The 142,767-nt window shown below is 46.3% G+C and overlaps 8 protein-coding genes and 1 pseudogene across 9 annotated transcripts in view; 6 read left to right on the forward strand and 3 right to left on the reverse strand.

The window, feature by feature from the left end:
- Positions 1-8,536: 8,536 nt before the first annotated feature.
- Positions 8,537-9,475, forward strand: LOC121156338 (olfactory receptor 10C1). The gene has a single exon (XM_040979963.1). It carries the CDS (start codon positions 8,537-8,539, stop codon positions 9,473-9,475), a length of 939 nt encoding a protein of 312 aa, XP_040835897.1.
- A 6,135-nt stretch (positions 9,476-15,610) lies between these two features.
- On the forward strand, positions 15,611-19,519 carry LOC121156339 (putative olfactory receptor 2I1). Its single transcript, XM_040979964.1, has 2 exons — positions 15,611-15,616; positions 18,578-19,519. The coding sequence occupies exons 1-2, from the start codon at positions 15,611-15,613 to the stop codon at positions 19,517-19,519; spliced, it is 948 nt and encodes a 315-aa protein (XP_040835898.1).
- A 1,030-nt stretch (positions 19,520-20,549) lies between these two features.
- Positions 20,550-21,038, reverse strand: UBD (ubiquitin D). Its single transcript, XM_040979946.1, has one exon. The coding sequence runs from the start codon at positions 21,036-21,038 to the stop codon at positions 20,550-20,552; it is 489 nt and encodes a 162-aa protein (XP_040835880.1).
- A 15,001-nt stretch (positions 21,039-36,039) lies between these two features.
- Positions 36,040-36,994, forward strand: LOC121156340 (annotated as a pseudogene).
- An 11,908-nt stretch (positions 36,995-48,902) lies between these two features.
- Positions 48,903-49,841, forward strand: LOC121156341 (olfactory receptor 2H1-like). Its single transcript, XM_040979965.1, has one exon. The coding sequence runs from the start codon at positions 48,903-48,905 to the stop codon at positions 49,839-49,841; it is 939 nt and encodes a 312-aa protein (XP_040835899.1).
- A 19,371-nt stretch (positions 49,842-69,212) lies between these two features.
- Positions 69,213-70,156, forward strand: LOC121156323 (olfactory receptor 2H2-like). The gene has a single exon (XM_040979947.1). The coding sequence runs from the start codon at positions 69,213-69,215 to the stop codon at positions 70,149-70,151; it is 939 nt and encodes a 312-aa protein (XP_040835881.1). The 3' UTR covers positions 70,152-70,156.
- Positions 70,157-77,575: 7,419 nt separating this feature from the next.
- Positions 77,576-108,617, reverse strand: GABBR1 (gamma-aminobutyric acid type B receptor subunit 1). 2 transcript variants are annotated; one of them, XM_040979918.1, is made up of 23 exons: positions 108,286-108,617; positions 107,708-107,798; positions 106,889-107,092; positions 105,996-106,181; positions 104,704-104,724; positions 103,297-103,457; positions 100,082-100,216; positions 99,574-99,744; positions 98,722-98,823; positions 98,372-98,437; positions 97,714-97,905; positions 89,990-90,232; positions 89,295-89,358; positions 85,717-85,794; positions 84,206-84,356; positions 83,643-83,775; positions 82,330-82,446; positions 82,139-82,246; positions 81,633-81,726; positions 80,827-80,954; positions 80,166-80,294; positions 79,799-79,942; positions 77,576-78,998 (listed from the first exon to the last, which is right to left on the reverse strand). In XM_040979918.1, exons 2-23 carry the CDS (start codon positions 107,796-107,798, stop codon positions 78,825-78,827), a joined length of 2,892 nt encoding a protein of 963 aa, XP_040835852.1. In that variant the 5' UTR covers positions 108,286-108,617; the 3' UTR covers positions 77,576-78,824. The 2 variants fall into 2 exon arrangements, with proteins under 2 accessions (XP_040835852.1, XP_040835854.1); XM_040979920.1 differs by lacking the exon at positions 105,996-106,181 and having other exon boundaries at positions 108,286-108,615.
- A 25,305-nt stretch (positions 108,618-133,922) lies between these two features.
- Positions 133,923-142,767, forward strand: part of MOG (myelin oligodendrocyte glycoprotein) — a 9,277-nt gene continuing 432 nt past the window's right edge. Inside the window, exons 1-6 of the mRNA XM_040979922.1 lie at positions 133,923-134,016; positions 139,036-139,149; positions 140,220-140,240; positions 140,750-140,770; positions 141,940-142,056; positions 142,280-142,300. Coding sequence (XP_040835856.1) covers positions 133,923-134,016; positions 139,036-139,149; positions 140,220-140,240; positions 140,750-140,770; positions 141,940-142,056; positions 142,280-142,300 — 388 coding nt within the window. The remainder of the gene's footprint in view (positions 134,017-139,035; positions 139,150-140,219; positions 140,241-140,749; positions 140,771-141,939; positions 142,057-142,279; positions 142,301-142,767) is intronic.
- The window catches only part of ZFP57 (ZFP57 zinc finger protein), a 5,690-nt gene continuing 5,644 nt past the window's right edge, over positions 142,722-142,767 (reverse strand). Inside the window, exon 4 of the mRNA XM_040979921.1 lies at positions 142,722-142,767. This exon is cut by the window's right edge and continues 2,269 nt beyond it. The gene's annotated coding sequence lies outside the window, so the exon portion shown is untranslated.

Here is a 142,767-nt window from a genome sequence, read left to right on the forward strand (position 1 = left end):
TGCTCCCCAGAAGTAAGGATACGCAAAGACAAGTGTGGGATGACTTTACTGAAGTTTCAGAGTGGCTTTACCTTCCTACCTGCCACTCCCTCTCTGTTCAAGCAGATCAGGAAGTCACAGAGGCCCTGGATCAGAAGCGTCCCCCTTGTCACCCTGCACCTGTGTACCGTTCTCTCCTCCTCCATTCCCAGGGGCAGCTCCAACAAGATTGGTCCCTTCATTGTAGGCCATTCCTTTTATCACAAGGGAAGGAAGACAAGTGCCAAGAAGGAAGAGGCCCCAGAGCACCAATTACGGACACAGCGAGGAGCAGCCACCCCCAAGAAGCAAGCCGTACATCAGGTCCCCAAGGAACTTGTATTTTTTTTTTTTTCAGAGAAAGTTCCTAAACTTTCTCTTCAACCAAAAATGAAACAAACCAGAAGAGGCATAAGAAAATCCACATCTCCATTTCCTTCTGAACAAATGCTCTGCCCCAGGCATCTCATCACCCTGGTGCCTAGTGCAACATCCCTCAATACCCATCACCAGCAACACTGCTCTTCTAACTGAAAGGTTTGATCTCAATTTTCATTCCCTAATCTACAGTCTCCAGACCAGTATTCTGCATAGATCATCCACCTCATCAAATGTTGAGTCTAAGGAGAAAGAAGCTGCCGCGGTGTTAGGAAGTGGTTTTCAAATGATTTTGTGCTGTTTCAGAATCCTCTAAGCCCCAATGTCAGCCTGGCAACTTTATCTCTGACCACTCCTTCTTTGAATCTTCCACTAGCGGGCTCTTCTCATGCTCAGCCTTGGATGAGGTTAAACACCCTTCTGTGTCACTTGTCAGATACACAGAGTTACAGTAGCTTAGCTTAATGATGCCGATGTTCCGTGTCAGTCAGAGTGCTTGGGTTCGAGCCCTGACTTCGCTCTTGATTCTAGCTTTTATTAATACGCACCCTGGGAGGCAGCAGATGATGGGTCAAATATCTGAGTCCCTGTCACTCACAAAGGGGGTTCAGACTGAGTTCAGATTTCTGGCTTCAACCTTATTCAGCCCTGGTTATCGTGGGCATTTGGGACGTGAACTTGTGGCTGGGAGATCCTTGTCTCACTCTTGCTCTCTCACTCTCTCCTCATCCTTTCAAATAAAAGATGAAAATACATAATAAAATGATTATCTCTCAGTTCAACTTTTTCCCTGACCAACAAATTAATAGATAAGATTTGCCTCACAAGAAAAATCACCTCTCTTAACTATAATAAAAATGGAGCCTAATTCACAGTAGCCAAATTTCCGTAATTCTCCTGAATGACATCCCTGTAGAGGGCTAAGCTCAGACACCCTTACTCTTCCTGGAACGAACTCACTGCCACCTCCTTGAATGTGAGCAATCACTGGATGGCAGGAGAGCCCAAAACAAGATGAGGAAGAGACATTAAGTCAAGACAAAACATGGAACAAGAGGAAAGGGGCGGGGGAGGGTGGGGAGGAAGAAGACACCATCAGACAAAAGAAGAATGAGGAGCCAGCATTGTGGTGCAGTGGGTTCAGCTTCCTCTTACGATACCAGTATCTACACTGGGAAGTCTGTTCAAATCTCAGTTGTTCTGCCTCTTGTCCAGCTTCCTGCTAATACACAAGAGAAGGCAGCAGAAGGTAAACCTAGTACTTAGGTCCTGCCACCTGTGTGGGAGACCTGGACAGAGTTCCAGGGTCCTGGCTTCAGCCCAGACCAGACCAGGCCGATGCACTCTTGTAAGAACTAATCCAGCAAATACAAGATTCTCTCTTTCCATCTCTCTCAGTCTCACTCAGCCTTCCTCTGCAAAATAAATCAATAGTTAGTTATAACTCTTTTTTGAAAAGAAGTAGACAAAAGATCTAAACATAAAAGAAGAGCTACAAATGACCCACAACACATTAAAAAAAATGCTCCGTATCACAAACCATCAGGGAAACACAGATCCAAACCACAACGGGGTATCATCTCACTTAGTAAAATTGTTAGAATAGTTATTATCAAGAAGTAAAAACTAATAAAAACTGATGAGAAGTTGGAGAAAAAGGAACCCAACTATACTCTCCATATGATTGAAAATCATACAACTGCTATGGAAAACGGTCTGGAGATTCCGCACAAAACTAAAACTGGGTCCACGAAATGACCCAGCTATCCCACGTCTAAGTCGGGATGTTAAAGAGGTATCTGTGCTCCGTGCTTGTCGCAGCACTGAAAGCAAACACTGAATCTACTCACATGTCTGTCGGTGGGAGAATGCATAAAGGAAATGTGGTCTTTACACGCTCAGACGGAAGATTAGCTTGACACACCACTGATATGCCCCCAAATTATAAAAGATAGTTAATAAACAAGAGATTTTTACTGCTGCTATATAATCGTAACCTACATAAAAAGCATTTATTCTGAAGCACTCCAATCATGAAATTTCCATTGATAATATTAAACTTGTTCTGAAAGACAAATCCTACATGATATATAAGCACTTCATATTTTTAAATCCTCTCATGGCTTACATTAGAGTTAGACCCAGGTTAGTTCAGACACAGTAACTAAAAAGTGACCCACCTGAAACTCCATGTTACTGCACATGCTGTATAATGGGTTTCTGTAAATAATGGTTTTCATTTATTATTTTGCTCTCCAATTTTTTATTCATTTACTTTTGAATAGACAAAAATTCTATGAAGTAATTATGCAAGAACACACCGTGTACTGGTGGTGTCTTAGCCTAGATGTCCATCAGTAGATGAAGACAATAAGGAACTGCGCTATATACACACAATGGGACAGCATGCAGTCATCAGAAAGAATGAAATCCTGACATTTGCTACTAAATGAATGAGATCAGAGATTTTGTTTTGTGAAGTAGGCCAGACACGGAAAGATAAACACCTTATGTTCTCACTCATGTGTGAAAGCTTTGATTTAAACTTAGAATGCTGATGACTACAGTCTGAGAATGTCATGGGAGCGGGAGTGCAGAGAAACGTTGGATAACACATTTCAAACAGAAGCAGCAAGTTGGCAGCTCCACAGCCTAGTGGGGTGACCATCAATGTAATATACAACACTGTACAAAGAACTGAGGCGGTGCTGGCACTGCAGCCTATCAGGCAAAGCTGCAGCCTGCAATATAGCATCCCACGCTGGAATTCCTGCTTGAGTCCTGGCTGCTCTACTCCCTACCCAGCTCCCTGCTAATGTCATGGGAAAGCAGGACAGCATCAGCCAAGTGCCTGGACCATGCTCCCAATGTGGGAGACCTGGGAGAAGCTCCTGGCTCCTGGCTTTGGACCAGCCCAGCTCCAGGCACTGCAGCCATTTTGGGAATGAACCAGTACATGGAAACCTCTGTATTTGTTTCTCTTCTTCTAACCCTTCCTCTAAATAAATAAATAAATCTTTTTTTAAAAGCAAACAGATAAACAAACAAACAACAAATATGAAAGAAAGACTGGTAGGCTCCTATAACAGCCCAAACAGTAGCAAGTGGCAACAGCAAGTCCAGGTATTCTGAAACATTTTTGGAACACACCCATAACTTGGCCTTTGCCATGACATTGGGCTCTTGGAAAGTCCCAAAGGGGAGTGAGAGCTCATCACGTGAAAGCATCACACTCTGGGATGAGATCTTGCTTTTCCTTGTCCAACAGCTCACACAGTAAGCTGATTGTTTCAAACTGGCTTGTGCATGCAGACGGGATGTAGTGCTTACTGATCGATAGTTTAAAGTTCTCAATGCTTAAACTGATTTGGGTGTTTGTGTTTCATGCCACTTCAGCTGATCGGGCACTTTGCATTATGCACTAGTGTAAGCTTGGTTGATTGAATAATCTGTATATATGTGCCAGTACTCTCTTAGTTGGTTGGATAATCATTGCTTAAAAACTTCTTCAAAACCTCTGAACATGGCTGGTTGGGGCTATTCCCCTCTTCCAAGTTCAATGAAACTCAACAGTCCTCTAGCCTCATTTCTGAAATGGATTTGGTCAACTTGCAACACCTGCAAACACGGGAAAAGGATAAGGAGTTCCAAAGACCAGCTGCCTGACTTGATTACTTTGTATTGTGTTATGTTAAAGTGTCACGCTATACTCCCTAACATTGTACAAGAATTGCATGTTGATCAAAACTTTTCGACAAAAAAAGCAACAGTGTTGGTATAGTGATATGAATACAAAATCAAAAATAAACAAATAGATAAATAGCTTGATTTATTTCATTTCCACCTTCTGATGTCCTTTGGAGTTTTCATTTGTGATTAAACTTGAATTTGTGAAACAGTGTGAATTGTGAGGTATGATGTATTATGTTTTATAAGTTTAAATTAGAGCTTGTATGTAGACATTCTAATTGAGTAATACTGAATCATAGACCATATGCTAGGCCTCCGATGTAGAAGTTAAGTTGAAATTTATTCAACAATTCCTTTGGGTCTCTATTAAATTGAAATAATTACAACAGACCAAAATGCAGATCCAAGTCTTCCCCCCTCAAAAAATATACTAATATGATTTTCTCTTTAAAAATAAAGGTTTCTTTATTTGTGTAAAAGGCAGAGAGACAGATTACAGAATAAATAAAGAGAAAGATCATCCACTCACTGATTCACTTCCCAAATGGCCACGAAGGCAAGGGCTGGGACAGGCCAGAGACCCAGAACTTCATCTGTGTCTCTCACATGAACGGCAGAAACTCAGGTACCGGGGCCACCACTGTGCCTTCCCAGTGCTTTAGCAGGAAGCTCGATTGAGAGTGAAGCAGCTGGGACTCAACAGGTATTCCAGCATGAGATGCTGATGCTGTCAAAAACAGCGGCTTAACTTGTGCCACAGCACAGGTATAATAAAATATTAAACATCTTTCCACTTTTTATTTTGTTATTGTTTGCTATGAATATGTATTCAAAGCTTAAAGACTGTCTCAATGCCCTCACTTCCTTTCATTGTTATTCATTTGAACTCATGATTGTGACCGAAAGACACAAAAAGGAGCTGTAAAGTTGATCCATTGTGGTCAAATATGGCAGCAACATCATCAGTTAGCTCAGTCAACTGTGCACCTCAACTTCCTCATTTGAAAATGGAGCTCCAGCATCAGTGCTGCCACAGCGGTCAACCTGGACGCCTGCATTCCACCTCAGAGGGCCGGAGTTCAAACCCCACCTGAGCTTCAGATCCAGCCTCCAGCCTCTGCACACCCTGGAAGGCAGCAGGCGCTGGCTCAAATGCCCCGGGTCCCTGCCACTCTTGTGAGAGAGCCAAGGGGAGCGCTAGACTCCTGCCGTTGGCCTGGCCTGGCAAAGAATAAATCAGCAAATAAAAAGAAGATCTCTCTCTCCTATTCTCTCCCTCTCTCTCTCTCTCTCTGCCTTTCAAATAAATATAAAACCAATGGTAATTACCTATATTCCTGAAAACTGATGACAACACCTATAAAGTTCATCATTCTGTCACATGGAATCATTCAAATGGTCACTACAATCAGAGCTTTAGTTTGAAATTAACTAGTGAAAAGTCATCAAAAAAGTTTTGAAAGAAGAGCATGTAAGTTCAGTCGAAAGGAAAACATGACAAAAAATGACAACGCGCTGCAGGCTTGAGAGGCAGATGCAGCTCATTGCTGCCATCGTGTGGTAGAAAGGCCGCAGTACTTCAGCTTCGTGAAGGAATGTGCCAGAATCTGCTTTGTTAGGTTTTATTTTTAACTTGTCGCATTTTTGCACAGAGAAAAGAAAAATTAAATAATCAAGATAGAACTTGCTTTAATTCATTCCAATAGAAAATTCTAAAGCTAATATGCACATAATAACTACTAACCCTGGGAAGGCAAAAAAAAAAAAAATTAGAGTTCACCATATATACTCATGTAGCTCTTTTTAATTCCACAAACATTATTATAAATGAACAAATGATTTTCCAGAATTAAGAATATTGGGTAGCTAATGTTAACTGAGCATGCACGTTGGGTTCTTTTTTTAAGATTATTTATTTATACGGTAGGCTTGGTGGAATAGCAAGCTAGTCCTACATCTGCAGAACCATCATCCCATATAAATCCTGGTTCAAGTCACAGCTGGTCCAGCTCTCTGCCTGTGGACTGGGGAAGCAGCAAAGGGTAACCCAAATCTTGGAACCTGCCTCCAAGTGGGAAACCCAGAATAAGCCCCTGGCTCCTGCCTTCAGTCCAGCCCAGCTCTGACCATTGTGACCATTTAGGGAGTGAACCAGCAGATGAAAGATGTCTTTCTCTCCTCCTCTCTCACTCTTTCAAATAAAAAAATAATAATAATAAATCTTTTGTATAAAAAGATTAGTTATTTACTTAAAGGGGAGTAGCAGAGAGAGAGAGAGAGGGAGTGACAGAGAAAAACCATTCTTCCACCTGCTTACTCCATAAATAACTACAAGGGCCCAGATGAAGCCAGGAGCCAGGCACTCTATCAGGGTCTCCTACGTGAGTGCTGGTGGCCGAGCACTGTGCCATCTTCCCAGCAGCATTGGGAGGGAACTCAATGGGAAGTGGAGCAGCCAGGATTCACCCAGGTCTTAATGCCACAGGCAGTGGCTTTTCACCTGCAACCCAGCAACACTGACCCATCAGCCTGCGTTTGTGACAAATGCCTAGAATTTCTCTGTGAGGCAGGTCCTTAATTTACAGTTGAGTTTCAGTAACTGATTTTGGATTCCTGAGGACTTTTTGGATCTGAGGAAAGCTACTATAGATGATTACAAAAGCTTTAAAATGTACACCACAGCTGAAATTCCATCTTTTTTTTTTTTTTGAGCTGCTGGTATTTCCATACAATTTAATATACTTCAAATTGAATCTAAAAAAGAGGTAAATATGAGGGAACTAGAAGTGATTTCATAGAAGGTTTGGTATAAATAAACCTACAGCGTCTCGATTTATGAACCAATAAGTGGGTTTGTTGTTTAAACAGGTTGGGTTGGAAGTTTTTTGTGGTAATGGTTGCTACATGTCTTGACAGCCTTATCTGGAAATACTGGCTTTATTATAGCCAATAAAATGTGTTAGAACACAGAAGAAGCAAATCAAATAATAAATTCAAACGATGGGGATTTTAAAAAGGGTCTTGTATAATAAATTAAAATTCAAAGTAAGAAAAACTAAATTTTTTTAGAAGAAAACAATATTTTTAAATTTATTGAGTTCCAAACTACATTTAATTTTCATTTCTAAACTTTGTTCTATTAAGAATAATTAAAATATGTAATTACTTATGAATAGTTACCAAGGAAATTAATTACTTAATTATGTAAATATCATAAGATAGGCAAAATTACATTATTATCTTTAACAGATAATAATGTTAAAGATATTATCTCTAACAGATGTACTGGGATAGCTACGACAATGGAAACAAGAGCATCACAAGAAAGGACAAATCAAAGCATTGCACCTGCTGCATTGTGAGCTAAAGGAAACCAGTGAGCCCAGACATTTTCTCCAAACTACTCCTGAAGGTCCTCTGATGCTTTTTGTGATGGAGTAAACAATCTCCAAAATAGCAGGTTAATTGTTGAGGTGAAGGGTTCTCCCCATTGGAGAGACGAACACGCTGGGGGTCTGTGGTCTTCAGAGACCTGGAAGAGATATCAGACAGGGTACCTCTCTCCCTTCCTCCCCGGCGGGAGCCACGGGGAGAGGAAGGCGCCAACAGGCAGGTGCTCCAAGGCAGGTGAGCCACTGCTGACTTCTCTAAGAGAAGGAAGCTCTTCAGACACAAGCTGCTGGAAAAGACACCCAAGGTGGCCTGGACCACGGTTCCGGCAGCCGTACAAGGAGGCTCGCGTTTCTGTTACACGTTTTCCTTCGCTTCTGCTTTGAGACGGAGTTTATCCACCGAAATGCGTCTTCGGGTGTGTGTGTTTCAAAGTACTTTGACTTTCCTGATTATTGCTAGATGCTTGTATGGATTTACAGTCATTGATATCTTTGTAAACTTAGATAAACCGGGCACCTCAGAATAATGTTTTCTGTGCTTGAGTTCAGAAATGTAATGCATTAGCCAGTGTGTAGATCTGTGTATGTGTGTGTGGTTTGGGGTTTGACTCTGTTATGAGGCAAGAAGATGTGGTCTGAGAGGCCGCTCTTGTCACCTCCCTTCCAAATGTTTCCTAAAACTAGAGCGCTCCTCGTTGTTCTAACGAAACCGAGTTGTTTAAAGGAGAGCATCACTGGGACACTTTTCTTCTCCCTTCTCCGGTGGTAAGATGGTGGCGAGAGCTGGATAGATCCGAAGCAAGAGTCCAACAAGGACCACCAAAAACAAAGAGGGGAAAAACTGAGCCGCAGAGGGGACAGGAGCTTGGGGTGTTCTGTGGACAGGCAGGGGCGATCCGGTGAGGCTGGGGGACAAGCCCTCCCTCGGGGCACCTTGGCACCGGCGATCCGGTGAGGCTGGGGGACAAGCCCTCCCTCGGGGCACCTTGGCACCTTGGCCGGGTTCCCCCCGGGTGGCTTGGACCTCGCTGGTCTCAGGCTCCGATCTCAGGTCCAGGATGGGGACCAACTCATCTACAGTGACCGAGTTCGTCCTCGTGGGCTTCTCGCGCCTGCCCGGGCTGCAGGGCGCACTCTTCTCGCTCTTTCTGGCCGTCTACCTGCTCACGGTGACCGGCAACCTGCTCATCGTGGCGCTGGTGTCTGCCGACGCCGCCCTGCAGTCGCCCATGTACTTCTTCCTGCGGGTCCTGTCGGCGCTGGAGATCTGCTACACGTCGGTCACGGTGCCCCTGCTGCTCCACCATCTCCTCACGGGCCGGCGCCGCATCCCTCGCTCCGGCTGCGCCCTGCAGATGTTCTTCTTCCTCTTCTTCGGGGCCACCGAGTGCTGCTTGCTGGCGGCCATGGCCTACGATCGCTACGCCGCCATCTGCGATCCGCTCCGCTACCCGGTGCTGCTGAGCCGCCGCGTGTGTCTGCGGCTGGCGGGCTCCGCTTGGGCCTGCGGGGCCATGGTGGGGCTGGGCCACACTTCCTTCATCTTCTCCTTGCCCTTCTGCGGTCCCAATGCCGTCCCTCACTTCTTCTGCGAGATCCAGCCGGTCCTGCAGCTGGTGTGCGGGGACACGTCGCTCAATGAGTTGCAGATCATCCTGGCGGCCGCCCTCATCATCCTCTGCCCCTTCGGACTCATCCTGAGCTCCTACGGGCGTATCCTGGCCACCATCTTCCGGATCCCATCCTCCGCAGGGCGTCGCAAGGCCTTCTCCACCTGCTCCTCCCACCTGCTCGTCGTTTCCCTCTTCTATGGCACAGCCATCTTTATCTACATCCGCCCGAAGGCCAGCTATGACCCCACCACTGACCCTCTGCTGTCCCTCTTCTATGCCGTGGTCACTCCCATCCTCAACCCTATCATCTACAGCTTGCGGAACGCTGATGTCAAGGCTGCCCTGAAGAGAACTCTCCAGAAAATGAAACCTTCAGATTTTTGACAAGGGAGCGCTATTGGCTGGCTGTTGGGAAAGTTTCCCGGTTGGACCCAAGTCACCAAGGGTCAGAGGGAGAGGAAGCCCGGGCTGACCAGGAGGAGGAATTGACCCTGAAGGCTTCCTGGAGCCAAACGCCCTACTCAGGACTCAACAGCACACACATGCTGTTCTGCTGTCTGTTGCAAGAAACCAGAAACTCAGGCTGGAGAAATAATTTTGGCAAGCAGGGCAAATGGTCAGTTAAAGGGGAAAGTTACAAACTATCATTTCCCACCAGCCTGCCACAGTCAGAGTGTTCACCCACAGTAATGGACTTGAACTCATCTGACAGCTGTGCTATCTAGATGATGCTGTTTCCTAGGCAGTGCTACTGTTCAGCCCAGGTGGTTGTACCCTAGCTGACTGTACTGCCAGGGGAAAGATACCTGCAGAAGTCAGGAGGGGCCAAAGATGCACCCAGAAAGGTGAGTTGTTATGGAAAGCGGGACATAGTAAGTGAGATTCCTGGTATCAGACAGACTTCAAGTTCTAATTCCCCCACAAGAGAATGCTGTAGGCTCTGAGCTTCCATGTCCTTATCCACGCTATTGGAGTAACAAGTACATTCCATTTCTTTTGAGTTTTTCACAGGATTCAGATTTGCATATCACCAAACTTAGCGTCTAGCACAAACTAATGAATCAAGAAATGTTTTTATTGGTGGGTAAGGTCAGCAGAGAAAATAACACCCAGCTCACATTGAATGCTTTTTCTGAAGGAAATGTCAGTAGTGTTAGAGACGAAAAAAGGGGGAAGGGAGGTAGAAGATGAGATTCCACAGGACGCTGTTATAGGAAACTGTCTCCCAGCACACACAAAACCCAAGGGATCCGGATGCTAAAGAACAAAAAGCAATGGCATGCAGAGTCAGTGAGTGACCTGAACAACAGATACATGAGAGCAGCTTGGAGGGTTCATCCCAGACCTCGAATCCACAGTTTTAATTGCTTCCAATATTGTATTTTTAATTACACTAGCATCCATTGAGGCTACTCTATGCGCAGTTCTCCACTGGGTGTTATCATAGACACCGTGCAAGCACCATGGTGATTTTGTGGAGAGTGCTTGCTTCTGGTCGGAGAGAAAAAAACATTCATCCCCACAGCCCCTTCAGAGAATGATGTGAAGAAAGAAAACATGCAAAACACTACAGTGAAGAGATGTAAGTGGCTACTCCCCCATCCCACCTCCCAAAGGGGCATAATGGCTTTCCCTGTGCTAATTTTATTAATAAGCAAAATCTCAAAGCCATTGCTTTTCAATTCTCAAAACTTCATTATAGAAGAACACTATTCAGGAAGGGCTAAAGGGTTTTTCCTCTAAGAATCTAAACTACTGGGGGGCCCATAGTGTGGGTTAAGCTGCCTGCTGCAATGCCAGCATAGATTACGGGCACTGGTTTGGGTCCCAGCTGCTCTACTTCTGATACAGTTCCTTTTAATGCACGTGTAAATGCAGCAGACGATGGCACAGCTGTTTGGGCCTCAGCATCCAAGTGGCAAACCTGGCTCCTGGCTTTGGCCTGGTTTGGGCCTGGCCATTGTGGTCATTTGAGGATAAGTGACCTTTCTCTCTCTCCTTCTCTCTCTCTCTCTCTCTCTCTGTTTCTCCTTCCCTCCATCCCTTCCTTTTCCAAATCAGTAAAATAAATCTTCTTTTTTAAAGATGTGTTTATTTATTTTTATTGGAAAGTCAGATATACAGAGAGAAGGAGAGACAAAGAGGAAGATCTTCCATCCACTGATTCACTCCCCAAGTGTCCACAATGGCTGGAGCTGAGCCAATCCAAAGCCAGGAGCCTCTTTCAGATCTCCCACGAGGGTGCAGAAGGCTTTGGGCCATCTTCTACTACTTTCCTTGGCCACAAGCAGAGAGCTGGGTAGGAAATGGGTTGCTGGGACATGAACCAGTGACCATATACGATCCCAGCTTGTGCAAGGTGATTTTAGCCACGAGGCTACCACTTTGGGCCCAAATTTTTCTCTAACAAAAAAAATTGTAAAATCTTATCCCCGAAGCTACAGCAAAGCGACAGAGACCTGTCAGTTTAGAAGGCATTCTATATTTTCCACTTCCTACTTAGTCCACTTACCTCCCCGTTATCCACAGAACTGTTTCTGTTAAGGACTGCTCTGGCATTGTGCCACTGGCTTACACTAAGGAAGGTGGCAAGAAGCAACGTCATAAAAGTCTCAGGAGGAAAATTTCTCTCATATTTCAGTGATAGGAATACCTGTGCTTTTCATGTCACGTAAGCAAAACTTTTCTCACAGTTCTGTGGAAACAAATTGCCATGGAACAAAGTGTACATGTTCGTTGTACAGCCTGATAAGCATACCTGCCCTAGAGGGCATCAACATAACCAGGCAGTGAGTAAGCGTCTCCTGGAAGACCTCTCATGCCCCACTGGGCTCCCCTCCTTCCATCCCTCCCTGCATTTCTCATTCCCAAACAACCCGTGATCTACTTTCCATCCTTATCATTTTCTTCTTCCAGAGTTTCACATAAATGGAACCATAATTTATATACTCTTGTTGGTCTGATTTCTTTCATTCCACATAATTATTTTGAGAGTCACCATGTTATGGTGTATGCAACAGTTGACTTATTTTAATCTCTGGGAGATTTGGCACTGTATGGATACACCACAAATTGCCTATTTGTTTACCTGCCCAGAGAAGCATAAGTATTTCCAGCCTGTGTGCAAACAAACAAAGCTTCTGTGCGTACTTGTGTATATTTTTTAAAGATTTATTTTTATTGCAAAGTCAGATATAGAGAGAGAGGAGAAGAGAGAGAGAGGAAGATCTTTCATCCAATGGTTCACTCCCCAAGTGACAGCAATGGCCAATACTGTGCCAATCCTAAGCAGGAGCCAGGAACTTCCTCCAGGTCTCCCACACAGGTGCAGGGTCCCAAAGCTTTGGGCCATCCTCGACTGCTTTCCCAGGCCACAAGCAGGGAGCTGGATGGGAAGCAGAGCTGCCGGGATTAGAACCGGCACCCATATGGGATCCTTATGCTTTCAAGGTGAGGACTTTAGCTGCTAAGCCACTGCACTGGGCCATCGTCCACTCTTTTGTCCAGTCTTTTACATATCTAGACAAACTTTCTGGTCTTTCCTCAAATTTGTAGTTTTCCTCTATCAAATAGTATTCTGTTTTCTAGCTAATAAATGTACTCATCTTTTTAAAAACACTTATTTATTTTTATTTGAAAGGCAGATTTTATAGAGAAAGGAGAGACAGAGAGAGAGGTCTTCCATCTTCTGGTTTACTCCTTCATGGCTGCAGTGGCTGAAGCTGAGCATGAGCTTTATTTGTTCCCCAGGTAGTTTCAAGGGTTCAAAAAAATTGGGCCACCCTCCACTGATTTCCCAGGCTAAAAACAGGGAGCTGGACAGGAATCAGTAGCCAACACACGAACCAGCACCCATATGGGCTGCTGGCACCACAGGTGGCAGATTTTAGTGTACAATGCCACAGTGCTGGTCCCATGATTTTATTCCTTATTTCACTGAAAAAAAAAAAGAGGCTTAAAGAAATTATGGGAGAATTTCTATAAGCTCTCATCAACCCATCTGCCCTCCTACTTACATCTGCGTTCATACACTAACTTTTGTTGCAATACTGCTAGCACTGTGCTAATTGTGTGTGTCTGAGGACAAGCCATTGGTCTGCTGCATTCCATCCATTTCCACTTAGCCAAGGCATGACCCCAGCATGACATTTTTCTGCTTTCAATCTCTTTTGAATTGACTCCATAAGGCTTTACCATTGAAATTGTTTTTAACAAATATTGTAAATGATCTCTGCTTTGCCACAGTCAGTACTCAGCTTTCAATTCCCATGTTAGCCAGGCCAACTGGATTCTGCTTATCCCACCTTTTATGTAGTCAGTGAAACCTACCGTATACTATTCTCTTGCTGTATTCTATCCATACCTCTGCTGTGTTACATGCAATGCAAAGTCTTGGGACCCTGTACCTGTGTAGGAGACCCCAGGAGGTTCCTGGCCCCTGGCTTAGGATCGGCACAGCACCGGCCATTGTGCTCACTTAGGGAGTGAATTATTGGATGGAAGATTTTCCTCTCTGTCTCTCCTCCTCTCTGTATATCTGACTTTGTAATAAAAATAAATAAATCTTTAAAGAGAGAGAGAGAATAGATATGGACGAGGGCAGCCTAATACAGTGCTTGCAGACCCTGCCTTGTGGGGTTTAGTAGTCATGAAGGTAAAATGAAGCCTCTCGGCATGGTGCTGGATCTTTCTCCAGTCTATCAGTTCAACAAATATACAAAACAACCAGGATTATAGTTGAGTTTAAGTAAGAGCAATTTAGCCAAGTGAGTGTAATAAAATGAAGCAGAGAGTGTGCACAGGACTGACTGTAATGGTTGTGCCAAGCTAGATAAGAAAGTGAAAGCACAGAGGAAATGAAGAACAGCAACACATCTCCAGACCTCTGACTGGAAGGAAATGACTAGAGATAGCGTGGATACAGTCTACAGGATACCAAATTCACCAAAGTATATGACAGGACTTGGTCGTGAGTCCCGAGCAAGAGCCTTTAAATAATGCCTGCAACATCAGAATCCCTATGGGAACCACTTCATGTCTTGGCTGTTTATGTCTCAGTTCTTGTCTCCACTTCTTATCCAGCTTCCTGCTAATGCACTTGGGAAAGCAAGAAGATGGCCCAAGCACACGGCCTCTACCTCCACCTCGGAGACTAAGAAGGAGTTTAGGGCTCCTGGCTTCTGCCTGTCTCACCTCTGGCTGTTGCAGCCATTTGGGAAGAGAATCAGCAGACGGAAGATCTCTCTCTTTTCTTGTCTGGGTCTTTCCCCTCTCTGTAGCTCGGCCTTTGAAATAAATTTTAAAATATATTTATTAAAGGATCTTCAAAGAATTAGAAGAAATAAAAGGGATGAAGAGAGAGATGATACAAAAAAGGGATGGTCAGCAAAAGCGAATGACGTCATTCGGAACTGCTTTCAAGAATGACAACAGGGGCCCGGCGCGGTGGCGCAAGTGGTTAAGTCCTCGCCTTGCACGCCCGGGATCCCATATGGGCGCCTGTTCTAATCCCGGCAGCCCCGCTTCCCTTCCAGCTCCCTGCCTGTGGCCCGGGAAAGCAGTCGAGGACGGCCCAAAGCTTTGGGACCCTGCACCCACGTGGGAGACCCGGAAGAGGCTCCTGGCTTCGGATCAGCATAGTATCGGCCTGTTGCGGCTCACTTGGGGAGTGAATCATCGGATGGAAGATCTTCCTCTCTGTCTCTCCTCTCTGTATATCCGCCTTTCCAATAAAAAATAATAAAAATAAATCTTTAAAAAAAAAAAAAAAAGAATGACAACAGCAAATCTGCACCTCCGCCAAAACAAATATTTTCTTGCAAATTTGCAGGTAATCATCCTGAGACTCACTGAGGTCAAATGGCCAATTTAAAGTTGTTCAACCAAAGAATGAAATTCCAGTGGAAATGTGGATGAGAGGGCCTATCCTGTGGCCACCCTCCACACACCTCAGGGACACACACGACACTTCACACTCCACACTCCCCCTTGGGGGACTCCTCTCTGGACACATCCATACAAGGTTCTAATTATGGGAGTGGGACATGGATTCCCCAGAGCTCCAGTCTGTCCTCTAAATAGCAGAAGAAGACAATTCCCCAGTCTCCACTCCAGCAAGAGGACTCATCAACATAGCCCTTCCTTCTCTCCAAGTGCGAGGAAGGTATTGTTTTGCTGCCTCCAAGGCTCAAGTCCTTGCCTTGACTCTGAACATCACAAAACCTTCCGGCCACAGATGTCTCTGCTTAGGCCTAGATCCCAGTGTTTCCGAAACTTAAAACACCTCCTTGCGCAAGCATTCTACTGAGAGTAAGATGGTACCTACCACCTCACTTCTTCTGGGACCCCTGACTCTGATGTAATGCACCCATTTCACCAATTTCAGGAATCAGTAGAATCACGCAACTGAGTCTTCTAATAATCTCTCCCTTCTGCCATCTCAAACCTAGGAAATCCAGAGCAGGAGCAAGGAGCCAACTGATCACCTGGATATCTAAGGTCTAACTATTAATATCAGACATGAAGGTGAGTTTGTTCCTAGTGTTGTCAATGAAAAACTGGTTTTATAACTGAGGAGCACATTCTAGAATCTCAAGTAAGGTTTGCAAATATAGAAGATAAAATATTTACAAAGGATATACACTCTGGGTAAGTGAGAATATGATGGGGTGATTGTGCAGGTGCACACATGTGCCTGAGCTGTATGTTGGGGACTTGTTCATATGTTCAGTGTGTTTTATATGTGCAGTTTATCAGTGCATGCCTATTGCCTTGGTTTAGAGGGATGGTTTAGGGCTTGCCTAGCTGACCTGCTGTTCATTGTCACTGAAGAATCTGACATTTTATAACTGAGCTTCTCAAGCAATCACTGGATTATAAACATAAAGTTCACCTTTTTATTACTCATGTCCAATGTAATTTCAAATTATCTAGAAATTGACTTCCTTTCACTTTCTTTGCCCATGGTATTTTTCAAATAGATAAACTGTTTTCTAACTACAAGTCAGACTTTAGACATGTCTGGTGCAACACAGCCTTGTTTATAAAACGGGAGGGTGGGGCAAGGACCTTGAGCTTGATCAGATTAGAGTAAAACTCCCGTTAAGCATTTACAATGTGACCCAAGACAAATTACTGAATTCAAATTAAACTCCTGTCCTGCTTCATGAAATAAGATTGTTGTCTAATTTTGAGGTGAGTAAAGATCAGAGCTGATATATGAAAAGGAATATGAATGTTTACACCAGTTCTGACACCAAACAGAGGAGAAATTCTTTTAAATAGAAGTGTTTTCTGTTTTGGGAAAAGAGGGAAATAGGTAGCACTCACTGAGCACTTACTGTGTGCCAGGAAGTGCTGTGTATTTAGCCCTCTTCACCTACTTCTGTCTTCTTGTGAGAAAACTGGTGTACACACAAGCTCGGCAGTATGTCCAAACTGGCCGGCAAGCCCCAGAGCAGACACAAAACCAGGAGGTCTCTCTCCCCCACACTGATTCGGAATCACATGGTAAGATTTGTTCTTCCCAATGAGAACCAACTTAGAGAAGCATATAGACAAAATATTTATTGCACAAAAGGGCTTTTCTCTCCCTAAGGACTAAAAACGTAGGGATTCTAATTTACAAATCCAAAACAATGAACAATATTTCAGATAAGGTATCCACATAATAGTACCAGTCAGAAAACATGCAGTAGAAACTCTTCTATGAAACTTACATATCACACCCATCAGCATGGCTTCTGAAGCATTAGGATATTTGTTCAACACCATTCAAGGATCAAAAAGACCATGAAGCATGGTGTCCCCTTCATTCCCTCTCATTTCCTTGAGAAATATTTGCTATTGAAGCCAGAGGAAACATAGATCATCTAGTCCCAAGCTTTTGACTTAAACACGAAAACCAAAATGAGGCAAAGGGACGTGAATTGATTTATCCATATCAATTGACAGCTGTGCTAGGTAGAACTATTTCTGATTTCTGGTTTACCAGAGAGTGTTTACTCCGTCACACAGCTAAGTCTTTAAGCATGCATTTGCATGCACTTGCTGACCACAATCATTGCATTGGACCCTACATCGCCAAGCACATGCACATGCGAATCAGCCTCTGATCACATCAGAGCAGCAGTCAATCGGCAGCAGTACGATGAATGTGTTTTTTAAAAGGGGCAGACGCTGGTGAATGACTGTCCCAGCTCTGTTCCTGACTCCAGCTTCCTGCTAGAGTACACCTGGAAGAAAGCAGTAATGGTTCCAGTACTGGAGTCTCTGACATTTATGTGGAAGACCCAAACAGAGATCCAGGTGCCTGGCTTCAGCTGTTGCAGGTATTTGGGGAATAAGCCAACAGATGGAGTATCTCTGTGTGTCTCTGTCTCTCCAGCTCTGCCTTTCTGCCTTTCAAGTAAGATTTTTTTTTTAAATTTCTGAATAAACTGAGGCACAATAACTACTTAAAGTTTTTGTCAAGATTTAGTTATTTTTATTTGAAGGTCAGAGTTACCAGCTCAGTTTAAAGTTTATTGGAGGAAACAGCAATTCACGTTGCAGGCAGCTACAAACTAGAAATGGTTTAGGAGTTCAATGTTTGGCCGGTTAGAAAGTAACCTTGCTTAGCTAGTTATGTAACTTTGTTCATTGGCTGCTTCTGACTGAGCTTAAGTCCTAGCTTCCTGTAGACAGGCATTTGCTGGGCATAGGTCAAGTTTTGCTTTTGTTTACAAGGTTGAAATCACTCAGGAGACTTGATTGGCTTTGTCTGTCCCGGGACTTTTCTGAGCCAGTCACTAATTAAGCAGCTGGGCTGATCAAAGCAGAGTATCTGAAAGAAAGGAGGCTATAAGCGGATCTACCAAGACGGGTCAGCCAGCCTTTGGGGATCGCCCTGATGTTTAAGCACTGTAGATTTTCAAAGAGGGGAAGAAGCTTAGAGGGAAGTTAGTCTTCAAAGATAGCTCAAGTGCTGTCCTGGAGAGAGCTATTGGAGCTTTTCTTTGGCTCCTAAGAAGTACAAACAGAACCAGGGAGCCGGTTGAAGGAGCATGGATTGGGAAATCAGGCCAGAGTTCTCCTATAGGGTCACTGACAGCTCAAGTAACTTTTCCCTGTGCCTCGGGTCGATCCTACATAAAAATGAAAGTTTTGTCTCCCTCATAGGAGCTTATACATCTGAAGGTATCTTCCAAAAGCCCGTGGTAAATGCATAGGGCGAAAAAAAAAATGCACAGATTTCAAGCATTTTTGCACCAAGAGAAATCCCATTTATAAATTCCATTTCGCAGAAAGTTTTTGAAGTGTTCCAGTACCAAAGAACGCTAACAGGTGACTTATCAAATTAAGTCTTCAAATCTGTCAGTGAGACCACAGTGGATAAATTAACAATGCACTGTTTCTAGCCACGCCCCTCCATCGCCCCCCAGTGTCTTCTCACATTCTGCTGTTCTCAGTCACTTTGCAAACATTCTGGCAGTTTCCCTCCTTTAGGGCAACCATAGCACAGAACAGCACTTTCTCCTGCTGGGTTTCTCCGACTGGCCCTCGCTGCAGCAGATCCTCTTCGTCCTCATCCTCCTCTGCTATCTCCTGACTCTGGCGGGCAATTCGGCGCTGGTGCTGCTGGCCGTGCGCGACCCGCGCCTGCATACGCCCATGTACTACTTCCTCTGTCACCTGGCCCTAGTGGACGCAGGCTTCACGACAAGCGTGGTGCCGCCGCTGCTGGTCAACTTGCAAGGTCCACCGCTCTGGCTGCCGCGCGGCGGCTGCATGGCCCAGCTGTACGCCTCGCTGGCTCTGGGTTCAACAGAATGCGTCCTCCTGGCCGTGATGGCGCTGGACCGCGCGGCCGCCGTGTGCCACCCGTTACGATACCCCGCACTGGCTTCCCCGCGCCTCTGCAGTGCGCTGGCAGGCGCCTCGTGGCTGGGAGGCCTCACCAACTCTGCCGCGCAGACGGCTCTCCTGGCTGCCCGGCCGCTCTGTGCGCCCCACCGGCTGGATCACTTCATCTGCGAGCTGCCCGCGCTGCTCCAGCTGGCCTGCGGAGGCGCCCGAGAAAACGTGGAGCGCCAGATGTTTGCCGCGCGCGTGGTCATCCTGCTGGTGCCGTCCACCGTCATCCTGGCCTCGTATGGGGCGGTGGGCCGCGCTGTGTGGGCTATGCGCTCCGGAGGAGGCCGAAGGAAGGCGGTGGGCACCTGTGGCTCCCACCTGACCGCCGTCTGCCTGTTTTATGGTTCCGCCATCTACACCTACCTGCAGCCCACGCACAGCTACAACCAGGGGCGGGGCAAGTTCGTTTCTCTCTTCTACACGGTGGTCACGCCCGCCCTTAATCCACTTATCTACACACTCAGGAATAAGGAGGTGAAGGGGGCCGCGAGGAGGCTCCTGGGGAGCCTGGGGAGAGGGCGCACCCGACAGTGAGAGGAGTTGGGAGCCTGGAAGAATTGTACAGGGCACAAGGAAAGAAACGCCCATTGGCTGGTCTGTCCACTCAGCCCTCGTACTGTTTGATTATTTACTTAATAGGAATACAAAATTTGTCTTCAGGGAGTCCAAGATTGTTGGAGGAGATGACTTCCTCGCACCAGATTATGTTTGGATTCTTGAGGGACAATCCCATGTTTACTGGTTTAAGCAGAGAGAAACGGCCCTCCGACTTTTCTCTAAGCTCATCAGGAAAGGCAACATGACTTGAGGGACAGCTTCCTTATCCTCAGACTGGGCAACAGCAACCACCTTTCAGGAAGTCCATTCCTTTGGGAGGAACACCCACCCACAAGGGGCTCATTAGAGACATCAGATCTCTAGGTCCCTATGAAAGATACCTTTCCATGGCCACCACCATTCAGCGAAAGAACAGTTGGAGCTAAATGTGTGACACAGAGGGTAAGAGGGGACATGATCCCAGATTTCGTTTTATACCAACAGCTTATAAGAGGGGAAAAAGGCAAAAGACAGTTGTTTAATTGAATTTCTGAATAGTTTATTAATCAGATTAGTATCAGTAATTAATTCATTTCATAATGTGATTCTCTATATAGAAAAATTCAATTTGGGTGACATTATGGATGAAGCCATGGGTTTAATATAGAAACACAGAAATGAATAGAACATGAAACCCAACCTAAAATTTGCTATCTGGTTACAAAGGGAAAGAAATTGGCATTTTTCTATAAATCAGAATGGATCAAAATTTCAAGCTAACTTTTGAATATTCTTTCTAGGTTGTGTTAAAAATGCATTTCCTATCCTCAGTAATACATTAGAAATGATCCAGACACTGTCAGCTATGTCAGACCGAAGAGTTCCAGGGTTGGAAATTACGCTTTATCCTACCCACCTAACCCCAAATCTTACTCTATTTCATTCTCTTTCATTTTGGGAAGTCTTCAGAATATATGGCTAAGGAAAAAAAAATCTGTTATTTCTGGTACCACTTCATCCCAAGTGGTCACCCTCCAATGCAAGAAGTTGTCATAAAGAATACAGAGCCCTTTTTAATTTGATAATCTGCCATGGTCTTCCCAGCTTCCAGCTTCTTTCCATTGCAAGTCACATTCTGGGACTCAGGAGTCACCCCAGTCAGGTTCTTGATCATTTCCTTCACCTGGACCACAGAGTTGGACCTTCGCACCTGCAGCTGGTACTTCTGCCCCTGATCTCGTGAATCCACCAGGGCCAAGGGAAGCTCTTCATCGTCACTGGGCTTCACCACTCTCAGGGTCAGGTGGATGGTGGTCTCCTTGTCGATGCCGTAAGATGACAGCCTCCTCTGGGGCTCTAGAGTCTTGGAGCCCAGAAGAAGAACTTGGTCCGGCACACAAACTTTGGTCTTAGCACGGACATGCTCGTTGATCTTCCTCACTCTGTCATATTTCTTGGCCTCAAAAGTCATTAATTCTTGGTTATAATTGACGCTCACCTGGGCAATGAAAGCCATAGAGAGAGAAAGAGTCAGTTGTCTGAAAGGCCTGTCACTCATGATTCTCCGATACATGGATTTCAAGCACGTCTGCACCAAAATACTTTTATCTTTTCATTTTTTTTTTCTGATGACCTTTCTGATTTACTGTTGTACCCCTGGCTTTCCCAGATCAATTGTTCTTACCCTTCCACAGTCTTTCTCGTATTTTGGCTTATCTCGAGCAATTCACATCCTTTCCTTTTTTGTAATTTTTCTTCCAAAATTCCAAAGTTGTAGCGCAAGCAAGAATATTAGTCTCATTACCTTGTTACCATAAATTTTGTCTAGCTCACGACATATTCATGATTTACCACTTTAATTACCTCTCCTGTCCAGATAATACTTGTCAAATTTCAAAAAGTAAATTCAACCACAAGGTTTCAAAAGTTTTATATAATATTCTAAAAACAACCTACCAAGAATTTTCAAGACTGTGCAACTCCATAGGATAGTTAAGATTTCTGGCCATACAACACCCTCCATGACTATCTTACAAGAAAATCCAGATAACAACATACCATTTCTGTACTGTTAGTTTCTTTTTTAATGCTCCATTGTTCATAACAGCTTACATATTAGTGCCACAATGCTCAGTGTTATTGTTAATCCATAGTTCCTATACTTCCTTTTTATATCTACCTGTTGTAGAATATGATCCTTTCCCTAAATTACATCTGATTTAGGAAAAGACAGAAGATATAGCCTGTATCTCTATCTTACTTCATTAACTTTACTTCAATAATCCTGAAAGTGAATTTCATCTCTGTGCTAACTCTTTTTTTTAAGATTTATTTTATTTTTATTGGAAAGTCAGATGCACAGAGAGGAGGAGATACAGAGAGGAAGAGTTTCCATCGTTGATATACTCCCCAAGCAGCCGCAGTGGCTGGAGCTGAGCTGATCTGAAGCCAGCAGCCAGGAGCCTCTTCTGGGTCTCCCAAATGGGTGCAGGGTCTCAAGGCTGTGGGCTGTCCTCGACTGCCTTCCCAAGCCACAAGCAGAGACTGAATGGGAAGCAGGGCCACCGGGATTAGAACCAGCACCCAAATGGGATCCTGGGTATGTGCAAGGTAAGGATTTAGCCACTAGACCACCACACCAGGCCGTCTGTGTTAACCCTTAAAAGTTTAGGAGATTATCTTAGATCATAAATTATTTAAACAAACCTTGGAAGAACCAAGAATCTTAGCTTTAAAACCCTGGAAATACTTCCATAATTCTAAAGCTCAACAACATTGAGCAGTAAGTTCAGCCTGACTTCCTACCATTTACCCTGAACAGCAGTCAATTCACAAGAGAACTGAAGCTTGTCTTCAGAGAGCCCTCCTTCCCATTCTGCAGCGACTTAGGCCCGTTTTGTCTTCTTCCCATCAGCTTCCCAGCCAACCAACTTTCAGAGCCCTTTTTTCTGCCAGAACACTATCTATTCCAGAGATATCTCCCCAACTGTAAGAAATACTTTCCCTTCCCCCTTATCCATTATTAAATTAGAACTTACTAAGATGCTGGAAGCATTGGGAGCCATCCTTTCGATCGCAAGGACAGACGAGATTGAGTGAAAGGACCTTGCATCCAGCTTATATACTGATGGCTGAGTTGGAAATCCCCTGCCTGCACAGCTGTGTTGTCCAGCTTGACTCTGCCCTTTGTTCTTATATGTCCTCATCCTCTTTCTTTCACTTTTGCCATCAGGCAGCTAATAAACATTGCTTTATGCTCAAGTACTTTGCCACTGCAGAGAAAAGGGCTGCCCTGCATTCACTGTGCAATAGGATGTAGTGACTCTGAAACAATCACCAGGTAAGGGCAGAAGATGCTAGATCAAGTTGAGTGAGGTTGACAAACAGAAATACCTGCAGCATGTTAGGGATGGGGGAAGGGACTAGGCAAAGAGAAAGGAAAAGCTGTTTGAACGCAGACCTATATTTAAACTGCTTTCACTTTGCAAGCCCTGTTTGTATTACTTTCTCAGATCTTCATGTCATTTCTCAGAAGGCAAGAGGGTAGTTAAATGCTGCTTAAAAACAGACTCCCTTTTCCTCTCCTTTCCCTCTCTGTCCATTTCAGCCCAGGACCTTAAACTAGTTTAGAGCCAATGACTACATTACGAGGGTATACAAGAAAAGCCTGGCCAGAGAAATGACAGTTCCCAGGAAATACTTTAATCTGCTCATGGCCCCTTAGTTCTATATCCACAGCCCTAAACTGAGTTGCATATGTAATAGGTTTAGCTTACTCACACAGCTTCCTGAAGCCCACATATATTCTTGACCATGCTAAGTTCTCAGTTGTCTCCATGCCAGTGAATGTACCTTTCCCTCCAGCTGTATCCCCAACACCATGAGCGTAAACAGTGTATGTCATTCAAGAAATTTCTCCTACCTCTCTACTTCCCTACCAGCGCCAATCTGATCAATCCTTTCTCTCAAAATCTCTCAAATAATGTTTTCTCATCAATAGGACCGTTGACCATTCAGTTTCAGTAAACAGAAGGATCTTGAGGGTCATGATTGTGTCCTGCTTAACAGCCAGAGAGCCTTGGTCCAGCATGCCTTCTGACACAGAAACACTTCAAATACATTAAGTGTAGAAATTAATTAGTAAAAGAATAAATAAGCAAGTAAATAACAACAAAAGGAAAATAACATTTAGTAAGTCCTGGCCACCTGCACTGGCATCCCATGTTGGCACATAGCTCACTGCTGATGTGCCCTGGAAAGCAATAGAAGACAGCCCAAGTGCTTGGGCCCCTACACCCACGTGGGAGACCCAGGGAGATCCAGAGGAAGCTCATAGCTCCTGATCTCTCTATCTCTCTCTCGCTCTCTAAAACATATCTATCGCTCGCTCTCTCTCTCTCTCTCGCTTTCAAACAAATATTTTAAAACATATTCAGTGAGTCCTTGAAACTGCACAAGAAATTATTAAATGATAACTCATTAAATGATAACTCATTTGCATTTGGCATTCTAATTAACTAGTATTCTTTGGCATCTTAAGATCTGTGACACATTAAGTTGTGTAAGCAGAAGAAGAAAAGGTCCAAATTAAAGTGTCTGTTATTTTCTTATTATGCTGCTTCAATGGAAAAAAAAAAAAAAAAAAAGGAGGCAGAAAAGCCTCTGCTGGAATAGGGGATTTCCAACACGGGCTTACAATGAGAACAAACCTGGGATGATGCCAAGAAAAATTAATTGGGAAGTTTTTCTATATAAGCGTACTGTGCTTCTGAGAAACGGTATCCTTTCAAGGAAACTGAACAAACTTGGACTCTGATCTCTTTCCCTTGTTTTCCCTTCCATTCCATTCCATTCCCTTCCCCCATGAAAGTCCTCCCCCGCCCAAGTCCAGACAATCTGTCCCAGATGCCTTGGTGCCAGTCTGCAAACCTCATCAGAATTTCTCCTTGGAACGTGATCTCCTTCATACCGCATTACTACAGCCTCTTACTCAGTGCTTCTTACTTCATTCTTACTTCAGCTTTTTGCCTCAGCGTCAATCGGATATTTTCTCATTAATATCACAATATAGTTTCTTTTTTTAAGATTTATTTAATTCTATTGGAAAGACCAACTTACAGAGAGGAGAGGCAGAGAAGAAGATCCCCCATCCATGCTTCACTCCCCAAGTGACCCCAACAGCCAGAGCTGAGACAATCCAAAGCCAGGAGCTTCTTCGGGGTCTCCCATGTGAGTGCAGGGTCCCAAGGCTTTGGGCCATCCTTTACTGCTTTCCCAGGCCACAAGCAGGGAGCTGGATGGGAAGTGGAACAGTAGGGACACAAACCCAAACTAGCACCCATATAGGATCCCAGCACATATAAGACAAGGATTTAGTCAATAGGCTATCATGCCAGGCCCGCTGCAATATTTTCTTTCAGCAGCAAAAATCTCTTTTCATTTGTCCCTTAACATATTCAGAAACCCAACCAAGGTGGAAAACCATGCTGGGAAATCCTTGCAGATTTTAAAATATCTCAGACATCCCCAAATTTCCCAGTTTGGTCCAGTCTGATGAGATGGTCTTAGCTCACCACTGAATTCCCCATTAAGGTCCCCTTGAAACACAGGTCTCTTACCAGTCTGTTTAAGATGTCCATGAATTTATAAAACTTGTAATCTGAAACATTGGTTCAGAAATGCCAAGATCAGGTTAAAAAAAAGGTTAGGAATTACTGTGTATTATAATAAAATTTTTATGACATTTAGATAATTGAGAAGGACCGTGTGGACAACTGATTAGAATGGGAGGGGTCAAGGTATCGGGGAAAGTGGATGAAACAATTACTTTCAATCTTTTTTTTTCTTTTTAAATCAAGGCATATGGGGGAAACGAGTGGGGGAGAGGACTGCTTCCAGCAGTCTAACTGCATCATACCTGAGGATGAGGGATGCCCACTCAATATCACCCTGCGGTCCTTAATATGGAACCTGTTCTGAGGGTACTGCTTAAGTGATTTCAATAGTTCTGAGATGCTGTTGATTTCATTGCTGCAAGGTTGAGGAAATCCTTCCAAGGCCCATTGGCTGACACAGTCCACCCTAGAGTCTCCACTCTCTCAAATACTTACTGTCAGAGGAATTATTTATCAGCAGTCAGACAAAAAGAAAAAACAAATGTCCATCTTAAAAGATGAATAGTTTGGAAATTCTTATCAAATTAAAAAATGAACATGCCAGGGGCCAACACAGTGAGCTAAACTTCAACCTGTGTGCTGGCACCCCATATGGGCACTGTCAAGTCCCACCTGCTTTACTTCCTAATCAGCTTCCTGTTTGTGCCACTGGAAGGTAGTGGAGGATGGCTCAAGTCCTTGGGCCCTGTTGCAGCTATTTGGGGAGTGGACCATCAGATGACAGAATTCACTCTCTGCCTCAACTTCTCTGTAACTCTTTTTAAAAAAATAAAAAATAAATCTTTCCTAAAAATGGATATGCCATATCAAAACAATCCAAATGCCTTTTAGTAACAGAAAATATATGCATTAATTGTGAAATATCAGCAGCAACATTAATGGATGGATTATTTCTGCAAGCAATCGCATAACTGAATTGCTACAAACTTATTACATAAAAAAGCAAGAGCAGGAAGATTTCAAAATATGCTACTCTTTACAAACAAGTAAAATACAGAGTTGGAGAAACTACTTTGAAATTCTGATATATTTGCTTCTTAACAGATATGGAGCCCAATTTAATTGCTGATATGAGTTATTTGAATAGATGCTCAATGGGTAATAAGATCCCCCTGACATTATCTCATTGTCAAAGTCAGAGCCCAAGGAATTGGCACCATGGAGCAGCAGGCTCAAGCCAAAGCTGGCTTTAAGCTATGTACCTAGGGGAGCCAGTTTACTTCCTCGCCACCATTTGCCATTCAAACAGTCATAAAAATTTGATGGTTATCAACTAACTATTGTGATTCCCTAATCCCATTCACTAATATTTTGATAACATATCCCATAATATTATCTGAAAGCAAAGCAATCTAAAATTAGCTACAGAGGTCACATCTAACAACAAAGACATCAAAAAATGATTCAGGGATCCTCACTGAGCCTGGTTCTAATTATTGTCAACAAACGGAAATCATGTAAGACACAGTAACTGGAATAGTTGATGCAGTCCTCAGTGTAAGATGATTTATAGGCAAGTGCCTGGCCACCCTGGAGGAAATCTAAGCCCCGCCTATCTATCATCTCCCAAGCCAGTTATGTAATGACTCTGAAAGCTTAGTCTTTTCTATGATAAGCTGGGGCTTTCATGTAAGCTTGAGCTCTGCAGCCATTGATAGGGACCTGAAAATAATGTGGCCTTTCAATAATCAAAAGTATGAAATATATCAAAACCTGAATGTAAGAATGAGTGTTTGACCTGGTGGTCAAAATGCCCACATTCCATTTCGAGTGCTTATGCTGATACTCAGGTCTCCTCCTGACTCTTGACTTCCTTGGAGGAAGCTGTCTTGGCTCGAGTTGTTGAGTTTCTGTCGCACAAGTATCAGACATGGATGGAGTGCCTACCTCCAGCTACAGAACACTGGTTAGCGCCATCCGTCCCTCCTGCAACAGTCCCAGAAAAAGCATGGCAGAAGCCAAGGAGGAAAAGAGCCAGAGAGGCTTTACTTGTACTCAGAGGTTTTGGGGGAGAAAGAGCAAAATGGTAGCTGGGTAAGTTACTCCAAAAATCTTCTCCACACAACCAGTACTATTTAAGCTATTGACCATATAGCAAATTACGTTTACAAACTGTAGGAATCAGATGAGAGACCACAGTACCTGCTTTTAATAACTTTTAAACTACTTATTTATTTTTATTAGAAAGGCACATCAAGTTTTTTAAATAACAAATTCAATTTTATTTTTGATAATGTTTACTTGGTTGAGAGGGATGCATGCCCATGTAGACCACTAATTAGGGTGAAGAGGGTCTAGGAATGGAGGAAAATGGATGAGACAAACACCTGCAATCTCCTTTTTCCTTCTGATATCTGGGGAAAGTGGAGAGAGAAGGGGAGAGGGCTGCTCCTAACACTCAATTGTATCACTACCCAGGAATGGGGGAAGGCTACCTGAAGTCATCCCAGAGTCCTCAATGTGGAGCGTGTTCTGATGATGCTGTTGAAGTGGTTTTGATAGTTCTAAGATGCTGTTGATTCCATTGCTCCAAGGTTAAGGAAATCTTTCCAAGGTCTATTGGCTGACCTAGTCCACCTTACAGGCATAATTTGTCCAGATATTCACTATCAAAACTTGACCAGGGAGAGGTCCAATTTGTTCTGCTCTTCATGGTACTAGATGTCCTCTCCAGGCCTCATTGAACTCGTCATGTCTCCCATGAGCACCTGAGCATATCACCCACCACACAGACCTCAGCAACCATGGAAACCCATTCTGACACATGCAAATCACGGTCAGACCATATATCCTGTGATTTTCACAGTGGCTGAAATTCTGAATCCAATGGTCCAGTTCAGGGGGTCCCCAAAGAAACCTCCCCAGAGGTAACTTCAGACCAGAACCCTTTGTGTGCCAGCCAGAGCAGGATCTGGCTCAATCCATCACCCACATCAGCCTACACACACACTGGTGTTTGCAGTCACCTGGTCAATTCTGTTCCCAACCCCATCTCATATGCAAACCAGTGGATGCTGTGGCCCAGCCTAACCATGCCCACCACTCACTCTGCCCTCATACATATCAGCAGGAACTGTAACCTTGGTAGAGTGACCCACAATAACCTTCCACTAGGCCCACCTTCAACCCTAGTTCCTGTGCTTCCCAGTATAGGTAACAGACTGACCCAGCCTGTCCAAAAACTCATTCAGCTCTCATACACATCAATGGGTGTTAGAGCCTAGTTCTGCCCAACAAACCCAGCTATCCAGCCCACACTCATGCCAGAAGTTTCTCATGCTCATTGGTGGCAACTGCAGTCCATGAGAGAGATATCTCCAGTTTCCCTACTGGACCCACTCCCAGCTCTGCAGTCTAGTCTGACAGGACTTAGCACTACTCCCAGCACTTGCCAGTTGACACTGTGGCAATATCCAACCTGTCTGCACCTATTCTGGCTCCTGCATGCACTTATGGACACTTAGCCCAGCCTGGTTCTCCCCCAATCCAGCTCACATGCAGGTCAATGGTTGTTGTAGCCCTGCCCAGCCTGGTCTGCCCCCCAGTTCCAGCTCTCACACTTACCAGCAGAGCAATGGCACAGCAGAGGAGCCCCTGCTGCTGAACTTAACCCCATACCTAGTCTTACATGTGTTGGTGGGTGCTGCAACCCAGAATGGCATGATTTGCCTTACCTCAATGTCTACCAGCAGGAGCTGCAGCCTGACTTGGCTCTGTGTATCCCCAGTTCCAGCTCATGTTGCTGGGTGGTATAGACTAACCCAGCCCAGTCAACCACCAATCCCGGCCCTAATGTGAACTGGCTACTGTTGTGGCCCAACCTAGCTTGCCTTATACCCTATTCTGACTCTCAGATCTTCCAGTGGGTGCTATGAAGTGGCCCAGCTGTGGGCATGGACACCTGACTTAGTCTGGGCTGCTCCAAGCCTTGGTTCTTGCACTCACCTGTAGGCACTGTGTCCTGCCAGAAGAGCTCCCCAAGCTCCTCTATCAGGTCACCTTCCTGCCGTAGATCTTATGCATACTGGTAGATCTTTGGTCTGGTTTGACTTGGCCCACCTCCTGTCCTGGCAGGAATAACAGCTTTGCTTGACCAGCTCACACCCATTCTGGCTGTTACTATTGGGTACTACAGTCCAATCACGCCTTGTTCACCCCTAGATATATTTCTTGCATGGTTCAGCAGGTGCAGAGACTTAGCCTAGCCTGTTCTACACCTACCCTAGCATTTGTGAGCATCAGCAGGTGCTGGAATCTAGTCCAGTCTGGCACACCCCAGACTTAGTATGCATCCATTGAGCGAAATGCTGAGGCCGTGTCCTTCCAGTTGATCACCCCCATTCCAGCTCTTACACTTACTAGTGGGAACCACAGCCCAGCAGGGGCCTCCCATTAGTATGCCAGCCAAGCTCACTCCAGCCACGAGTCTTGCACATGCCAGTGGTTGCTCTGACCAAACCTGACATAGCCCCTTACTTTTGGCATAACCCACTTGCCATAGATGCTACAGCCTGGCCTGGCCTGGCCCAGCCCCAGTTCCAACTCTCAGTGGTGAGTGCTGTAGCTTATCCCTGCCTAGCCTGCCCTCATTCCTGACTTTCACGCTAACCAGAAGGTGTGGTAGCTTAGTCTAGCTCAGAGTGGCCCACATCGCATCCTGGCTCGTGTGTATGCTAGTGTGCTACGGTTTGACCTGGTCCCACTCAGTATGCCCCACAGAACCAACCCATACATCTGCTGACAAATAAAGCAGCCCTTCTCAGCCTAACACCCAACAATGATGAACATGCTCACCATCAGGAGCTACATCCCACCAGGGAAGTAATATAACCAGGCCCACTCACAAATCTAGATTTCACTCGTGCCAGCAGGTGCTAGGTCTTTAGCTGGCACAATGTGCCCTCAAGTGTTGGCCTTTGTGTGTGTACTGGAAAATGTTGCAGCTCAGCCCATCCCACACCCAATTCTTAGGTGTGCCTGCAGGTGCTACAACCTTGACCAGCCTGGCCTGTTCTCATCCCCAGTATCCATGAGTGTTGTTGAGTTATGCCTAGTTCAGCCTGTTACCATCCCATCCCTCAAACAAAACCACTGGTATCACAGTCCCTTTGGGATAAGCCTACAATCCCCCCACAGAATCTGCCCCAGACCCAGTTCTCACATGCTGGTTAGTCCTAACATGGTTCACACTCTGCCTTGGACTCACTGCTGGGTACTTTGGTCAAGTCCTGCCATGCAAGCCACACAGCCATAGCTTTTATGTGTGCCAATAGATGGTTGTTGATACCAATAATCCCAGCTCATGTCTCCCATGTGGGCAAATGTATTGGTTTGGCCTCAAAAAGTCCTCCGGTTTCTGTTGTCTAAACCACCTGGTCTCAGCCACCTCATTGAACTGCAAGTACATTAACCAGGTTGGTGGAAGTTCCCCAGAGATCACCCCTCACCTGTCATGTTCTCCCCCAGCAGTCCTCCCACCCACAAATCTCCAGATCTGCTTCCCTGAACAATCCACAGTGCCCCATGCCTGGTCTTTGGTAATTTGTCATGGCACCTTAGGGTCCAGCCTACCCAGAGCCAAAACACACTGGCTTGTGGGTCAGTAGACCCTGCCTGTATTTATACATCAAAATACCTATTGTAAGAAAACTCATGGATTTTAAGAGAGGAAAAAGTTAACAATTAAAAAAAAAAACTGTAAATGTGATACACAATAACAATAGTAGCCTAGATCATATAGAGGAGTGAGTTCAAGGACAAGCTCTTTGAAAATACACACAATTGGAGAAGACAGAAAGGGGAAATTCAAGAAGAATGAAGAATGCTAATGGGAACTTTGAAGCATCGCTAAAAGAACAAACATCCAACTTATTTGGATCTCAGGTGGTTTTGAAAATGTTACAGTGTAGAGCTGGCTGTACAGTAGCCTAGTGGCTGATGTCCTCACTTCGCATGCATTGGGACCCCATATGGGCACTGGTTCATGTCCTGAGTGCTCCACTTCCCATTCAAATCCCTGCTTGTGGCCTGGGAAAGTAGTTTAGAAGGGCCCAAAGCCTTGGTACCCTGTGTCCATGTGGGAGACCCTGAGAAAGCTTCTGGCCCCTGGCTTTGGATTAGCTCAGCTCCAGCCATTGTGGCCAATTAGGAGTAAACCAACAGATGGATGATCTTTCTTTCTGTCTTTCCACCTCTCTGTAAACCTGGCCTTCCAAGAAAAACAAATAAATCTTTAAAAAAAAAAGCCACATGGAAGAAGGTGTATGAGAAAGGTAATAATAGAGGCAAGTAGTTTGGTACTCTGGCTAAGCCACCACTTGGGATAACCTCCTATAACAGAATGCCTGTGATTGAATACTACTGCCACTTCTGATCTAGTTCCTTGTTAAAGCACTTGGGAAAGCAGCAGAGGGGGCCCAAGTGCTTGGATCCCTGATCCCATCTGGAGATCCAGAAGAAGCTCCTGGCCTCTGGCTTTAGGCTGGCCCAATCAAGGGCCATTGCAGTCATTTGAGGAGCACACCAGAGGATGGAAGAGTCTCTCTCTATCTCTCTTTCAAATAAATAAATCATTTTGAAATAAGAGAGGGAAAGAGACAGATATTTCCAGAAAAACAAAAGCTGGAAGAACTCATCTCCATCAGACCTGTTTTATAGGAAATCTTAAAGGGATTTCATCAAGCTGAAAGAAGGATGCTAATGAATAAGAAGAAAGTAATAGAAGGCAGAAAACTCATTGGTAAGAGTAACTGTACAAATTCATAATATGCTCTGATGCTAGAAACTGACTTAGTATTTCATTTGTGTCTATAATATTAAGACTAAAATAAAGATTCAAAGATAAAACTTTTCAAAAATAGCAATAACTAAAATATATAAAGATTTTAAAGAGAACATCAAAATTAAAAATGTGGAGACTAATGAAGTGCAAATGTAGAATACTTAATATGTACTTTTTAGCTTTCTCTTTTCACTTTCTTTCCCTGTATTTGTAATCACTGTTAAATTGTTTCAGTCCAAAATAGCAATTATAACCAAAAGGTGATTTGGTAAGCCTCACGGTAACTGTAAAGTAAAATGTATACTAGACTTACCAAAGACAAAAAGCAAAAACAAAAAAACATACTAGAAAGTATCACCAGAGCATAAATGAGGAATGGAAGAAAGAAACTATGATTTCTGGGGTAGGGGGTGGATGGTAATAATGTGTATTAACAATAACCTTAAATGTAAATGGACTAAATTTTCCAATTAAATGATACAAATTGATTGAATGAATATAAAAAAGACTGACTATCTTTGACCTATAGGAAACTCACATTAAAATAAGATATTCTGTGCAGGGCTGGCACCTGTTTGTAGCAATTAAAAGCTGCCTGGGGTGTCTACCTCACATATCAGAGTGCCTGAGTTGAATCCTGGGACACTTCCAATACCAACCTTTTGCAAATATACTTGCAGAGAAATAGCAAGCTTAGTGGTTGGATTCCTGCAACCTATATGAGAGACCAAAACTGAGTCCTGGGATCCCAGACCCAGCTGTGCCCTGCCCTGGCTGATGTGCCCTAGTAGCCGGAAGATCTCCCTCTCCTTGACTGTGTGTGTATGTGATTCAAATAAATAAAACTTAATACATTAAAAGTGTTGTAAAGAATAACATCATTTGAAAACATAGTTAATGCAAAGCAACACAAAATAAAGCAAGAGAAGCTATACTTCCACCAAATAAAAAGATTTTAAATAAAAAAATAGTACAAAGAAATGGACCCGGCAGCATGGTCTAGCAGCTAAAGTCCTTGCCTTGAATGTGCCGGGAACCCATATGGGCACCAGTTCTAATCCCGGCAGCTCCACTTCCCATCCAGCTCCCTGCTTGTGGCCTGGGAAAGTAGTTGAGGATGGCCCAAAGCTTTGGGAGCCTGCACCCGCTTGGGAGACCTGGAAGAAGTTCCTGGTTCCCAACTTCGGATCAGCGCAGTACCGGCTGTTGTGGCTCACTTGGGGAGTGAATCATTGGACAGATCTTCCTCTTTGTCTCTCCTTCTCTCTGTATATCTGACTTTGTAATAAAAATAAATAAATCTTTTTAAAAAATAGTACAAAGAAACAAGAGAACCATTCATTTCTATCCAGTAGGAGGAAATTAAAATTACATGTATATATATATATGTATATATATATATTTCCAATATCAAAGCATCCAAAATGCATAAATAGTAACACACATAAACGAAGAGGTAAATTCCAAAAAAATAATAATAGTAGATAGTTACTTTTTATTTACTTATTTACTTGAAGGGCAGAGTTACAGAGAAAAGAGAGGGATGGTCAGGCAGAAAGAAGACGTCCATGCATGGGTTCACTCCCCAAAAGGCCACAACCACAGTCCAATGCTGAGAGTCAGGAGCTTTATCCAGATCTCTCCCATGGGATTGGGCCATCCTCCATTGCTTGCCCAGGTCGTAAGCAGGAAGATGGATGAGAAGTGGAGCAGCCAAAACATATGGGATACCACTAACCAACACCACAGGCTTTATTATGCCACAACACCAGCACCAATAGTTGGGAAATTTCATACTCTATCTTCATAAATCACAGATCATCCAGACAGAAGATCTACAAAGTAGCAGACTTACATGCACTGTAAACATTAGACTTAGCAGACATCTACAGAACTCTCCATCCAACAACCACAGAATACAAATTCTTCCAAATAACAAACATAACATTCTTGATCAAGATCATGATGATGGGTCACAAAATCACTCTCAACATATTTTTAAAAATAGATACCATATCAAGTGTCTTTTCTGACCACAATGCAGTAAGAAGTAGAAGTTAATAACAAGAAAATTTAAGAAACTGCATAAACAGCTGCAAATTAAACACTTTATTTCTGTGTTAACAGGCAATGGATCTTGGGAGTAGGAAATTTTAAAATTTCTTGAAATAGAATCCCGCATGTTTAAACCACCACCTGCAATGTGGGCATCCCATCAGAGTGCCAGTGCAGGCTTCCTAAAACTCCCCAAAGACACACAGGAGCAGAGGGAGACCTGGTTTTAAAGCCAAAGGGAGCCCTGTTGCTGGCAAATTTCCTCTGAATACTCCCATCCTTTCTTAGCATCATTAGAGGCAGTGGATAATTGTCTGTGGGCTCTGGGGCATCTTGGGTTCACAGAGATGATGAGCTGTTTCTTCCCTGGGATGGGAGTCAGGATCCCTCCCTCCATATTTCCTCCCTCTACACCTCTGGTACTTCTAAAGTAAGGTTAATTCACTATACTGGAGAAAGGAGGTGGTAAGTAAAGAGCTCCTGGGAAAAGCTTCTTCTGGTTCACACACCTGGGGAGTAATTTTAGGATGTGGCTAGAACATAGGCTCGTCAGCCATCCCACCTGACTCAAGTCTCAGCTCTGGCATATACTGCCCACACTTTGCCAAACAAGTCGCTCCTCCTCTGTGTGCCTTCATTTCTTGATATGCAGTTGAAGTTAATAGAACCCATCCTTTAAGTTGCTTGTGAGGAGCAGTATATATATATATTTTGGACAATCTTTACATAGTTTATTGGGGCAAAAATGTTCAAGGGCTATAGGAAAGTGGGTATGATTATTATTTCCATATTGTTTCATTCATGTTTAAAGGGGAGTATTAAGGGAGAAGGCCCACCCAATTTCCCACCCTCCCCAGGTCCCGCAAGTAGGGTATGCTCCGAGGTTCTCGCTAGTATACGCTTTTAAAACTACTCAGAGGGCCCAGTGAAATAGCCTAGTGGCTAAAGTCCTCACCTTGCGTGCACCTGGATCCCATATGGACGCTGGTTAAAATCTCAGCATCCCCACTTCCCTTGTGGCCTGGAGAAGCAGTGGAGGATGGCCCAAAGAGAAACATAAAGAAAACAGAAACAGAAACATATATTAGCAATTCATTAATATAAATAAATTATTGTCCTTTACTATTGAAAATGGTGTTTGGACTTTTATATAAAAATGTTCTAAATACCAAATAATTTAAAGAATCAATAACAGATTCAACAAAACCCACTTAAATGTTTCAGAATAAGCTCAGTGTATTTTGCTATTGATGTAATCTTCGTGAGAAGGGGGGAGATGTTTTAATTACATCACCTTTTTAAAAATGTTTAAGCCTTAAAATAGGACAATTGGCAAGATGTTTTTGGTCTTATTTTGCCACAATTAGCATAATGTTAAGTTTAGGTTAGAGCTTTCCATATGTAGACAAATCTTGTATTTAAGTATTTAATAAATCATAATCATTTGTTTAAAGAAATGAGAAAGTTATCCAGTTAATCTTTGTGGATAAAGTCACTTCACTCAAGGTGAACTGTCTTCAGCCACTGGAGGGTCTTCCTGCAAAAAAGAACTAAATAAGATCAAGTATGAATGACTTGAGAAAATTCATGCTCAGCATAAAAATAGTCCCACACAGATATGCATCATAAAAGCATTCTGTGACAACTGTTTCGTAGTTCTTCTTGAATACATATAAGCACTTTCTCAGTATTCAGAACAAAAGAGCTGTTTGATAATTCAGTTGGTGAATTAATGAGGAGCGATTACTTAATCCATATTTTACCTTGTCTTCAGCCAGCAAATCACAGGTGCTATGTAAGGATGTCTCTGCTACCAGCACACTTGTGGTGACTGTCCTCTAACCAGACACTGGACCAGAAGAATCAGAGGAAGAGAAGGAGAAACCAGATACTGATGTCTAGGAGAGGGAGGCAGAGTGGGCAGAGGCAGAAGAGGAACACCACCTGATGTGACCTCACAAGTACCCAGGGTGTGTTCTCATAAAACAAGTTGGAGTATCCCCAGAGTGTCTGTATAGGACCACACCATGGGCAACCAGAGCTCCCCAAAAGGCTTCATCCTTCTGGGCTTCTCTGAACACCCGGAACTAGAAAAGATCCTCTTCGTGGTTGTCTTGCTTTCCTACCTTCCAGCCCTGGTGGGCAACACGCTCATCATCCTGCTGTCTGTGCTGGACCCCAGGCTCAGCTCTCCCATGTACTTCTTCCTCTGTAACCTCGCCTTCCTGGACCTCTGCTTCACCACAAGCTGTGTCCCCCAGATGCTGGTCAACCTCTGGGGTCCAGACAAAACCATCAGCTTCCTGGGATGCTCAGTGCAGCTCTTCATCTTCATGTCCCTGGGGACTACCGAGTGCATCCTGCTGGCTGTGATGGCCTTTGACCGCTATGTGGCTGTGTGCCAGCCCCTCCACTATGCCACCATCATCCATCCTCTCCTGTGCCAGCAGCTGACCTCAGTGGCTTGGGTCATTGGACTGGTGGAGTCATTGGTTCAAACCCCACCTACCCTCCGCCTGCCCTTCTGTCCTCACTGGCAGGTGGATGACTTTGTGTGTGAGGTCCCAGCTCTCCTATGGGAACACCACCTACAATGAGATCCAGATGGCAGTGGCTGATATCTTCATCTTAATAGTGCCTCTCAGCCTCATCTTTGTCTCTTTTGGCATCATTGCTCAAGCAGGGCTGAGAATTAACTCTGTTGTAGCATGGAGAAAGGCTTTTGGAACGTGTTCCTCCCACCTTACTGTGGTCACTATATTCTATAGCTTAGCCATTACTGTCTCCTTCCAGCCTAGAAAGCATGAAGCCCAACTGAGGGGCAACTTCTTTGGCCTCTTCTACACAGTGGGCACTCCTTCCCTCAACGCTCTCATATACATCCTGAGGAACAAGGGGGTGAAGAAAGCACTTGGGAGATGGCAATGGTTAGGGAAGAGAGGGCTTCTCAGGGGAAACTGAAGGAGAGCTGCTTAGTGTACTCTATAAGTGAATAGTATCTTCACTGTAAAAAAAAAAAATATATATATATATATATAGAAAGAGAGAGAGATGGAGATGCACGTGTATAGATAGATAGATAGATAGATAGAGAGAGAGTTGCATGTGTCACTACCTTTCCTTAAACACACACTTGAGCCACTGCAGTGGTTCAGGATGTGACTACATGGAATGAGAGAGAGACAGAGAGGGATTGGGCTAAGGGGAAGTAGTTGCCTCCATAAAAGACTTGAAATTCAAACATTGGCTTACCTGTAAATTCAGTGTTTCCTTCCTAGCCTAAATTAATGGCCTTCAACCAGCTGCCTAACCCTGTTGAACATGGGGTGCAATGGGGTACTATCAGTTGAGGTAGGGTGGGGAGGGTGCTAGCCTGAGAGTTAAGATGTCCACATTCCACACCACAGTGTCCACGTTTGACTCTCAGCTCTGGCTCTTATTCCCAGTTGATCCTACTCCATTATCTTTACATCTTTACCTTCCCTAGTTTTCCAGTGCCCATCTAAGACGTTGTAATCTCTCCTCGAGTGTATTGAACACATAGAAGCACTGTTCACAATGGCATGCTGGAGATCTTGCACAGGGAATCAGATACTTGGAAGGATGCTTTTCACAGACTTTTACTCTGTTTGCTTAAATGTCAACCTTGGGTGTATATGGCATATTTGGTTTTCTCTGCTTTTCATCCATATAGAAGTGATAAACTCGCTAAATCCAAAAGTCACACATTTAGCAACCAGGTAATCAGGACTTGGTGTTGCCTGTTTTGTTTAGAAAGTTTTTATTATTATTAGAGCACCACACCCTGGGAAGAACAAGTTTAACTGGCAGAAATTTACAAGGCAACTTTTTATTAAGCATCAATAATTTGCTTTTTTTAGCTGAAATTTTATTTCAGTTGTAAAAATCTTCATTGGTAACAAAAAAAAATCAGAACCCTCAGAATTGTTTTTATAGATATCCTAAGTCTCAAACTGGAATTTTTAAAGAAGAAAAGCATTTGTTTTTTAAGTATATTGATATATTATTTGTGCAGTTCATGTCCATATACTGTCTCTTTTAAGTGAAGTCTGACTAGTTTTTCACACTAAGCATTGTAAAATAAAGGCAACAAAAGTTAACAAAACTGTTAACAAAAGTAAAATTTCACAACAGAGGATGGAAGATAGAATAAATCGATCATCTACTCCAGCCATGTGTTGGCAGTGAGAATCTGGGCAAACTGAGACTCTAAGGTGGACTATGGCAACCAGTGGATTCTGGGGAGATTTCATCATGCTTGGAATGGCGAGATTGGCAGCAATTCAGAACTGTTGAACTATCAAAACCACTTGAGCAGTGCCCTAGCAGCATGCCCCACATCAGGGACCCTACGATGGTTGGAAGGCTGGGTGAGACTTCTCCTTTTATCTCCCCCCTTATCCCAGATACAGAAAAAAAGAGAGAGAGAAAGAGAGAGAGGAGAAAATGTGGAAACAATGGTCTTACCCACTTTCTTGTAATTCTTGACCCTTTGTATCTTAATCAGCTATATAAAGATTATCAAAATAAAATAAAATGATAATAATGAAGTCTCAAGGGAAGGATTTAGTAGTCAATCAATTACTGGTTATAAAATATGAAACAATATATTTATTGGATGGCTTTTTATTTTGCATCTGCCTTACACCCAAAGTACAGATTTGTTTTAAATAAAGGCTACATTGAAATTCACTTAGTAGTTGACTTAGGCCAATCTTTCTCCTCTCCATCAATCTTTCTCTTCCCCATGACTCCCACCTTCCCCTACAGTGGAGTCATATTATTAAAACATTAACAACTTACACTTCAGAGCAAAACATCATTTGAGTAATCTTTTTAAAGATTTTTGTTTTAAAGTCAGATTTACACAGAGAAAGAGAAACAGAGAGAAAGATCTTCCATCCACTGGTTTATTCCGCAAGTGGCCACAATGGCTGGACTCAAACTGATTCAAAGCCAGGAGCTAGGAACTTCTGGGTCTCCCACGTGGATACAGGGTCCAAAGGCTTTGAGACATCCTCAATTGCCTTCCCAGGCCACAAGCAGGAAGCTGAATGGGAAGTGGAGCAGCCGAGATACGAACCAGCATCCATATAGGATTCCGGCATACGTAAGGCAAGGACTTCAGCAACTAGACTACCAGACAAGGCCCATTTGAGTAATTTAAAATAAGTGGTTTTTATGTAAAAAGATGTTTTTCTGGTACTTAAAAAAGTAAGTGTATCCAAATAACTTGACATATTATACCTTAGCAACTACGGAAGTATAATTTTGACATCTGATAATTTATAATTAGGCAAATGTAAAATGCTAAAAGACATGAACAGATGTTCTTTTTAGGTTTAAAGAACTTCAAAACTCAGGAAATGACTTTAGTTTTTAACATTAGCAGTCTGTGATACAGAATGCCAAGTCAGAAAGTACAAACCTGAAGGTGATCATTTTGCTAAACTGCAAGGCTTTGGCCAAATAATACAGTGCTCTTTAATACAATAAAATTGTTGCTTTTATTTCAATTGTATGTCCACTCCAAAAATATCATTTAAGTACTAAAGTAAAGCATATGTAGTGCTAAAAAAATATCATTTAAGTACTAAAGTAAAACAGAGTAGGTGCAGGCTGGTTAGGCTTTGCCACTGTGACAGCTGACAAGTGCCAGGACTGGGGGCAAGTCTTGTCAGGTTGGACCACAGGACCACCGGGAATGTGCAAGATCCAGGGCTGGAAGTGGGCCTATGAGGAAACTGTGGGCATCCCTCTGATGGACTGCAACTTCCATCAATGAACATGAGAATCAGGGCTGAGGATCGGCCTGGCTGGACAGGTAGTATCATCCAGTAGCATTTTAGGCTGGGAGTCAGTTGTGCTGAGCTAGGCTTCAGCACCCATTGATGCGTATAAGAGCCAAATAGGATGTGTACAAGAACCAAAACAGATGTGAGATGGACTAGACTGGTCTGCTACACAAACTGGCATACACAGAAACTGGAGATGGGGATGGCCTGGTAGGGGCTATTGGGACTGAGGGTATTCATGAGGGCCAAGTGTGTGGTGGGCAGGGCTGAGCTGGGCCAGAGCATCCATTGGTTTGCTTGTGAGACAGAGCTTTGAATAGAACTGACCAGGTGACTGCAAATACTACTGTGTGTTGGCTGATGTAGGTGATGGACTGAGGCAGATACCACACAGGCTGGCACACACAACAGTCAGGTCTGGGGTTACCTCAGATGAGGTTTGTTTGGGGACTCTTTGAACTGGACAGCTGGATTCCAAACCCCTACCATAGGGAAACACAGTGGTCTGACCATAAAGTACCAGTGCCAGAATTGTGCCTCCTCAGTTACTGAAGGCTTTGCAGTGGGCAACGTGACAAGATGCACCTGGCGAACATAACAGACAGATGATTGAGGCCTGAAAAGGAGGGTAGAACAAAATAGACAACACTCCTGAACAATTTACACAGCACGTATCTGGGCGCGTCGAGACTCCAAGGTGGACTTTGTCAGTAAATGGACTTTGGAAGGATTCCCTCAACCTTAGAGCAATGAAATCAACAGCATCTCAGAACTATTGAAACCATTTAAACAATATCCTTGGAACAGACTCCACATCAGGGACCCTGGGATGACACTGCTAATTCATTTAAGAAAGCAGCATAGGATGACCTATGTCCTTGAGTCTCTGTACCCACATGGGAGACCCAGAAGAGCTCCTGGCTCCTGGCTTCAGATAGGTTCAGCTCCTGGCTTCTATCAGGCCCGGCTCTGGCTTTTGCAGCCATCTGGAGCGTGAACCAGTAAATGGAAGATCTCAACTGTCTCTCCTCTCTCCTTAAATCTGCAATTCAAATAAAAATAAACCTTTTTTAAAATGTTATTTTTTTATTTTTTGAGTTAATATTAGAAACCTTTAAATGATTCATCCAACTCAGACAGAGTTTGTTTTAGATGATCATTTTGATTCAGAAGTCCTACATCTTCTTCATTATGACCATAAGTAACAGTCTTACTCCAGCATATTAAACAAATTCTTTTTACCTAAATTATAATTGTATTTTTTAAATAAAAGATACACATAAGATATTAATAGTAGGGGAATCTGAGTATATGGTATATGAGAACTCTGCAAAACCATATAATTTTCTATTTAATTTTCAGATTTAAAATTAGTATGGTATTGTAATAATATGGAAAAAAATCAGTTGGGGGTGAGAACTTGGGGAGGGGGTAGGGAAAATCTCAGACCTTATGAAATTGTACCATAAAATTCAAGGCTAAAGAAAAATTTTAAAATGGATTCTTGGGCCCGGCGGCGTGGGCTAGCGGCTAAAGTCCTCACCTTGAATGCGCTGGGATCCCATATGGGGTGCCTGTTCTAATCCCGGCAGTTCCACTCCCCATCCAGCTCCCTGCTTGTGGCCTGGGAAAGCAGTCAAGGACGGACCAAAGCTTTGGGACCCTGCACCCATGTGGGAGACCCGGAAGAAGTTCTTGGCTCCTGGCTTCAGATAGGCATAGCATCGGCCGTTGCGCTCACTTGGGGAGTGAATCATTGGACGGAAGATCTTCCTCTCTGTCTCTCCTCCTCCTCTGTGTATATCTGACTTTCCAATAAATAAATAAATCTTTTAAAAAAATAATAAAATGGATTCTTAATGTTAAAAATAAAATAAACACATCATCAGCCTACTGAGGGTAGAGGGCCTGATGGTGAACCTTGACCATCTGTATTATTTCCATAGAAACACTGACACTGTACTTCCTCCTGATCCTGCTTGTACTTCAACCTCAGCATCAATCTGCACATTACTCACTCCATTGCTTCTCCCCCTTCAATCATTTGGAGATACTGCACTTGCCATAAGTTCTTCGAGATAATGACTAAAGCTGACTCCTTTCACAATATTCACAGCTTCTTGAGGTAAGATGCCATTTTCTGAGTTCTGAGGTTGTGCTTTGTACGCAAGTCTCTCAACTACTGAAACCGTATTTGTAAATGAAGCATTAGTAGATTTGGACTTCATTATTTTCTCTACAGTATCAACAATGGAAGGTTCTTGAATACACGTTTTGGCTTTTGCTGCCCCAGTGAGTGACTTTACAATGAAAGGCTCTCCTCCCTCCACACTGAGAAATAACTGGAAAGGTTATAAATATGCCTTTCCAATTGAAAATAATTTTTAAAAATGAGAGGGGCTGGTGCAGTGACTCAATTGGCTAGTTTTTCGCCTGCAAGTGCCAGCATCCCATATGCATGCTGGTTCATGTCTTGGTTGCTCCACTTCCCCTTCATCTCCCTGCTTATGACCCGAGAAAGCAATGGAGGGTGGTTCAAGGTCCTGGGACCCTGCACTCATGCAGCAGAAGCTCCTGGCTTGGGATCAGCTCAGCTCCAACTTTACGGTCATTTGAGGAGTGAAACAGCAGATAGAAGATCTTAATCTCTCCTTCTCTCTGTAAAATCTGCCTTTATAATAAAAATAAATAAATCTCTCTCTTTTTTTAAAGATTTATTTTTATTATTTTTTTTATTGGAAAGGCAGATATACAGAGAGGAGAGACAGAGAGGAAGATCTTCCGTCCGATGATTCACTCCCCAAGTGAGTGCAACGGGCCGATACTATGCTGATCCGAAGCCAGGAGCCTCTTCCGGGTCTCCCACGCGGGTGCAGGGTCCCAAAGCTTTGGGCCGTCCTCGACTGCTTTCCCAGGCCACAGGCAGGGAGCTGGAAGGGAAGCGGGGCTGCCGGGATTAGAACCGGCACCCATATGGGATCCCGGGCGTGCAAGGCGAGGACCTTTAACCACTTGCGCCACCACGCCGGGCCCAATAAATCTCTTTTTAAATAAAGAATGAGAATAGCATGGAGAGAATTTTAAAAATCCAAAAGATTTACTTAGATAAATAAAAGACAACAGATTCATAAGAAGAGAGGAAGAGTTCTTTTTTCATCAGATTCAAAATTATGAATCTAGAAGCAATAATAAAGGTTATAATTCCTAAACAGATAACAACCATATCAGGACCAGGTGTTTGACCTGGAAGTTAAGATAGCACATGACATATGCCGGGAATGAAGTCCTGGCTCTGCTTTCAATTCCAGCTTCTGGCAAATGTGCAACCTGGGAGACACTGGTGATGTCTCCAGTACCTGGGATATGAGGCACACTTGAATTGCATTCCAGGCCCTTGGCTTCAGCCTAGCTTAGCACCCATGGCTGGTGTGGCATATTGGGAGAGAACTAGTGGATGCAAGCGGTGTGTGTGTGTGTGTGTGTGTGTGTTGTATGTGCACACATATAATTCTTCATGGCAGTCTAAAATTGGAAAGGACCTCAGTGTTTATCAACAGATGAATGAATTAAACTATACTATTTTATACAATAAAATAACAGCCATACAAAGTACTGCACTATTATGAGGAGCACTGTGAATGAATGTCAATAACAAACAGCAAAAGGAAGCAGGAACAAAGCGTATTGATTCCATTCACACAAGGTTCTTATAATAGAAAAAACTAACCTTATAGGAAAGCAGCTAGATAATTGTTTGCCTAGGAAGGGCATGTTAGAACTTCATATGATAAAGGAAATCTTTGAATGGTATGACAGCTATCAGATTTACACACTTGTCAGAACTTACCAAGCCACACACTGAACGTGTTAATTTTCATCCCATGTAAATTGTACTTTGAAACAGAAATGAGTTGCTGATACATGGAACAACATGAATATCCAAAGGAGTACATATTGTGTTATTCCACTTGTTTGAAGTCCCAGAAGAAGAAAAACAAGTTATGGTGGCAAAGAATCATGGTAGTTGTTGCCCCTGACATGGATAATGGGGAGGGTGGTGGGGCAAGAGGAAAGGGAAGTTTGTAGGGTGATAACAATATCCTCTATCTTCATCGGACTCACCAAACTTCATCAAATTATATGCTTAGTATTTTTGCATTTTATTTATTTTTAAATATTTTATTTTTATTTGAAAGGCAGAGGGAGAGATCTTTCATGAGCTGGTTCTCTCCCCAAGTGGCTATGACATGGACCAGTCTGAAGCCGGAAACCTAGACCTTCTTCGTGGTCTGCAACATGGATTCCAGACCCAAACACTTGGACCATTTTGTACTGCTTTCCCAGGCCATAAGCAGGGAGCTGGATTAGAAGTGAGGCATCCATGACACAAACCCATGTCCATTTGGGATGCCCTCTCCCCCTCCCCGCAGTTGGAGTCTTAGCCCACTATGCCAACTGTGCATTTTATTGTGTACAAATTCTTTACATTTTATTGTGTACAGTTTTGACAAGAAGGTAACAGACTACTGAGTTGGTTCATATGGCGTTTGAAAGAACGTGAAGCATTCAGCAGGAATAAAAGTGACCAAACAAAACCTTTGTACTCCACATGATACAGATGAATAGAGAAGGACCTTTTTTCCTTACACAAGCAGCAGGACTGCTGGCAGCCTTCTCTGGACCCCCAATCCCTCTAACCATTTTTAGTGCCAATGACTAATTGTCTAAAGGCTCTGAGGCTCCAGAGTCTTGTGGGAATTAACAAGCTGCTTCTCTCCATGGCACTGGACTCCTGGGATCCCTTCCGGCATCACTTCACCATGACTCCTTGCTCCTTGCAGTGCCAGAAGAGAAGCTGGCTCACTGGACAGAGGGGTCAGAGGGAACAGAGGCTGCAGTGCATGTCTTCGCACAGAAAAGCAGAGCAGTGGTGTCTTCTGGTTAATACACAGTGCTATGGGCAGCCTGCCTGCCTTCAAGTCTTAGTTCTAGCTGTGTTACTATGAGAAAATTAGCAACCCTAACCTCAAGTCCTTTCCAAGGAACTCTGCCCCTCCACACTTTGCTTTTAATTCCGATTGTGACAGATGAACAGAGGCTCCAATGAGTCCAGGAACTCCGTGGGAAAGCCACAGCAGCAAGGCTGCTAGGAAATTCTGATCTACGTGCAGGTAAGAAATTTTTTTCCACCTTACAGCCCTTCACCTTCCTCACATCTTCAGTAGGGAAGCCATCAAGAAGATCAGATTTGTTAACAAAAGCTTAGAATCCAGACCTTACTCTTTGGGGCTGTGTAGATTTGGGCAAGTTATTTAACCTTTAATAGGGTCGTTTATTCTTTCACAAAGGCAGGATGATACTACCCACGTGGGAGAGGAGTGTTGTGAGAACCAAGCAAAAGGGCATGTTTATCTGTGTCTGTTGTGCAGGAAGCATGCAGTAAGTGACACCCGTGAGAGTTACAATGTGCCTGATCTGATTGGTTCAGAAAACAGAATCAGGGTCTGATTCCATGAACAATAGAATCAATGGGGTAGTAATAAAGTAGGTGAAATAAGAATTATCGACTTTATTTATTCATTTTTTTTAAGAAATCATACCCTCTGATCTGGTATCCCAAGCAGCACCCTCATTTCTATGTTAAACATTCACCCTAGTTTTTTTCAACCAAAAAGTGATTTACTAAAAATACTATTAATAATCAAAACAATAGTAATTGTCTCTCCTGGAGCAAAGTAGATATGAGCACAGTGCAGAAGGCATTTAAGTTGTAACTTCTGCTCAAATTTCACAAAACAATACCCTTCAGCTTTCAATGACATAACCCAATAAACCCATCACAAGTTGAAGATAATTGTTACGTTGGAAATGTATTTCGCACATCCAACCAATAGACCATTGCTAGTCTGCCTAAAGCATGCTCATCAAATACAATTTTATAATTACATGTTGACTATCATATGCACACACACAAACGGACATTTTGTAGACATTATGGAAGGCAAAAACATAAGACACAGTAACCAAAAACTGCTGGTCACACCATAGCCTGACATCTGCCCATGTGACTGTGGCTGATGGGGAGTGACGGCTCACTGCCACTGATAACAAGAATATCATGCCACAGATCACTGTCCCAGCAAAGGGGTGAAAATCTGTATATTACATTTATACCATAACAAAATCAAAAAGATAAGCTATAAGTCAGTGATCATTTATATTTTAAAAACCAAAGGCAAAACAAACAAACAAACAAACAAAAAAACCTTTCCCATAGAATGAAAACAACAATGAATGAAAGGCAAGGATGAGAAGACACAATCGGGGCTGGCCTGGCAGTGAGCAGTCTAGTCCCATGTGGGTGCAGGCTCAAGTTCCGGCTGCTGCACTTTCTGTCCAACTCCCTGCTAATGGCCTGAGCAGGTGGCAGAGGATGACCCGAGATCTTAGGATCCTCCTTCCAGATGACAGACCTGGCAGGAGATCCTGGCTCCCAGTATCAGACCACCCAGCTCTGGCCATTGCAGCCATTTGGGAAGTGAATGGGCATATAGAAAATTTTCCCTGTCTCTCTTTTTCTCTTTAACTTTGACTTTCAAGTAAGATAAACTGACTTTGTCTGTATCAGCAATGTAAGGGCACACTTAAATAACAGACTGATGGAATCACGACTCCTTATGAAGGATTATACTATTGTAGCAATGTGGGGAAAATCAGTAGCGGGTGGCATTTTGGAAGGGGGGAAAACTCCAGTCTCTACGAAATTGTACCATAAAATTCAAAAATTCAAAATCAAAATTTACCAAAGAAAAACTAAATCTTAGAGAGAGAAACAGAAGTAGACTGGACAGAAATGAAAGACTTGGAATGTCACTTTTAAGTACACACACAAAAGACATGTGGTGATGGGGTGGTATTTTCTACCAGTTTGTACCCTCTTATCCGTCACCTTACTCAGTTCCTCATGTTAAGCATCAAGTGGCCACTACCTCCCACCCACTTGTAAGTTGTATAGTCATATATTTTTGTTTTATTTCTCTTCAGTTCTTGGGGTCTTCTGGTAACATCCAAGTACTCTCCAAAGAAATCATTCTCCACTGTAGCCTAGAAGCCTTGCTGGCATGGACAGATCATGTTCTCCAGCATCTAGAAACAGGCTCCTTCGATCAGTATTACGGAACAGCTTGCTAAAGAGGGCAGTGTCAGGCACTAACACAAAATACAATGGTTTTATTTTTATTTGTGTGTTTGTTTTAGATGAATGGCAAGTAAACAGAGATAAATAGATGACAGAGATCTTCCATCTTTTGGTTCACTCAGCAAATGAATTACAATAGCCAGGCTCCAGCCAGGAGCTCAACTTAAGTCTCCTAAAGGCACATCAGAGACCCAACTGTTTGGGTCATCATCTGCTACCTCCCACGTTGCACATTAGCAAGAAGCTAGAATTGGAAGCAGAAATAGGAATCAAATCTGAGCACCTCAATGTGCAGGCATCCCAAGTGGTCTCCAAATGCTTAACTACAACGTGTGAATTCTGACTGGATCCTAGGTGAAAAATAAGTGTTCTTTCAGATGATGTTATCGCACAGTTAACAAAAGAGGCCCTTTACATAAAAGTACTTTATCAATTTTAAGTCTCTTGATGTGATTCCTGTGTACTGCTTAACACAACAAAACCTCCTGAAATATTAAAGAGTAAAAAGACCACGTGCACAACCTGCTCACACATGACTCAGACTAAATATGATAACATGCAAATACACTGAGGGGCAATGATAATGAAAATGCTAAATATTGGAAAGTCATGATAAAAGGTTTTTTTGAAAGATTTTATTTTATCTTTATTACAAAGTCAGATATACAGAGAGGAGGAGAGACAGAGAGGAAGATCTTAGGTCCAATGAATCACTCCCCAAGTAACCAAAACTGTCAGTGCTACGTTGATCCAAAGGCCAGGAGCCAGGAACTTCTTCCAGGCCTCCCACATGTATGCAGGGTCCCAAAGCTTTAGGCCATCTTCGACTGCTTTCCCAGGAGCTGGATGGGAAGTGGTCCTGCCAGGATTCGAACCGGCGCCCATATGTGATCCCAGCATGTTCAAGGCAAGGACTTTAGCCACTAGGCCACAGCACCAGGTACCATGATAAAAGTTTTATAGGAGGCCTAAAAACTGCTCTTGCAAATTTTTCTCTAAGTTCCAGCTTAATTGAAATTGAAAAAGTTTTCAACTGTATATAAAGAAAATTAAACTCACCTTATTCAAAGCCAAAATTCTACTTAAAATATCCCAGCTCTGTTTGGTGAACTTTACCTACTAATTTTCAATTCTTACTGAACTTTTGGTATTATAGAACCAAACTGATATTGTACTTTTTCTTATATTTCCACAACACACAGAATGAAAAGTGAAAGTGAGGGCTTAATAATCTTCAGATAAAATATTTGCTTTCAATTTAACAACTATTACACCTTCTTAAATGGCAATGATCATTTAACTGATCTTGCTGCAGATTCAGTAATTTCACATAAACGAGAAATCTCAAAACTCGATACTTGTTTCTCTGGTTGAGTTTCTGGCAAAATTGTAAAGTATGTAAAATGTAAATTATCCTAACAATTTTATGCTTACACTAGAAAACAGAGTAATGTAAAGGATCAGGAAATTTACTCAACACATACTACTTTTTCAATTCTATCCACATATAAAGGGAAATTCAATAGCACAGTTTTCAGATAATCACAGGCACTCAATAAATGGTTGCTGAGTTAATTCGTGTCAATTAACTAGTTAATAAATATCTTACATCAGCCAAATTTTCCATCAACCCGTAAAGCAGAGGTACCAGATTGAGACTTCAATCACTGGCTGGCACACCTGTGGCTTGCTCACTCCCATGAAACATTGAACCAGGAAGAATTGGAAGAAGAAAAGTAGCTTCTGGATGATGAAGACACTGAATGGGACCCTGAGTGACCCAAGTAAGAAGAAAAACATCCATATGGCATAATCTGACATATACGAAGCGCGTTCAAAAGACAGGAGATACACCATGGGCAACCAGACCTCCCCAGAAGGCTTCATTCTTCTGGGCTTCTCTGAACACCCAGAACTAGAAAAGATCCTCTTTGTGGTTGTCTTGCTTTCCTACCTTCCAGCCCTGGTGGGAAACATGCTCATCATCCTGCTGTCTGTGCTGGACCCCAGGCTCAGCTCTCCCATGTACTTCTTCCTCTGTAACCTTGCCTTCCTGGACCTCTGCTTCACCACAAGCTGTGTCCCCCAGATGCTGGTCAACCTCTGGGGTCCAGACAAAACCATCAGCTTCCTGGGATGCTCAGTCCAGCTCTTCATCTTCATGTCCCTGGGGACTACCGAATGCATCCTATTGGCAGTGATGGCCTTTGACCGCTATGTGGCTGTGTGCCAGCCCCTTCACTATGCCACCATCATCCATCCTCGCCTGTGCCGGCAGCTGGCCTCTGTCGCCTGGATCATGGGGCTAATCCAGTCTATAGTCCAGACCCCACCTACCCTCCGTCTGCCCTTCTGCTCCCACCGGCAGATAGATAACTTTTTATGTGAAGTCCCTTCTCTAATTCGACTCTCCTGTGGAGATACCACCTACAATGAAATCCAACTATCTGTGTCAAGTGTCCTCATCTTGGTTGTGCCTCTGAGCCTCATCCTTGTCTCTTATGGCGCCATTGCCCGAGCAGTGCTGAGAATTAGCTCTGCTGCAGCATGGAGAAAGGCACTCAGAACCTGCTCCTCCCATCTCCTGGTTGTCACTCTCTTTTACAGTTCTGTCATTGCCGTCTATCTCCAGCCCAAAAACCCCTATGCCCAAGAGAGGGGTAAGTTCTTTGGCCTCTTCTATGCCGTGGGCACTCCTTCCCTCAACCCCCTCATATACACCCTGAGGAACAAGGAGGTAAAGAGTGCACTCAGGAGGTTAGTAGGGAATGATGTGGAGCTCAGGGAACCCTGAGGAAGACCTGCTCCATGTCTGTTCTAAATTAAGTTCCTACGTGAGCTTTGAAAACTGTTTTTCTCAGGCATTACCTTCTCTGTACAAACCTGACCCAGTGCATGGATTCACAATGTGACCATATAGTGTGCAAGTGGAAAAGGGTGAGAAGCCAGGTTAAGAGGATGTACTTGCAACCACAATATACCTTAAATTCAAATATTATGCTGTCCATTCTTAATCTCCATTCAATTTTACTGTCTTGCACAAGAGGTATGGATGGTGATGGGTCAAACCAGAATAGATCATGGAACTTAAACGATATTTGCATGAGCCGGGACTGGGAAGAGAACAGGTTGGGCCAGGCCACAGCATCCACTGGTACACAGATGAGCCAGAATAAATTATGAACCACGGGAGTCCAGGTAAGTGTGAGCAGTGGCACAGGTGTCTGGGTCCTCTAGCCATGTAGCTGTGGCTTGAAATACCTGGGCTGGCCCAGACTTCCTACTGGGATCCTAGGTCCCCATCCACTGCTGCAGGGAGAGGGTTCTGTGCTTATGGACAGCCCTAGTGCTTACCAATGTTGGGCTCCTCCTGCTGGTGGCCCAGTGGCAAGCTCTTATGTCTTGCGGGTATTCAATTACTGCCTAGAGATTCCCAAGGATAAGGCCACAATATGTGTAGGTGAGAAATTAATCCTGAGGGACACCCAGCAAGGGGGCCACTGTATTTGCAGGTAAGTGAGGGGACTGAAACCAAGTGGTCTGGAGGGGAAGAGAACTGAAGATATTTTTGGATCTGACTGACGCACCAGCCCACATGGAATCCTGGGTTGGGCTTGTTAGCATTGAATATGGTTGACCACCACATGCTATTGGTATTGGGAGAGGTTCTGATGCAGGAACTTGGCAATTCTTCTATTGGGACATAGTCCCTGCAAGTGAGTATAAGAACCAAGAAAGGGAGCAGCCAAGACCAGGCCAGGTAACGGGACCCATCAGCTTACCTTTGGCTAAGGTCTGGGGCAAGCCAGGCTGGGCCAGTTCATATCACCCACTAGCAAATCCGAGAGCCAGAATGGTATGTGGATCATGCCAGGTCAGGCCACAATACCACCCAGTTCACACTAAGGCTGGAACTGAGAGCTAACTGGGCTGACTAGGCTGTAGTTCCTATCAGCATGAGCTGGAACAGGGAGTGGGGTGGGTCAAATTTGGCCAGGCTATAGTACCCAAGGGCAAATGTGAGGTGTGATGGATCTGGCTTGAAGTACCCAACCAGCACATTTAAGACCCAGGAGAATGGGAAAACCCAGTAATGGAGGCTGCAGGGAGATCCCCTGATGGACCACTATTCCCACTGCTGAGATTGAGAGCTGGGATTGGGGGAAGACCAGGGCCAGGTAGAGATACAACACCTGTTGGTCTGCATGTAAGCTGGATCAGGGACAAGCCAGGCTGGGTAGACTGTACTTTCTGCTACATACAAAAACCAGATGGGGTGAAGGATGGTTGAACTTTGCCACAGCATCAGCTAGCAAATGCTGGCACAAGGAGAAAATTTGTTCAGCTAAGCTATGGTACCACCTGGAGACTGTAAGTGGGGAGTTGGGCCAGTAGAGAAAGAGTGACCACCTCCCTCTTGGGTTGCCACTCCCCACTGGTGATAATGAGAACCAGGACTAAGACAGGCAAGTCTAGACAGGGTAGCACCCACCAGAGCATGTGTGGGTTGGATAGTGGGGCTGGTTGGGTTGAACAAGGCTTCAATGCCCATTGACAGGTATGAGAACTGAATGGGATATGGGAGAGACAAGACAAGTCTACTATACACACTGACAAGCAGGGAAACTAGGGCAGGAAGCAGGCCCGGTGAGGGTACTGCGGGTCACTCTGACTAGGCTACAACCCCAATGATTTACATAGGGGCCGGGTGTGCAGGGGGCTGGATCGGGCTGGGCTGCAACACCCATTAGTTTACAGAGAAGACAGGGCAGGAGACAACTGACCCAGCAATTGCAACTAATAATGTGCAAGTAGGACAATTTAGGCAACAGACTGTGCTGGACCCCGTATTGGCAAGCACACATTTGAATTAGATTTAGAATTAGATTTGGGATCACCTCAGATGAAGTTTCTCTGGGAATCTCCCCAACTTAATCACTGGACTCATAATCCCTACCATGGAGGAAACTGCAGATTCTATGGTGTGACTGTGGAATATATGTGTCAGAGCTGGGCCTCTTCAGTGGCTTAGGCAGAGCAGTGGACAGCATATCCAGATGCACATGGAGGATAAGGCAGTACATTGGAGCCTGCAGAGGACACATGGTACCAGAATGGAGGACAGAACAAATCAATCAACTACCCGAACAAAGAGTTGGCAGTAAATACCCGAGAAAACAAAGACTCTAAGGTGGACTATGTCAACCAGTGGAGTCTGGAGAGATTTCATCAAGATTAGAATGGCAAGATCAGCAGCAATACATAACTGTTGAGCTATCAAAACCACTTGAACAGAACCACAGAGCATGCCCCACGTCAGGGGCCCTGGGATGGTTGGGAGGCTGGATATGACTTCTCCCCTTACTCCTCCCTTCCCCCTAGATAAAGGAAGTAAAAAAGAGAATATCAAACCAATGGTCTCACCTACTTTTCTAAAGCCCTTTACCCTTTGCACTCTAGTCAAATATGTAAAAAGTATCACAAATAAAATAGGCTAAAAGACCTGGTGCTAGAGAGAGCTAAGATTGGGGACAGGCCATGCCAGGCAGGGCTATAGCACCTGCTGGCACTCACAAGCTCCAAGGCTGGGAGTGGCCTGGGAAGGGACCATTGGAACATTGCTGCTAGGCTACAGTGCCCACTGGTAAGTGTGAAAGTCAGGGCTGAGGGCAGACTAGGTTGAACAAAGCAGCAGCACCAGCCAGCACATCCAAGATCTAGGGCTGGGAGCAGGCCTGGTAGGGGAATTGTGGAACTGTCCTGCTAAGCCACTGCTTCCACTGGTGAGCGTGAGAGCTAGGACTAGGGTGGGCCTCTCTGGGCAAAGCTGCAGCACTCATTGACTAGCAGGTAGGCTGGGTCTGGTAGAGGGCTGACTGGGATAGGCCTCAGCACCTGACAGCAAGAGCCAGGTCTGAGTGGAAGTCACATAGGCTGGACTACGGTATTCCCTGGAAAATCCAAGATCTTGGGCTAGACGCCAGCTTGGTAAAGGAACTGTGGGCATTCCCCTGCTAAAGTGCAGCTCCCACTGGTGACTATGAGAGCCAAGGCTTGGACTGGGCCAGACTAAACAAGGTGGAAACACATGTTTGCATACTTGTGAACTGGGTCTATGGGTAAGTCAAGCCAAGCCAGGCTACAGCACCCATGAGTGTGCATGAGAGCTGGATGGGATGTGCACCAGGCTAGGCTAGGCTGCAGCACATGCCAGCATGTACAAAAACCTGGGGCTGAGGATGGTCACTGGGGGTTACCCCAACTGGGTCACAGCACCCTTAACCTGCATGGGGACCAGGCATATGGTGGTCTGACTAGGCTGGAGTGCAGCACCCACTGGTTTGCATGAGATATGGGGCTAGCTCTCTTGCGCTTTCCTTTTTAAGGGAAAACTGCTCCTCTTTCATGAACTAATCACAATCCAAAGGACTCATCTAAGTCACCCAGCCAAAGGATAATCACTTGATGGGTTAGGTTTCAACATATGAACTGGGGAGGGCATAAGCACTTAACGTATCGCACACATATCTTCCTTTTCCACAAGGTCCCTTCAGATCACTTGCTCCTTCTTACATTGATCCATCTCTGCTTTCTTTTCTCCTTGAAATAACAAATGAGTAAAGGAACTAAAGTTCAGCAAATTAGTAATCACATACAAGTGTACACAATGGATTGTTAAAACCAAAATATAGACTGTTTTTCTTACTCCAGCAACCTTTCAAATGTATACAGCTGTTAGCAAACAGTCCTTGGCATGGAAATAAAGGTGGAGTATAAAAGAGAAACCTTTACTATTTTATTCCTGGTATTTCCTTCATACCCAGCCAACAAAGGATAACATCCCACAACCTCTGGACTGTAATAAGATGTTCCAATGAGTACTTTGTTGCTAACACATAAACACAACATAATGAACATGGAACTCCCTTTTCCTAGATAAGACTTTCTGTTCTTATCTGTCATGGTAGGTAAGCATTAGCCAGATGGAAGTGAGTTTCTCTTTTTCTGCAATATAAATCTACCCCTTAGTAGGAAACCCTAACATAGCGGTATGTCAAGAAGTATGAATTGTGCTTTCCGATGTAAGGATCTTCCATGATTTTTCTGTTAAGCTACGTCTGGAGGATACGTATCCGTTTCTCATCATCTGACTCCATCAACAACAAGGGCAGTTCCTCATGGGGCTTCACCACATTCAGAGTGGTGTGGATGGGCTTCACGTTGTCATCACTCTAACATTAGAGCCTCTTCCCAAGCTTTAGGATCTTGGAGTACAACAGAAAGACGTGATCCTGCATGGAAACTTGGGTCTTAGATCAAATATTCACCAAACCTTATTCCAGGTTGGCAGCAGAAGTCAAGAAGTCATTAACTCCCATTCCCCATGGATCCACACCCAGCTAATGGTACACATGTAAGAATATTCATAAAGAACAAAAGTAAAAGCATTTTCTTAGATGGAAGATGAAGAAATTTGATCACCAGCTGACTTTCCTTTAAAAGAACACCAGGAACCAGTGTTGTGGTGTATCCAGTAGATACTCATCTGAAGTGCCAGCATCCCCTGTGAGTACCAGTTTGAGTCCCAGCTGACCCACTCAGCTCCCTGCTAACGCAACTGGAAAAGCAGCAGAGCATGAACCAAGTTCTTGGCACTCTGCCCCGATGTGGGAGACACAGAAGCAGCCCCTGGCTCCTGGCTTCAGATTGGCCTAACTCTTGTCATTGCAGTCATTTGGGGGCTGAACTAGTAGGTGGAAGACCTTAATTTTTAAAAGAAAAAAAGGAAAACAAAAAGATTTTCTTCAGAGAGAAAAGACCTGAAACCAGAGAGAAATTTAAAATACCTTGAAGGAAGAAAGTGATGGCTGTCTACATACATAAAACAGAGTATTACTCTTCTTTAGAGTTCTTTAAAATATGTCACAATTTTGGAACCAAAGTGTGTAAGATTCACTGGGTTTATATAATAACATATATGAGTCTTGGTGGTCTCTCTTGTGGGGACCAGGACTCCAGATGTGACATCCGTGCCAAGAACTTTGGGACACAGGGGGTGCAGAGGTGAGATGAACCAATGCAAACTTTACTGAATTTTTCTGAGCTTCTTATACCAATATTTTGCAGGACAAGCCGGTTGGTAAAAGTTACAACTTAACTGAACAATGGTATGCAAATTACTCCAACAATAGATCACAAGGGATTAGGGGCAACAATTACTAGCCTCCTCCGAGGAGAAGCTGGATGGATAAACAGGAGTTACAGGAATCAACACTAGTAAATAAACAGATCTAACTAGAAAAGGAATCCAACAGAACTTTGCTTGTACTCAGATACTTTTAGCCCACAATCACTAAAGGAAGAAGGAGGTCACGAAGATGCCTCGCACCTCTCCACACACAGTAGTTGGCAAGGTTTATCTGCAGTCCCAGCAGGGAGTCTGCTCCCTGCAACATTGTATCAGTTTGCTGAGAAGAGTTGAGATTCAGAGTCCTAAGGCATCATGATCTGGTTTGGGGAGGGAAGATCTCCAGAATTAGTAAATCTCCACATATGATAACTACAAAATAAAGACCAAAAAATGGACAAATAGATCTCTGAATGTATGATGCTGAGGTTTCTGTTTTCTACATGAAGCGATAAGCTTTTAATTCTAAGTAGACAGTGAAGGCTTCTGTATTTATATGGCCAGTCCAAAAGCGTCCAAGACGACACAGCAGCATCAGCAATAATGGAAGAGTTAACACCTCTAAAAATGGCCCTGTTCATAAAAGAAAAATTAAGCCTGAAAAAAATCATTAGAATTAACATTTTATAGAACTCTGGAAATTAACCAAAGGCGTGCTGCAATCTGAAGAATGTTCATTCAGAAATAATGACTGGGTCTCACCAAGAACACTCAGTTCTGTGGCCTGCCTTGCCCCACCCAGCTTCCCCTTGCAACACTCCGGAGAAGCCTTTAAAATGAACAGCACGTAAGCACAGTGGGAACCAGCACAGAGGAAACAGCTAAAGGTGAAAGAAATTTCAGATCCCTCAACATCCAAGCTAACAGAAAATTGTCATTTTACTTGTCTGTTGTTTCCCAAAACTCATAAAACTAATTGCTGTACAGAGACAGACTAATCTTTTCCTGGCGGATAATCGCTAAAGAAAATTAGGCTTCCTGACCTTGTGGCAGGAGGAACCCAGGGGTCAGCTGCAGGGTTCGGGTGAAAGGAGCCCTTAGCAGCATGGCGGCTGCGAAGGGTAGCTGAGCTGGGTGAGACCCAATGCTTGGGACTCTGGCCACGGACACACCGGACACACCGACACACCGTCACTATGCCATGAGTGAGTCCTGGGCTTTGGGTAGCTAGCACACCCAACTGGCACCAGGCTCCACCTGCTGGCCACCCAGCGCCGAGCTTTTGGGATATGTAATCACTGCTGAAGAGACATCCATGGATATATCCAATGTCAGTGTAGATGAGGGATGAATCCACTGTGACTCCCAAAGCGATGGGGGTCATTGAACTTCCTGGCAAGCGTGGGGAGTAAGACTTGGTGGTTTGGAGGGCAAAGTCTGAATGATCTGTTTGGGGCAGACTGATTCCTGAGCCCACATGGGAGTCCTGAGACGGGCTGTTAGCATAGAACATCGCTGACTGCCACATGCCAGTCCAAACGAAAGCTATGGCTGAGGGCATGTCTGGCAGGGCTAGGTACCAGTACCTGACTGTCGGGACAGGGGATGGGTCACATTAGGAAGGGTCATGACACCAACCAACATGCAAGAAAACCAGGTCTGGGGGTAGATTATGTGGGAGATGTATTGAGCCAAACCATGTAGAAATACAAGTCCCGCTGGTTACACAAAAATTGGGATGGTGATGGACTGAGCTAGGTGTGGCCATGGAACTGGCCATCACTCACGGGTAAAGGGTCCAATAACAGTCTGAGCAGGCCCAGGCTGCAGTACCCACACGTGCATTCTAAAACAGGGTATGGAGCGGGCTGAGACATCCAACAGTAAGATCCGGAATGGGCTGAAGGTCAGTCAGGAAAGACCACTGTTCCTGCTAGGGCAGGAGGTAGACTAAGTAAGCTCAGCCCATGGACCCACCGGTATGCGCGAGATCTGACTTTGGGAAGGAGCACTCACGGCCAGCAAAAGGGATACACAAAGGGAGGAGGTAGCCCTGGGCACCAACCTTCCCACTGCCACCCAGTGGGGAAGAAGCTGGGGGGTTAACCCTCTGGTGTCAGGCCCCATTCTGCAACTTTGGGGGCTCCAGCCTCCCTAGAATAAAATTCCTGAAGAATCCCTTTAGCTTTCAGCCTATACAGGCTGCAAGACCTCCAAATTCCTCACCTTAGTCGGGATGGGAGTGGGAGTGGGGTTATGACCTAGCACAGGGTCTAAGGAGCTGCTATGTTACCACATTATTACATTGTCCTGAGAAAGAGCCCTGGCCTAATTGGAACCTCCACACTCAAGCTCTTGCTGCATTTGGCCAGCCTGACCCTCCTCAAGTCCCCAGCTGTGAAACACTTTCTTCCCAACAGTACATGAAACATTTTTCCAGATAAATCATTTGATGGATAATAAAACAAGCCTCAATCATTTTAAAAGAACAAAGGTCTGATTAAGTATTGTTTTAATTACACAGACTAAAACTAGAAATCAACAACAACAAAAAATACAGCAAACCATATAACTATACATGGAAATTAGGCAACTTACTCTCAAATAAACAACGGGTTAAAGAAGTCAAGGAGATAATTGGAAAATTCCTTGAAGTCAATTGAAAAGGGAACACAACATGCCAAAACCTTTAGATGTGGAAAAAGTAGCACTAAGATGAAAGTTTATAGCTACCAAAGTACACACTAAAAGAAAAATCTGAACATACAACTTGTTGCTGCACTTCAAGGAAATAGAAAAAGAAGAATATATAAAATTGAAAATGAATAGGAAGAAATAAATAATAAAACTTAGAACCCAAATATATAACATGGAGATTAAAATGGTGGTACAGGGCCTGGCGTGATGGCACAGTAGTTAAGGTCCTCGCCTTGCATGCCAAGGACCCCATAAGGGCGCCGGTTCTAATCCCAGCAGCCCCGCTTTCCATTCAGCTCCCTGCCTGTGGCCCGGGAAAGCAGTCGAGGACGGCCCAAAGCTTTGGGACCCTGCACCCGTGTGGGAGACCCGGAAGAGGCTCCTGGCTTCGGACTGGCTCAACTCCAGCCATTGCGGCAGACTGGGGAGTGAACCATCAGACGGGAGATCTTCCTCTGTCTCTCCTCTCTGTATATCTGCCTTTCCAATTAAAATAAAAATCTAAAAAAAAAAAAAAAAATGGTGGTACAAAATTCCATGAAATGAAAACAGCATATTCTTTGTATTCTTTGAAAATAAAACTGATAAGCCCTTAATTTGACTTACCGAGTAAAAAGAGAGAGCAGATTCATGTACACAGAATAACAGAAGAAAAATGGAGACATTACCACAAACACCACAAAATGTAAATAATCATAAGAAGATACTGTGCACAACTAAATGGTGATCAGTTCATTCATCCAAGAGATGTGGACACATTTTTGGACATAGACACTCTACCATGACTGAATCACAAAGAACACCTAAATATACCTAATAAATATCAATCAAGTCAGTACTTTCTTTAAATCTCCCAGCAAAGGAAATCCCTCGACAAGATGGTTTGTAACTGAATTCTACAAAATATTTAAATAATTAATATTAACCATCCCAAATTATATAAAAATAACAGAGTAAATAATATTTCCAAGTTAATTCTGTGATCAAAATACCTTGACACTAAATCAGACAAGGACACAACAGAAAAATGAATGTACAGACAAAAATCCTTAGTGAGAACTGATGCAAAAATATTGAACAAAATACCAACACATGGAATTCAATAGCATGCTATGAAGATAATTTACATGAGGAAGCAAGATACACCATACTGTTGAAAGGATGATTCAATATATACAATTTAGGAATAAAAGGAACATACTTCAATGTAATATAAACCATATATAAGAAATCAACATCTAGCATTATATTAAATGAAGAAAGTAGAGAACTTTCTCTGTAAGATCAAGAACAGGACAAGATGTCCACTTCACCACTTTTACTCAACATTGTCTGGAGGTCCTAGTCATAGCAATTAGGCATAAAAACAATAATAATAAAGGGCATCATTCTGGCCAGTGTTTGACACAATGGGTTAAGCAACAGCCTGTGATGCTGGCATCCCACATGGGAACCAGTTCATGTCCCAGTTATTCCACTTCCAACCAAGCACCCTGACAATGTGCCCAACAAAGTGGAAGCTGGACCAGGTATTGGGACTGTGCCACCCATGAGGGAGAACTGGATGGCATTCCACACTTCTGGCTTCATCCAGGATTTTCTAGTCTCTTGTGCAGTGAACCAGTAAATGGAAGCATGTGTGCACTCTCTCCCTAATTGCTTTTCAAGTGAATAAAAAGTAAGTCTTTTAAAACATATATCCACATAAACATATATGTATATATGTGTGTATATATATGCATATATATATATAACTTTAAAACACATTACAAAGCCTCAGTGATTAAAATAGCAAAGTATTGGCATCAAACACTATCTGTAGACCAATGAAACAGACTACAAATCTTAGAAGTAAACCCATACATCTATAGCCAACTGATCTTTGACAAAAGTAAAAAGAACATGATTAGGAGAAAAGATAGTCATTTTAATAAGTGATGCTAGGAACATTGGCTACGTATAAGAAGATTGACATTAGACCCTTGTCTCTAATCCTTTACAAAAATCAGTTTGAAAGGGATTGAAGATCTAATTGTGAGATCTGAAATCCTGAGACTATCAGGAGAATACAAAGGGAGAACATCTCAGGATATTGGAATAGACAAAGATTTTAATAATCAATAAAAATTCAGAGGTGCGATGTCACAAAATAGTAGAGTTTTGTTTTTAAGATATATTTATACTATCTGAAAGAGATTTACAAAGAATGAAGGAGAGACAGATGTCCCATCCTCGGATTCACTGCCCAAATGGCCATAACAACCAGAGCTGAGCTAGTCCAAAGCCAAGAACCAGGAGCTTCTTCCTGATGTCCTTCATGGGTGCAGGGGCCCAAGGACCTGCACCATCCTCTGCTGCTTTCCCAGGTGCTTTAACATGGAGCTGGATCAGAAGTGGAGCAGCTGGACTCAAACTGGTTTCACCTATTATGCCACAGCACAAGCACCAAACTAAAGAGCTTTTACACAGCAAAGAACACAACCAACAGAGAAACAACCTACAGAATGAGAGAAACCTATAGAATGAGAGAAAACAATGCAGACTACACATCTGACAAGGGGGTGGGGAGGGGCTAGTTGCCAGAATATATAAGTTATTCAAAGAAATTAACAACAAGAACAGTTCCTTTAAAAATGGGCAATACACCTAAATAGACATTTCTCAAAGGAACATCTACAAATATGCAATAGTTACATTTGAAAAATGTTCAGCATCACTAAGCATCAGACGAATGCCAATCAAACCCACCAAGGCTATTATCAAAAAGACAAAAGATAACAAGTGTTGGCAAGACTGTGGAGGCAAGAAGCCTTTGCACACTGCTGGTGAGAATGTAAATTAGCAGAGCCATTGTGGAAAAGAGTACAGAAGTTCCTCCGCAAACTGGAAATAGAAGTACCCCATAACCCAGCATGCCCACTTCTGGGCACGTAGCCCAGGGAAATACAATCTGTCTATTGAAGACACATCTGCATCCATGCTTACTGCAGCACCATACACAATAAACAGGAAATAAAAACAACCTTGGTGTCCACCCACTGATGAACGCATAAATAAAATGTCACTCTTAAATACAACGGAATATTACTTAGCCATAACAATGATGAAATCTTGTCATTTTCAACATGGCAAAGAGAACTGAGGGTCATTCTGTTAAGTGAAGCAAGCCAAGCTCAAAAAAGAAAAATATCACATGATCTCACTCATATACATACGATCCCATAGAAGTTAAAAATAGCATCATGGTTACGACAGTGTGGAAAGGAAAATGAGGAAAGGAATTTGAGAAAGGCTGATTGACATGTAGTAGGGCATAGCTAGATAGGAGTTAGAAATTCCAGGGTTCTACTGCACAGTAGGGAAACTACTGATAATATTAATGAATAATACACTTCTCTGTTGAAAAAGACCAGGAGATATGATTTGGGGATGTTTCCACATAAAAAAAAAATCTTGAAAGCTTGAGCACATAAACATAATGCCCCTGACTAGATATAATGCAAAGTACACATGTAACAATATATCACACAGTGCCCCATAAATATGTGCAATGATACAGTGCTAAACATTTAAAATAAAAATCTAAAAATATAAAACAAAGATAAAATAAAATTATAATATAAACAATTATTTGTACTGAGATGGAATTGTCTCTTTTTTTCAGTTTTATTCATTTTTTTTTAATTTAAAGTCAGATTTCCACAGGGAAGGAGAAACAAGAGAAAGATCTTCTATCTGCTGGTTCACTCACCAAGTGGTCACAGTGGCCAGAGCTGAACTGAACCAAAGCTAAGAGACAGGAGCTTCTGCCAGGCATCCCACATAAGTGCAGGGTCCCAAACTTTGGGCCATCCTCTAATACTTTCCCAGGCCACAATCAGGGAGCTGGGAAAGAAGTGGAGCAGTTTAGGACAAGAACCAGTGTCCATATTGGATTCCATTACATGCAAGGAGAGTACTTTAGCTTTCCCAGACCTCAGACAAGGAACTAGAATGAAAGTGGAGCAGCCATACACAAACCAACACCCTTATGGGATCTTGGCACATGCAAGGTGAAGATTTAGTCACCAGGTACCATGTCAGGCCCATGGAATTATTTCTTAACAAATGAGCAGAATGATGTACTATGTTAACAGTTTTTAAAATTAAAAAAAAAAATGCTACAAAGTTAGAACTATTTATATTTGTATGGGTGTGCCAGCTAGCAATATGGTAGCTCCAAATTCAACTTCAATCGTTTCTCCATATGGGTAGACAGTATTCCCTTAGTGAGCTGTCCTTTGCAGTGAGTAGGACATTAGCTTTCTCAGCTAGGAGTTCTGCACGAGAACTGAAAGACAGAGAGGCATCTCTTGTTGGGCCCACTGTCAGCCCTGGGAATACGGTATCAAAAGCATGTATTTAGTCTGCGCCCCTAATTCCTGGTACAACTATTCAAACTCTCAAACTTTTCTAAGAAACACAAGTTCTGAGGGAAGCTTTTGTCCTGATATTTGGCCTTTGGCCTTGGTCCATGACACAAAGCTTCTAACTGGTTGGAATCAGCAAAGTACTTGGAGTATTTGTGTTCAATTGATGTGATTCATGGCCTCTAGGTGAAATGTTCCAGATTCTTGAACTTGTAATTGACACATGAAGCAGGGCAACCTGGTAAGATTCTGGACAACATGTGGCATCTGACTGTGGCCACAGGTCAGTCAGAACTGAATCAAATCAAATGACAAGTTAGAATCCACTGGAAAATATCTTGGTCTTCACGAGAGAGAAACTGACACTGCAGTAATCCAGTGTTGAAAATAGAGTAAAAAAGAATCAATTTGAGTCTTTTCTTCTGTTCAACAGGACCCTTATTCAGTTCATAGCACTCAAATACCCTGGAATTTGAATACTGTATCTGAGAACTCATACCCAGAGTATGGTCCCATGTTGAGGCATGAACTGTACACATTCTGGAAGGCTGAACAGTCAGCGGCAGTTAGTTTACTTACAGAATACCATGTGGTCAGATCCATATATACCTTAATTCTTCCACCAAAGCACCCACTTTCATTAGTCCCTTATACCAGCCCTGACTCGTTGCAGTTTGGATGGCTAATGTGAACTGTTACCCAGTAGTCATCTCTTTCACTGATTGTTTTATGTCTCTTCCGTTGTAGCTGCCCTCTGGTGGGCTCTGGGGTCCTCCCGTCCCGCGGAAGAAATCACCCGACACTTGAGAGAGTCTCCAAGGTGCTTTATTCCAATCTCCCATTGTGTCTGTTAACTCCGTTGTGACCATTATGACCATTATGACCGTTACGACCATTACGACCAGCCCTTCCCTCGCCAAGCCCCCCGCTTATCTGTCAAACCTGACCAATCAACTTAAAAATAACCGAGGCACACCAATCAGGGCAAAGGGCCAATCACAGGGCAGGAAATGGTTAGTGCCCCCAACAGTGGGCAGTAGTGTGCAGGTAAAAAAAATAGTCACCCTTCTTTCTCATCCTCCTAGATCCATCCACATATATCTCTTCCCCAAGGTTCCACTGCCCCTGATCCTCCAGACCTTCTCCTTCCAAACCCTTGACCAACCTCCCAAGCTGGCTGCCACTGCCCTTGGATTCATGTACCTTCTACCCCCAGACCACTTTCCTTTTCCAAACACATTGACCAGGAGCATCACCCAGAGCTCTACCCACTGAGATGATTTATCTATTGTAGTCCACAGCTACCTGTGAATGCAACTGCAATGCGAAATTCACCTTTAGCTCACACTAATGAATTGTGCTGATCCATTCATTAACCAAAATTAGTCTCATTTTTCTCCATCAGCTTATCACAACTTTCCCCTCATTCCATGGTGAAGACAACCACAAGCTTTTGAAAAACCTCCCATCAGAAGGGGTGTTGATTTTTCCCTCATCCTTGAATCTGGGTTAATCTATGACTGTTGAAAACCAAACATTGTGGCAGAAGTGACACCATGCCACATCTGAATCCAATCTGTGATGATGGGATGTTACATCTCCATCTTTTGGAATCCTGAGTCACCATATGAGAAGTTTGACAGTTATGCCTAGAAACCCATATTGAAAGGTTCTGACAGTGTCAAATGAGCCCAAAGCACAGCAACAGCCCAAGAGGACAGGCATGCCTGAGACTCTGGAACAGTCTATCTGCCAGATCAATTCCTCCAAGTTGGGTCCAGCGCCAGCATAATGATTAATGTCCTCTCCTTGCACATGCCGGGATCCCATATGGGAAACAGTTCTAATCCTGGTGGCCCTTCTACCCATCCAGCTCCCAGCTTGTGAACTAGGAAAGCAGTCGAGGAGGGCCCAAAGCCTTGGAATCCTGCACCCACCTGGGATACCTGTAAGAAGCTCCTGACACTTGACTTCACATTAGATCAGTTCCAGTCAGTGCAGACACATGATGAGTGAACCATTGAAGAGATCCTCTCTGTCTCTCCTACTCTCTTTATATCTGACTTTCCAATAAAGATAAATATAATCTTTTAAAAAAATTCCTCCAACTAATCATAGCCAATGAAAAAAACAACGTAAAATTCACACGGCCAAGCTCTTCTTGACTTATTAGACCTCACCCTGTGATATATAATCAAATGGCTTTTGATTTTAGTCAAAAGTCTTACAAGTTTGTTTTTAATGCACTGATAAATTACTGTAGCACTCTCATAAGCCAATCGTGAGAGTGAAGAGAGAGGTACTGAGATAACAGAAGGAATGACATCAGGATCCAGGCCATCTACCTCTGTACCTTCCATTCTGCCTATTTGCACCAGCATATGCTTCTTCTACGTAAGAAGTGACAATGCTTTAACTCCCTGACATAACTGTTCAATTTGATGGAACCCAGTTCATGATGGACAGTGCTAGCTACAGTCGTTTAATGTTCCTTAGTCAGTTGCTCTGTCACTAGCACAGCCTAGTAACAGGACAAGAACTGTTACCTCACAACATATTCTTTCCATTCAACAAACTGTCTAAGCTTAACCAAGAACCCCAAAAATGCACATTGATTCTCCTTCAAAAGCTTTACAAAAATGTGCTAACACTGATATCTCCAGCACCTTAGAGTCTGCTGGGACAGAAGACCAATGCAGCCACGCTGTTAATATAATGATCCAGAACAGCTACACAATGGCCAACATGACATTTATTCACAGACCCCAGGGTTTCCTACTCTAACGCAAGAGAGGCACGATAGTGAATGATCCAGGCTATACAAGGATCAGATTATTGTCCTAAGTATTCTCTAAAACCCTAGAGTCTAAAGATTCTCTGTTACTACAGTGTGATTCATCTCAGAGACTGAATTAAAGGAAAAGGAGGAAACTGAGAACTTCGAGAAGTGGGGTCCTGGGTCAGGTGTTGTGGAACAGCAGCTTAAGCCATTGCTTACCGCACACATATCTCATAGGGAAGTGCATAGTTTGAGACCTGCCTCCACTTCCCATGCAGCTTCCCAAGAGTACACACCTCAGAAGACAGCAGGTGATGGTTCAAGTAATTCAGGCCATGAAAGCCATATGGGAAAAACTCCATCTGGCTCTCCAGCTTCTGTGGGCATTGGGGCGTGGGATGGGAGATGCACAAAGAGTTGAAACAGTAGATGAAAGGTCTATCTATCTATCTATCTATCTGTCTATCTATCTATCTGTCTATCTATCCCATGTGCCCACCCTCTCTCCTACAAAGACACAAGTCAATGTTGGAAACCCTGCAGTCACTGATGGGAAGAGGAGAGACATTGTCCCTTCTCTTCCCAGCTGACAGAGCAGTCAATGGCCTTTGTACCCACCACAGTGATGACTCTTGCTGGTGTATTTCCTCTAGCTATTCCCCTGACCCTTACCATAGTTAGTATCTAATTAATTACCTGTGGGCTGTGGAACCCTAGAGTCTTAACAGAAGTAATGAGCTCTTTCTCCCAATGGGACGCAAGTCCTGGAACCCTTCCCTCCACCATCCTTCCAGGTCAACTTTGAAGCCCTCTGGAGCCCCTATAACAGAAGCAAACATCCTCCCAGAAAGGGGGAGAAGGCTAGTGACAAAGGCTTTCCCAGCAAAAGGTATCTGTGATCACTGTCAGCCTCATTTTCCCTGCAGACGTGGAGGGCACAGGCATCTGGGTGGCACACAGGCTCAAACAGCAGCTCAGATGCTTACTAGCCATGTCACCTTGCCACATTATTTCAGTTTTCATTGATTCGTTTCTTCATAGTGAAAGAAAATATTATAAGGCATGGGGTAGTGAGGGACAATCAGAACTCTGCTGGTAAAGGCACAGTAAGTTCTACTGGGGAAAGGCAGTAATAATGTTGATAATGTTTCCTGGACCTATTCCTGCCATGTCTGATTCAAGCTACTAATGATTTAATAATTCTCATAAACTTTTTAAAATGTAATAATCATACATGCATGTGTTTATAACTGGATGGCAAGCATTAGCAGTCACTATCACCAGAAAACAAACTGCCCACTCAAGACTGCCCAGTCCTCTTTGCCGATGTTTTGTTCTTGCCCAAGTAGAAACTGTGCACTAATTAAGAGTTTGTCTTAAGGGAAAGCCGGCATCAGCAAAGATTTTCTGTCACTACTGGTGAGTACAACACTTGCTTACATTGTATTATGTAGTACAGTTTTATAGGCGCTGGGGATTCCCCCCACCCCTCCCATAACCCTCCCCCCATGGTGGATTCCTCCACCTTGTTGCATAACCATAGTTCAAGTTCAGTTGAGATTCATTGCTTGCAAACACATGCCTAGCATAAAGTTCAGCGTCTTATTGTCCAGATAAGTTCAGTGGCCTCTTGGGGAGACCTTCTATGGTCTGAAGATAGGTCTAACAGAGTAGAGATCCGGTCAGTTAAAAGCCCCAACAAGGCCTCAGTGTCAATATACAACATTATGGAATTAATTGACATAGTAATGGGTAGACAATATGTTAAAAATAATGCAAGTTCCATTCTTTGAAACATCTGGGTTGAGACAGTATCAATGACAGGTTCAGAAAATAACCAACAACCAAACAAAAAATTACAGGTTAAATCAAGGCAAACATGTGGTATCTAATCTTTTGGGATTCACTCATTTCCCTTAGCATTATAGTTTCCAGTTGTAACACTTGGCTTTCTATGAGATATCAATTTCCAGTTAATTGTTGAAGACTCATAGGTCCTCAAAATTAGAGAAGCTTCAGAGTTAAACAGACTGCATAGTCCTAGTACTTGCTAGGTAGATGGTCCCAGACAAATTTACTCATGTTCTCTGAGATTCTTTATTATCTGGTAAAACTTGAAGCTCTTTCTTACAGAGTTGCCGTGAGGACCAGATGCACAGAGACTCAGTGAGCATGCTGTTTGCCACACAGCACATTCTCAGCAAATGGTAGCTACTGCCACCAATTGCAGGCAGAGATCACTGGACCATCATAAACCTCTTCCCCTCTCCTAGCACAATGTTGATACCTTGGGGATCAAAGAATGAAAAGGTGCACACACCAAAGAAGGAATATGTCAGAAAGAAGTGGACTAGGAGAAAAGGTTAAGCAAAGAGTGGGACATTTCTGATCAAAAGAGGGAAAGAGGCAGAATCACAAAGGAAGACATACTCTAAAGAGATTCAGAAATAAGAGGAAGGGAGTGAAATGCCAGGAGAACTGAAACAAACATGCAGAATGACAACTGATAGATGAATAGGAAACAGCTTGTTTTCCTTTGTTAAGGCTACATACAAAGAAATCATTTCAATAAGAAAACAAAGGAGGAGATGATGACTAATGGGCATGGGGTTTCTTTTGGGGTCATGAAATGCTCTACTTGCTAGGTTTCTTGCACCCCTTGTGAATAGATCTGGCATATAAAATGATGGTTTAATGATATTAAATCACCTCAAAAATAGAATAAATGAGTAATCAATTAAAATTGAGAATGGAGGTTATGTCTTGGGGTTGGAAATTAAGACTTTAGGATGGAGGTAGAATGGGATATACAGGATGTAGGGTGGGATATACAGGGGCTTCTAAAATGCTTGAAACTTTTGCACAGTTCCTTCACTAGCATTAGAAAATGCCAGATATTCTTTAAACTAGACATTTCAATATGTAGCAGTAGTTTTTAGATTAAAGAAACTGTCTACTAAGCAAGAAAGATGAGAACAACAGGAGGGAAGAAAAGAAGGCAAATGCAGAAAGTTTGGCAGAAACGAGGGACATGGTGGAATGTAAACACAGATGGGGAACCTGTGGTAGGAACATACTCATGTCACCCCACAACCTCCCCTGGCACTTCACCAGGAGCCCCACACCTGCCTCACCCACACCTCTCTCTAACGTCTTCTAAGACAACAGAACCATAAGTTCCTATCTCTCAGCTGCCAGAGTGGTTGCAGCCTCTCACTGCCATCGCTGAGCTGAACTCACTACCCTGCACTTCTCTTATAGGAAAAAAAAAAAAAAAAGGAAGAAATAGCCAGTGACTTCCTCTGGCCAGCTTGTCCTAATGCATCCAAGCAAACTGCATCTTTACCTTACAGGTATTCCCTCTCACTGGCCCAGCTCACTGGGGCTGCTGGTCTTTAGCGTGTGGCATTTGGGGGCAATGTTCTCTTGAACTCAACAGGAATTTCAACATTCATAGGACAATCTCACCACTTACCTTGAAGGTGCTTACATCAGGACAGAGTATGTGCACTAGTTGCCACAAGCAGGACAACTGGTCTATTGGCGGCTTGCTAAAGAAGAGAGGTGAAGATGATAAAAATCAATTTCTCCATGAGTAAAGAGGTCTCTTGAAGCAAAACAAAATCTCTTTCCAAAGATAAAACATGTCACCTCAAACTCCCACTCAGAATGAATGAAAGGTAAGGAGTTCAACAGACTGCATCCAGCTCAGAGAGGAACAGCCAATCCCACAATGTGTGATCAGAAAACCCATCCAACATATGTCACTTTGCAGGCTCCTCCAACACATCAGAGCTAGCCTAGCAGTCAAGAGAGTGCTGTGCAGTCATTTCTGCTGAATGAATGAATGAATGAATGAATGAATGTGTTCCGTCCATCTCTTTCGCCCTACACCAGGGAATCAGGCACCCTATGAGGTGTCATCTGTTGTCCAGCATGTTTTGCTTTCCTCCTTCTGACCAGATGTTTGACCAGAAGGCACAGAAGAAGAGGAGCTGCTGGATGCTGATGTGCCTGGGAATCAGGGCTAAAATGACCAGAGACAGAAGGGAAATGTCCACCTGAAACAACACCCCAGAGAGGCTTTGCAGCTTGTTGAATCACACTGGCTTGACAGCCTCAGCCCTCCTGCATCTTCACAGGAGCCACACCATGGGCAACCAGACCTCCCCAGAAGGCTTCATCCTTCTGGGCTTCTCTGGACACCCGGAACTAGAAAAGATCCTCTTCGTGGTTGTCTTGCTTTCCTACCTTCCAGCCCTGGTGGGCAACACGCTCATCATCCTGCTGTCTGTGCTGGACCCCAGGCTCAGCTCTCCCATGTACTTCTTCCTCTGTAACCTCGCCTTCCTGGACCTCTGCTTCACCACAAGCTGTGTCCCCCAGATGCTGGTCAACCTCTGGGGTCCAGACAAAACCATCAGCTTCCTGGGATGCTCGGTACAGCTCTTTGTCTTTCTGTCCCTGGGGACTACCGAGTGCATCCTGCTGGCTGTGATGGCCTTTGACCGCTATGTGGCTGTGTGCCAGCCCCTCCACTATGCCACCATCATCCATCCTCGCCTGTGCCGGCAGCTGGCCTCCGTGGCCTGGGTCACTGGACTGGTGGAGTCATTGGTTCAAACCCCACCTACCCTCCGTCTGCCCTTCTGTCCCCACCGGCAGGTGGATGACTTTGTGTGTGAGGTCCCAGCTCTAATTCGACTCTCCTGTGGAGATACCACCTACAATGAGATTCAGATGGCAGTGGCCAGTGTCATCATCTTAGTTGTGCCTCTCAGCCTCATCCTTGTCTCTTATGGCGCCATTGCCCGAGCAGTGCTGAGAATTAGCTCTGCAAAGGGCCAGAGGAAAGCTTTTGGAACCTGCTCCTCCCATCTCCTGGTTGTCACTCTCTTTTACAGTTCTGTCATTGCCGTCTATCTCCAGCCCAAAAACCCCTACGCCCGGGACAGGGGCAAGTTCTTTGGCCTCTTCTATGCCGTGGGCACTCCTTCCCTCAACCCTCTCATATACACCCTGAGGAACAAGGAGGTAAAGAGTGCACTCAGGAGGTTAGTGGGGAATGATGTGGAGGTCAGGGAAACCTGAGAGAGCATCGCTTGGTGTGCATTCAGACCAGGAGACTCTACATGCTTTCATCATCTCATCTATGAGCTTGAATTCTACATCCCCACTTCTGGTTTTCCTGATACATCTGCACCAGTCTTCATCTCCCTCATGCTGTTCCCTGATTTTACCCTTCCCACCCCTAACTCCCCATCTCAAGTCACAGGGTCACTGATGCTTCACCTCCAGTTCTAATTATTAACAGGTTCTCTTTGCTCTCGTGTTTCCCTTCCCCCTTACTTTGATACTTGGTTTGTGTTTTCTATTTTCTGTCTCAAATATCAGCAAGAGAGAAGCCGAGTTTCATAAACTCATCTGTAGTACTGTGTTAGAACTCAACTCCATGGGGCCAGTGCAGTAGGTTAACCCTTCACCTTCAAGTGTCAGGATCCCAAAGAAGCATCAGTTTGAGTCTTAGCTGCTTCACTTTCCATCCAGCTCCCTCTTTCTGGTCTAGAAAACAGCAGAGAATGCCCAAAAGCTTGGGCCCCAGAAGCTCCTGGCTCTTCGCTTCAGATTAGCTCAGCTGCAGTCATTATAGCCATTTTGGGAGTGAGCCAGCAGATGGAAGATCTTTATCTCTGTCTTTCCCTCTCTGGAAATTTCCCTTTCCAAAAAAAATAAATAAATCTTTAAAAAAAAAAAAACACTCAAATGTAGTCTATTACTTCCTGTCAGGCAGTGCTCAAATAAATACATGCTCCTCCTTTCACGCCATAAGCAAGCATTCCAATGCTGCCAGTGAAGGCAGAATAAACCCTTAAGGATTTTTTTAAGCCAGAACATTTCAATCCTTCACTCCTTATTTCTTCTGTTAGAATGCCCACAAATAACAGCTCAGAAAGGGAAATGTCTCAATCAATTAAAGCCTAAGATTTCAGTTCTATGACTATTTCAATAATTAACATTTACTTCAAAGTTATCATAAATGCTGTATTTATTCATTGCTCAGCCTGTATATATAGGTGTCATATATGAGACAACATGACCTAAGGGTTAATGTTTGGGCCTTCAGGATAATTTTGATGATGCGTCTTTGGTGCCATCTATTGGCCATATGTGGTATCATTCATGCACTCCACTATCCCCCCGCCCTGCAACACCTGACCCACACTCCTCCAGGGTCATCAGTACAGACCCTACTCTTCTCAGATAACTGTCATTACCATTATTATTGCTGCACACTAATTATTATTCTAGATGCCATTTAGAGTAACTTACTTACAAGGCTCATTTAATCTTTACAATAATACTAGGATGCAGATAATAGTATTCATCTATTATTAACCTTTTTCAGAGGCCGACGCTAAGATGTCATTAGCAGCTTGCAAATGTCCAGGCCAGAATTTGAGTTGTTGCCTTTTAACACAAACAATGCTTCTCCAGCCCAAAGGAGACACACCGGCTTCTTAAGAAATCCCTCCTATGTAGGCATACATCAGACCTGGTCCCCCAACTGCCCTCAAGTAGGAATCGTTCAAATCCTTCAAAACATCCACAGGAGCAGGAAGCTCCTTGGAAGGAGCCTTGATACCATTTATGGAGTGTCTCCAGGCTTCATTCCTCCCCCGACCCGCCCTGACACTAGAGTGAGGAGCCCAGAAACTCAGAAAACTGACACGCAGTTCTATAAATGGGTAAGCTGATTAATTAGCAAGTCAATCTTACTCTCCAAAGAACATGTAAATGTTTCTGGGGTCCCCAGCCCACAAAAGCAGTCTCCGAGCTCTTCCATAGCATATTGTCTTTGGGAACATGCTGATAACACAAGAAAAAGGAAAAATCCTAGGATTCTTTCTATTCCCTACATCAAATGACTTTGGTTTTTGACACCCACCCTGGCACCAGCCCACAACAGCGGCTTTATTGTGTCTTAATCCTAATCTTCATCCTGGTTACCTCTGTGTTAATCTTGCTGCTTCTTCAGTCTCACTGATTTAATGCAAAGCCCCCACTCTCAGCCCCAGCATCAAGGCTAACCTTAATGCCCCTTGTCAAATCATTGTTCTAATATTTTTCTCTCATTGAGACCTAGAAACCTCTAATGTCCTTCATATTTTCACCCCCTTCCCCTCAAGCCTAGAAGCCCTAATGTGTGTATGTACAGCCAAACCATTTACAGACAGTAGGGGAGAAACAACAGAGAGTTAGATGAAGCAATTTATAAGATTGTTAAAGCCCATTTGTTGAACAAATTATTTCACATAGATCTTAAGACTCACATCTCTTATCCCAAAGTCCTTCAATCTTTGATCTCCATGCACTTATCTACTAGACACTCAAGGAGAAAATCCAACATGAGGTCACGTAGTCACAGCCCTCAGGGTGTTCAAAAGGGAGTCACAGCCGTGTTTCCAGCACACGGAAGAGCTGCATACCTGATGTGGGGGCAAATCAAATCGGGGACCAAAGAAACACAAAACGAGAGGAAAGCCTGTGAGAGCTCAGGGAGGGGAAGAAAAGGCTTCCTAGAGCTTCGGGCCATAGCCCAGGAAAGCCAAATATTTACTGACTTATGTCTGGTTGAGGCTGAAGGCAGGACTAATCACAGACTAAGATGGGGAGGTGTGGGGAGAAGCCGAAACATGAAGGAAAGTGCAGTTTATTTGAGAATCATACAGAAGCTACTGAACTATACACAAGGATGTTCCAGTCTCACCCATCCACCTGATAAAACACTAGAGTTCAAGCCTACACCCGAACCTCATTCAAGAGCCTCGGGTTTAGTTACTCATTCCAGTGTGGGTGTTAGCTCCCAGTTGAAGGGCTCTGAGTCACAAACGGATCCTAAACCAAGAGCCCAGAAGTCAGCCCTTGGGGTCCACCAGCTTCTCTAGTAAAGACATAATTTTGAGCTCATTGCTGCAGAGAGCCACTAGTCCAGGAAGGTTATCAGGACAGGGCAATTTCTGTTTTATAAATAATATATTCAGGGGTTGGTATGATAAAAGCAGCAGAGGATGGCCCAAGGGCTTGGGACCTTGCACTTGTGTGGGAGACCCAAAAGAAGCTCCTGGCTCCTGCCCTCAGATTGGCTCAGGTCTGGCTACTGTGGCCATTTGGGGAGTGAATCAGTAGATGGAAGCTCTGTCTGTCCTCCTCCTTCCCAATAAAAATAAATCTTTTTTAAAAATACATTTGGAAAGCTAGAACTTAACCATGGACAGTACCCATTGAAATCTACAGAACAAATCTCACCAACCAAGCTTTGCTTACCATCTGGCTGCCTCCCCTGCAGCCACCTATCAGGACACAGCCCCTTTGCTTTGCCCAGCCCGCAAGGGTGAAGAAGCCCCAACAGAGCCCATGCCTTCGGATTCCTCATCATGAACTCCTCCCTATCTGCAAGCATGAAACAAAGTTACTAAACTTCTACCCGTTTTTCCCTTGTCAATCTCTCTCACCAGCCTAACTCATATGGTATCTTTTAAAAATTTGTTTATTTTATTCTGTTTACTGGAAAGAGACCTGCAGAGAGAAGGGAAGACAGAAAAATCTTTCAACTGCTGGTTCACACCCCCAGTGTCTGCAACAGCTGGAGCTGAATGAATCCGAAGTCAGGAGCCCCTCTGGGGCCTCCCACATGGGTGTAGGGTCGGGTCCCTTGGCTTTGGGTCATGCTCCACTACCTTTCCAGGCTACAAGCCGGAAGCGATGGGAAGTAGAATGCTTATATGAGATCCCAGCACTTGAAGGAGAGGATGAGCCAAGTAGGCATTGCACTGGGCCCCACAGGGCCTCTTCTGTAGGAGCCGAGGTAGAAGAAAGATTCTCCCCCACCTCCCCCCGACTGCACCTCTCTGCACATACCCGAAGGACACCCTGGGCTTGCCACATGCCTGGTACTTCCCATCTGTCCTGACTTTCCAGCTCTGTTACCCAAAAGAGCCCTGCGGTGTCAACCCATATGCCCTTGACCCAGCATGGCCGCCCCAGTGCTAGGGCTCACCTTTCTTGCTCCAGGAACTGCATACATAGAATTCACACTGAGTGCTAAGTGTTTTGAATGTCACCCCTGTTCAAGGGGAAGCTGTCACTTGACATGAAGTCCAGCTTGTGATAACGCACAGGTGAATGACTGACAATGAGAAGAAGCCCAATGTTCAACAACAGCGGTAAGGACACCACTGCTAATGTCTCCAACCCCGAGCAGAGCGCCTGGGTTTGAGTCCTCGCTCTGCCTACCATCATACTTCCTGCTAGTGCACACCTTGTGAGGCCACAGATGACAGCTCAAGTACCTGGATCCCTGCTACCCACATGGGAGACCTGCAGCTTTTCCAGGTATTTGGGGTGTGGACCATTGGATAGAAAATTTCTCTGTCCCTGCCCATCTCTGTTGCTCCATGTTTCAAATACATAAATAAAACTTTTCAAAAAGAATTGCAAAAGTTTGAATAAATGAAACGTTGCCTGTCCGAGAGGGCCTAAAACCATCAAAGCCTGTGAGAGAAGTCACAGCTTAAAGTGACAGGTGTGAGATACCCATAGTCACACCCCTGGATTCCAGGCCCAGTGACTGTAAGATGCACACAGTCCCATGCACGGTGGCTGTCCTAGGTCGTCTTACTTGTCCACTACTTTTGGATTATTTCCTTGTCTTAAGATAGCCATGTGGCTCTCTGGCATGCCCAAGTGCCTGGAAGAGTAACTCTGACAGATTCAAAACAGCAAAATGTACACAGATGCAAAGTACTCACAAAATTCCCTATTTGTAAGCAACAGGTCCTCAAGCAGGGAAGTAGAGGCCAAGGTGGGGAAAGCAGGGTGTGCCAAGGGCTGGCAGGCAGTCTACAATCCAGGGTGCTTCCATGTCAGAAAGAGATATGACAGCTGAGGATGAACTCCTGCTCAAAGGAGATGGGACTGGAAGCGCAAGGCCTGCCTGGAGGTGTGGGACAGCAGCTCTCCCCAGCACTGCTGTGTGGTGGCCTCATCGCCTGGCGGGACATCCGCATCCAGAGCCCTTGGCACCTCCGCTAGCCCTACCATTTGGCTTGGTTCCTGCACTCCTGCTAGCAAAGAGTGTCTGGTTCACCTTGGCCACAGCAGAACTTGCAAGCCTTGATTTCTAGTTTACATCCCACCTACGTGTGATGCAAGTTGCAGCTAGCAATTTACATCTCTCAGATTCTGCCCAAGGCTGATCTCTAGCTCTTGCTGCTGTTCCTGAAGCCAACTGCTCATTTTCCACACAGCAGGCTCATCGACTCCTAGGCTTCTGCCTGTCCCTTTGACAGTATTCTCCTGTGAGAAGAAGGGAAACCCAAATCAATTCCAAATGGCCCAAGGTAGATAATCACAGTGGAATGTTTTCCAAGTACTACCCTGAAATTTAACCTACCTATGCTCTCCCATAAATTCAGAAACTGTTTCTTTCAAAAAATTTTTATTTTATTTGAAAGGTAGATTCACAGAGAAATGGAAAGAGGTCTCCTCTCCACTGATTTACTCATCAAACGGCCGCAACAGCTGGAGCTGGGGTGGTCTGAATCCAGGAGCCAAGAGCTTTCTTCCAGGTCTCCCACGTGGGTGCAGGGTTTCAAGTCTTAGGGCCACACTTTACTGTTTTCCCAAGCCACAAGCAAGGAGGCATGGATCAGAAGTAGAACAGCTTGGACCTGAACTGGTACTCATATGGAATGTTGGCACCACAGGCTTAGGCTTAAGCTGAAACACCACGGCACTAACCCTACATATTGGTTCTTGAACAGGACAATAAATAAGACGATCCATCTAACTCTTATAGCTATTTTACAAAAAATAACAACAATAATAATAAAAGCAGAATCACTGTAGAGGACAGAATCATGGCGTAGCAGACTAAGCCTCATCCTGCAGCACCAGCATCCCATACAGATACCAGTTCAAGTCACAGCTGTTCCACTTCCAATCCAGCTCTAGCAACAGGCTCATACATCAGCAGGAGATGGCCCAAATGCTTGGGTCCCCTACCCATGTGGGAGACCCAGAAGCTCCTGACTTCCAACTCTGAACCTGCCCACCTCTGCTCACTGCAGCCATTTGGGAAATGAACCAGTAGATGGTATTTCTCTCTTTCTCCTTTCTCTCCTTCTCTTTCTGTAACTCTGCCTTTAAAAAAAAAAAAAACTTTAAAAAAGACACCAGCCACATTTTATAGTAGCGTTTTTTTAAAAAATCACTTAAAAAGCAATGTCAATATATAAAAGCTGAAGCTTTAAAAAAGCACAACACGGGTGTGGCGCAATGGCCTCATGGCTGAAGTCCTCACCTTGCATTGGCCAGGATCCCATATGGGTTCCTGTTCCAGCTGCTCCACTTCCTATCCAGTTCCCTGCTGTGGCCTGGGAAAGCAGTGGAGGATGGCCCAAGGCCTCGGGACCCTGCAGCTGCATGCTCCCCAGAGGAAGCTCCTGACCCTGACTTAGGATCAGCTTACTTCCAGCCAATCTTCCAGCTAGAGTGTGAACCAGCGTACGGAAGAGCTTTTTCTCCTTCTCTTTATGTATCTGCCTTTCCAATAAAAATAAATATTTTTTTAAAAGGAGGATGCAATTAATTATGCATCCCAAGCAAATTCTTGGCTATTCAAATTTTTTGTTTTGATAATAAGTCTTTCTAAGGATTCTTCAGGATTCCTTGGGACCTTCTCTCATCATCAGCTTCTAGGTGTTCTTGCTTTCTGGAAGAGAATTCGTAAGTCTGTTCAGCCATATGGTCAAGACCCTAACACAGATACGCCTTGACTTGAAGTAGGATCACACCCTCTCATATTAATCATAACACATCTACCCACCAAACACCCTGGCTTAGCAACACAGGGCAGCATTGTGCTTCCCCCTGTGACCCTGAGGCAGACTAGGAGCTGTGGTGGCTACAACCCATCATCACAAGAGCACTGCAAGCCCAGGGGAAGATGAAAATCCATTCAGTTTCTACTGAACGTGCACAGCTTTCACATCATCATAAAGTTGAAAAATCCTAAGTTTAATCATCCTAAGCCAAGGACCATTCTGGACACACCCACTACACTGAGGGAATTCAATCAACAGGCATGACTGAGCATATACCATGGGACAGGCATAGACCCCGCACCTTAATGCATAATTCATCCAGGCTTTGCATCCATCTGACGGAGGAATCCTTGGTTGGTATCATCTGCCATCACAGATAAGCAGGTCTGAAGGAACTCGTTTTGTATTCGGTAGGTTCTGACTCCCTGGTAGTCTGATTCCAGAACCCTTTTAAACTCATGTTACCATTACCACTCACTAAACTCAGCCTTACTCTGAAATGCGCAATGAATCAACAAAACACCTCTTCCCGCACCTCTGTTTTAACACCCTTTCATTCATTTTGACCCCTCTCAGCCTTTTTCCTTGGGCCCACTCTTGTTCACAGTAATGAGGGTGAGGTCTTGAGTCACACTGTTCACTGGTTTATTGAAATTTGGGGAAATCATTCCCCAAGAGACACCACAGTGCGAAAGGGACGCCATCTTTCGCCCCATTGGTCCATCTATCTATCCCAACAGAGATGCCTTCCTTTGGTTAGGATTTCCACCAAGTATCCACCGGAAGCAGCTTCTCAAACCTGTCCTCTCCCTATATCTTTTCCCTTAATTCTCCCCCAAAAGCACAAAGCAAAAGGGAGTAACCTTGGGAGAGGGTGACCGTGAGTGTAGACTGAGGTGGTCTATAAGCACAAAGGGAAGGGGGAAGAGTGAGCAGAAACAGGCTCTGTGCAGAGGAGAGGGTATGGACAACCCTGCCAGACAGGAAGTGGGGAAAGTGCATAACAATGTGCAGGGTAGCTGTGTATCGCTTTGTTAGAATAATGACCTTAAGGGGCAAAGGGAAAGGGATACCCAATGTACATTGAGGCCACACAGGAAAAATACATGGATAAACATACATGCATGCAGGTAGGGAAGACATGACTGACTCAGCATTCCAGACAATAGCACACGCCTACCCAAATATATGCAAGGGCACACACATGACCACCAGACAAGCACACGCAGCTATGAGTGCGAGGTATGCAAGCAATCATCCATGACCACAGCATTAAGGGAAGAACAGGAGAGGGAAGACACACGTATGTTGGGAGGCATGAGCACGTAACACAGCATAGGATCATGTGAGCCCTGGCTAGAAGAATGAGTCCCCAAGAAAAGGACAATTCAAGGAAGAGTAAAAGGGAGTATGTGAAAGGGTAATAGGATAGAAAGAGATAACAATGGAGAGGTGGAGAGGCCCCAGTTGGGGTGGAAAGGGCACTTGTGGGGAGACCCCTGTTGGTAGGAGCAGAGCATAAAGACAGAGGAGGCTGCAAGGGTTGCTTGGTAACAAGACGGAGGCCAGAAGTAGAAGAGAAGGAGGTTGGGGAGGCTGCTGAGGAGTGGTGAATGAGGAGCGTCAAGCAAGGTACAAACCAAATGAAGTAGTGACATAGAATGATATAAATGAACAAGAGAAAAAAAGTCTGTTGCCCAGAATATTCGAGACCGAAATAACCCCAGGACTCACAGAGGAAAGTGTATTTACAAGAGATGGGAATGGATAGCATGTTGTCCCATCTGGGGATAGGGATTCCCCTGCTGCCTCCCCAGACCCCCACCCTCTTCCCACACCCTTCCCCTCCCCCTACTGGCTGGTCCTTCCTGATACCCCCTCACTTGTAAAGCAAATGGACTCGACTCCCATCACAGCTAAGCCGGTCAGGGGGCTCAGGGGGGCCCCTGGGAAGGCCCCCAGATGGGTCTGGAGGCGTTGGGGGGTGACGCCGAGAGCGGAGCTGTTGCCGAGACTGGAGTTGATGGCGTAGTTCAGAGACTCGTTCCTCTTTCTGGAGGAAGAAAACAAAAAATCACAAGCATTGGAGGAGAGGTCATGAGGGGTGGGGAGGAGAGAAAGGAACAGCGCAGAATCATGGGTGGGGTACAGGGTTCCAAAAGAAAGCAAAATGAGGAATCAAGAAAAAAAAACAAGGAACGTCAGAAAAGACAAGGGGCACATGGAAGATTTTGACCTTTTTTGATCAAAGAAATAAAAGTTTTAAACAAAAGGATAAAGTGGAGGAAGGGAGAAGAATCAGTGCACAAATCTTCCAATAAATCCCAGACTGATGGTAACGCGGCAGGAATACGCCCCTCTTTGACACTGATGGGCTCCCCACTAAAGCCTGGAACACAATGGACAGATCCTGACATCGGATTCTGAGTGTCAGCTGCTGGGGTGCACAGCCTTCACCCCTCAACTGCCTCAAGGGGGTGCTGTCATCAATGCAACCCCCTCCACTTGATGAGCCCAACACTAGATCTTCTCTGTGACAAAAATCCGCTCAACCCTTTACCCTTCCCCATCCAGCCCCACTCACTCCTTTTTGGGTTTTCTCCTCAGACCCTGTCCCAGGGCTGGGATGTGGTCTGGGTGACTGGAGCTGTGCTCCACAAAGTGACATTATTAGGAGGTGCCGTGGAACCTTCAAGAGATCACTGGGGTGCTGCCTTAGGTGTCGCACTGAGTGACAAAGAGCTGATGGACACACCCTCTCTCTCTAACTCACAAGTTCCAGAACCTGAACCGCCAGCTGTGCTTGAGCTAAGCTGACTGCTCAGATCCCACACCTGCCATCACTCCACACACCTCAGCAATGATCTTCTCCAGCTCACGGTTCTCCTTCTCCAACAGCCGTGACTTCTCCTCCTCATTGTTGTTGGTGGACGACCCTGTCTTCATGGTGTCCTGTGCCTCGGACTGCCATTCCCCTCGGGTGATCAACCTGCGCATCTGGAGGCAAGTGTTTGGGCATGGGCAGGCCAATCAGGGATGGTCAGTGGTCGGCTGATATGGGGTTGGAGTCAGAAGGAATGAAAATAAGAGAGACAGACTGGGCCCAAGACAGCTAGAGGAGCAGAAGCAGGAGGCAGGGAAGGGTAAGGGAGCAGAATCCCAAGAAGAAGAAACAGAAGGAACACGGGACTAGAGAAGGTGGGAGAAGCCAGAACCTCACCTTGGGCACAAAGAGCACGACCAGAGTAATATAGGAGGAGAAAACTATGGCGAGAGAGGCGAAGGCAAAGGCTGCATCCTGCTGGCTGGAAAGGATCATGGTGACAGGAGCAGTGATGAGGCACAGGACCTAGGGGACACAGCACATACAGGGAGTCTCAGGGAGCTGCAGGCTCCTTCCCCCGAAGACAACCATTCAGAACAGGTTCTTGGTGAAATTTCTGACAGCTGATCATAACACCAGATGGAGATAAACTGCTCCCAAACAAGTTCCCAGTGCTAAGTCCAGTCTTCCCTCAAGGCAGGCACATCCTCACGGTCTTTCAAAAGTCAATACCTGGGCATCCCAGGCGGGAAATCTCCATTGAGAGTCCAGCCTGATAACCACAGACAAGCAACCTAACATCTCTGTGTTTCTTTCCTCACCTACGAGGTGAGAACACATAGACTTTATTGGCAGTTCCAAAAGTTACAACACAGTGTATAAAATAGTGTGCTTTATTAAAAAGAAACTGCTTTACAAATTTGAAGCACTAACAAGCTCTTTTTGACTTCTAAGCACCTGTAAGGTCTTTTAGACTTGCAAGCAACGCTGGCACCCAGGGCTTTCTAGGTGTTGTAGTCAGCCCACAAGGTCAATGGCAGATGTCTGGGGAGCTCACCGCCACATTGTAGATGGCCATGCCCACAGCCCGGTGGTCGTTGATCTTCTCAGTGGACACACTCTTGGTCTCATAAGCAAGAAAGATTCCCAAAAGCAGCAGCAGTCCCTTGTAACCATAGAAAATGCCTAAAAGAGCAGGAAAATGTCACCTAAGCAACAAGGGCCTTCTCCTCCCCACTCAACTCTTATCTTGTGTCTTTGTTCCTCTCCTACTGCTGCTATTTCTTATAGTACCACAGTGAAAAGAATGCCCCTTCTCCAGTTCATGCCTGCTGACCTGGGGCACTCTCCATGTGAACCCTAACCCTCAGTTTGCTCATGTCCCACAGCTTTCTCCTGCATTTAGGAGACATGTTCCGCCCAGGAAGATCATGATCATCTGCAGGTTCCAGGAACGTGTCAGACACAATGTCTCACTTGTTCTCCTCCAGCTATAAAGGTGGCTTCCCAAACTGAAGGTAATTTGTCTCTTATGTGCATCAATCAGAGCAACGTAAGTGAAGCCTGCACCCATGACTTCAGTCTTTGCCTGCCTCTGGAGAGCCGGCCCAACACATCCTTGCTGACCCCTCTGCTGAACACAAGTCCACTCTCCTCTCTACTTTGGACCCTAAGTTCCTCACAGAGCAAGTTCAGCAGTCCCTACCCTCAGAAAAGATGACTACAATTACAAAAAGGGGAATGTTCAACTGGGTTGATGGGTTCTCGGCTTCTCTCCTGCTGACCCTTGCCCTCCAAACCCACAGTCCCCAGCAGCTCTGCCCTTGCCGCACCGTTCCCCTCCTTTTCCCTACAGCCACACACCAAGCCACGTGTTCATCTTCTTAGAGCTGCAGTGCTCCAGCTGGGGCAGAATAGAGACATCGATGTCTTCCTTTGGCTCTTCTTTGGCAAAAGTCTAAGGGAGAAATGGGTCACAGGAAAGATGTGGCTGCCCGCCCTTACCCTCTCTAACTCTGCTCCATTCCTCGCTCCCAACCCTGCAGCAGCTTTCCCAGGAGACCCTGAGTGGCAAAGCCAATTTCCTCTCTAGACCTACAAAGTCTCCTTCACACTTCACAAGAGCTTGTTCCCACTTTTCAGGTACCTAGAAACCCTACATATCCCATGCAGACCACCAGCACTTCCTTCTTGCAAAGAGATCCAGAGGCCTCTGGGGGGCCCTTCTAGATGGAAGAGCTACTGAAGATGTAGCAGGAAGCACTGGCTCATCAGGTAGCTTTATTCCTCAAGCCACACACAGCCACACACAAGCCCCAGGGCCCTGACAGCCTGCGAACCCTGCTCAGGCTCAGACTCCAACAGCATACCTCAATGGTCCGGTGCAAAGGGTCCACAATCTGCCAGATGGCGAGAGTAAGGACATCCAGCCCCACCAGCAGGCCCACCGTGGCATACAACTTCCAGGGCTCCAGGGTCTGAGTAAACACATGCAGCACAGGCACCTCAGGGAGACGGTCCCGAGAGCCCCCAGGGGCCGGGGCATTGGGAAGCAAGTTACCTTCCTCCACTCCTTCTTTTCTTCCTTTTTTGTGAACACTGTATGTACCCACCAGATCTTGGTGAACATGGAGCCATAGCCCAGACTAAAGCCCAGACCGAGGAGCCAGAGGCGGGCCTAAAAAAAGGACAGAGGACACAGGCAGAACAGGGGTGGGTAGAGAGTGGGACTGTGGTTGAGAGGGGAAGGGCAGTGGGAGCAGGCGTGGGCAGGCAGCAGATGACAAAGCAGGCAGGATACAGCCAGATGGGGATGTGTACAAGAGGGAAAGGACGGGGGATGGTCCTCCTTCAACAGTTCCTCCCATCCATCTCCTACTTGGCCATCAAGGGCAAACACTGCTGACCACTCCTCAGTGCCTACAGATTATAACCTGAACACCCTTAGAACCCAAGACCCCACCTACCTGTCCTGGTTCACCTCCCACCATATTATCTTCCTTGCACTTCAGTCATACTGACTTATTCATTTTCCTTTGATCTACTCTCGTGTCTTTGCTCATCACATAATGTTCCCTTTGCTCCTGAGTAGCCTTCCTTTATTTCCTCCAGTGGGCAAAACCTCTGCACATCCTTTGATGTGCAAATATCACCTCCACTGTGAGGCTATGAGGTCAACCCTGGACTAGAAGTTGCTTTCCCTTCACTGTTTCCACACAGCACCTCTACTTCTCCCACTGTGCTGCTGCTAGGACAGGTAACCCCTCGTGGACTGCCATGTATATGTGTGCTCAAATGCTGTTTGCATAAATGCATGATCGGGACAGCAATGGGGCCAGAAGAAAGAGGCAGTGAAGACGAGCAGAATAGGGGGAGAAGGTGAGTGTTCCCTTCTAGCAAAAGAAAAAGCACTGCTGAGGCCAGCCTGTCCCCAAAGCCACAGAGCCATCCACGCACCAATGAGTCCCTGGAACCTTTTCCCTGTGTGACAGTGGTCCCTTCCCCCAAGCCTCTCTGTCTGTTTAGATCTTTCCTTTCATCCTTCCAAACCCCAACTGAGGCTCCCACAGGAAGTCCACGGTCATAGTCCTCGGCTCCCACACCACAGACAATCCGCCTTTGTTCAAGAGCTCTTTGTGCAGACCCCTTTTCTTCATCTTTAGTACTCTCTCTGTTTCTCTGCAAGGCATGCCATGGCAACCTTGGAACTGACAATGAAGTGCAGAATAGAAGAGACCCAGAAAGCAGGCACAGAGCCAGAGATCAGAGGACTAACACTACGAGGAATGAACACGGACGGACGAGAGCTGGGGAAAGGAAAGGAAAGGAACCCCAAGTCCCAGAAGAGACACGGGAGGATCGCAACTACCTCACCTGACAGACGAAAGGGAACTGGCTTCTCCCGATATGGTAACCATCCAGCCCAAGTGGGAAGACAGCAGCTAACGCCAGCGAGCAGCCCACAGCAGTCAGATTGTTCAGGTTAGGCTGAGAGTTCTGGATATAACTAGGCAGAGGCGGAGAAGGTGGGAGAGGGAGAGAGAACAGAATTACCCCGTCTTCTCTAGACAGGCTTGGCTCTCCAAATACCATGCAATGGCATGACCCCAGCTCCAGGGTCAGGGGCTTAAAGGAAGAGAGAAAATAGTGCTTGGGGTTAGAATTGGATCTGCACAGGGCTCTGCCAATCCAGGTCCCTTCCAGAATGCACCTGATTCATGTATAGCCCAAGACCATGTCATATGATCCCCAAAGGTTGTTTTTTCAAGTCAGCTGCTTTGGAAAAGGGGAGGTCCTACCTGGATCCCCACTTTCATTCTCATTAAATTACAGTGACAACCTGTGCGCCACAACCTTGGCAATTGTACACAATTCATTCCTGCCCCTCGACCCTTTAAGGGTCCCTTGCAAGGGATAGTGGCAGAAGAGAAACTTACCGGACATGGGAATTGTAGATGTTAAAGGAGAGACAGACAACAGCTAGGACAATGCCCAGGCTGGAGAGAACCGAGACGGAGATAAAGAGTTTCTGTGACAGGAAACGGAATGTCTTGATGACCATGGTCTGGTCCGCTGGGGGGGACCCTCCTGCATGGCACAGGGAAAGAGGATGGGAGGGGAAAGAGAAAGGAAGGAAGACAAAGGAACGCAGATGGGATAGGAGGAAGGGGCAGAGGACAAGGTCGCCGACAGACATACAGTCTGGCTGAGGACATGAGGCCTGGCTGCACTCAGCAGGACAGGCAAAATAGTCCTCAACTGTGGCCGTCAGGACCCACCAGAAACGAGATGAGAAAATGGAGTGAATGCTAGGAAATGCTGAGCTCCAGTGCCTCTACACAGCTGTAGAGTTCTGGTTTCTAACAGTTCTTTCCATTTTTCCTTTCTTGCAGCAAAGGAAAATGAGAGGGGGAAAGATGAACAGAGCTGAGGCCTCTCATAACCCAAATTAAAAGCTGCAGAAGACAATTAAAGGATCCTAAAGCAAAAAGGGCCTTCAAACCAATTAGTGTGGCCTCCTAACCCTAGGCAAAGAAACAAAATAATCAGAGACTTTAACCCTGGCAGGGTGATATTTCCAAAGTTGCTTTCCAGTTATTATTAAAGGGAAGTTCGAATTTGTCACACTGTACCCAAAAAAAAAGAGAAAACAAAACAACAATAACAAAACTAATTGCAATTTGCCTGGATTTAAAAAAGGGGGGGGGGGGGGGCGGGGATAATGTAGGCCACACAACATTTATAGCAGTACAGAACGCTGTCCTAAATTTGAATTATTAAAAAAAAAAAAAAAACTGCAAAGCTCCAGCAGTGCTGGAAAGAGCTAGATTTCAGTGGGGCAGGGCAGATGGAGCCATCTTCGCCAGCTTCACCTCCCCCACACCAACCTGCAGGTGCTGAGCCTTTCTGCCGCAATTGGTCCTGCCTTTTACCCACCTCCAAGCATCTTTCCCATTTCCGCTCTACTAGTCTACCCAGAACACAAGGGATAATTACTTACTTTCTCTAAAAAAACACACTTTGGTAGACCATAATGTGAGGGTTTCTGCCCTGTCCGACAGTTTAAGCCACTGCCTTCCTGACAGAGAGGCAGCTCAAGGCTTGAAGTAGCTGGTTCAGATTCATCAAGGCAGCAGGACATCTGGGAAACCCAAATGCAGTTTCCATTTCCCAGCCCCTGTCTGCCCTCTGCCTCGAATCCTCAGTTACCCCAGCAATGTACCATTAAAAACAGCACAGTCCACCGTCTATTCTCTGTTCAAGCACACCAGTCTCCCCTAACCCACGTCTTGGAGGTTGTGTTTGCTGTCTCTTAATGCCTGCCCCGGCCTCTCTCCCAGCTACAGCTCAAATTCACTACCCCCAACCCCCAATCCTCATTTAAACACAAGGCCCTTTCCTGGATCGTCCAGAGGGTTGAAGGAACATATAAACAGGATGAGCTTACCAATCCACTTATCCGTCTTGGACCAGGAAAGATCATCCTTGGTGCTGTCATAGTAGCCAATCTTCTTATAGCTGCCACCTGGCAGGTGACAACAGAAAGAATGACCGGGGCAGGTGAAGGGTCCCTTGTAGAACTTTCAACTTCCCACTTGCTTAATGCTGCTTTCTGCCATTGTACCTGATGTTAACTGAATCTAAAAGGTGCTTGTAAGGACCTAGGGGTTGCTTGAATTAGCAATCTGATTTAAAAGTAATATAAGGTGGTTCCCAAGGCAACGCAAATAAGCGAAAACATCTCATATGTTTCAAGCTCTTCCAAGGGAAGGCTCCACAGCATGTCTGCCACCCCTTCCACTGCCTCACACCTCTCCAGAAAGATGCTTCTCACTTTGATACTGGCTTCTAAAGCTTTAAACATATTTCTGCTTATTCTCCTTTGATGGGCAGACTTGCAGGATCTATCTTCCCAGTAGCTTTCATTTTAATTTTAGAAATGTCTCTTCCGTTGGCTTGGATTCTAATTCCTTATATGAGACATTTCTGCCTCTTAAAGAACTACTAACTGAAATCTAGGCACTCCTACAATTTTTGTTGTAGAACTGTCCTGGTTAACAAAGCTATCATTTTAAAGGCCAAGTCATATCCGTTTACCATGGCTGAAGTCAACAGAGAATGGGGGAGTGGGGACAGGGGAGAGGGAAAACCATAAACTTTTAACAGAAGGCTAAGAAACAGTTCTCTTGACCAGACCTTGTAAACCTGAGTGGGAGGTGCAGTAAACACATTAACTCAGAAGTTTTGCAGGGCCAGCATTTGTGGCCATTAGGAAGCGAACTGGTGGATGGGAGCTCTTTCTTTCTGTGTCTTTCTACCTATCAAATAAATAATTCTTTTTTTTTTTTTTTTTATTGTTGCTTACACTGTATTATGTAGTACAGTTTTATAGGCACTGGGGATTCCCCCCACCCCTCCCCCCATGGTGGATTCCTCCACCTTGCTGCATAACCATAGTTCAAGTTCAGTTGAGATTCATTGCTTGCAAACACATGCCTAGCATAAAGTTCAGCGTCTTATTGTCCAGATAAGTCCAGTGGCCTCTTGGGGAGACCTTCTATGGTCTGAAGATAGGTCTAACAGAGTAAAGATCCAGTCAGTTAAAAGCCCCAACAAGGCCTCAGTATCAATATACAACAGGGACCAGCATGATGGCTCAATGGCTAAATCCCCACCTTGCAAGCACCGGGATCCTATATAGACACCAGTTCAAGTCCCGGCAGCTCCACTTCCCACCCAGCTCCCTGCTTGTGGCCTGGGAAAGCAGTGGAGAACGGCCCAATGCCTTGGGACCCTGCACCCACGTGGGAGACCTGGATGAAGCTCCTGTCTGTTGGCTTTGGATCGGCTCAGCTCTGGCCATTGTAACAATTTGGGGGGTGAACCAATGGACAGATCTTTCTCTTTCTCCTCTCTGTAAAGCTGATCTGCCTTTCCAATAAAAATAATAACTAAGACTTTAAAAAAGTTCTACAAATACATAAATGTGATGAATTATCAGGAAATACAATCTAGAAAAGGAAAACAATAGAAATCTTAAGAATGACAGTTTACAAATCAGGGAAATTCAACAAATTTCCTTAAAAATTTTTTTAAAAACTAACTAAGGGGCCCAGCGTAGTCGCCTAGCAGCTAAGGCCCTCACCTTGAATGCGCAGGGATCCCATATGGGCACCAGTTCTAATTCCACCAGCTCTACTTCCCATCCAGCTCCTTGCTTGTGGTCTGGGAAAGCAGTCGGGAACAGCCCAAAGCCTTGGGACCCTGCACCCACGTGGGAGGTTCCTGGCTCCTGGCCTTCCAGCCATGTGGTCACTTGAGGAGTGAATCATCAGATGGAAGATCTTCCTCTCTGTTTCTCCTCCTCTCTATATATCTCACTTTGCAATAAAAATAAATAAATAAATCTTAAAAAAAAAAAACAGATATGGGAGCACCACAGACGAAGCTTCTTTGGGGATCCCTCCAACTGAACTGCTGATCTCAGAACCCCAACCATGAAGATAAGTGTAGGTTCCATGGTCTGACCATGGAGCACATATGTCATGGAGCAATGGACAGCATATCCAGGTGCACATGGAGAATATGGCAGTCCATCAGAATCTGCAGAAGACACTTGGTACCACAACAGAGGATAGACGACAGAACAAATCGATCATCTATCCGTCATGTGTTGACAGTGAAAATCTGGAAAAATGGAGACCCTAAGGTGGACTATGTCAGCCAGTGGATTCTGGAGAGATTTCATGGTCCTTGGAGTGGTGAGACTGGCAGCAACTCAGAACTGTTGAACTATCAAAGCCACCTGAGTAGGACCCTTGGAGCATGCCCCCCATCGGTGACCCTGGGATGGGTGGGAGGCTGGGTTGGGCTTCTCCATTTATCTCCCTCCTTACTCCAGATACAGAAAAAAATGTGGAAAGCAATGGTTGCACCCATTTTCCTGTAGGCCTTGACCCTTTCCACCCTAATCAATTATGTAAGGATTATCAAAAAAATTTTTTAAATGTTTATTGAAAAAAATAAATATATATAAAAAAAAACTAACAGCTTTTGGGTCAGCATTGTGGCATAGCCACTTACCCTGCTACTTGCAACTCTACGTCAAAGTGCCAGTTTTGTGCCTGGGAAGGCAGTGGATGATGGCTCAAGTGCTAGGACCTTGCAACCCAGCAGGGAGACCCAAATGAAGTTCCTGCCCTCTGGTTTCACCCTGGCCCATGCCTGGCTGTTGCAGACATCTGCAGGGTTGACCAATGGATGGATGATCCATCTTACTTGTTCACTTGATCTCTATCTCTAATCTCTTGTCCCTTTTTCTATCTCCCTCTAATATCCTTCCTTTTAAATAAATATTTAAAAAAAAAAAAAAACAGCAGGTTTCAGGTCTGGAGCTGTAGTCTAGTGACTAAAGTCTTTGCCTTGCATGTGCCAAGATTCCATATGGGCACCAGTTTATGCCCTGGCTGTTTTACTTCCCTTCCAGCTCCCTGCTTATAGCCTAGAAAAGCATTGGAGGATGGCCAAAGCCTTGGGACCCTGCATCTGTATGGGAGACCCAGAAGAAGCTCCTGGTTCCTAGCTTCCGATTGGCTCAGCTCCGGCCATTGCAGCCACTTGTCTCCTTCTCTCTGTAAATCTGACTTTCCGATTAAAATAAATAAATAAATAAATCTTTAAAAATATAGCATGTTTCCTAGAGTGACCTTTTCTTATATCCTAAGTATGTACTGACAGATCGTTAATTCCTCAGCCCAAGTCATCAAAAGAAAATCTCCAGCACCAAAATGGAAGCCATTGGGAAGAGATGCTTATTTTGTTAGCATGCCCCTTTTCAGACGACAACCACTGCAATCACAGATACCCACCTGTCCCTAAGTTAATTTATTATTATTATTTCAGAGCTTAACAAGCACAACGGCAAAAAGAGCAGGAGGGGCCTGATAATCTCGTACTGTCTCAGGTATTCTCCCAGGCCCACCTCGGTGGTCACCCGCCTGGCCACACTCCTGGCCCTGCACTCACCCTGTAGCTGCTCGATGAGTGTCCACGCCATTCGAGAACCACTGGCATCAAACACCACATGGCCCTGAGAAAGAGAAACATGAGGAGGAAGGCAAAGGGAATAAAAGCAGAGCAAAACGGGAACATCAGGGACTCTTTGAATCCTTCTGTTTTTGATGTAATTGAGCTTCTGAATGAATACTATTTATGGCATCTCCCTGCATATAGGACATACCCCAGATGCCCATACCCTAGATTTTAGAAACATTATTCTTTTGAGAGCAGCTTTACCCATAAGACTTGAATGGAAAAATCCCCAGACAGAGCACCAGGAAGCTTGCCTTCTTGGCTGTGTGGCCTGAGCAAGTCACCAAACCCACCCAAACACTCATTTTCTTACTTTAAAAGGAAGGAGATGTTCTTTCAGATTATTTTCTCTTTTAAATCCTATAATTCTCATCTGACTTATAAATGCTTGAACTGATTTGAAAAGAAACAAAGGGAAACATTAAAAGAAGAATATGTGAGTTTCTTTCCCTTATATTGCTTTGTGGGTTTTTCTGGTCTGGGGCTCCCCACAGTCCAAGTCTGAGGCTGACTTTGGCAGAGAAATTACTGAGAAGATAGGGTAGACAAGTTTCCAGGAAGAGGAACTTGAGAAGGGGTCCCTTGCTAGCAGAAGGTTGAATGAGTATGAAGAAGTTGGCATAACTCACAGAGACACCCTCGAAGGAGGAGGAGTTCATTGCCCGATAGATTTGGTCAGTAATGGTCTGGTTGTTGTAGTTGAAGTCCTCCAAGCGCACACCTGAACGGCCACCCCCTCCAGATGTCTTGTTCAGGGCCAGGGCCAAGGCCCAGATGGCATCATAGGCCAGAGGTGCCTCCTGGAAGCCTCCAGTCTCCTCAGGGTGTCTTTTGAGTCGTTTGGTTAGTTTCTCTACAAATTCCTGGGATGTCTGGAAAGGAAAGAACATGAGAAATGGATCAGCAAGTGTGTGTTGTAGGGGCAGGGAGTGGGGGCACCAATTCTGACTCAAGCACTTTAGACTTCAATGGAAGGGTTTATGTTCATATTGTCATATTAATCATATTGCATATTCATCCCCTATAATCATACCCTTGTGTCTCTTAGATAGAAAGCTACCAGACTAGGAGAGGGTTTTGCTGGGCTCAAATGGGTTCAAATGTCTTAGCATGCATAGACACTAGCTCAGAACTACAGAAAATCTGACACATCCTAGATAGGGGCTGGCATTGTGGTGCAGTAGATTAAATCACTGTATGCAACACTGGCTTCACATTTTAGAGCATTGGCTCTAGTCCCATCTGATCTAGCTCTAACATGTGAAGGAAGGCAAAGGGGATAAAAGCAGAGAAAAAAGGGAACATCTAGCTCCCCACTAATGCACCTAGGAAAGCAGCAGAAAATGGCCCAAGCAATCCTGTGCCACCCCCATAGGATTCCAGAATGGAGTTCTTGGCTCTTGGCTTTGGAGAGTGAATCAGTAGATGGAAATTCTCTTTCCCTCTGTCTCACTCTCCCTATCCATCCTTATAAATAAACTTTTTTTTTAAAGGCTAGGGAAAAACGGAAATACTCTGAATAATGAATGGTGACAGACAGGCAGTGGAGACAGGGCACAGGGAGATGCAGACACTCCAAGAAAGAGCTGACACGCTGACGCTCTCTCATCTTTCAGACTTTCTCAGCAGAGTTGGCCCAGGATCGGACGGCTCCTCCAGTTCCAAAAATGCTAGACAAAATAACACCATAGCCTTTCTCACTCTGCTTGTAAGCCAGGAAGATTTCTCTTCAGCATACTAACTTCTTGCCATCCTTGTGCTTTTCAGTACACTTCCTCCGAAAGGGTTTTCAGAAGACTGGGACGACAAAAATACCCTTCACATGTTCAAGTCCATATTCACTCTTACCCAAGCTCTCCCAACACTTAATCTTCTTTTGCCAAAAAAGCAAAAAGCTAGTTTATTTAACTCTTGATGAGTTGGATCAACAGATCTGACTCTGTGTACCTGGCAATAAGCTTCTCTGGCTAAATGATCATCAAGTAAATTGCTTAACCTCTTGAAACTGTCTTCCATATAATAGGAGGGGCACTCCATCTTCCCTTCCCTAGCTCCCTTAAATCACACAAGGAAGAAACTCAGCAACTACATAGCAGAAAATCACAAGTAACACATGAATGAACCACACAAATCATCTTTTGGATTTGAAATGCATTAGCACATACACTGTAATGAAGGAATAAATAAAATTTTAAAAGTTGCTCCTCATGCCCTGCCATTGCATTCTACTCAACTTCCTAGAAAGAAATGAGAGAAGGATATACAAAACCCATACAGTGTGGGGCAGTGGAAACAGCCAGCACATTTAAACACAGGCCTGTGTCCCCTACCTTTAAGGATAGGAGCAAGCTCTACTCCTCTCTTAATCATTACCTCTTAGCACTGAGCCCAACCACTAATGAACAAACAACAAATATTTCATGCATCAGAGAAGCCAGAATATCATACCATATCATACTATAATGGCAGACATGTGTCATTAAACCTTTGTCCAAACCCAGCAATGCCAAAAGTGAAGGCTTACGTAACGGATGGACTTCGGGTGGGTAATGATGATGCACCAATGTCAGCTCATAAATTATAACAACTGTACCACTCGGAAGGGAAATGTCGAGAATAGGGACAGTTATGTATGTATGGAATTACAAAAGAACTCTCTAGCTTCTTTTCAGCTTTGCTGTGAACCAAAAATTTTCCCAAAACATTTAATAAAAAAAAAAGTTCAGGGATCAACAGTGTGGCACAGTCGGTTAAGCCACACTGCCGGCAATGCCAGCATCCCATATGAGCACTCATTCCAGTCCTGGCTACGGCACTTCCAATACAGCTCCGAGTTAATGTACCTGGGAAAGCAGTGGAAGGTGGCCGAGTGCTTGAGCCTGAGCCGTCCATGGGGGAAACCTGCATAGAATTCCACTTTCAGCCATTTGGGGAGAGAACCAGAAAAGGGGTAGAGACCTCTCTACCCCTTTCTCTTTGTAACTGCCTTTCAAATAAATAAACCTTAAAAATGCTAGATACTAAATATGCTGCATTATTACTTTGTGAGTTTTCCTGTCTCTTCACTTCATCTTCCTTACTTACACTCAGATTTAGAATTCCAGACCAGTATCTCAGATCCTGTTTTCGATGGACTCTGAAGCATTTATAACTGTCAAGATCGATCTTCACAAATTTAAAATATCCAAGACTAAACTGCACTTTTCCTTATTCCCTACCAATTTCCAGTACCTGCGATTGAAACTTGGAAATTACATCAGACTCTGAAATCACTAGTCCCATTAATTCTTTTGTTGAAATGTTTCATTAATACCTTCCTACCTACACAGACTGATGTGTAGGAGGATGACGACAGCAATGACTAACATGTATAATTTCCTTACTAAGTGCCAGGTATTTCTCTAAGACACATTTATGAATTTATTTAATTCTATAGGATTTATTTCTTTTACTTGAAAATCAGAATTACAGAGAGAAGAAGAGACAAAGATCTTCTCTGGTTCACTCCCCAAATAGATACTACCACCAGAACTGGGCTGGTCTGAAGCCAGTAGCCAAGAGTTTCTTTCTGGTCAGATGGGTGCAGGAACCCAAGGACTTGGGCTGTACAGGACATTAGCAAAGCGCTGGATCAGAAGTGGAACAGCCAGGACCAGAACCAGAGCCCATATGGGATGCTGACGCCACAGGCAGGATTAGCCTGTTATTCCACCTCACTGGCCCCTATTTAATTCTTATGTCTAACCCCCATTTTAAGGATAAAGATATTAAAACACAGAAAAATGATAGAACTTGCTCTGATTTATACTATTAGTAACTGGCAAAGCTGGCATTCAAAATTAGGCAATGTGGCACCAAAGTCCTCACTCTTAGCAAGGATTGCACACCACCTCTGTGCACTGGACCGCCTCTCAACAGCAGAGAGACAGAAACTTCCCGAGTACTGCAATCCTCCGGCTTCCAGGCCTAGCGAATCTCCATCAAAGTCAACAGTCCAGGAAACCACCCAGATGGGAAGGGATTAGTCCTCGCAGCATGTCATCACTCTGCTCAGATCCTCAAACTCTCCGCATACTCCAGGTCACTACCTCCAACATTCCCAGCTACTGGGGGCACCAATACCCCTCCCATGACCACAGACAGGAAAAAACAGGCTGTTTCCCTAGAGTCAACAAATATATGATAATACATGTTCAAAAACAGTTTTTACAATATGTAAGGAAAAACAAAAAACAAAGGAAACAAGGAAAAATGAAAAACAAAAATTCCACAATTTTTGTTTATTTAGAAACGAATCAATTAACCTAGTACAAGCTGATGATCCTACTAGCTTAACAACCCTCTCTGGCTATCTCTAGGTAGCCTACAGGATACTTGACAATATCCTAGAATCTGTGCCTTGAGTTAACTCTTTAGTTTGTTTTGTATCCAGGTCTAGTGGGCTCTGTATTTCAATCAGGATAGCCAAAATCGTATTTGCAGGTACATCACCTCCCATTTTCCTCTCTAGCCCATAGTGAAATATTTCTCAAAATCATTCTAGTTTATTCTCCATTTCCACATATGGCCCCTTAAGATTATCCACACCACTGTTGCTCAGTCTCAGCACTACTCACACTTGGGGAGGACAGCTCTTTCCAAGGATTGGTTTGTGCATTGTATTCAGTTGTGACCTCCAACTGAAAACCACTGTCAGGCCCAGCACTGTAGCCTCATCGCTAAAGTCCTCGCCTTGCATGCGTCAGGATCCCATATGGTCACCAGTTCTAATCCTAGCAGCCCCAGTTCCCATGCGGCTCCCAGCTTGTGGCCTGGGAAAGCATCAAGGACAGTCCAAAGCCTTGGGACCCTGTACCCATATGGGAGACACAGAAGAAGCCCCTGGTTCCTCGCTTTGGATCTAGCCATTGCAGCCACTTGGGAAGTTACCTTTCTGTCTCTCCTCCTCTCTGTATATCTGACTTTCTAATTAAAACAAACAAAAAAAACTTAAAAAAAGAAAACCACTACCCTGGAGCTGGGTCATGGTACATCAGGTTAAGCTAATGTTTGCCACATCAGCATCCCATATCGTTCAAGTCCAAGCTGTTCCCCTTCCAATTCAGCTCCAAGCTAATATATCTGGGAAGGCAGTGGACCTCGGTGGAGTTCTAGGTTCCTGGCATTGGCCTGGGCCAGTCTGGGCCATAACATCAATTTAGGCAGTGAACCAAGAGACAAAAAGTATCTCATTTCTTTCTCTAACTCTCTTTCTGTCCCTGACCCTCTCTTTGTCTTTCTTATCTCTTTCCATGTCCCTGCCCACTGAATTCACTTGTAAATCTTAAACAAAAAAAAAAAAGGAAAGGCGGCAAGGCAGACACTGCCTTAATGATTCTCAAAGCCAGATGCTAGGACCAGTAACCAGTAGCATCATTATTCAGAGGAACTCTCTAAAAATGTAGTTCTCAGCCCCTACCCTTAATCTACTGAATTGGAATTTCCATGGAAAGAACTCTATAATCTCTGCACTAACAAATTTTCCAGATGGCTCTAATGGAAGATAAAGTTTGAGCACCATTGATCTAAACTTTAAGGCCATCCCTTCCTTACAGAGTGATGGCAACTCTGCTGCTTTTCCACGTCTCCATGATATTGGACCTCTTGCTCCTGATCCTCTTCTCGCAATTCTGTTTGATTCCTCTATAATCTCTTCCCCAGTTGAGTTGTCAAGGCTGCTTTTTACTGGAAAATCTTGACTTCTCCACTTGGCAATTTAGGCTGGTATTGCTACCAAGTCTATAGCCTAAAAGGATAAGAATCATCTTTCTCTATAATCAAAGAGCCAGAAAGAGACCCTCCAAACCTAAATAACCCTCTATGTCCCTGTCTCTCAAATCCTGTTTTCTGCCCAGCTCTATTGCCCCTGGCTATGGGATAGAAGTCATGACAGACAGGTCCTGGAATCAGAGCATCAATAATGCTTCCTGGCTTTGATAACCAACTCTGCGTCCCCAGGTTCTTGAGGATAAGTTACTCCTCAAGCACCCTACATGAAAGAAATCTTGTAGAATTGTTTCCGGTAATTTTCAACATAAGCTGCTTTAAACACGATTCCCTTTAGAATGTCTAAGGAAACTGGCAATCACTTGACACGGTGGTTAAAACGCTGCTTGGAATGTCCAGTCCACATCCTGGCTCTGTTTCCAACTCCAATGTCTTGCTAATGCCCATCCTGTGAGCAGCAGACAAGTGCTTGAGTCTCTGCTACTACCTGGGAGACCTTGATTCAGTTGTTGTGGCCCTGGCTTTGCCCAGATACTATGAGCATTCACAGAATAAACCAGCAGGTGAAAAGTTCTCTCTCTCTCTCTCTCTCTGTGTGTTTTGTCACTTTCATTTCTATCTCTTTCCAGCACCACTTTTCCAATAAAATACAAATGACTGCATAAAATTTTCTTAAAACGGGGTAATCAGCGTAGCACAGGGCCTTAGGCTGGGCTTGAGACACCAACATTTCACACAGGAGTTGCTGTTTAAGTCCTGGTTACTCTACTTCTGCTCCAGTTCCATACTAACATAACTGGGAGGTAACGGGGACAGCCCAAGTACTTGGGCTCCTGCCTCTCCTAAGACAGACCTGGAAGGAGTTCCTGCTCCTTGGCTTCGGCCTGGCCTATCCACAGCTATTGTGGTCATTAGGGAGTAAAGCAGAGAATAGAAGATCTCTGGTTCTCAGTCACTTTGCATCTCAAATAAGCAAATGAATCTTTAAAAGAAAATAAAAAGGAATGTCTAAGAACAATGTGATCAGACGCCACATAACTAACCATAATAATCCACTGTCAGAACCAACCCCCAGGGCCTGGCACAGTGGCTAAATCCTAGTGTTGCATACACCAAGATCCCATATGGATACTGGTTCACGTTCTAGCTGCTCCACTTCCTATCCAGCTCTCTGCTTGTGGCCTGGGAAAGCAGTTGAGGACAGCACAAAGTCTTAGGACCCTGCACCTGAATGGGAGACCCAGAAGAAGCTCCTGGCTCCTGGTTTCGGATCAGCTCAGCTCTGGCCATTGCAGCCACTTGGGGAGTAAACGAGCTGATGGAAGATCTTTCTATCTATGTCTCCTCTGTGAATCTGCCTTTCCAATAAAAGTAAATAAATCTTAAAAAAGAAAAAAGAAAAAAAAAAAAGAACCAACCCCAGGCCTTATTTTTTCTTGCTCAGAAATTGCCGTTGGATAAGCAAAATCAGCAAATCGAAATACCAGTGTTTCAGTTAAGCTTTTCGACTTTTCCCTGGAACTGATGGGGCAGAACATCTCAAAACTAGATTTCAGTTCGATTCAATTCTAGCTAGACCACTCAGGAGCTGCGTGATCTGGGACAAGTCACTAAGCTTCTCTGAGTGCCCATTTCCTGATCTATACAATGTAAACAACAAATATAGTATTGCTGTTAGGATCACTGAAATAAGCTGCCTAAGCTTCTGGCTTATCACATAAAGATAATCTTTACAAGAAGCTTTTTGAAAGTAAATTATTTGGGGGCTTTGCTACCATTGACTCATCCCTAGAATATTCCCCAGAGCAGGGACCAGGTGTTTACAGGCCTTGGGGCTACGCCTGGTAAGATAAAGCAGCGGCATAGGTCACCCAGAGTCCCTACTCAGGGATGCAGGGCTGAGCAAGAAAGGTGCCTTTCCTGGCAGCAGCCCCCATCCCCACCCACCCTCACGCATGTCCTGCAGCTGCACGGTCGCTGCCCCAGCCCTCCTAGATCAGGGAATGCGTTCTGTAGCTCCAAGTATGTCTCTCGCCAGCTAAATGAGGCTAAATGATCTCAAAAGTCCCTTTCATAACTAAAACTCTAAAAAAAGAATCATCGAAAACATCATCAGGATCCAAGCTTACTGCGTATCAATCCTGAGTGAATACATTAAGCAACTGCAGCACGAACGTAAGTCACCAAAAAAAAAAAAAACACACACACAAAATGTGTTTCTGCCCAGGAACAGCACGCCTGCAAAGGTGTGCTTGCATGTACCGGTGTCTATAGTGTCATTAACGCCTCTCCCGCATCTGACTTCTCACCAACCGTTCCTGTTTCCATGGTAACAGCCCTTCCAATTGTCAGGGGCCTGCTGAACACACACAGAGAAACACTCTATCCTTTCTCCTCCTCTCTCTCTCCTACCCAAGGAAGCCACAGAGAAACAAAATCCACAGGAAATACAATGCAAACAGGTTCAGGGTGGGCACAGGCCTCTTTCCCTCCGGTACCTCCCAAACTGCACCCCCCGTGAGGCAGGTTCCTTCAGTTCCATCTACCCTCTCAAGTGTCAATCTCTAAGTCCTCGCGGTGAACTCACCATGTTGGAAATGCTGCGGGTGTTGGCAGGGTTCAGCATGACAATCTCAGTGGTAATGTGGCCCTCCACGGCCTCGGTCATCTCGTCCACTGTGCAGTTAATGGACGGGTCATAGATCTTGAACCAGTTGTCGGCATACCACCCAATGAGGAACCAGACATACTTCTTCCCAAACAGACGCTCCTTGTATACCTGAAGAGCATACAAGCAGAGGAGGGGGTGATGTGGTTTGGTTCACTTTGGTTTGCTTTTTCACTCTTATCTCAAATGACACTAGTCAGCTTTTTGGGAAATAGATAAATAATCTGTATGTCTTAGGAGTAACAGGAAAGACACAAGTCCTTCTACTTCGTTCTTTCCCAGCCTCTCTGTTCTTCACTTAGTTTCTTGTAGCCAGCCAAGGAAGACGGGACTTGTGGGCTCCACAAGAAATAAGAAAAGAGAGGAAAAGGAGATCTGGAGAAAGTTCTGTGTGTGTGTGTGTGTGTGTGTGTGTGTGTGTGTGTGTAGAGATGAAACTCAGAGCCAAAAGACATTCATCATCACTTCAAAACGTTGGTTAGCAACTTGAGCAGACCTGCAGCGAGGAGATCCCCAGGAGAAAAATCAAAGCAGAAAGCCCACCCAGACACCCTCCCTCTTCAGCTTCCATCTCCACCTCACAAAAAACTTTCCGGGCTTCTGTCTCGTAGAAGAGTCCCACGATGATTCTGGCATCCTGGCGCTGCAGAACAGAGAGAGAGAGAGAGCTCCTGAGGGACTCCAGGGAACGCCGGAGGGGCTAAGCCAGGCGCTTACACAGCTCTGATTCCCATCCCAAAGTGCTTAGTGCAGAGTAACGCTCAACAGTGGGGGATAAACGTCAACCAGAAGACAGCGCTCGCCTTCCCCAGCGAGATGCCACTGCTTCCCAGCCACACAGTCTGCCCCAGCCCATGCTCTCCAACCAGCCGGCAGTCCCTTGCCCAGCCCTTTTCGAGGCTGAGCCCACCACTCTGACCAGCCCACCTTGAGGTTTTTGACAGGCACAGCAGGATCTGAGAAGAAGCTCTGGCGGAAAGTAATCTCAATTCCGGCCTCCTTCACTCGCTCCTCCAGGTCGTCCAGAGTCTTGGGTGTGAGGGAGAAGCAGTATGAAAAACATGGGATGCATGTCAAGTCCCAACCAGAGGTGTTCACTAGAGACTGCACACTCAGGACAAAAGGCCAGTCTTCTATTCTCAAAGTGAGGACAGCAGGAAAAAGCAGCCGGTCTTAGGTCTGGCTTCCAGGTTAAAAGGTGTGTCATAAGCCCTGCCTGAGCCTCTATATCTAGGCAAACCACCCCAGTCACCCCACTCCTACCATGAGCCCATCTCCTATACTGAGAGGCAAACACCAAACAACCAGGAAAAGACAAGGCAGGGTCTGGTCATACACTGGGATAATAATGTCAGCCCCCAAGAGGCAGTGGGCAGCTGGACAAGAGAATGAGAGAATAGGCCTGAATCACTGTGAAAAGCAGGGAGAGGGTGCTCAAAGGCACTGAACAAAAGAGTAGATCAAATAAAAAGGAGGGAGTGGGCCACCTGCGCCAGCTGTATCAGCAGAGCTGTGGTCTCCCTCGCCACCTCCACACCGCCCTTCCTCCCTCAAGCTCTCCTTTGTCTGCTGGCATCTCTCATTGCCAACCACCAGATTCATGCTCTTGCTGCCTGCCTCTTTTCTTTCTCTCTCTCTCATCTTCTCATACCTCTTCTTCTGTTCACTCTCTTGGTCTCACTTCTTCAGATAAAGCCCAGGCCTTTCCCCCAGTAATGAATCCTGGGCAATGTCTCTCTCCAGAGGGGTTTCAGCAGGTGCCCCCACTGCCCTCCTCACCGAGGTGAAGACCTCTGTGGTCTGCTGGATGGTGGCAATCTTCTTCCAGCCCCACTTCTCAAAAAGCTTCACTCGGGTAGGATTGTGGAGCGTGGCTGATGGATGTGTCCGGAAGAACGTGGGAAAACGCTGCCGGTTGGACAGGGCTGGCGAGCTGGAGCCGTAGGAGAGCTGAGAGAAGCAGGGATGGTACAACAGGTCCGCTTACCTGACCCCACTGAGAGTACTTCAACCCTCTTCCTGCCCCCTGGCTTTCTCTCCCCAACCTAAGCTCCCACCTATCCCCTCAGAAAAATGACTGTCAAGGCCCACAGGGCCCCTCGTTCATGATGAAGAGTGAGCTGTTGTTGCTAGGAGGCCCGCCGGCTCAGGTCGCCCAAGGACTCTTGGCAGTGAGTCCTCCATGGCCCTCTTCAATACAGACCTGAACTCCCCTGCTCGCTTCATACAGCCCACACGGGGAAGAACATCTCCGTCGCCATGTCCTGAGCCACCCAGCCCGGCTTACCACAATCAGGTTCCACATCCGGGCGGCCTCAGCCACAAGTGTGGAGACGGAGCTGCAGCCGGGCATCAGGATGATCTTGATGGGGTCGTTATAGAGCAGCTCATACAGGTACTTGGTGGCTTGGCCTGGGTCACACTGAGTGGGAAGGGAGAGGAGGGCAGGCTCTTCCGGGACCTGTTCCCTTCTCACAGCTCCCACCCTGCCATCTTTCTCTAGCTCCTCGCATTCATTACTACTGCCATCTTCCCCCTCCTGCCATCTCTTCCTGTCAAGTTGCTGTTTCTCTTCTTTCACCAAAATCTCCCTTCTCTGTCTTCCATCTGGCCTTATCTGTATCCTCTTGAGCCCAGCCCCTCCCATCTGTGCCAATGCATTTCTGGCCTTCCCTCCTTGCAGCTCATCCTCCCTCATCGCCACACACATTTCCCCTGTCACCCATGCCCTCTGTGCTGCAGTCAGTTGAAGCGAATAAAGAATTCGCAGGAAGGAGAAGCACACCCCAAGCCCACCAGAAGACTTCCTCAAAGCCCGCCCTTTACTGCAAACTGCCTCTTCCCACCTTCCAAGGTTTCCCCACCCACCCCCATATCTCTTTTCAGGGCGACTGATAAGTAAACAAGGGAGAACAGGGACAAGACCAGTGGGGGTCCGGCGCAGCAGCCCGTCCCCTCCTGCTGGGCTCTGACATTTGATGGGTCTATTAGAAAGGGCAAGAAAAACAAAAGACTTTCAGGATGAACCTGGGCAACCAGCTAGGATGAGAACAAACAGGGGATGCTCAAGAAGCCACAGGGGTCCAGGAGTTCCTGAAAATGAGGCTAAGAGCTGGGGGAAAGTAAACAACCCAGCAGTGGTGAAAGTAAAGCTGGGAGAAGGGGAGTTGAGAGAAGAGTCAGCCTTGGGTCTACCCCGGCCCTTTTCCCTCCTGCAGAGGTGTGACATTTCCAAAGCTGCTGGAGCCACCAAAGGAAGTACAGGAGAAATGGCAGCTGGTGGGGAGCCAGGGCAGAGGGGACAGAGGCAGGAGGCAGGAGGGGACTGGTGAGGAGCTCACCCGCAGAAGAAAATAAAGAAGGCTCCCCAGAGCCTGTTCACTTCCTGCTGAGCCTGACATTTGGGACACCGTGGGACGCTGGAGAAGGGGAGCCAGGGAAAGCTGGCAGAACCGGAAGAACCAATCCTCACCCACCCCTCTGTGCTGCCTACCTCCCCCTCCCCCCTGCCAGGGCACTGCTCAGACACAGTGCTGTGAAGGTTCTCTCTTCCCACCTTTGCCATTCTCAAGGCCCACCTTCCCGCATTCACCCCAGGGCCTCTTACTCCAGATCCAGTCTTCAACCTTTCCCAAGGCCCCAGAGTAGTGTCCCTCTACGTCTCAAGAAAAGCTTACTGGGAACACAAGGACATGCACAACATAACACATCCACAAACCAGGGCCCTGGGTGCTGCCCCATTCCTGTTTCCTTCTCTTACAAGTCTTCTCTCCCTGCCAAGCCCTGCAGGTTCCCTCTCTAAGTGCTTCCCCATCCTCCCTCCCCAACAAACTGCTCTGCCCTCCTCTAACAAAGATCTGGATACGCAGGCAAGAAAGACACACATGCCAATCCCTCCTATGCCCTTTCTGCCTCTGCTACCTCCTCCTCCGGCTGCATTCTCCTAGGCCCCCATCTGCTCCCCATCACCTCCAGGGAATCAACTGTCATCAGGCATCATGAGTTTCAGCTCACAGATCTCCCTACAATTCGCCATCTCTCCCCCTTCCCAAGCCCCACAGACAACTGTCTGTCTTGCACTCCCAAGCTTGGTCCCTCCAACAGACCTGGTCCCCGGTGTGCTCCCTCCTCTCCTACCCTAATCCTGAGTTCTCTCCTGCTCCCTGCTGCTGTCCTTAGGCATCCCAGGGCAGGATTTGTGTCATCCCTGTCCAAGGAGCACAAATCTGTATTTCTAACGAACTCCTCTAAGGATTCTAGGTACACTCAAGTTTGAGAAGCTCACAGAGGGATTAGGAGTTCTCTCCCCAGGCTCCCTGGACCAGCCATGTGCTGGCTTCTCCCCAGGCACCTTACCTTCAGCTCCACTCTGCCTCTCCTCACTCATATACTCCTCAGGTGCAAACTGGTGCTTAATAGAAGGACTGTAAGTCCTATGCCCAGATGTGAGGTCACCAAATCCTCACCTCTGTACTTCACTGCCTCTCTAAATCTGGGACAACATGTCCACAAAGACAAATGGGGGAGAGGGGGTTCCAGATCTGTTTCCATCCCCATCACATCCTTCCCCATGCCTTCAATAATACTAAAGGGGAAGGGGAAGGGAAAGGAAGGAGCTAAAACTACTCCCCCTTCCATCCCTGGGCCTCTCCATCCCGAACCCTGCACCCACATCCTAAAGGTAGCACTGCTGTAAGGGAAGTTAAAGTCGAAGGCTGAGTTCCACAGGACCAAGCCCAGATCCCACAGGATGCCCAGGACCTTGCTGCCCTCCTCCCTTCTTCACTCCTTTCTGCTTGTCTTCACACACCCTGACTCCTCTCCCGCCCCCGTGCTATTGTGGAGGGCTCTTCTGCAAATCCCCCTAATCCAATTCACTTCCCAGGGGCTCCGACCCCTTACACACACACAACACACACCACACACACAGAGGCCATCAGTTCACACAGCCCTGGAATCCTCCACCACCCAATGATGGAGAGGAGTCAGCTGTGTGTTGTGACAAACTAGAACTCTGAGGTCCCTCCACCTTCTCCTCATTCTGGCCCCATTCCTTCCAGCCTCAACCCACGCCCAGTATTTAACTTGTTACCATGGTGAAAGTAAACCCCTGATCCCCAGCTCCCCACCTCTGACATTGCTTCCACCCACCCAACCCTTCCAGGCTGAGTTTCCGACCCCCAGAAAACCAAGATCAGCTCGTACCCTAAAGCCATCAGCCACCGTCCCCCAGCGCCAGCATCCCCACGGGCCTCCCTCCCGCAGCCAGGCCTAGGCTCGCCCATCCCAAGCCCCTAGACCCTCATCTTGAACCTGCAAGCCCCCTCGACGCTCCGCTCCTCTGGCTCCCGCAGCCCAAGCCAAGCTCGCAGGGGAGGGGTTTGCTTCGCCGTCCCAGGGGCACCAGGACAGAGGTGCGCTCCGCTGTCCCCCGACCTCCATCCGCTCCCCAGCCCCACGATCCAGGCCCACCCACCCACCCAGCCCCGTGTCCCGGGCTACCTTGCTGTCGTGGTGGATGAGCTTGAGCTCATAGTCCGGCAGGATGTCTCTGCGGCTATTCACGTCCTCCAACGCCATCTCCACCGCAGGCTGGCAGGCCTGGCCCCCAGGCCAACCCCCGCTCATGGGGAACAGCGCCCCGATGTACACTGCGCGCCGTTCTGAGGAGGGGTGCGAGGGGACCCGCGGGTGAGGCCGCGGGAGATGGGGCGAGTGGGAGGCCCACGCCGGAGCCACCCCCGCCGCCATCACCACCAGAAGCGGCAGTGGCCACCCCAGCCGCCGAGAGGGGGCCCCGGGACCCATGGCGAGGAGGGGACGGGGGTGGCAGCCGGGGCGCGGCGGGCGGCGCTCAGGGGGGACACTTTTCCTGAGCAGGGCAGCGGAGGGGGTGTCGGGGAGGCGCCTCCATCGCGGGTTTGGTGCGGAAGACGGGGCTGGGGCCCCCGGGGAAGCAGGCAAGGTTGGTTTCCTCCAGCCCCCGCGGCTCTCGCTCCCGCCACCGCGGACTCTCCTCGCGGACTGACTGACCGACCGACAGAGGGGAGGAGGAGGAGGAGGAAGGCGGGGCGGGCAGGGGAGGGGGCCCTGACGTCACGGGCGGCGCGCGGCCGCGGGGGGCGGGCCGGCGGGGAAGGGGGTGCAGGGGGCGGGGGAGGGAAAGGGCGCAGCCGGGTGGGCCAGAGCGACGCGCCCCGGAGCCGGAGAGGGGTCCCTCCCAGGGGCAGGGGCGCGCCACAAGGGAGTCGCGCGTGAAGGGGAAAGGACAGGGGATGGGGAACGAGGTCTGAGGTGGGCAGGGGAGAGGGGGGCGTAGTGAGGGGACTGGAGAAGGGGAAAGAGAGGGGAACGGCCGAGCAGAGTTGGGAAAGGGGCGCACGGATGAAGCGGCAGACGGTGGGGCTGCAGGACGGGAATCGGGGGCTGGGGCGCCAGAAGACTGCGCTGGAAGATGCAACTGAGCTCAGAGAGAGGGGACGGGGTCTGAGGCAGCAAGGCGAAGGGCGAGCGCTGAGGTGGGTGGGACGGGGCCGTCTCAGGAGGGAGGCAGGCCAAGGCCGGGCCAAGCGTCCTGAGAGGGTCCGAGGAACCGGGGGCGCAGGGCCCGGGGGTCCCCAGCACGCGGCCGCCCCCTGCCGGGGCTCTGCGGCTGCGAGGGGCGGCGCCGCGGGAAGTGCAGCCAAGCAGGGAGCTGGGAGGGAGCGCGGCCCCGCGGAGAACCGGGACCGGAGGCAGGAAACAGGTAGGGGGTGACCGCACACGGGGCTGGAGGGCGAGGAGGGAGAGAGGGAGGGACGGAGAACGACCCCCCACCCCGGTAACCTAGGGGCCGAATCCCTGGGAGTGCAGGTGAGAAGTGAAGGGTCAGGGCGTTGCAGTGCACGCGCCGAGGGGTCGTGATCTCACCTGAGTGTGGCGTTCGGTTCACTGGCAGCAGGAGAGACGGGGATCAGAGAAGAGTTACCACGGACGCCCAGCTTCCCTGGCCTGATCCCCTGCCCCCTCCCACACCTGTCCGTGCCGAAGGCTGGGAGGGCAGAAGCCTGCGATTCAGAGGAGGGAGGGTGCGTGGGGATAAGAGCCAGGTAGGGCAAGAGGGAAGGGGGGCCTAAACGTGCTGTGCTGCTTTTATTTTTCCATTTGAGACAGGAATGCCAACAGTTAAGGCAGGGGCAGATCCTGGTTTTGTGGGAGCCTGAATATTCTAAGATTTGAGGGTTGCTCTTTAAGAAAAAAAAAAAATCACAATTGGCTTCAACTAATCGTTTAAAAAAATGTTATTTTTTCAATTTTGACAATGACCATGTGAAAATATTCTTGGGACCTTCCTTGGTTCTGAAGGCTCAGGAAGAGGGTCCTAAGGAAAGGGGTCCTGAAGCTTCAGTCTAATGAGCTTTACAATAAATCCACCCATGGGTGGGACTCCTGGCTTTCAGAATGGACTGGTATTCTAGAAGCAGAATAACTGAGTTACACCAGGAAAGGAAGACCCATGATCTTAAAAGAATCTACAAGGGTGGAAGATGCAGGAGGCATAGGAACAGGATGCCTGCATGCCAGTAAAGCTAGATAGGCAGATGCTTTCAGAACTAGATGAAAAAAAAAAAAAGTGCAGACCAGCACCTAGTCCCTTGGGGAGCGATGGAAGTTTACTGGGGGCACAAAAAAGGTAAGTCCTCGCCCATCTTCCCCCCACCCCTGGCTGTCCTTAGCGTTCTGGTCATTGTGCCCCCATTGCGAAGTCATTTTACCCTGTACATTTCCACTCCCAGATCTCCCCTTATCCATTTTTTCTAAATGCAATGTATAATTTATTTCTGAATTTTTACAGTTATTCAATGATCTCATGAAGGTGAGGGGTCAGTTCTAGAAGAAGGTAACCGAAATCTGTAAGTTTATCAAAAGAGAATGAATCTGGAGATGACAGGGGCTTTTGAAAAGCCTTAGGAAGGGGAGGAAGGGATAAGATTCATGAAGAAAAAGGAAATGTAAAGGCCCAAGAACCAGGAGCAGGCAGAAGAAAGATAAAGGAAAACCCCAGGTGGGTAAAAAGGGAACCCTTGGGTTTTCACCTGGAGCTCTCCAAGGTCCTCCCCACATTTTATGCACCCCCCTCCTCTCCCACCAGCCATCCCACCCCACTCCCATCCTCGCGCAAGCGTCCTTATCAGCTGCATGGGGGCAGCTGTTCCCCTCACCCTGGCAGTGGGGCTTGGGGGTGCTCCACTGGCCCTGACTACAGATGCTGCGGGAGCTGCCCACCAGGTGGAAGTCGGGGTCACAGCGGAAATCCACCCGGGCTCCATCCAGAGCTGGGAGGTCCCCACCCGTCAGGAAAACCTTCCCATTTTCGAGGCTCAAGTAAGACTTGGAGCAGATTCGGACTGTGGAGAAGAAATAGGAAAATAAGGAGAAAGGCAAGTTGGAAAAGGCTCCTTCACCAGACACTGGGGGCTCAGGTTTGAATTTGGGTGCATAGCTTCCGGCTCTACAGAAATGAGGTACAAAGCATGCTCAGGCCTCTGCCTTGGGCCCCTCCTTCCCCTAAACCTGCTATAGGCACACAGTGCCAACACAGGAAAAGCAAGCACTTCCTTCGTTGGAACCCAAGATGGAGCTATAAGCCCGTAAAATGGGACCTCTTCCACCTCAGCCACTGGGGGCGGTTCTCTGGCTTTGAAATGTGTAGAGGCTCATAACTTTGGAGGCGCGACCCAATCTGCTTTTCTTATTATGATCAGCTTATGTTACTATTAAGCTTGCTTTTGTTTCCTGGGTGTACAGTCATGGAGTTGGAAAGAGAGGGATCCAGCAACATGATGAAGTCATTTCATAATTCTTAGGCAAAACCTGCTAGTGGTGATCCTTCGAAAGAGTAACTCACAGGATGAACAGTGAACGTGACTGTGTCCCCAGCGTCCTGATGAGGGGAGGGGGACATGAAATGTACTAGCCTCTCTACCTCCACGGCACGCAGGAGTAGTTGCCTATTTGTGAATGAGGTGACCCTGGGTACGAAGTGCGTACTTGCAAGTGGCAGTGCTGAGTTTGGGGCAGGAGGAGGGGCAGGGGGCTTCCCGAGGCTACTCACCACAGCGGCTGGGTGTGTCCATGTCTGTCCAGGAGCCGTTGGCCAGGCACTTGCGCACCTTGGGCCCCACCACCTCACGCTCCCCCCGGCACACATATTCAATCTCATAGTCCACGGGTAGGAAGTTGATAGCCTTCACCTGGTCCCGAGTCAGGCCCCGGTACCTGATGCCCCCTTCCCAGGGCGGGTGTATGATCTGGCAACCTGGGGGTGAGTCGGGGAGGCACAAAGAGAGGAATGGTGGGAAAGAGAAAGCCGGCCCCCGCGGCTGAGGGTAGGGCGTGGTCAAGGGGCAGGAAAGGGGGTACCAGCCTGGGAAGGGGCAAGGGCTGATAGGCCCCGGGCTGGAAGGCAGGGTCCCCAGGAGTGGGCAGGAAGGGGCGTGCTGGATGGGGATAATGAAGTAATTTAGCGGTAGTGAAGGGTAAGGCAGGTGGGTGGAGCTTGGCCAAAGAAAAGAAAAAGCTAAAGGATCCTTAAGTTAATAGGGGTACCCTGTAGGACTATCTGAACAACAAAGTAAGGACTCGGCAATAAAGAGGAATTGGGGTAGGAATGTGGAGCCGGGAGAAGGCGGTGGGGTGACCGAGCAGAGCGAGGGTCCCAGGCAGGTGGAGCCGTGCAGTGATGTGGGCAGAGACCGGATGCTGGAGAGTGTTGTGGGGTGATCGCAGGGAGGTCGGGAGGGTATGGCGGGTCGGGCGGCAGCGGATGCTGGACAGGGCTGCTGTGGAGGGCTGACAGGACAGTGACGAGTGCGGTGCGAAGGGAGCCGGAATGGGATGGAGGAGGGCCCGAGGTAGGCGAAGAAGAGGGCACCTTCGGAGGTGGCGTTGGGGGTCTGCGCCCCGCCCGCGCCCGGGGGGCGGAGGAAGAGAGGCGCCAGCAGCAGTAGCAGCAACAGCAGCATCTGAGTGAGAGGCGGCCGTGAGGACCGCACCGAGCTCCGCCCGGACCCAGGAGCGGCCTGGCCTCCCCTTCCGCACCCCACCCCACCCCACCTCCGCTCCGGTGGCCTCGCGGGGCTCCGACCCCGCTCCGCCCTGGGACCGGGAACGCGCCCCGCGGAGGAGGCGGGGGCGGAGCCCCGCGTGGGGTGGGGGGAGAGGAGGAGAGAACGCCTGTCCCCACCCTCCTCCTGCCTCCCTCGGCCCCCCACCCTCCCGGGACTCCACCTCTCACCACCTCCTCTCCCCGGCCCCCGCGGCTTGCCCGAGCCCGGCTTACCCACGCTGCCGGCTGCCGGCATCAGCCGCCTCATCGCTCCCCAAACGCATCCCCGGCGTTCCTCCTTTCCCCCGGCCTCCCGGCTCCCCGGCCCGGCCCTGCGCCCGCCGGCGCGCCCTACCCCCGCGCGCCCCTCTCCGAGCCCTGCTTCGCTGGGCCCTGGCTCTTACCTCGGCGCGCCGGCCCGGCTCCCCGGCTCTCCCCCGGCCTCAAGGCCCCAGGCCCGGCCGCTCCTCCCCACCCTCCCCTCCTCTCTCCTCCACCTTCTCCTTCCTCCAGGCCCTCTTCCCCTGGAATCCGGGCTCCTGCCCGGCCAGGGTCTCTCCCCTCCTCTCCGGCTTCCCCCAAACCCCACCCCCGTCTCTCCTTCCCCGGGGCGGCGGCGGTGGCCGCGGGAACGGGGAGCCGGGAGGGAAGGAGGCGGCGCCGGGGACCGGGGAAAGCTCCCGGGCGGAGGGAAGGAGGAGGGTGCAGGGGAAGACAGGGCGGGGGGAAGAGAGGGGAGACCGGGGAGAGGGCGCCTCCCACAACCCGAGCCCCGGGAGCCGCCCCGGATCCCGGCCCCGCCCTGGACCGCCCACAGCGCACGGGGCGGGCGGCGGAGAGGCGCACCGGGCCGCGAGGCGGGAGAGCCAGCCCCGGTGCACACGCACATCCCGGCGGGGGCCAGGCACCTGCGAGGGGCCCCAAGCCAAAGGCAGAGAGGAGCTGGCGCTGAGCCCGAGAGGCTGGGATGGAGGTGGAGAAAGACGGTTGCACTGAGAGGAGGGAGCACTGGAGCTGGGAGAGAATGGAGGCAGATCTCGAGGCCAGCAGGAGAGAAAGGAGACGCCAGGGTCAGAAGGGGAGAGGAGACTGGAATGGGAGTGGGGGTGGTGCACCTGAGCCATTCAAGAGCGAGAGGTTGGGTGCTGGGGTTGGGGGGCGCGGAGAGCACCCTGATAGTCGAGGCGCTAGCTCCCTCTTGCCTGCTGTGTGAAGCGAGCGCAGAGTGGATGGGAACGGGTCCATACAGGAGAGACACTGAGGTAGAAGAAAAAAAGGTGGACGTGGAGGAATGCCAGATGGGCAGGAGCCAGTTAGATCTGGACCTGAAGAAACCTATGTTAACGAAAGGCCAATTGCAAACTCTGAGGACAGTAGGGGAAGTGCAGGCCTTTGGACAGCTCCGGACTGGCCCAGGCCATTGTCTGCAGCCAAGGGGAGGGCAGAAGCTGTGTTCGGTGACAGGCCTGATTGGAGCTGGGAGAGTGGGGAGGGGCTTCGGCTTTCTGACAGGTCTTCAAGAAAAAGGTGGGAAAAGTCCCGAGCTAGTGAGTCTGCCTACAACTCAGGGCCTCTGCCTTCAATCCTTTTCCATAGTAAACCCATCGCCATCCTGAATTGAAATTCACAAATGACACATCGGGAATAATCAAAGAGTTCCTGTCAGGGAAATGAAAGAAAAGGAACTTGTAAGAAAGTAACAAACTATTTTACTGCATGAGTGTCAGAGCGTTACTACGGTAGACGCCGTGTCGGAGTAGGCTGTTTGCACCGATCCATGCTGTCACCGGGAAGGGACCGCTCCCAGCGCGGGCTCACACAGGTGCTGCGCTGTGACTCAGTTACCTCCAGCACATTGCCATCACTGAAGTGATTCAGTGAAATGTGGAACAATTCAATGAAATGTAGCAAAGTGAGTCTTCCCTAAGTGTGTGCAGAACCAAAATTGCATTCCTAGAAAGTCCATTGTGTATTTAGACTATTTTTTTTAATTTATTTATTTTTATTAGAAAGTCAGATACAGACAGAGGAGGAGAGACAGAGGAAAATCTTCCCTCCGTTGATTCACTCCCCAAGTGGCCACAACACCCGGAGCTAGGCCAATTCAAAGTCAGGAACCAGGAGCTTCTTTCAGGTTTCCCACGTGGGTGCAGGATCCCAAGGCGTTGGGTTTTCCTCGATTGCTTTCCTAGACCACAGCAGAGAGCTGGATGGGAAGTGGGGCTCTGGGGATACAAACTGGTGTCCGTGTGGGATCCTGGTTCAAGGCCAGGACTTTAGCCACTAGGCTGCCGCACCGCTTCCATATTTAGACTATTAAAAAAAAAAAACTGTGGTGTTCTAGGCTCAGATAATTAACCACAGGTTTTTGCCTACACTGGTGTCCTAGGGGAATTTTGGAATCTGGATGAGGGACATTCTTTGTGGTTCAGGCTGTGCTCTGAGTATCATTTATACCCCTGCCCTGCCCATGAACATCAGTAGTGCCTAGTTCCATGACTGTCTTAACCAGAAGAGGACCCACAACCTTCCACACTGGGTGTGTGGGGTGAGAGCCACTTAGCTAGAAAATGAGTGGATGAGAGAGAGAGTCAGGATTTCTGATCACTCAAAATCACAGGCCCTCCTCCCCTGTGGCCTGCCCTCTCGGCACAAAGAAATGTGAGTGCAGTAAGGTCATCCACCCCAGGACGGTCATCATGAGGTGGACAGCTGCCCTGCTCTGCTAGGGGCAGAGGGGCTTTCTGACTTTGAGAGCAGGACACAAGCTCATTCACCTGTCAGTCTGGCCACTTACCCTTCCTGGCAAGGCTGTGTGCCCAAGAACATGCTTCCCTGCCCCCAGCGGGGCCCCTCCATGGGAGGTGTCTGAGTAGGTGCTTTCCCAAAGCCCAATCTAACTCCACGATCCCTACTCAACCTTATACCTGAGCACCTACCTCCAGAACAGTGATGACATCGCAACTAAAGGACTGTTCTGTGGCAGTGACATGGAGATGAAATATGAGACTTGGTGGAAAAAAGATATATGCAAAATATGTACAACTGTGGTTAAGTATATGTGTCTAGAGATTGGAAGAAAGCACATCAAAATATTTACAGTGATTTCTTCTGAGCTTTGAATACACCTTTGTCACATTTGTTGTCCAACTTTTGCTCAAATTTTTTGCAGGTGTTACTTTCATAAATAGAGCTTTTTCTAAGCAAGTTAAGCAACTAAACTCAAAATTCAGCTGGCCAGAGTCATTTCAGGAATATGTCACAAGTTCCAACCACACTCACTCCAAAAATTGCACATTGTTGTCCACCACTAGCTGTGACTTCCTTCATCTGTCAATGTCACTGCCAGGAGTTCTGGCTCCTAGTGCTCAGCACGTTGAGACAGTAAGATCCTCCCGCTGCCGCTACTGAGCATTCTACCTGCACCTTCCTAGTCAACCCGCTGCCTTCCTTTTCTTGAATATCAAATGCAGAATTTCTCCCCTTGGGCTGGAGGAGGGGAGCTGATATTGCCGTGCAGCAAATTAACCCACTGCTTAAGACTGCTGGCATCTCCTATCAGAGCAATGGTCTGAGTCCTACGACTCCATTTCTGATCCAGCTTCCCTTTGGTGCCTGAGAATGCAGTAGCCCCTGGCGCCTCCTTGGGAGACCTGGGTCTCGTTCCTGGCTGCTGGCTTCAGCCTGGTCCAGACCTGGCTGCTGTGGACATTGGAGAAGTGTGGAAATGTGCTCTCTCTCTCTCTCTCTCTCTCTCTCTCTCTCTGGGGTGTATGTGTGTGCATGTGTGTCTGTCTGTGAGAAAGAGATTTTGCATTTCAAACAAATAGGTAAATTAAAAAAGAAAAAGACTTCTCACCTTCTAGAAAAGTCCCTCTGGTCCGACCTCATCCTTCCATGCAGTGTGCGCCTTTAGCAAGGCGTTCTTTTGCAGGTTTTGATTTTATTTGTTTATTTTTTAATGGAAATAGTGATGATCCTGCTCAGGTTACCTGAAAAAAAATCTCATTATTTCCTTCCCTCTCTTCCTCTCTCCGAAGTCCTGAAAACTTGGTAACAAAAACTGGTCCTAAGCTAGGTTCCTTCCCTTCAGCAGGTGTCTGATTCTCACGCAGCCACACAAACTTGCTGCTCTTCGCCTCACACTGCAGTCTGTTGGCTGTGATTTAGGGAAAGCAAGGAAGCAAGTCAGAGAACACTTGACTGTCAGGTTCACAGAGCTAATGTCTGAACTCAAGGCCATCAACCCATTTCCAGATTCCTTCTCTTGCGCTCAAGGCTTGGTTCCAAGGTGCTCCTCTCGCCTAAATCCCACCCCAGCGTGTTTTTCATAAAAGGCCAAACTGCTCTCCCTCTGTTCCCCACCCCAAAGGAATAGTGGGCAGCATATGAAGGGAAGGCAGCCATGGCTCATGTTCAAATGAAAAAATCTGTGCATAAGGAGGGGTTTTTAACGCAGAGTTACTGCTGTTTAAAAAGGTGCATGAAGAGCCAGGCATGATCAGCCTAGTGGCTAAATCCTTGCCTTGTATGCACCAGAATCTCACATGATTGCCGGTTCATGTCCCACCTGCTCCACTTCCCATCCAGTTCACTGTTTGTGGCCTGGGAAAGCAGTGGAGGACGGCCCAAGGCCTTGGGACTCTGCACCTGCATGGGAGACCCAGAGGAGGCTCCTAGCCCTTGGCTTTGGATCGGCTCAGCCCTGGCCATTGCAGCCACTTGTGGAGTGAACCAGTGAATAGAAAATCTTTCTGTCTCTCCTTCTCTCTGTGAATCTGCCTTTCCAATAATAAATAAATGAATCTTCAAAAGAAAGAAAAAGAAAAGAACAATGCACGAAACAAAAATTCAAAATTCAAATGTGTTGGTGTAATAACTTAAACCACCACGTGGTTGCCCACATCCACATCAAAGTATCCACTGGGAGTCCTGGCAGTTAACGTCCCTCCTGGGAGGCAGCAGACACAGGCTTAAGGACTGGGGTCCTGCCACCCTACATGGAATGCCAGGTTCCTGACTTCAGCTTGGTCCAGCCATGGTTATCGTCAGGATTATCAACTTTTCCATGTCTCTTTTCCTTTCAAATAAAATAAGCATAAATAGTTTTTTTTAATATTTATTTTATTTTATTTTTATTGGAAAGGCGGATATACAGAGAGGAGAAACAGAGAGGAAGATCTTCCGTCCGATGATTCACTCCCCAAGTGAGCGCAATGGCCGATGCTATGCCAATCCGAAGCCAGGAGACTCTTCCGGGTCTCCCACGCGGGTGCCGTCCTTGACTGCTTTCCCGGGCCACAGGCAGGGAGCCGGATGTGAAGCAGGGCTGCCGGGATTAGAAGCGGCGACCATATGGGATCCTGGGCTTGCAAGGCGAGGACCTTAACCACTGCGCCATCGTGTCAGGCCTGATAGTTATTTTTTTTTTAAGTGAAATTCAAATATATCATTCTTTGCACACTGAGCTTGGTCATACATAACTTGACACCAATTGGTGTCCTGGCTGCTCCACTTCCTATCCAGTTTCTTGGTAATAGCCTGAGACCCAAACACTTGGGCCCCTGCCACCCACATGGGAGACTCAGATAAAGCTCCTAGCTCCTAGTTTCAACCTGACCCACTCCTGGCCAGTCGGGCCATCTAGGGAAATGGATCAGCAGGTAAAAGATCTCTCTCTCTCTCTCTCTCTGTAATTCTTTTAAAATAAATAAATAAATCTTTAAGGAAGAAGGAGAAGAAAAATAACTCGAGCCAGGACTTGAACCTAGGTATTCCGTATTGGATACAGGTGGCCCAAACAGCATCTTCACCATAATGCCAAAACCTCATCCTTTTCTAGTGTCTAGTGAGGACCTAGTAACTCACAGGTGGTGCCCTCCAGCTGTACCCTCTCTTGGTGGAAGGCACTAACAGGCCTGAAGGCTCTTCAGTAAAGGCACTAACCCACTGAGAAACACTCTCCCCGTGTGACCTAAACAACCACAGTGAAGGTCCCAGCGGCTAAAGTCCTCACCTTGCACGTGCCGGGATCCCATCTGGGTGCCAGTTCATATCTCGGCAGCCCCACTTCCCATCCAGCTCCCTGCTTGTGGCCTGGGAAAGCAGTTGAGGAAGGCCTGAAGCCTGGGGACCCTTCACCCTTGTGGGAGCCCCAGAAGAAGCTCCTGAGTCTTAGCTGCTGTATCAGCTCAGCTCTGGCTGTTGAGGCCACTTGGAGTGAAACAATGGATCAAAGATTTTCCTCTCTGTCTCTCCTCCTCTGTCTGTATCTGAATTTCCAATAAAAATACATAATTCTTAAAAAAAAAAATGGGGGGGCATAAATGTTGTGGCTCAACTGACTGTGCCACAGCCTTGGACACTGGTGTCTCTTATCAGGATACCCAGCAGTTCATGTCCTACTTGTTCGAGCTCCCTGCATGTAACCTGGGCAAACAATCGAGGATAGCCCAAAGCCTTGGGACCCTGCACTCCCATGGGAAGACCGAGGAAACAGCCACTTGGGGAGTGAACCTGCGGTGGAAGATCTTTCTCTGTATGTCCTTCCCAATTTAAACAAAAAAGACTGACATCGTGACTTGATGAGGTAAGCCACCACCTGCCATGCCAGCATCTCATATGAACATCCATTGGATCCCCCACTGCTCCATTTCTGCCACAGCTCCTGCTAACGTACCTGGAGAGGCTGTAAAAGACGGCCCAAGTACTTGGGCCCCTGCCACCCAAATGAGAGACCCAGGTGGAGTTCCAGACCATAACTCTGATCTGGTTCAGCCTCAGCCATTGCAGCCATTTGGGGAGTGAACCAGCAGACGGATAATCCCTAAAATTAAGAAAAACAAAAATGGTAAATGGTCCCACGTAGTTATTTGAAAGGGAGAGAGAGCTTTTCCCCACTGATTTAGTCCCTAAAGGCCTAAACCAGGAACCAGGAACCAGGAACTCCTGGTCTCCTACATGGGTGGTAGGGTCACAAGTTCTTGGGCCATGCTCGGCTACTTTCCCAGGCGCATTAACAAGCTGGATCAGAAGTGGAGCAGTCGAGACTCAGAATTGGTGCTCCAGTATTGGACGCCAGCCTTACAGACCGCAGTTTAACTCGCTGTGCCATCGCATTGTCCACTATGGTCACATCTTACGATCATGTGAAAGACTACGTTTCAACATATAAATTCAGGGCAACACAAACATTCACCTAATAGCAGTTGCATCGTCATACGTCTATCCTTGGCTCTTTGTGCTAGCATAGGCCACAGAAACAAGACAAAACTATTTCTTTCTTTTAAAAAATATTTATTTATTTATTTAAATTGAAAAGTCAGATATACAGAGAGGAAGATCTTCCGTCTGATGATTCACACCCCCAAGTGACCCCAATAGCCGGTGCTGTGCCAATCCGAACCTAGGAGTCAGGTACCTCCTCTAGGTCTCCCACACGGGTGCAGGGTCCCAAGGCTTTGGGCCATCCTCGACTGCTTTCCCAAGCCACAAGCAGAGAGCTGAATGGGAAGTGGAGCTGCCAGGATTAGAACCGGCACCCATAAGGGATCCCGGCGTGTTCAAGGCGAGGACTTAAGCCTCTAGGCCACGCTGCTGGGCCCGACAAAACTATTTCTATAATGCCTTTATAGGCGTTTACACATGAGCACCATCTGGCAGTCACAAAACCTCACTGAAATGAAAAAGTCACACTGTGAATGCCTGCCCCCGTGCCTACCGCTCCAGTCCTAGGGGCTCAGGGACGCTGGGGTGCCTGCCATCGTCTCAGGTGCTCAGAGCTGATAACAGAGTCAACATTTTGAGGTCCCTTTAAAAGTAATTTTTCCATTAGGTAGCCTTGTGTGATTATTTAAAAAAAAAAAAAAAGGATGCTAGATTATCTCATGCAACAAAAAGCAAAACAGTGAGCTTGTTTGTCCTTTTACAGGTTATGTGTGGTCAAACTAACAGATTCGGAAGAAAATTTAGTATTCATAAATTTACTATTTCTACTCTGGGAAGTAGGAAAAAAAATTTCGATATTTTACATTTAGCAAGTGATATGTTTAATCACACATAGTATACATATAATTAAGTATATACTATCTCAGATATCTAGACATAACTTATTCATTTCAATCTGAAAACACATGCATCTTAATGTGTGTGTGTGTGCAATTGGTTGGCAACATCCTTGTTTTGTTGCAACAGATTTTTCTCTTCCATTATGATCAATTCAGATGCCTATAATGGTTACTTTGTTGTTGTTGTTGTTTTTAAAGATTTATTTTTATTTTTTTATTGGAAAGGCAGATATGCAGGGAAGAGAGACAGAGAGAAAGATCTTCCGTCCGATGATTCACTCCCCAAGTGAGCGCAACGGCTGATGCTATGCCGATCCGAAGCCAGGAGCCTCTTCCGGGTCTCCCACGCAGGTGCAGGTTCCCAAAGCTTTGGGCCGTCCTCTACTGCTCTCCCAGGCCACAAGCAGGGAGCTGGATGGGAAGTGGGGCTGCCGGGATAGAACTGATGCCCATATGGGATCCCGGGCATGCAAGGCGAGGACCTTAATCACTGCACCATTGCGCCGGGCCCTGTTGTTGTTTTTTAAAGATTTATTTATTTTCACTGGAAAGTCAGATATACAAAGAGGAGGAGAGACAGAGAGGAAGATCTTTCGTCTGTTGATTCACTCCCCTAAGGGACCACCATGGCTGGAGCTGAGCCAATTTGAAGCCAGGAGCCCAGAACCTCTTCCAGATCTCCCACATGGGTGCAGGGTCCCAAGGCCTTGGGCTGTCCTTGACTGCCCTCTCAGGCCACAAGCAGGGAGCTGGATGGGAAGTGGGGCTGCCAGGATTAGAAGCGGGGCCATAAGGGATCCTGGCACATTCAAGCAAGGACTTTAGCCGCTGGGCTATCATGCCAGGCCCACTTCTTTATTCAAGTTCAATAATCAAATAACACTCAGAGTAATAAGACACATCCCCCATATGTTTTCTTTAAAAACCTACAGTATGTTTGGAACTAGAATGATAGTTGAACTGGCTGATTCTCTGCCTACAAGCACCAGCATCCCATACAGGCACTGGTTCCACTTCTGATCCAGCTCTCTGCTTATAACCTGGAAAAGCAGTGGAGGATGGCCCAAAGTCTTGGGACCCTACACCTGAGGGAAACCAGAAGAAGCTTCTGGCTTCTGGCTTCTATATCCATGGCTCCTGGCTCCTGGCTTCAGATCAGCTCAGCTCTCCCATTGGAGCTACTTGGTGAGTGAACCAACAGACGAAAGATCTTTGTCTCTCTTTCTTTCTGTAGATCTGTCTTTCTAATAAAGGTAAATAAATTGGAAGGAAGGAAAGAGAGAGAGAGAGAAAAACCTACAATATGCTGAGAAAAGTCCATCATTTAATATGCGTGTGTAGGTCTAAAGTGCATATTAAACACCTTTGTATTTCTGCATTACATGTATATGAATATTGCAGTAGTTTAGATAAACAAAAACTTGAAAAGGCTTCATGCCATTTGAATATGAGAAGATATTTACAAATAGATGGTTTAGGAGTCACGCAAAAAATCTGAACCACTGAACTAGCATCCGTAATCACGGAAACGCCATGCAGGGAGCATCCCCACAAGGGCCCAGTGTGGGAGCTGGTCCCTGCAACAGGGCCAGAGATCACTAGGAGTCACCAGGATCCTGCAGAAGGGAAATCCAGGAAGAGCGATGATGTCAGCGGCACTCGCAGCAATCAGCGTAAACAAGCACCTGCTGAGTTTACTCCCTCCTTCCGGCTCTCCAAGACATCATTCTGGAGTTGTAAAGAGCAGACATGACTCACACACACCTTCAGATGTGCTCCCTATTCATGCACAGAAACACGATACCTTACTGGCGCCTGCTTTACAAAGGACTCACGTTTGCTCCTTGCCACGCAGTCGCAGATCCTCCTGCCTCTCACACACAAGGCTTGATGGCAGCTTTCTGAGCCTGCCCAGACACTTGCAACTCAGCCACCTGCTCAACCTCCCATCCCATGCTGCCTCACTTTCCTCGCAGCTTTCATGCCACCTTCGCAGGGAAGCCCTCCTTGAATTCCTGAGACAGACTCCCTGCTCCTCCACCCTACCGGCTGTTCATATGAACGTGTATTTGGATATATATGTGTGTATGTATATATGTGTATTTGGATCTGTTCTGTTTCACCACTTACGGAGTGAACCAGTGGATGGAAGATCTTTCTTGCCTTCTCTCTGTAAATCTGTCTTTCCAATAAAAATAAAATAAATATTTTAAAAATTATAGATGTGTACACACACACACACACGAGAGAGAGAAAGGCAGATAGATTTACAGAGAGAAGGAGAGAAAGAAAGATCTTCCACCTGATGATTCACTCCCCAAGTGGCTGCAACAGCCAAAGTTGAGCCAATCCGAAGCCAGGAGCAAGGAGCTTATTCCAGGTCTCCCACATGGGTGCAGGATCCCAAGGCTTTGGACCATCCTCCACTGCTTTCCCAGGCCATAAGCAGGGAGCTGGATGGGAAGTGGAATAACTGGGACATGAGCCAGTGCCCATATGGGATCCCCAGCTATGCAAGGCTAGAATTTAACTGCCAAGCCATTGCATCGGGTCCTCTACTAGCCATTCTTACATCATACCATGTTAGGGGCTTCAAACAGCTGGCAAAAGATAGAATTAGATGTTTATTTTGGTGCAAAAATTTTTGAAATTCATGCATATAGCTTTTGCATACTACAGATCTTCCATGAACTTTTTGAAGACCTGTCATATCCGTCATTCAGAAAACTTATCTCAGTGACAATTAAGATAATTGTAAGATCATGTTTTTTAAAAAGTACTTGTTTTTATTTAAAAGGCAGGTTACCGAAGAGAGTAGAAGAAACAGAAAGAAATATTTTCAGTCTGCTGGTTCACTTCCTGAATAGCCTCAACAACCACAGCTGGGAGTCAGGAGCTTCTTCTGGGTCTCCCATTTCAGCGTAGGGGCCCAAGAAGTTGGGCCACCCTCTGCTGCTTTCCCAGGCACATCAGCAGGGAGCTTGATCAGAAGTGGAGTAGCCAGGACTGGAACTGATGCCCATATAGGAGTCACCACTGCAGGCAGAAGCTTAGCTTACGTCACAGCACTGGCCCCATGGGGTCATGTGTTTGATCTCTGCTTTCCAGAACAGGCTGAAAGCTCCATGAGAACAGGACCCCTAAAACACGTTCATTTTAATCCCACTACAAGAGCTGCATAGTCAGACAGGTGATCAGCAGTTTAATGAAGCAATCAACCATCTTCTGACTCAAAAAATAGTTTTCACATCACTGTGCAGAATTCTCACGCCGCTCTCCCAGTTTCTTAGTTCCTTCCTGGTCTCCGTGGTTTGTCAGAGACCATCCAGGTCCAGAACAGGGGATGACACAGTATGTGAAGCTGCCACTCCGGATGCCTGTATGCCCTACCGGGGAGTGCCAAATCCTAATCTACCTGGGATGCACACCCTGAAAGGTAGCACGTGATGACTCAAGCATGTGGTCCCTACCACCCACGTCTGTGAGTTCTTGGCTCCTGGCTCCCGGCTTTAGCCTGGCTCTGCCCAGGCTGTGGTGAGCATTTAGAAAACAAGCCAGAGGAAGGAAGATCTGTGTGTGTGTGTGTGTGTGTGTGTGTGTGTGTGTGTGTCCTTCTCTTTGTGTCAATCTGCCTTTCAAATAGGTAAATAAATCATGCAAAATGAAATGTACATTTTCCACCAGCTTTTTTCAAGTGCCTAGTACATTGCTAACATGAATATAAATTAATACAACTCCTTCCTTTGGGGAAAAAAATATCATGTTATTGTATGTGGTAGAATTTATTATCACATAAAACAGAGAACAATGATGAGCTCCGGTGTCTTTGGGTCCCGCGTGGCTGAGGCTGAACTCAGACTCCCGCTGATGGAAGGGCTCGGTATGTTACATATTCTTCCTGGGATAGGTTTGTAGATATTTTCATAAACGAAGTTCTTTTAAAACATAATGGCAGGGTGTTATAATTTAGAGGATTGTTCCATATCAATACATAAAGAACTTCCTCTGGCTTTATTATAGCTAAATTATTGTGTTACTCCATTTTCTGTTGCTATGACTCAACACCACAGACTGGGTAATTCATGGAAGAAAAAAAAGTGTTTAGGGATGGGCGTTGTGGCACAGTTAAACCAGTGTTTGTCAGCGGGCATCCCACAGCCCAGCTACTGCACTAATCCAGCTCCCACTAATGTGTCTGGAAAAACAGTAGATCATTACCCAAGCATCTGGGTCCTTACGGTGCACATGCGAGACCACGATAACATTCTAGGATCCTGGCTTTGTGCCCAGTCACAGCTCTTGCAGGGAGTGCCCCAGCGGATAGGGGCCAGCACTGTGGTGTACCAAGCTAAGCCTCTGCTCGCAGTGCCACTATCCCACAGGGATGCTGGTTCATGTCCCAGCTGCTCCACTACCAATCAAGGCCCCTGCTAATGTCCCGGGAAAGCGTTAGAGGATGGCCCAAGCACTTGGACCCCGTAACCACTTGAGACACCAGGAAGCTTCAGGCTCCTGGCTTCAGACCAGCCCAACAACGGCCTTCTGCAGAGGGAACCAGCAGACAGAAGATCTCTCTCTGTTTCTCCTTCTCTCTGTAACTCTGCCTTTCAAATAAAAATTAAAATAAGTAAATAAACATCAGATAGAAGATGTTTATTTCCATCTCTCTTTCAATTAAATAAATTATCTTTTTTTTTTTTTTTAAGATCTACTTAGTTTTATTGGAAAAGTAGATCAAATTTACGGTGAGAAGGAGAGAGATCGTCCAGCTGCTGACTCACTCCCCAAATGGCCCTGACAGCTAGAGCTAAGCTGATCTGAAGCCAGGAGCCAGAAACGTTTGGATCTCCCATGCAGGTGCAGGGTCCGGAGACTACGGGTCATCTTCTGTTGCTTTCCCAGGCCACAAGCAGGGAGCTGGAGGGGAAGTGGAGCAGCCAGGACACAAACTGGTGCCCATGTGGGATTCCAGCACTTGCAGGTAAGGATTTACCCATTGAGCCTTCATGTCAGGTCCGTAAATTATCTTTTTTTTTTTTTTTGCATAAATTGTCTTTAAAAGAAGAAGGAGGACAAGAAGAAAGCTTATTCAGCTGACAGCTCTGAAGGCTGCTGAGCTCAAGATATTGTGGCTTGTTTCGTTACACTCTGGGGGGTGCTTTTCTGAGTCGGGAGGCAGCTCCCGCAATGAGACAGTCAGCAGGCTGCCTCAGGCCCCTATCTCATGCCTAGAATGTCTCCAGTGCAACCGTGAGGCCCCACCTTCTTGGGAAAAAAAAATTATGTAGGTACATGTGTATTTGAAAGGCTGAGTGACACAGGGAGAGGAAGAAATGAGGCATCTTCTACCTGCTGGTTCACTCCCCCAAATGGCTGCAAAAGCCACATTGTGGGCCAGGCCAAAGCCAGCAGGCTGGAATTCCAGCCGCTCTCCCATGAGAGTAGCAGGGACCCACTATGGGCTATCTTCTGCTTCCTTCCCGGGCACGCTGGTGGCAGCTGGCGGCAGCTGGCTCAGACGCCGTGTGTGGTGCTGGAGCTGAAAGCTGCGGCTCAGCTTGCTGATCAACCTTCAGATGGACCCTAAGATGGTTTCAGTCTTTCGTGGTTGAATGTTCCTGCACATACGTCGCTGCCTGCATGTGGGGTTTATCTATAGAGTCATTTCCTACAAGTAGAATTGAATGGCAGATGTCACCAAACTCTAGGCAAAGGGGGACCAGTGTCTGAAAAGTGAACCACTGCCAGGTCTGCTTAGAAAGACCAAAGGGTTCAGGGTGTTTCCTATCTATGCACTGATATTGTTGCATCACTCTCCATAGTGTTCATTAAAAAGGTGGTAGTGAATTTTTTTCTCTTCATTGACTCAGTATTTGCAGAAGCCTGGCACTTGGGTGCCACATATGGGAGCTAGGCATGGTATCAGCTGTGTTAGTGCCTCCCGTCTGGTACAGTGACTTTTTTTTTCAAAGTTGTATTCATTTTTATTTATTTTAAATTCAAGGGGGAAGACACACACAGGAAGGAGAAGGAAGAGAGGAATCTTGCATCTACGGATTCATTCCTCAAATCCCTGGCGCTCTTGCTGAATCACCCACTGAGCGTGGCAGGTGCCCAAGGAGTTGAGCCATCACCTGCTGTGCTGCTCCAGCAAGGAGCTGGAGCACGAGGGAACGAGGGCTGGAACTGAGGCACTCCCGCATGGGATGTAGGTATCCCGAATCATGTGCGCTTTTTTTAAAGATTATTTATTTTGTACGTTACACAGTGGGGGAGGGAAGGGATGGAAGAAGGGAGAGAGATCAAAATATCTTTCATCCACTAGTCCACTCCCTAAATGGTCACCAGTGCATGAGACCAAACCCAGAGAGGGTCCAAACTCTTGGGCCATCTTCAGTTGCTTTTCCCAGGCCAGCACTAGAGGGTGGATTGGAAGTGGAGCAGCTGGGACACGAACCAGCACCCATATGTCAGTGTCACAGGCAGCGCTGACCTCTGTGCCAAGGGACACTGGCCCCCCAAGTGCTACTTAATTATTGCACAGAACACCTGCCCCCCGGCATGGTGATTTTGAAGCTGGAGTTAGAAAAGGACAAACTAACATCATGTTCTGGCTCTATTATAAACTAGAAGAGATATAGGTACTTGTTGGGAGGCCTAATTTACAAATTAAATTTCCTTTCTTTTAAAAAGTATCATTCACACACTTACACATATACCTATGGCAGTGACTAGCAGACAAGTTAAAAGTCAAAATGCCGTGGATTAATTTTTAAAAAGAACTTACAGAAGTTTAATTTTGTTTAAAAAAAAAAATCACTTTGGGCCCGGCGCGGTGGCCTAGCGGCTAAAGTCCTCACCTTGAACGCGCAAGAAGTCCATATGGACTCTGGTTCTAATCCCAGCAGCTCCACTTCCCATCCAGCTCCCTGCTTGTGGCCTGGGAAGACAGTCAAGGACGGCCCAAAGCCTTGGGACGCTGCACCTGCATAGGAGACCCAGAAGAAGCTCCTGGCTCCTGGATTCGGATTGGTTCAGCTCTGGCAGTTGTGCCATTTGGCCATTTGGGGAGTGAACCACAATAAATCTAATCACAGAAAATTTTTGAAGTAATAACCCCATATCAAGAACAAATTAGTATTTCCCCCAGAAGTTCTGAGTTCTGAGTTAAAGTATGGATTGCCAGGTCAGTCTGTATGGATTCTGCAAAACGTGATTTTGTGGCTGATTTTGTATTTCAATAACTACTGCCACCCTCTTTAATGAATTCGTGTTAAACTTCCTGCCACGGCTGTGCAGTCTCGGGGCAGTAACTCAGATCGACCACTAGATGGCGCCAGTTACAAGGAAATCCCAGGTCTCTCCAGAAATTGAGCGTTCTGAAGAACACTGTTTCGTAATTAAAAAACAACAAACTTGCTTGTTAAGACAGAGACAGTGAGACCATGTGATCCTCCCCAAATGTCTCCAACAGCTGAAGCTGGACCAGGCTGAAGCCAAGAGCCAGAAACTCCATCCATGTGGAGAACAGGGACCCAAAATACTGGGACCATTTGCTGTCTCTGAAATATATTAACAGGGAGCTGGGTCAGAAGCAGACCAGGACTGGAACCAGCACTCCACGGACCAGCGCTGGAACGTCATGGGTAAAGTCGCTGTGCTGCACTGCGGTGCCAGCATTGCAAACCGCCACGGTTTGAGTCAGGGCTGCTCCACTTCCGTCCAGCGTCTTGCCTGTGGCCTGGGAATACAGTGGAGGATGACCAAGGCCCATCTGGACTCCTCTGGGTCCTGGGAGGGTACTTGAGTCTGACAGGTGTCCAAAGATGGGATTTCCCCTCCCACAGCAGGTGCAGTGGGCAGGTAAGGCTCTTCCTGGCTCAGGCTTGGAGGCTGCGGAGGTGGAAGTGAGGAGTTACATAAAGGGAAGAGGAATACAGGGACGAGCAGGGACGGCTAGCTCCAGGGACCCCACCTGGGGGCCTGGGCCCTGAAAACCACAGCCGCTTCACCTCGGGTGGTTGGGCATAACTCCTGCAGCAGCAGACACCTCCAATTCCTGCTCAGGACTTTAATCAGGAATTTGAGATCCAAAGTCAAAAACAAGCTGTGCTATGCCTTCTTCTGCAGCCTTATTTCACTATGCATTCCTCTCTAGTCCATGCCAAGGAGGGCATGGGGAAAATGGTAAAACACAGCCTTAAATGCACAGGTAACATGGCATGCGTCAGCCAGGGAGAAGTGGAGCCTGCCTAACACAGAGGCATCTCCTGCTGCAGTACCTGGCCCCTGAGAGAGTTCTAGAAACTCCGTTCGAGGGCACAAGAATCCCTCCCATAGAATCTTCTTTGCAGGGGAGTAGTGAGGGGTGCCCTGTGCTTGCCAGGTTCCGAGATGATCAGCGAAATAACAGCCTCCAGTTTCCAAAATGGCCCCGCGGCGTCTTCTCCTGGCAGCTGCAGGTGACAGAAGGGCCCTCCCAGGTGGCCGCTTGCAGGGAGCTGAGCCAGGTACCCAAGCCGCCACCTACGCCTTCCTCCTCCCGCGTTCCCGGCCAAGCGACACCACAGCCCTCAGGTCCCCTGGACTTCACGGAGAAGCAAAGAGGGCAGCAGCGGGAAAGCAGGTGACCGAGAGCCGGAAAGGCAAGAAGAGCTTAGCTTGCAGGAACTTGGCGCGGCTGGCACACCCTGCATTTTGACCCCTTCGTAATCGCCAGCTTTTCCCCCCGCCCCAGCGGCTCCTGGCAGCCAATAACCTCCTGGAAGCCATAACGTCAGCGGTTGCAGGGCAGACAAGGCCCGACTCCCGCGCCTGCACCAGCAAGGTCAGCAGGTGCAAGGTGGTGAAATGAGAAGCAAATGGAGAAGAGATGAGGCCGGGAGGAGCCGGGAGTGAGGCAGACGGAGAACAGACGGAGAAGGGGGCAGGGATGCTTCTGTGCTCATTGCAGCCTGCGGAGGAAAACCCTACGGTTATCTAGCCCGTCCGCTTGGTCTGTTTTCTGAATGGAGTCTGGTAAGACAGTTGAGCAAATGTTGGGGACTTGAAGCCCAGGCTCCCTCAGGGAGGAGCTGGAAATGGGGAAAGGGGGCGAGCGGGCACCTGTGCCAAGGAGCCAAATCCAGGCGCTGGTGCCAATCTGCATTCATCGCTTAAGTGTCCTCATACCCGAGTGTCATGTTCAGTGGAAAAGCAACAACAACCCGCGATGACAGGCTGACAGTCAATCACAGAAGAAACAAAGAGGCCTTTCCCTGCTTTTGACCTAGGAGCCGTGAGGCTTTACGGCAGATTGCTGGCATGCTGGCCCTGCTAGACTGAGAGCTGCTGCCAGGTTACCAGTAACAGTTAAACGGTTGAATATGTTCGCCTGGCACTCATGCCCGGCACATAGTTGATATAGAAGTCGAATACGACTTTCATGAAGGCAAGAACCTTGTCTATCTTACTGAAGCTGTTCTGATCAGGACCTGGGAGTGAGCATAGCATGTTAAGTCCCTGCGTGGAATCCTGCCTCCTATAGCGGAGTGCTGGTTCTATTCCCAGCTGCTGTGCTTTGGAGCCAGCTCCCTGCCAATGCGATATAGTTCCTACCACCCATGTTGAGAGATTCAACTGAAACCCCTGGCTCCTGGCTTCAGCCAGAGCAAGGACTGACTGCTCAGGAAGTACACCAGTGGATGGATCTTCTCTCTTCCTCTTCTCTCTCTGCAACTCTACCTTTAGAATGAATTATGTTTTTTTCAACAAAACCAAATACAAAGCTTGCCATGTACAATTTTCTGTCAAATATGTATTAACTGACATTCATTGAGTGTGCTTTTTTGTTTCAGTCTAGTAAAGTATGTAATTTAAAACTTAAGTGACCCATATTGTGCCACCGTCCCATATGGGCAGCAGTTCAAGTCCCAGCTGCTCCATTTCCTAGCCAAAGAGCTGTTAATGTGCCTGGGAAAGCAGCAGAGGATGGCTTGAGTGCTTGGGCCCCTGCAACCACATGGGAGATCCGAATGAGGCTCCTGCCTTAGGGTTGGCCCAGCCCTAGGCATTGCAGCCATTAAGGGAGTGAGCCAAGGGATGGAAGAGCTCTCTCATTTTTTCTCTCAGCTCCGCATTTCAAAAAAATCAATACTTTGAAAAATTTATTTATTTTTATTGGAAAGATAGATATACAGAAAGAAGAAAAGATAGAAAGATCTTCCATCCGCTGATTCACTTCCCAAATGGCTGCAACACCTGGGGCTGGGCTGATCCAATACCAGGAGCCAGGAGTTTCTTCCAGGTCTCTCACGTGGCTGCAGGATCCCAGGGCTTTGGACCATCCTCCGCTGATTTCCCAGACCACAGGCAGGGAGCTGGATGGGAAGCAGAACAGTCAGGACACAAAATGGTGCCATATGGAATCCTGACACATGCAAGGTGAGGATTTAGCCATTAGGCTATTTTGTTAGGACCAAATAAATATATCTGTTAAAAAAAAAAAAAGTGGGGCCCCTGCCACCCATGAGGGAGATCCAGAAGAAGCTCCTGGATCCTGGCTTCAGCTGGCCCAACTCTGGCCATTGCTGGTATTTAAAGAGTGAATAAGCAGATGGAAGACATCTTTCTCTCTGTCTCTCTCTCTGTCATTCTGCCTTCAAAACAAACAACTACAATTTTTTTTAAATGTCAAAACAATCTAGGGCCCGGCGCGGTGGCGCAGTGGTTAAGGTCCTCCCCTTGCACGCCCGGGATCCCATATGGGCACCGGTTCTAATCCCGACAGCCCCGCTTTCCTTCCAGCTCCCTGCCTGTGGCCTGGGAAGGCAGTCGAGGACGGCCCAGAGCTTTGGGACCCTGCACCCGCGTGGGAGACCCGGAAGAGGCTCCTGGCTTCGGATCGGCATAGCATCGGCCGTTGTGCTCACTTGGGGCATGAATCATCGGACGGAAGATCTTCCTCTCTGTCTCTGCTCTCTGTATATCCGCCTTTCCAATAAAAAAAATAATAAAAATAAGTCTTTAAAAAAAACAATCTAGAAAAGAAATGGGAAAGAACAGAAATAAAAGAGGAGAATCAAGATGGCAGAATAGGGTAAGGACACGTTTAACCGGACAGAGAAGCAGTTCATCAGGATGAAGCAGAGAGGACACATTCCAGGAAATAGGAGTTGACAGAACAACAGCAAAGGGGTACCTGGAGACTGACAGACACAGGAAAGCAGCGAAAACAATGCTATGGTGTTGCAGTGACTCATACTCCAGCAGCATTCAGCTAACGGCGACCTGAACTCCACCAGCAGCTGGAACTCCACCAGCAACCAGGTGGGAAGGGACTTTCACTGGGAGCTTGGGAGGTGAACCCAGACAAAGAACTGTCCGACCTGCTGAACTGTTTGATTTGACCAGGAGCAGAGACTTAGCAGCAGATCCCAGACAGGCAGTGCGAGAACAGGGTGGAATTCACAGCCCAGTCAGCTCCCTAGAGCTGAATTGGGCGCCATTTTGCGTAAGGAGAAAAGGGCAAGGGAAAGGACTGAGCATACGCTGAGCTGGGAGTGAGCTCATTTCTGACTCAGTGAACTGCAACGACGTGCATTCTACAGGTTCCACCCAAAACAGGTCTTGGTAGCCCTCAGACCTGACAGCCAGCAGATCAAGAACTCTACTAGGTGTACGCCAAGCACCATTTTACACACTGTGGCAAAAGTTTTAGGACTGCAGCGACAACAGTGAACTGCGCATGCGCTGAGCTCGCGAGAACTCACTAAGTTCCGAGAATTGCACTGGTCCCACAGGAAAATAATGTCGACTGTGGCATCGTGCCTGTCAAAATAGATCCGTGTGGCACCCAGACCTAACATCCAACAGGTTCCGAAAAGATCAGCGCCACCAACAACCTAACTATAGATAGGACACCTGGTGTCTCTCTAATCCTGGGACTGGCTCCAACTGGAAGTGGGAGAAAGGTTGCAGAGACAACAGTGCAGCCTCAGCACGGTATCACAGGGTGAGGAAAGTGGTGAGCCAGGAGATGGGGCTGTGGAGACCACAGTGGATATCTGACATAAGAATCCAGACCTGGGATTCGCTGGAGGTTGTGGAACAAGTGGCTGCAAGCAAAAAGTTGTGTACCAACTGCAATAAGTAACATCGCATTGTAGACCTGTGGGCTTAGAAACCTGCCCAATGGAGAAGACTCTGCTAACCAGAAGTACAATGATCAAGAGCAAAAGAAGAGACAAAGGCACAATGAATATTACTGAGAACTCCCCTGCAAAGGAGCAAAACCCTATGCTAACCTCAGAGTTAACTGAAGAAGACATCGAGAAAATGGGGGATACAGAATTCAGAAATCTCATTTTAAAGCTTCTGATCAGCAATGAGAAGCACATACAAGAGTTCAAAGAATTTAAGGAAGCAATAAAGCAATTCAAGACTGATATATTAGAAATTAAGAACACAGTAGAGCAAATTAAAAGTACAGTGGAGAGTCTCCAAAATAGAATGAAGCAAGCAGAAGAGAGAATCTCAGAATTGGAAGATATTTCCTATCATCGGGGGAAGCAAACAAAAAGCTGGAAGCAGAGCTGGATCAGGCAAAAACAAACAAAAACAAACAAACAAACAAAAAAACAAAGTATCCAAGAATTGAAATACACTATTAGGAGGCATAATATAAGAGTTATGGGAGTCCCAGAAGGTGCAGAAAGAGAAATAATAAAGGAAATTTTCCCTAATCTAGAGAAAGAATTTGGAAATAAGATATAGGAGGGCACAGAACTCCTGATAGGCTATATCAAAAGTGATCTTCAGCAAGACACATGATTATCAAGCTCTCTTCAATTGAACATAAGGAAAAGATCCTTAAACGTGCATGTGAAAAACATCAATTGAAATATGAAGGAATGCCAATTAAACTCACAGGAGATCTCTCACAGGAAACTCTACAGGCAAGAAGAGAATGGACTGACATATTCCAGATTCTAAAAGAAAAAAATGTTAACCCCAGATAACATATCCAGCAAAGCTTTCTTTTGTCTTTGAAAATGAAATAAAATTCTTCCACAGTGAAGAAAAGTTAAAAGAATTTGTCTCTTCCAAACCTGCCCTACAAATGATACTTCAAGATGTTCTCTTGACAGAGAAGAGGAATAGTACCTACCAAAACCAAAGGCAAATGTGAAGAACATCCCAGTCAAATGACAACAGAAGACTAAATCAATGAACAACCCATTCCTAAAATGACAGGACCAAAGCACCAAAGTACCATCCATACATATTAACCCTGAATGTAAATGGCTTAAGCTCAATCAAATGTCATAGATTAGTAGACTGGGCTAAGAAACAAAACCCATCTCTTTATTGTCTAGAAGAGACACACTTCACCAACAACAATCAGCAGAAATTACATCGCATGGGTTTTGTTGTTTCCTGTTAGTTTCATCTTTTCAAAACAGTTTCTTCTGATTAAATCATTCAATGACTCATAGATCATACAGTAGCATCATTTTCTTCAAGAAGGTTCTTGATTTTCATTTCTTAAGCTACACTTTCCTCATTTAGTGGCATGTTATTTAACTTCATGGTGTTGTTAATTTCTTTTTTCTTCCTGATGTTGAGTTTGTTTTGTGGCTCTTCATTTCAGGGGATGTATAATAACTGTAATGGAGACTGTCGTATCTAGTAACATGTCATTTAACTTCATGACATTGAAAATTTCTATTTTTCTTCCTATTGTTGATTTTGTATTATGACTTTTCATTTAAGGGGATGTACAGTAGCTTTGAAATGGAGACTAACATCCAGATGTGAGGATACAATGTAGTATGCATTTCTACTTCCAGAGAAAGATGGACTTACAATGAAACTGTTTACTATATCTTGACAATAGGATGCTGGACTCTCTGCCATTGTCCATGCCCACAATGATGGACATATGACTGAGTATGAAGGACTATATGTTAGTAATGATATAGAGGAACTAGGTGGGAGGGAGGAAATTATGGAAGGGATAAGGGAAATGCCTGGAGCCTATGGAACCATATCAAAATAATAATAATAATAATAAAATGTATAAAAAAGAGAATTGATTTTTTTTAAATGAAGTAAAAGAGGAAGGGTAGGGTTAGAAGTATTATGTTCTTAAAAGTATAGTTGAAGGGCCCGGTGCAGTGGCACAGTGGTTAAGGTCCTCGCCTTGCACGCCCAGGATCCCATATGGGCACCGGTTCTAATCCCGGTAGCCCTGCTTCCCATCCAGCTCCCTGCATGTGGCCCGGGAAAGCAGTCGAGGACGGCCCACAGCTTTGGGACCCTGCACCTGCGTGGGAGACCCTGAAGAGGTTCCTGGTTCCTGGCTCCTGGATCGGCATAGCATCGGCCGTTGTGCTCACTTGGGGAGTGAATCATCGGACGGAAGATCTTCCTCTCTGTCTCTCCTCTCTGTATATCCACCTTTCCAATAAAAAAAAATAATAAAAATAAATCTTAAAAAAAATGTATAGATGAAGTACATGAAATATACTCCTTTTTAGTTAATTTTTAATTGAAGCAATGTAAATGGCCTGGATAACTAGCTTTAAAAGTACGATATATTCATACCAAAAGAATGTTGTGCAGTTATATTTACTAGCAAGCTGTTAAGAGCTTGTTACTATCTCTGCCAAATGAAGGGTTGTTACCATTATTTTTTTTTACCATTGTATTTTTAAAAGACTTTCCTCTGGAGCCTCCTCTGGTGGCCTTACGTAGAATTTGTGGGAAAAAAACAGTAAAGCTCTATGGGGCTTGAAAAAGTTTATGGAAAATGAATATTATGAAAAAAAAGCAGTATGTATTTCAAAATATTTTGAATTAAAGTAAGGTTATCTTTTAAAATTCCATTTTCTGTGAGCTTCTCTTCAGTGAAAAGGTAGAGTGGTAAAGAAAGAAAGAGACTTTCCATCTGTTGGTCCATCCCCTAAGGGCTGTAACGCCGTCTAGGCCTCCCATGTGGGTGTAAGAGCCCCGAGCCTTTGGGCCCCATCTGCTGATTCCTCGGGAGCATCACCAGGGGGCTGGATGGGGAGCAGAGCAGCCGAGACAGACCAGTGCTGTGACACAGGCCTGGCATGTCAAGTGGCAGCGTGAGTGGCTGAGCCATATCAGCCTCTCCATGAGTCCCTGAACTACCCTCAGATAGGGTTCAATTCCTGTATTCTCAATGTATGTTCTAAGATCAAAATTTTCAAATATGAGAGACTGTGTTTCATATTAACGTAGAATTATTCATTAAGTTACAAACACAGGAAGCAGAACAAGCGTATCTGTTATCATCTGTGATGTAGACAAATATTAGAAAGATATGAATTTTGTACATGACCTGGAAAAGATTCTACCATCCTGTTGGTGCATAACAAAGTGCACAAGTTGCTATTTTAGTAGATGCTTGTTATTAACTGTCACACACATTCACTGTATTCAGAAAATATCACTTTGCATAGGTGGCCTCTTATTAGATCGAGAGAGATGCAAACCAAGCTCAGAATCTGGAGAAGAGTAACACAATTAAATGACAACAACTAAAATGACTCTTATGCGAACACTGAAAGTGACCAGCGCTGCTCAACACAGCAGAGTTCACCTCTCAGACGAATTCACCTCAAGCTACCTGCCTGGCAAAACCTGCTGCTCCTACACCCTCGACTTCTGCGAGTGACATCACCAGCAGCTTTATCTTGCTGGTGGTTCCCTTCGCTTTTCCTTGCATACTTCACATGTCCCCCCAACACCATGTCATCCAACTAATTGCCTGCTCCAGCTTCAATAGTCTACCACCTTTCTGGAGACCTGAGACAGTTGAGGGCCGGGAGGTGAGGAAGGTGGGCCCATCACAGGCCTTGTTATAGTGTAGAGTTTACTGGTGCCGATTCTGGGGCAAGAACACTTGATTTGAAATCCCAGTTCTGGGGCCAGCCCATTGGTTCAGCTAGATAACCCTCCACATCTAAGTGCCAGTATCCTATATGGGCACCAGCTCCCAGCTAGTGACCTGGGAAAGCAGTGGAGGACAGTCCAAAGCCTAGGGAGCCTGCACCCATGTGGAAGACCTGGAAGAAGCCCCTGGCTCCTGGCTCCAAATTAGCTCAGCTCCGGCCATTGCAAGCATCTGGGGGATTGAACCAGGATTGTCTCCCCTTCTCTCTAAATCTGCCTTAAATAAATCTTAAAAGAGAGAGAGAAACCCCGGCTTTGTCAGTCCCTGCTGGGGTGGCATGGAAGAAGTTACTTTTTCATGCTCTTATTTGCTCATCTGCAGACTGTGAGTGATACAGTAGACATTTGTTTGGAAGCATAAGAATAAATGAGTGGATGCACAAAACCCCTTAGAAGAGTGGGACAGGAAGCACCCAGGGAGGTGCTCGTTGTCCAGTTTTGTTTTGTTCAGAGATGCCGTGATTTCTGTGACTCTGAGCGCACAGTGGCTGATCCTCTTTGCTCTCTCGTCTCTCCACCTCACCCCCTCTGCCATCCGGGCTGTGACCGCTGGCTTGGTGCTGGGCAGTTGACCTACCACCCCAAGCACTCCTGGGGGAGTGTGTTGTGCAAAATTATACTTGATTGTTCATCATGGAGGAAGAATATCCCATAGCAGTTAAGGTTCTAGAGGAAGAGAATGCTAACTGAAGAACAAGCACAGTGGCCCCTTTCCCCCTATGGAATTCAGCTCTCCAAACCTGACTTTCACCCACAAAATTCCAGGTGGTCAAACCTGGCTTGTATCAAACTCCAGCTGCTTTGCAGAGAGAAAGAACAAGCAAATCCCAAACAATGGATAGAATCTACCCTTCTAACCCGTCTGGAACAAAAGCAGACAAGTATGTTCCAGAAATCCTCTCACATCCCTTGCTGCCTGATGTGATTTGAGGTGATCCTTTGCAGGGGTAGAAATGCCCCCTCCTTATGTGTAGCACCTGCTAGGCAGAGTAACATTGATCACTGGAAACATGGTTCCTGCCATCAAGGAGCTGGGTTCTTAAAAGTGCCTTGCATTTTAACTGATATATTACCTGGTAGCTATGATTATAATACATAATTATAGACAGCACCATTTTACTTTAGCCATCCAGCACTTTCTTTTTATTGGACAAAGGCTGCCTCACTTCAAGATTGGGAAATACATTTTTGTAGCTTGGTGCCAGGGTTGGTCTTACCTTGTACTTTCTAGCTAAATACCAAGGTAAAGGAAATGGTCATATTAGGATTTCACTTCCTTGAGTGACATTGAGGAAGCCAGATAATAATGTCCAGGCTGAGGACATGTCCTGCGTGCTGACTCTGTGTGACACTTGTGTTGGCTCACACAGGTGCAACCCTGGCTGATCCTGCTCCCTCCACACACCGGTGGCAGTCAACTCATGCTGTGCACCTGCAATGTATCCTCTGGGGGCTGAAGAAGATTGCACCAACGTGACCCATCACGCACCAAGTCATACGGAAGAGCACTTGGGTCCACAGCAGCAAAAGCAGCAAAGAGAACAGCCCAGTCATGATGATGGTGAGACAGCAGTAATAGGAAACAGGTAAACGTCTTATTCCCTTAAGAACTAACAACAATCCCTCTCCCTTGGCTAGTTCCAGGGTAACTGAGGAGTGAGGGAACCTTCAGACTTTGTGAATAAGCCTCACCCACTGATGGGCCCCAGGAGCCCACTTCCAAGGCTGGGGTGCCTGGAGTGGGGGAGGAAGGCCCCGTACCAGGCAGCTGCTGCCCCAGGCGGCTCTGAGCGGGTGAAGGCAAACCCTGGTCTTCCCCTCCTCTGAGGCCCTTTTGTGTGAGTGCCTGGCGAGGGTGACGTGGGCTGTTCTAACCGGCACAGCTGTGGCAGCAACTGTGGTGGAGGAAGGGCCTGGGCAGTGCCGCCTTCCTATACCCTCCCTCAGGCTGCTTGGTGGCAGGGGACATGCTCCCCATGGGCAGCTGCCTCGCCTGACCCTCCTGCCGGGGCTCAATGTCCCCACTAGTGATGAAGATGACAGGTGTACCTGGCTGCCTCCTCTCTCTCCACCTTCTGCTCTTCCTCCAGCTGCCTTCCAGCCATGCAGGTAAGACCTGTGCGGATGCTTGCCCTGGGGAAAACTTGGAGCAGAAAGTCCACATTCCTGGGGCTTGCCTCCACTGCTCTTCTTCTTTTGAAAACTTAGATCCACTCAGAAACCTGCCTCACAAACACCCACGGGGCCCTCCCTGGCAGCCTTTAGGATGGATCCTGACTTTCATGTGACTTTAACACAAGAACACCTCAAGCCTCTCTGTTTCCTGCTTTCATTTTCTCTTCTCAAGTGGCCACAAAACAGGAAGAGCCTCTTGGAGTCACTGTCAGCGCCAAAAGGCCTGAGCTACCTGAGTGTGCTGTGCCTGTCTGTTACACATCTCACTAAATGCTGGGTGATACTGTGAGCCAGGCACTGGTCCATCTTTCTATGGCAGCCCCACAGATGAGAAATAAAGGAAGCAGAAAGCAAATTCCTAATCTCAGGGGCCACCTGACTGCTGAAGGAGGCCTCGTTTGTCACTTGGGGAAGTCCCTCCAGGTATAAGGGAGAAACATGCTCTCCCTAACCCCTCAGCAGCAAGGATCTGGGGCTGCAGTGAAGCTGACCGTGTGGAGGGAGGGAAGAGGGAGATGAATGCATTCCCCAGAGAAGAGGACCCCAGGGGAGACTCTGGGGAGCAGTGATCCGGGGAGAGGCACAGAGGCAAGTAAAGTACATGGAACCACAGAAGCTAAGTCTCTAAGAGGAGGAACCCACTTGGCCCATTTGACCATGGAGAATTGAACTTGAGCACACTGGACCACATTTCCAGAGAGACTCGAAGGCCAGGCTGAGCAGGGACAGATGCAGATGGCAGAAATGTTGGCAGTAGCTACCAAGGTGGTCAAAGGACGGAGCGGTCTGGCCAGGACACCCACAGCCTCTCTGTAGTCAGAAATGTTCTGGATTTGTCCCGCTGCAGAAGAAAACTCCAACTTCTTTTTAGTCCTAGAAGCCCACAAGCCCAAAAAGGAAGCAAGTGTCCTTCCTTGGCTCCCGACCCCTTCCTTCCCTGCAACATGTCTGCATGTTGAAGTCCCTTCTGACTTTCCTTCTCTTCCCTCTGGTATCTTGGACAGGACAGTTCAGAGTGATAGGTCCAGCGCGCCCTATCCGGGCTCTGGTTGGGGATGAAGTGGAATTGCCGTGCCGCATAGCTCCTGGGAAGAACGCGACAGGCATGGAGGTGGGCTGGTACCGGCCGCCCTTCTCCAGGGTGGTTCACCTCTACCGGAATGGCAAGGATCAAGATGCAGAGCAGGCCCCAGAATACCGGGGCCGGACAGAGCTGCTCAAAGACACCATCAGCGAAGGAAAGGTGACCCTCAAGATCCGGAAGGTTCGGTTCTCAGACGAAGGGGGCTTCACCTGCTTCTTCCGAGATCATTCCTACCAGGAGGAGGCGGCCATGGAGTTGAGAGTAGAAGGTGAGTACAACCACGCAGAACTTGATGCTATCTACCTACCGAGTGAGTAGCCAAGGCCTCCCATAGATACTCAGTCTTGCTTGTGCATAAGATGAGGTCCTGCAACCCACATACCTCACCCCAGAGAACCCATCCCAAGAACTATACACATCAGGACACAGGGAAAGCTATTCTAATGTTTGCTGCATCGTAATTTCCAGCGGGAAGGAAATCAAAGGCAAGGCCTCTGAGTAGCAAAGAGACTAAATAAGTTAGGAGTATCCAAACGGTATCTATTACATAGCAGTTAAATGGCATTGATAGAGCTGTGCCCCGTGGCTTGGAGGCATCCCTTGAGGTATTGTTGAGCAAGAAAGGCATGTTACAGAATGTTGGGAACAAAAACATCACCCTGTGTTTTCCAAAATACATTCGTATTTGTGGATTTCAAAGGCTTTTGTAGCAAAATAAACTTTTCCCTTAATTTTTTTTAATTTCATTTTTTTTAAAGATTCATTTATTTTTACACTTGATCTTAGCCAAAGGGCTGGCGATAGATTTATTTATTTTTATTGGAAAGGCAGATATGCAGAGTAGAGACAGGCGGGAAGATCTGCAATGGCTGGAGCTAAGCCGATCTGAAGCCAGGAACCGAGAGTTTCTTCTGGGTGGGTCTCCCATGTGGGTACAGGGTTCCAAGGCTTTAGAATATCCTCGACTGCTTTCCCAGGACACAGGCAGGGAGCTGGATGGGAAGTGGGGCCGCTGGGATTAGAAGCAGCGCCCATATGGGCTCCTGGCATGTTCAAGGCAAGGACTTTAGCTGCTAGGCCACCATGCCAGGCATCTTTATTTATTTTTAAATTTCTGCTTCTGCAATCCTAAAATATTTCTATACATACAAATAGATAGATAGATATCAGAGAAACTTATGAAAGAACAATTACAGAAAAGTTCCGGTGGATTGGTTTTGGGTATGAGAAAAAGACAAGTGTAGAGGTGTGTGATCCAGCCAAAAAGTGAGAAGGAAGAGGATTTGGCGTCGTTGCACAGCAAGTTCCCAAGTCAGGGGCAAATCCCAGCTGGTCCACTCTCAATCCAGCTTCCTGCTAAAGCCCCTGGAAAGGCAGTGGGAGATGCCACCCATTTGGGAGACCAGGAAGAAGTTCCTAGTTCCTGGGTTTAGGCTGGTTGAGTCCTGGGCTGATGTGGCCATTTGGGGAGTGATTCAGCAGTTGGAGGACCTACTCTCTCTCTTATTTAAAAAATAAATAAATAAATAAAGCAAGAGTGCAGTATTATCCATTTGAATTTATTTGTTTGAGTTACATCAAAGTGTATATAAAATGCATATGTGGAAAACTTTATAAAAAAATTAAAAATAAATTAAAAGCAAAAACGGAGAAAAAAACATGAATGCAGCCTTCCTGCTTATTTTGTAACACTCAAGGGGAACAGGAGTCATCTGAAAGTTAGTCTGAAGCTCCAAAGTGGACCTTTTCCGCCCTCTGACTTTGGATGTTCTTTTCTTGCCAGCAAGGATGTTACTGCGTAAGAATCAGTCGTTCAGATCACATGACAATGAATTCCTCCGTGGCTGTATCTGTGGTGCTTCCATAGATGAGGAAAATTGTTGAAAAACATACTCCTCGCAAAAGGCAGTTCCAGTGAAGAAGAGGCCAACGCCTGAATATCATTTCAGAGACGCTGGGCATCTCCACTGAGCCCTGTGGGAGGGACGGGATGGGAGTTTATTCTTTTGTTCTCCCTCAAGACAGATAAAGTGGCTGGAGGGGGACTTTGCAAGTCAATTGACTTTCAGTTGAAGAACAGCATATTCTGGGTGGCTAAGCCTTCCCCCCTCCCACCTGCAGAGCAAACATCAGACAATCCACCACTCTTGTCTCCCGGGCAGGGTCGAGGAGAAGGCATTGTGTACGGGATAACAAAGTGCTAGTTCTGCAGATGATGGTGGAGAGACCTCGACTTCGCCCAGCTCTTTTCGCTGGGTACTTTTCACCTGAGCAGAAGTCTGACACTTGAGATTTCTCCAGTAAACTTCTACTACAGTAAATGCCCCGGGGCCAGCATTGTGGCTTAGCTGCCTCCAGCAATGCCGGCAGCTTCAACCTGGCCCAGCCCCAGGGAGTGGACCAATAGTAAGATGCATACTCTCTCTTTCTTACTTTCTCACATTACCTTTCAAATAAATAAATGGATCTTACAATAAATAAAAACTTAAAAATAGCTGCCTCCCCCAGCTATGCTCCCTTATTCTCAACACAATGCCACAGAAAGAGAAGGGGGGAGGTGGGGAGCTTTGCCTCAAGGGAGAAAGTTTTCTTTGGGATTAGTTTCCGCATTCCAATGCCCTCCTCCCATCCAGGAGTTTGCAAGGCTAGGAATCTTAAAAAAAAAAAAAAAAAGAACATTTGACAGGAGGGATCCCGGAAGCCATAACTTTCATTGTAGTATGTTTTAATTTGTTATGTAATGGGTTCTTCTCTTTTGCTAATCGGTTCCCAATTTCTCTTTTAAACACCTTTGATCCTTTTTCTGACTTTGACTGCTTCTCTAATCCTGTCTTTAAAGTCTCCACCATGAAGCTTGGAAAAGGTACGCAAGTGAAGAAATCTTCACGTGCCTGTCTCCAGCTGCAACTGTCAGCAAAGCACGGTGACCCATTCATTTCACCTGCTCGCCATTCCTACTGTAAGAGCTGAGGGAAGCCCTGGGCAGCACCATCATTCCCTGTTAGGCGTTCATGAAGCTGCCACTCCAACCATAGGGACTCCTTTTTAGGGATGGGCCTTGTCCTGCAGCAACAGTCTAAGCTGTCACCTATTCCCACATCTCCTAACCTCCACAACACTTCTGTTAATAGCAGTTCAAATCCAGGCTGCCTCTCTGATTCAGCTTTCTGCTGACGTGCCCAAGGGGCAGCCGAAGATGGCCAAGTCCTGGGATTCCTGCCACGTCTATTGGGGATCCAGGTGGCATCATTCCGGGCCATGGCCTCAGCTGGGTGCTAACCCTGCTAGGAAAACCCAACAGGAGCCACACATTCCTGTCTGCCCTTGGAGGGTCCCAGAGTGTGAATCCTGCTGGTAATACCACTGGTCACTTCCACAGTGCTTCCTGCCCTGGATGCCTTGTGAACCACTAGAGGCATGAGCAGACTCAGGTTTGATTTGTTCTGGCAACAATACTTTGTAAATGATGCTATATGCTTTCACTGCTTTCTAGCAGGAGGTTGATAATGCTGGCCTTTTTTTTTTTTTTTTTTAATAATTCTGATCCTGTATGAGCTATAAAATGTATACAAAAACCAAACCAAAAAGGAACTGTTAAGTGTGTACAACCAGCCCTCTGAGTCGGTGGGTTCTCCATCTGTGGGTTCAGCCAACCGCAGATGAAAAGAACATTTGGGAAAACAAATGTGGTCCATGCTGAGCATGTAGGGACGTTTTCCTTGTCAGGAATGAGCCCAGTATTTGCATTGCATTAGGTATTGCACATAAACTGAGGTGAGTTGATGTGTAAGGAAGCGTGCACATATTCCCATGGATGTCTTGCACAGGGTGTTGAGGGTGCAGCTGACGCTGTCATTTGTGCTTTTCAGATCCCTTCTACTGGATCAACCCAGGGATGCTGGTTCTCATCGCTGTACTGCCCGTGCTTCTCCTGCAGGTCACCGTGGGCCTCGTCTACCTCTGCCTACAGCGCAGACTCAGAGGTGAGGTCCACACGTGCATGGGGCGGGTCTGCATCCCTCCCTGGTAGGCACTGGCCTCCTAGCACCTGGGGCAGTTCATGTTTCTTTTTTTGAGAGATTCCCGGGCTCTTGACTCTATGGTGGTGATAGATTTTACCTCTTACCTTATGCTTTCCTGTGTCTACTGCAACCTTGCCTCCCCCAGGAGGTAAGTCTGGCACAAAACTGCCCCATTTTATAGGAGGAAGCTGCCAAGGTTGCAGTGGTCCCAGGACTCATGCAAACTGATGTTGCTCTAAGTGACAGAGTCCAGGTGCGGCTCACACCTGGCAGCTTCATGCACTTGGAAGGGCAGAAGCCTCAAGGATGTAGGCTGTTAGGGAGCTTTAAAAAAAAATACCAAAGTGAAAGTTTCCCTGTGTTCAAAAGTTACTTCCTCAGCGCTGTTCACTCAACATGGAAGACTGGAATTCAACTGTAGCCATGGAGGCTCCTTTCTGTGTCTGGAGTCTCATCCTAAGCTTTCTCCCCTGCTCCGAAGTATTCTCCTTAAGACCAACATACAAGGACCCCTACCACCCACTGCCCTTACTAAGAGGACAGAGCAGTGAGGTTGCTCTGCAGGTGAGGAGGCCCAGGGTCCTCTTCTCACCCTGATTCATTCCAAATGCACCCGGTGTTACCTACTGCTCCCCTAGGAAAAGGTCCCTAACCCCAGCACTGGGCAGGGAGAACCCAAGTGGTAGCCTCTGGAAGCATCAGGAGCTCCGAGCCAGTTCCTCACTCAGATGGTAGCCTCAGGTTTTCAGCATGGCAACCCAGCAGGGTAGCGTGGCAATGTGAACTTAGCAGTGGAAGAGGCAATAAAACCTGAAGATGGTTTGGGCACTGCCATTTACAGAGGGGTCTTGCCTTCTTAATTCCAGACTGACAATTACGGAGCAAGCCTGAGCTGCTGGCCCCAGACCCCACACTCTGCCTGTCCTCCTGAGGGGGCTCCCACACTGTGGACATACAGCACAAAAGCCAGGGACAGGGCTGGGATGAGGGGTAGAGCAAGGACTAAATCTGTTGCCTTTTTTCCATTTCAGGAAAGCTTCGAGCAGAAATAGGTGAGTTCCACTCACCCTCCTGGAATTCCACATCCTTGTTAATATTTTGGTATAATCTAAATAAGCCATTTTCTCAGACCCTATTCTCTCTCTGGTAGAAAATTCGCCAGTGTTTACAATCTGGGCTGGCACTGCGGTCAGCAGGTTAAGCTGTCACCTAGAATGGAGTTCCAGCTTCTTGTTAATGTGCACCCTAAGAGGCAGTGCGTTTTAGTTCAAGATGGGAAGCCCAGGTTGGGTTTCTGCACAGCCTCAGCAGGTGCACGCCTTGAGGGGAGGGAACCAAGAGATGGAAGAACTCTCTCTGCCTAATAATGTCACCACAAAACTTTAAAACAGAACTCCACCAAGAATTGCAGAATGGCTCATTGCTGCCCATTGCCATCAGCCAGAGAAGTCCTACAGCTTCCCTTCCCTTGTGTCAAAACTGAAACCCATGTAGACATCAAAAGGCAGACTCTCACCCCCGAGAGCCACACTAAACCCACTTCTGTTCCTGCCTCTTTCAGAGAATCTCCACCGGACCTTCGGTAAGTTTAAGCTGGGTGTCTGTCCCAGCCCCCCACCTTTACTTCGGCATCATCCATCACCTAGGGGAGCAAGGACACCTGGCTCCCAGTTGGGTCCCTTTTCCCTCTTCTCTTTTTCTTGAAGTGACCATCACATCTAGGAATAGCAAATATTTATGTACCTTGTATGTGTGTGCCTGGCACCATGCTAACAGCTTTGCAAATGTTAACTCGCATCCTATTAACCTACTGTGCACCTTATTTTTTGATTGTCAGAAATTCCAAAAGGAAGGTAAACGATCCTTTGCACATGCATTTGGTGTCTAGTGGGAGAGGTGAAACACATACTTGAGCAAGAGAACAAGGCATCTACCATGCTTATGTGTCAGAATGAATTTTCATATAGAGGAGAGAAAGAGTAATTGTACATGACTAATCACAGAAGTCTCCCTGGAGACTGAAGCCATCAAATTCAGTCATAAATACTGCTTCCCTGAATGAGACCATCTAAATGATGTTATACGTAAGACCTCTGCCCTTGGGTTCACTTGCTCAGTACCTAAAGACAAGGCTGGCAACGGAATGGCAGCCATGTATTTGTTGAATGGTGGCTGCAATGTTTTTCCATCGTAGGATTTGACACTAGATGGGCATATAAATACACATACATATAATTGAGAACACTTAAAGTACTTTTGTTTAGGCTTAGAATACCAAAGATATTAACTCTTTTTGTACCAAGAATCTCTTTGGCCCTCTAGAGAAACTTACTGAACCCTTCCCACAATGTTTTTCAACATACACAGAGAACACATAGAATACTGAATCACTATATTGAAATAACATTAGCACAATTTGTTATTCAGTAGCATGCACCTTTAATACTAAATGACAAGATGGTAGTTAAGTCCAATAACTTGTAATTGGAATGAGAGCATCTGTGGTTTCCATTGGTGACAAGTTTCACACACCAAAGATGCTGATGTGTTCACATCTTTAATAATAAAAGATAATGTTGCATTCAGCTAGAGCTTACAGAAAATACATTGTGCAGCATTTTGCTCATCCAAGTTCACGGGCTCTCTAGATTCTGTCCCTTCTAGAATTCTCTCTTTTGAAGGGCCCCAGGTGGTTGAGGCATGGTGAGAGGGAATGCATGTTAACCATTGCTATTCTGATGACCCACTCAGATCCGCACTTTCTGAGGGTGCCCTGCTGGAAGGTAACCCTGTTTGTCCTCGTGCCAGTGCTTGGACCCCTGGTTGCCCTGATCATTTGCTACAACTGGCTACACCGAAGACTAGCAGGTACAGTGGCTGAGCAGCAAGCCCCCAACCTGTGGGGGCCAAGGCAGCTCTGAAGGGAAAACAGAAAGGGGGAATCAAAACTTAAAATTCAGGAGCTGAGAACAACCTGTGGGGTCCTTCAGTGAAAATAGAAGTCAGACAACCCTTTGGTCCAGAGGGAGGATGTGGGAGAGGCAAGGCTAGTCGTTTCCCACTGATCACCTGCTTGTTTTTTTGTTTTCAGGACAATTTCTGGAAGAGCTACGTAAGTTCTCTTCTCTTGCTTATAAGTTTAACTGAGTACCACATGATGTGATATCCACATTTTTTCCCCAAGATTGATTCATTTGAAAGGTAGTTATAGTCTACGGCCATACCACCCTGATCATGCCTGACCTCATCTGAAAGGTAGTTACAGCGGGGGGAAAAAAAAGAGAGAGATATCTTCCATCTGCTGATTCATTGCCCAGATGTCCACAACATCCAGGACAAGACCAAAGTCAGGAACCGGGAGCTTCATCTGGGTCTGCCATGTGGATGGCAGGGATCCAAGCTGCTTTTCCCAGGCACATCAGCAGGGAGCTGGGTTGGAAGCCTCTAGAACTCCACCAGTGCCCATATGGGCTGCTGGAGCTGCAGGTGGTAGCTCTACCAGCTATGTCACAATGCTGGTCCTAGGGTTTTCCTTTTTATGGCTAAGTACATTCCATAAAATACATTTTCTCTATCTAG

The sequence above is a fragment of the Ochotona curzoniae genome, unplaced genomic scaffold (genome assembly GCF_017591425.1).
Source record: "Ochotona curzoniae isolate NIBS_2020 unplaced genomic scaffold, NIBS_Ocur_1.0 contig_3350, whole genome shotgun sequence".
NCBI classification, from domain to species: domain Eukaryota; kingdom Metazoa; phylum Chordata; class Mammalia; order Lagomorpha; family Ochotonidae; genus Ochotona; species Ochotona curzoniae.

Excerpts from the sequence above, each read along its gene's own strand:
- UBD (XM_040979946.1), bottom strand. The coding sequence starts at position 21,038 with ATGGCTTTCATTGCCCAGGTGAGCGTCAATTATAACCAAGAATTAATG.
- LOC121156338 (XM_040979963.1), top strand. The coding sequence starts at position 8,537 with ATGGGGACCAACTCATCTACAGTGACCGAGTTCGTCCTCGTGGGCTTC.
- LOC121156341 (XM_040979965.1), top strand. The coding sequence starts at position 48,903 with ATGGGCAACCAGACCTCCCCAGAAGGCTTCATTCTTCTGGGCTTCTCT.
- GABBR1 (XM_040979918.1), bottom strand. The coding sequence starts at position 107,798 with ATGCTGCTGTTGCTGCTACTGCTGCTGGCGCCTCTCTTCCTCCGCCCC. Across the intron at positions 84,357-85,716 it reads CAAGACGGATAAGTGGATTG|GAGGGTCCCCCCCAGCGGAC; the intron begins GTAAGCTCATCC and ends TGTGCCATGCAG. Across the intron at positions 79,943-80,165 it reads TCGTGCTCTTTGTGCCCAAG|ATGCGCAGGTTGATCACCCG; the intron begins GTGAGGTTCTGG and ends ACTTGCCTCCAG.
- LOC121156323 (XM_040979947.1), top strand. The coding sequence starts at position 69,213 with ATGGGCAACCAGACCTCCCCAGAAGGCTTCATCCTTCTGGGCTTCTCT.